The sequence below is a fragment of the Helianthus annuus genome, chromosome 2 (genome assembly GCF_002127325.2).
Source record: "Helianthus annuus cultivar XRQ/B chromosome 2, HanXRQr2.0-SUNRISE, whole genome shotgun sequence".
Lineage (NCBI taxonomy): Eukaryota > Viridiplantae > Streptophyta > Magnoliopsida > Asterales > Asteraceae > Helianthus > Helianthus annuus.
In genome coordinates this window covers 11,904,451-12,048,629 of record NC_035434.2, presented here as the reverse complement: position 1 = coordinate 12,048,629, position 144,179 = coordinate 11,904,451, and the positions used below count along the sequence as shown (strand labels likewise).

The window sequence follows — 144,179 nt, the reverse complement described above, 5'->3', positions numbered from 1 at the left end:
GGGGACTATAGAGGTAATTTTAGAAAGTTAGGGACTAAAGGTGAAAAAAGGGAAAACCACAGGGACTATCCGGGCATTTAACTCTAAGATTTAATATGAACTAGTAAAAGTAGCCCGCGCTACGCGGCGGGAATTCGGTAAGTATCAGTTGAAAAACTCAAATACAGTAGGAATTTGTTAACTTTTTTTTTCAAAGACCACTGTTTATTTATGAATCTTAAGCAGTGGAGAGTGATGAGTTCAATCGATAAAAGCAGGTCCGGTATCCAGCCAATTTTAATGGTTTTAGTGATCGGTTTCAAACTAAAAGGGTCACCAGTTGTTGCAGGTCTCAGTTCCGACCAGTTCGGTAAAGGGTTGCGGCGAGTTGAGGGTTTTCGGTTTCACCACCGCACCGCTTGATAAGTTCTGACCTCCGACATATCGTCGTCCCTAAGCAGCCACCACTAATTGGCACCACAATATCACCGCCACCACCACCAAACCATCGCCATCTTCAAACACGACGGCAAACAGGAATGCACAATAGTGTAGAAATGCATTATATTATAAAGGGCGATGGCTGGTGAGTGGAATGAAGAAGCCGTTGCAGCTTGTGATTTGCTTGAGTTTGAAGATAGGTGTTTTTAGAAGTGGGAAGTAAGCAGATGACCTGCAGATGTAGGTAATGTGTTACCTGAAAACCGGCACTGTTCTTAAGACATTTCATCATTTGTTATATTATAAATTATTTATTTATTTAATATATGGTAAGTAGAAAAGGAGACCGGAAAATAAAAAAATAAATGTCTCCAATGGATGCAACATGTCACATATTGATTTATTTTATTATATAGTATAGTTACATATACTTCAGTTATTGTCTGGTATGATGTACTTTTGATAAAAAAAAAAATATAAAGAATCTATTAAAATGTTACTAAATATTTTATAAATGTCGAAACCCTCTTAAAATCTTATAAAAATATTATTAAAATCATTTTTAGTCTTATTAAAATCATTTTTAGTCTTATTAAAATATAATATTTTCAAGATAAGCCACATTCACGAACAATATTTTAAAATAGTATTTCATGTTCACGAGTAGTATTTCAATAGTAAAATAATTCGAATCACAATCACGAGCAATATTTTTATATTAACTAGGGGTATCAAAATTCGCCGCATTGCGGCGAACTTTCTTTGTTATTTAGTCTGTGTTTACATGTGTTTTGAAATCACTACGAGGGTGTTTCACACGAAACCACTAACAAAAATAAAAAGAAAATATAGAAAAAAAACACTAAAAAATAACCGAAAAAATCAACAAAAAACGTTGTATGGTAATGATGTTGTTCGTATGAAACTCATGGTCAGAGATGAGCAAATGGTACTGGGTACCAGTACCAAATTTCCCGAACCGAAAGATCTTAAGTACCAATTCGGTACCGACTTTTGGTGTTTCTGGTACCGGTTTACTACCGGTTTTTATCTTCATATACCGGTACCGTAACCGGTATTTTCGGTACCAGTACAGATTTGGTATCGGTTGGCACCGAGTTCATCCATACCACTGGGAAAAAAAAAAAAGAAATCATTAAAAGTTGAAGAAAATAAAAAATGGGATACGTTGTTGTTCGTATGGTACCCATGATTAGGGATGAGCAAATGATAACGGGTAGAATTTATCCCAACCTGTGATAAAAAAAATCATTAAAGTTAAGAAAAATAATAAAGGAAATAATTATTATTATTATATTATAATATTAGAATAATAAAAGTGATTTTTTTTCTTCAAAAATACGTTACCACGACAAACTAACAATAATAATAATAAATATTAGGCAAATTGGATTTAAATAATCTCAGCTTTGTCAATTTGGCTGATAATAATCCCAATTCAGTTATTGGCCGATAATAATCCGAACTGGTCCACTTTTGGCCGATAATAGTCCGTCGTTAAAAATAGTTTAACGGAGTTAAGCTTTTTTCCGAGTTAGAAACTGATGTTTTATGGATTCTGATCAGAAAAAGGATACGAGTCGATTTATGTAAAACTTACCTCGAAACGATGCTTCAAACGTCTTGATTTTTGTTAATTGGAAGTTTAAACACCCGAATTGAAGCACTGTTTTCGTCGTTTGGGGCAATATTTTGAGTTAAATTTTATATCAATCAACTCGTATCCCCTTTCTAATCAAAAGCCCTAAAACAACAGTTTATAATTTGGAAAAAAAAACTTAACTCCGTTAGGCTATATTTAACGCAAACTATTATCGGCCAAAAGTGGAACAGTTCAGATTATTATCGGTCAATAACTGAGTTGGGATTATTATCGGGCAATTTAAGAAAGCTGAGATTATTTAAATCCAATTTGCCTAAATATTAAATAACAAAAGATAAAACTTAAATGTCCGGTTATAAAGCATATTAATTAAATGAAAAACAATAAACAAAAATACGTTATTTTAAAATTAATTCATTTTCTTTTATATTTAAATGAAGAACATTTTAATCGGTTGTTAAAAAACAAATTAAATAGACATTAATTTGGAGTTACACTAGTCACTCTACTATTTTTAGGGTCGACCGTCCGCATTTGGTTTCTGGTAGTATTGGTTGCTTGGTTTTTCCATGGTCGTCCCACCCAATTGGTGAACTAACCTAATCGTGCCCTAAGAGGGATATACGACGCATTATATAGAAAGGATTGAGCGTTGCTTGCGTAAATAGCCTTGATAAGTGTAGCCAGCGTAAATGACCTAAGACATGAAGGTGAACATGTGTAATGTTGTGGGCAATCCATCTCAAATCTCAAATACACGTAAATAAGTCTATTATGTCCCTTGATACCAACTTTCTAACTCATAATTAAAATTCAATTGTTATAAGGCTTTGTGTTGTCCATTAACGCCCAAGCCACATCAAGCCACATCACCATTGCCACCTCACTATTTTGATAGTTAACACACACCCCCTTGTTAATTGGTGCGTCATTCACAACCATCGCCATTCCAATGGCAGCGTTAATGAGGAAGGAGGTGATGACGATGGTGGGGCGTACCTCAGTCTAACCAATCACATTCTTTCTTCTTCTTCTTCTTTTCTTTTCTTTTGCTTTTTTTTTTATTTTTGTTTTAATTATTCTAGTACACCCGATTATTTGGTATATAGTTATTACTCAAATTTATTCGTGACATTGACATCATCGATGTGGTAGGGATTTTAGTTATTCCATAAAAAAAAAATCAACTTGATCGATCCATATAGTAAATTCTAAACCAAAATGTGTACTTCATCAAATTTCCCATTTTATAAATTACAATCACCAAAAGTCCAAAACCATCTTATTTATCATCCATCCTCATCAAAAATTTTTAAGTAAATTACTTTTTAGTCCTATTTTTTAGTGGTTTTAACCACATGAGTTTAAAATCAAAATGTTTAACGAACTGAGTCGCTAATCGCTCATTTTATAACGTTTTGAGTCCAATTTTGTTAAAAAAGTTGGACTCAAAAGGTTAAAGTTGGACTTAAAAGGACTCAAATAGTTAAAACGCCTAGGGACTTAGGACTCAAAAAGTTATAAGAAAAGCATTTTGATTTTGAACTCAAATTATTCCATATCTAAATTACCAATTACTTTGTGCATATGGAACTTGTACATCAGCTTTGGGAGCTTTTCAAAAAAAAAATAGATTTTTCTTTTTTAACCCTAAAGTTTTAATCTTTGACAATTTAATCTTAAAGTTTTAATCTTTGTTTCCTTTTTAACCCTAAAGTTTTAATCTTTGACAATTTAAGTTTAAAGTTTCACTTCTAATTCAAAGTTTCTATTTTTTGCGATTTAACCACTATGATTTTTTTTTACTTATGTGTTGTAATCTTCGCTTTGGGGGTTTCTCAAAGAAAAAATGATTATGATATAGTTGTTGTAACCTTGGCTTTGGGTTTTTTTTTAAAAAAAAAAAAATTGATTTTTGTACTTTTCACCTAAAAGTATTTTATAAATTACTTTTAATCCAAAACTATTTGTTTTTTACTTTTAACACAAAATTTTTTACCTTTTGCAATCTATCCTCACAACTTTTTTAACTTTCAACTTTGGTCCTTTATAGTTTCATTTTCCGTAAATTTTTCGCTTTATACTTCGTTCTAAATTTTATGACTTAACACATCGCAACGTGCGTCTTTGGTTTAACGTTTTTACGTTTCGTTTTAAATTCTGCGAGTTTATATGACGCAACGTGCGTGTGTGGGTGAACGTTTTTACATCGTCTATTTTTTCCCCGTTTGACAGTTTCAACATAACATGCGCGTTCTAAATTGACTTAGTTATAACTTAAGAATACCCGCCGCATTACGGCGGGTCGTAATTCTAGTTATTAAAAATCACTAACGTATAAACTCAAAAAGTAATTTACCCTAATTTTTTTCATAAAAGCCACGGTATTCAAACAAATTCTGAAATGGGCCCCAAACTTTACTATAATTGAAGAAACAACACACACAGACTGTATTCATTCTATGCTGGCACTGGCAGTCAGTGGCACCACCACTCAACAATGTCCACCTCACACCTTACCCATCTTATCCTCCTTATCGCCGCCGTAGCAACCACCGTCTCCGCCACCGATCACATTGTCGGCGCCAACCGTGGGTGGAACCCTGGTATCAACTACACTTTAGGTCATATGTACTGGGGCGCGTTGATTGAACATAGCGCCATTAAGGCGCCCTGCACACCGCCCCCCCGGCGCTATGTGTCAAAATTTTTGGGCAGCGCGAAGATTATAGCGGCGTGAAGAAATGAAGAATTCAAAATTGTGACCGTTTACAAACGGTCAAATTCAAAAAAAAAAAAAAAATTAATTTCTTTTTCAACTTTCCTTTTAAAATCCTTCTCCATCTCTTTATTTTTTTACCATACCCATTCAAACCTTCTTATTTCTCTCAAAATTTTTTACAACTCTTGTTATTTTATACAATGAATCCATTCAACCGGGGCTTTATTCCTCCCCGATCTAGTGCGGACACAAACCAAAGTGGCAATCCTACTCGTCCCAAAAGGAGCGGATTGAAAAAAAATATAATCTTTGATTGTGTAATTTTTTTTATGCTAGTTTAATGTTTTTTTTTTCTAGTTTCATGTTTTTTTTTATTTTATTGTACTTTTTTTTATTTAATGAAATGAATTTTATTTTTAAAAAAATTACAAAATGAATTAAAAAAATAAAAATTTAAAAATGAGTAATGATTACACAGGGGCTTTATGACTACGGCCTCAAAATTCATAACGCCCCATAAAGCCTCGGGGTGACGTGGCATGCCACATGTCACATAACGCCCCTAAAAGGGCTTTATGACTACACATGCCCTAAATGGGCCAACAATCATACATTCTATGTTGGCGACTTTATCTGTATGTATAATGTATCCTCTCTCTACACACTCACATCCTAATTTAGTAAAGGGGTAACCCGGTTTCAACCCGAACCCGTTTTGGCTCATTTCAAAGTATAGGATTATAACCCGGTTTTAACTTTACGAGTCGGGTCGGGTTTAAATTGGGTTCAACACTTCAACCATTTTCGACTTCTTTTGCCTTAAAATACATGAAATTACTTGCAATGTCATGTCACATTTTAAAAGAAAAATAATGAGTATCGTCAACATTTTTGTTAGCTTTTCTAAGAGTTAACTGTTATTTTCGTCCCTGTGGTTTGGTTAAAAATGTCACTTCAGTAAAAAAAAAAAAAAAAAAAATTGCGTCAATTCCGTCCTCAAAATTTTTGAAACGTGTCACTTCAGTCCAAAAAGATAACGCGCCGTTAAAAACGTTGAGGACGGAACTGGCGCAGGGCGTTATCTTTTTGAACTGAAGTGACACGTTTCAAAAATGTTGAGGACGGAACTGGTGCATTTTTTTTTTTTACTGAAGTGGTATTTTTCACCAAACCACATAAACGAAAATGGCAGTTAACTCGCTTTTCTAATGATATATTTCATTTTTGTTCTTCAATAAAAAAAGCGAGAAGTCGCAAGTGTCATTGGCAACTTCTCGCTTTTTGTGCGACCAGGGCCGGCCCTCAGAATTCATATACTTTGTCCGAGCTTGAAAAAACGTGTCCTTAGGCCTTAACGAAATTGGGTATTGACATTGGGCTCACTAAATATCTAAACCTAATGCCAATGGACTAATAATTAATTCAAACCATAAAAATAGTTTTGTAAGTGGGTCTATGTCAGTGTTTGTATGAGTGTACACTATTAATTTATTTATTTTACATATATATATCGGAGTTTTTTTAAAAAATAACGTGCCCTTCTAAATATTTAGCCCTGGCCGGCCATGTGTGCGACATTCTAACAACCACTAAGCTAGTGATGGAGAAACTTTTATAAACAAAAATGAAGTTTAATGTTGTATGTATAATGATGTAGCATTTAGGTATGTGAAGAATCAATACAATGTGATCGAGGTAAACAAAACCGGTTACGACAACTGCACACTCGACGGCTATGTAGGCAACTGGACAAGTGGAAAAGACTTCATTCTTCTCAACAAGTCGCAACGCTATTATTTCATCTGTGGTACAGGCGGTTGCTTCAACGGTATGAAAGTCACCATTCGGGTTCATCCACTTCCGTCTCCTACGTCTTCCCCAGTCGCTGCTGCCGAGCACTCGGCTTCCTCTGTTGCTGGAAAATCCGTGTTCGGAGTTTCATTTATGGTTCTGGTTTCATTGATTTGGTTTGGGTTTGGGGCCATTTGTTAGTTTGAAATGTGTGTTGAATTTATGCCATCAAGTTTGTTTAGTTGATTTGGTTTAAGATAGATTGTATTATTTTTGTAACTTTTTTTTGCATGATCATCATGAAGATTGATGTTTAGGAATTATGAGTGTGATAACTATGTTTATTGGTTAAATCTTTAATTTATGTTAATCATTATGATATTGATGATCATGTCTATTTTTTCGAGAAATCTTAGGGGTTGTTTGTTTGAGCTCTTAATGGTTCAGATATGTTACTATGTTACTGATTCAGCACTTAATGGTTCAGACTGTTTGTTTCGCCAACAGATGTCTGAATGGTTCAGACATTTGTCTCTGAATGGTTAAGCATTGTACCGAGTCTCAATGGTTAAGACCTCTATTTGAATTGGTTAGACATTTGTCTCTGAATAGTCAACCATTATAATGACTCTTAATGATTCAGACCTCTTATTGGTTCAGACATGTTACTGGTACAACACGTAATGATTCAGACCTCTTACTGGTTCAGACATCTTACTAGTACAACACTTAATGATTCAGACCTCTTACTGGTACAACGCTTAGCCATTCAGAAGTTGCTAAACAACCCTTAATGTGGGTTGGGTAAACGGTTTGGGTAAATATGTGTAGTAGAACTATATTACAAACATTTAGACATAATAATTAAACTAAATAGATTCATTTGCAGTTTACCGTTTACAATCACAGTAATAGGATGGTAAGTGAAGGATGACACAAGATGAATGAATCTTCTAAATTCTAATAAAGAACTTCAATTAATGTCACATGTCAATACCTTCTACAATCCATTTTCTATTAAGTTTTATATTTTTGTTTTGTTTTATTTTTTATATTCAAAATTTATAAAATCACGTTTATCTATAGATTAAGTTATATATTTTTGTTTTGTTTTTTATATTCAAAATTTATAAAATCACGTTTATCTATAGAATCATAATTTAAAATTTCCATTAGCTTAAGAGTGTCATCTAACTTGTCTTTTTTTTTTTCTTTTTTTAGGATATATTTTTCATTTACACCCCCTGGTATTTAATAATTTTATCATACAGTCCATCAACTTTGGTAATGATATATTTAGCATCTCAACTTAAATAATATTTCCCTTTTATCGTTTTTTTTCTTTTTGTTTTAACACAGCGTAATATTTTTCTAAATTCCATATGCACCGTCATAAGTAGGTTAGTGACGATGCTGTAACAAACGAAACCAATAATTTTTCCATAACTTTTGAATATATCGCCATGTTATGGTCTTTTTATTGTCGCATAAAATATCCCTTAGTGATTTGCTTATTTATATATACAATGTTTTTTTTTTCTTTTATGTACTTCCACTTTTAGCATCGACACTTGCGCCCCATCGACAATATAAAAACTTTGCAAAATGTCATTTTTATCCTCTTGAGTTTTACCTGCTTATTTTTATGTTCAATTTCGGTTAGTTTACGTTTTGATATAAATTTTGTAGGGATACAAGCAGGTAGTATAAATTCGAGTTACCTTACATTTTGACGTCGTTGCAACGCGTGGTACCATATTTTAATTTTTAACTTAAAAATACTACTTTTACGTGCTTATTTTTAAGTACGTTTCGGTACAAATCTAAGTTGATTTATGTTCGACGCTTGAGACAGGTCAAATATAATACATTTTCATGCTTAGTTTTATGTGCATTTTCAGTTGGTCTGTGTTGTGACGTAAATTTTGTTAGGAAACAAGTGGATAAATTGGAGTTACTTTAACTTTCGACGCCGACGCAAAGCGCGGCGGGTGAAAATACTAGTATATGAATATAGGAGTTAAAACTTGTGTCTATATACACACATGGTAAGGCTTTTTTGGGTATTTACCTGTAGTATATTTATATTTGGGGAAAATCACAAAGTAAACAAGTTGACCACAATCACATTTACTATGTATAAATTGAGTTATAAAACCAATTGGAAATTTAACCCGTGGTATTATTAACATACACGAATAGTTACGCCCTTATGAATGACAATGGGACATGTGTCCCCCACAAGGTTGAAATAGTGAATCACACAAGCATATCCAAACAGACCAATAACAAAACGTTACGTGGACTGAACTAGTGTATTTACGCCCGACACACCACACCTCACCTATGCGGCTTAATTACTTTGCACAACCCAGGCGCTAATTACAAAGGGTGGTGTATCTTTTGATAGCAAAAGTTCGTATAAGAAATGCCATAATCGACCTAATTAGAAATCACACAAAGGCCCAAAAAACTTCATGAGGATGTCATTATCATTTGTTGTTGTAGTAATTAGGTCCTTGTTCGACTTCTACTATCAGTGTTGTTTTTTCCTTCAAAATTTCACCCCTTATAGCGAGCTGCGGTAATCTTACAATTGAAAGACACGTGCCCCTTGTAATAGGTGGAATGGTGTGGGGCCGAAGTAATTGAAATGGGCAAGTGGGTTGGGTGTAAACGAGTTGTATGAGTCCATGTGGTGCATTTTTATGGTTTGTTTGGGCCATGTAGGTTTAATTGAGTCTCGTATTGGACACATGTTGTGTTGTGACCGATCTACACTTTAAGGACGCTATTATATCTAGTGTACCAAATAATATCAGGTATCAACTTCTAATTGCTTAAAGAAATCAATGTATATTTTGGTGTTATGCGTGTTCAACTTCTTTTTTTATAACTTTTGTTCATATATTCGATGGTGTTATGCGTGTTCAACTTTTTTATTTTATAACTTTTGTTCATATATTCGAGATATCAAATTAGTTTTTTTACCGCTACCCCCCCCCCCCCCCTCCCCTCTCCTTTATTTTTCCAAAAATCAACTTCTTGACTGAGACTCAAGGTCACACGACTTTGATGGAGATAAATATTTAGTGCCTTTAAGCCAAGACGCCATTAGCGAGATATAAAATTAGTTGAAGAAGGAATGCGGGAGGGGTTCATCAATATTATAACCCACCACTCCACAAGAAGCAACTGAGTCAGCCCAATACGTGTTAATTAAGCCCAAGTAAAACTCCACTGCATTATATATATTTTTAACGGCAAATTTGGATCACCGACGGACCACTGGAGTATCATCAAGTCACCAGCGGAACCATCTGATCATATCCATCCCCACTAGGCATAATGTCTATATATCAATTCAAGAGTAAACCCAATAAATATGAGAAAAACTCATTTGTGGAAATCGAACCCACAACCTATTAGTCCCAAAACCTTATCTCACCTCAAGATGCCACTAGCCTATAAATCCATGGGCTATTGCATTATATTTAACTAGGTTTGAACACCGTGTATTACACAGGTTGATTAAATATATTTTTATATAATAAAAAAGTTACATCTTTAATTACCCGTGTATAACATTAGTTGAATAAGCACGTGTACTACACGGCTTGAATAAATATAATGTAATCAGTTAACACACACAGTCGTCAAAATACGTTTTTGGTAAAAAGAACTTTGATATACTATTTACATATTAGAACATTTTACTTTGTTTTTTTTTTCTATTATTAGGTTATAAATTTGTGTATTACAAAAGTCCATTAAATCCACTTATTTCTTCTTTCCCCATTCATGACCCATGCTTTGTACCTAAATATTAGTTTTTATTTTTCCCTACTTAATACATGTAATCTCAATCAAGTAATCAAAACTAAAGAGGAAAACAATTACAAAAAATGATATGCACTTTTCAATTTGAATTCACATACAGAACTAACATGAGGCTATCAACCTGCAAATATGGCTTGTTTGGCATTTAGTCAGCGAAACGCAAGCTGGATCTCTCCTCCGAGTGGATGTTGATAGCTCGGGTGAAAAGGGGCTTGCTCCATGTGAATGGCCCCATAAATTTAAGAGATCCAATTATGTTTGGACTACAACTCCAGTGAAAACAGAGGCAATTTTGCTTGTGTTTCAGGTAGTTTTGTGTTTGCACCACATCCCCATTCCATTTTGCGAGTCAGTTGATGTCGGTCATCAAACGATAGTGGGATCCTCACATGTTAGGCATGTGAGGGAAATAAACGGAGATAATTAACTTGGTTAGTCATAAAGGATTAAACCAGCAACAAAAATAAACTTAAAGGATGTTTTTAGCAAATTTTAAACATTAAGGCTGGAACCTGCAAGTTTGAGGAAACATAAAGGACGTTTTGTGCAATTTACTCGCAAAATAATAAACTAAAGATAAGTATAAAGATTATATTAGAAGATAAATATAAATATAGAGATATACTTATAGATAAACGTCGAATTAAAATATGGGATAACTTGATAAATTATTTTAAAACTTGTAATTTTTAAGGAAAAAATAAACATAAATATATGGCAAGAAAACTAAAAAATAGATGTCTCTCGTATTGACACGTGTCCATCAATTGATTTCTTTTATTATATGCATAGATAGATTTCTGTTTCTCGATTATAAATTTAGACATCCCCCAAATATTCCACGAATTCTCCATTTAAATCCCAACAATAAATTTCTAAGGCTATAGGGTGTGGTCATGACCCTTATGATCACCATGACCCTCCATGTTAGTGCCATGTAACTCATCTTTAATCCATCATCCAAAACCACTACTCTAGGGGTGTGGTCATGACCCAAACTATTAGCCCCTTATTTATTATCTCTGTCTAAACAAAAAGGAAATGATTTGTTGAAAAATGGAAAGGAGGACCATGGTTGCCATGGTTTAATCCATGTAAACCATGGTGGATCAATCAAGGGGGTGGTGTAGTCTTCCATTCATGTTCCTAGGTGGCAAATTATGTCCCAATCATAATCCCCACACCCTATAGTCTAAGTCTACATAATTTGCAAGTTCAAGCCATTAATGCATAAACATGGTATGAAATTTGACCCGTTAACAATTAGTATCTTTTCATCCAAGTGGCTTGTCAAGCACAATACACAAGGTTAACATAACCATTTTTGTTAAGTGAATACAAAAAAATATATATATTAAAATATAATAGCCAATGATCCAAGTGGCTTCTGTTGATTAACTATGTATTTAAGTTATTGAGGTGAAGTATACATATCCTACGTGATTTTAGATTACATATATTATGTTTACATTCTATCAATTTTCATTTCAATCATTAAATTAAGGGATAACTTCCGTTTTGCTTCGTGTGGTTTGGTCACTTTAACGGTTTTGCCTCAATCATTTAAAAACGGCCATTTTCCTCCCTGATCTTTATAACTTATCACCATTTTGCTCCCCGGCTCTAACTCAGGTAAAAGGGATTGGGACGGTAAAACTGAGCATTCAAACCCAAACTCGAAAATCTAGGTTTACAAACACTAACCATTCAAACCCTAACTAGAAAAGATGAACACGATGTCGGATCTTGTTGAAGTTAAGGTTGGATTTAGATTCAAAACTTTTGGATCTAAGCTCTCATTACATAACCTTTCGGGTGAGGGTTTATTTCGAGATTGGGCTTGGTTTGTTTGAAGGAGACGAGGGTTTCAAAACTGAATGTTCAACAACAGGTGGTTGTGGCTGGTAGTAGTCGACGAAAAGTGGCGATGGTGGTTGTGAGGGCGGTAAGTGGTGGCAAGGGGTGATTGGTGATGGAGAAGAAAGAGAGAGGAGAGAAGAGAGATATTGATTGTATGGGTTGTGTGTGTGTATAGAAATATATAATATATTGTAAATTATCAAAATACCCTTACTTTTATCCTTAAAATTATGAAAATACCCATCTAGTTAACATACAATATGGATGGAGTTAAGGTATGCCATCAAACTGCCGACAAGATCGAAACATCAAGAAGGAAACTGGCCGTTTTTAAATTATTGGGGCAAAACCGTTAAAGTGACCAAACCACAGGGAGGAAAACGAAAGTTAACTCTATTTGAATATATTATGTGATAGATAAATTAAGTAGTCATGTGTTTCAATCAACTTAAACCTACCTTTTCACACATAATCAACCAAAAATGATATTTTCTAATATTTCAATCCTTTTGAGTTTCAAACTTGATACTTCCCATTTAGAGTAAACTGCTAAAATCGTCCCTGTGGTTTGACTCAAATTGCTAGATCAGTCCAAAATCAACTTTTTTTTGCTAAAACAGTCCCTGAGCCTAGTTTCTGTTGCTATTTCAGTCCAATAAATTAATACCGTTAGAACCTCCGTTAATGAAGGGGTAAAACTGCTAAATTCGTCCCTGAGGTTTGATTTAAGTTGCTAGATCAGTCCAAAATCAAGTTTTTTGAATTTGTTAATTATAAACTTATTTAGGTATATAAATAAGATAATACTTAATTTAATTTAAATAAAATTAGTTTTAAAAATATAAATGTAGCTTTTTTGAAGAGCGTAATTTAACCGGCCCAGCCTTAAATACTGATTTTATTTTGATGTTGTTGTTGTTACCATGTAAATATTTAGTATTTATTTAAGGATTTAAATAAGACAACAGTTAATTTAAACAATATTTAGTTATGAAAAATACAAACATTATATGTAAATTTAAATATTAAGAAATTAACATAATTTTTATTTGTTGTTATTTAAATCGTAATATTTAATGTTTAATATTTATCAATTATTTTAATTTAATATTTGTATTATAAAGTTCTTTTATTCATTTTTTCTACTTAATTAAGTGGTTTCTTATTTAATAATACTTATCATTCAGATGAGGTCGGACAACATGTCGTGCCAGAACAAGTCTCATAAAAAGGATTATTTTGGTTTGAGTCAAAACGGGTTCGGGTCAACCCAGTGTTTAAGACAGGTCAAATAAAATTGCGCTCTCCAAAAGAGCTACATTCTGTTTATATTTTTATAACTAAACACAAATTTAAATTATATATTTAGGGTAGACTTGTAATTTATCTTAAATTTTAAGACATTTAAGAAAATATACAATGCATCTGATACAAGTATTGATGCATTAAGAACCTGTCATTTACCATTTTTTTTCTCTTGTAATATTAATAATTTATTCAACGAACATAAATATAACTGGACCCTCCTTAAATAAGTTTATAATCTTGTGATATTAATGATTTATATACCTAAATAAGTTTATAATCTACATAAGTTTATAATTAACAAATTCAAAAAATTAATGCAAGTCTAGAAAAATTATATATCTAAATAAGTTTATAATCTACATAAGTTTATAATTAACAAATTCAAAAAATTAATGCAAGTCTAGAAAAATTATATACCTAAATAAGTTTATAATTAACAAATTCAAAAAACTTAATTTTGGACTGGTCTAGCAACTTGAATCAAAACTCAGGGACGAATTTAGCAGTTTACCCATTCATTAACGGAGGTTCTAACGGTGTTAATTTATTGGACTGAAATAGCAACAGAAACTAGGCTCAGGGACTGTTTTAGCAAAAAAAGTTGATTTTGGACTGATCTAGCAATTTGAGTCAAACCTCAGGGATGATTTTAGCAGTTTACTCTCCCATTTAATATCATCATAAACACAAATCTGTGTTTTGAATATACTTTTATATTAAAATGTGTATTATTCTATATTTTTATTCCCTCTAAATATATTAATATATTATTCAAACTCAATACATATGATTTCAACACATATATAGATCACAATTTGACAATGTCTCCTTTCAAACATGCACTAGCATTCATTTAATCATTTCGCTGGTCCATGACCATTTAAATGGGCAGATACTCATCCATTAACATTTCACAAACTCAAGTCAAATTAGATGGACCCATTATTTATTATTCATATGCACATGGATGTGTAAATTCAATTTCTTTTAAAGGTTTCACACGAACTAGTTTAAATTAGGATGGACCCACTACTTAATTATTCAACTGTGTGCATTTTCAAAACGCATTATTTCTTCATCTCGGTGGTTTCTTCTACACGTGATTAATACATTTTTTTTTTCACAATTAAAACCTTTATAATGGTCCTTTTGCCCATGATATTCATTTATTTTCAAAAGAGTAAATTACGGTTTTGGTAAATTTGACCCTTTCAGGTCAAAATGTAATTATTTAACCAATGAAGGCATCAGTGGCGGAACTATCTCATTAAATCAGGGGTATCCCAAAAAAAAAAAATTACCCGTGCAATCATACAATATTAAAAAAATGACAATAAATAAATAAAGTAAATAAATACCTAATATATTTGGCCTCTTCTTTTCATAGCTTGGAATCGTTCCATCAAATCGTCATCTTTTACCTTATGAAAAGAAAAAATCTTTTTCGACCACACAAACATGACATTGTTCAAAAATTTCGGGCTCATTCGATTGTGTAATTCCGTCTTGATAATATTCAATTTCGAAAAACATTTTTCAACGGTTGCGGTTGTAACCGATAAACCAAAGCTAGCTTCACTACCCGATAAACCAAAGGACAAGAGCTATGTGTTCCCATTTCAACCATAAGACGCGAGACGCGCAAGATCACTAATTCTATTATATGGGCTTTATTAGTTATTACAATTTGGGCTTAATTATCATAAAACTAATTATTTGGGCTTTGTTACTAAACAAGTTTTGGGCTTGATGAATAATATCAAGTTTCATAATTTTCTCTTAGGAGTATCCTCGTATATATATTTTTGGGTATGGTATGTATAAAACCGAAAAAAAAATTACATTGCGAATACGAATACGGGGTTGAGCCGTAGCCCGTGCTACGGCTCATTCTATATTGAGTCCGCCCCTAGAAGGCATGAAGTCCCGAGTTTTGCATTTTGTAACCATTTCAGTCCAAATGAAAACTTTGTTACTGAAATATGTTGAATCCCCTCACGTGCTTCTCACATGAGAGACATTTTAGTCATTTGTTAAATATAATAAATCTCCAGTTAAAAAAAAGCCTGCTAAATCAAATAGGCCTGTAAACGAATCGAACGAACACGAACATAAGCATGTTCGTGTTCGTTCATTTAACTTTAACCGAACACGAACACGAACATATAATCGAACACATTTTTTTGTTCATGTTCATTCATTAAGAAATCGGGCATGTTCGTGTTCGTTTATGTTCGTTCGTTCGTTTAAAGCCTAAACGAATAATTACTAATTACATATAATCGTTCGTTCGTTTAAATCGGGCATGTTCGTGTTCGTTTATGTTCGTTCGTTCGTCCAGTTATATTTATGTTCGTTTATGTAAATTAAATATCTTTCTAAAATAGTAAAATATAAATGAAAAAAAAACAAGTTAAAAAAGGCTTAAATTTTTTTATATGAAAGATAATTATTATTATCAATCATTTCAAGCCAAAATTGAAAACAAGTAAGGTTTACATTATTTAAAACGAGTAAGAAATTTAATTTACATAAAACTATATAGCTAGTAGATTTTATTTAAAAAATTTATTTAAAAAAAATACTGGTGTAACAAATAGATTTTATGTTAAATAAGAAATTTAATAAAAATATGAAAATAAAAAAATAAATAGAGTTTATGTTAATTAAGAGATATAATAAAAAGATGAGAATAAAAAAAATAAATAGATTTTGTAAAATTGATTTAAACTTAAATAAAATTAGGTGTTAGTACCCAAATGTGTTACATTAATAAACTTAAAAAAATGCAAGGGTATTTTAGTCATTAATTAACTAATTTTGGTGTTAGTACCCAAAGGTGTTACAAAATTGAAACCATAGAACCTAAACCTGTTAAAAAATAAAGTTAGTACCCAAAGACAAAATTAGGTATAAACCACAGGACCCATTTATGTAATTAACTCTTTATTTTGCTTACTTATTTAGTGTTCCATAATATAATATACAACAATGCTTATATAGATAAGAGTTCAATCTACATTCTACAATGCTTATATAGATAGTTCAATCTACAATCTACATTCTACGTATATAAATTCATGCTTATACATATCATACAACTGATTTGTATGAGGGACTAGATGTTACATAATTTATATTTAGTTGTATTGAATATCATATTCAGTTTATTTTGTTATATCATTGTAATATGCTTTAAATTTGGACCTTTAGGTTTTGCTATGCATGTAGCAAATGTTAGTTTGCCTTGAACTTGTCGCATGTAACGCATGTTTTCTATGCTATGATTAACATCTCACTGTTTTAGACTTATTCGTTTAATCGCTTATTGTGACGCACATATACTTACATGGTACCATAGGCACATCATTGTGATACCAATGACATAATACCAAATGGTTACACGACAACATCATCTCTTCTATTTTGTGTGCTTATAGTATCACTCATTCACTCATCCTTTTGGCTTTTAATGTGTGTCCACATCCTATCACACATATTTTTAAACATTAGGGTATTTAAACTCTATATATAAAGTTGGGTGTTATCTAGCATTCTAGTAATTTTTATGTGAGAGCTCGATTAAAATATTCATATGATACCATTTATCATTATGTTTTGTTAGATTATTAGATTTCTATCAACACGTTTAGCTAGAGTGTTTTCTTTGGACCACATTTCAAAAGGAAATGTTGGGGGTGATAAAATCATGATAAATTATATTTAATAATTTAATATTACTGAATTTTAACCTATTGTAACACTTTTAAAATCTATTAAGGTTTATAAAATAACTTTTTTGTGTATTTGTTTTTTATTCAGCAAAATATAATATATTAAAAACGATTATTACCATAGTACAAGATATATTAATTTGTTTAGCGGCAAATTTGGATTACTGACGTACCACTGTGGTATCATTATGTCACGAGCGAAATCACTCGTTCATATCCATCTCCACTAGGCAATACTGCCTATACACCAATTTAGAAGAAAACACAAAAGCGTTTTGTTTTTCGAATTTATTTGATAACATATTTTTTTTTTTTTTGAAAAATGAACTTCATTAAAACAACCTCCGACCCAAACGGGCAAAAGGCCAAAAACAACACAATCCCCCCCGACCCAAACGGACGACAAAACTACAACATATACATATGATATTTACACCAGTCCTTACAACTAATATGAAATAAAATAATTAACTAATCATTCTTTGGAAAGCGACTTTTGTGGTGTAGACCATGTCAACCAAATTTATTATAATTCTTTATGACTTGGACCACGGCCATAAAAATAATATCTTGCATATCACTTCAAAGAATTTATTAACTACAAATAAAAAAAGTTCGTACCAAATAATTCTCTTAGGTGTAGAAGTCAAAATCATAACACGATACAATTACTTTTAATAAATATGTATGTTTTGCTATATAATGCAAACAAACTCACATAAATGTTTACCTAAAGCAATAAATACTCCTACATAAAATTGAGATTTGAACATATGACCTTTTAGTAGTGACTTTGGCTACACTAAGCTGGGAAGATTGGAAGAGTATAGCTGGTAATGTTTTTTGGTGCTGTTACTGTAAATAATATATTGGTGAAAAGGACAAGCTTTTGGGTTTCCTTATATTAATTAAAAATATTTTATTGGTCATTAAAAAAATACTGACGTTATCTTTGCATTGTTTTGAAAAAGAAGCAGTATTATGAGCACTCCTTTCACTATCTTTCACTACCTTAAAGATTCAACAATTAAGATTTGGCCACTTTAAACTTATCCCCAACTACCTTAAACTACCTTTGATTCAAGATCCTTAGACTATCCGCATCAGTGAAAGGTTATCCTTTCTACAAATAGCCTAAGCAGCATGCCACATCAGCTTTTCACTTATTCTTCCCACAAACACTTTTTACCCACAACAATAACATATATATCCTTCCCACAAACAACCTTATTATAATTATTTTATTAAATTTAAACTAAATAAAAAACAGAAAGGACCCACCATTCCCCCATTCTTCACCATTCTTCCCCAAAAATCCTTAAGAATGAACACCCTCCATGTCATCCTCTACAACACCCACTAATCCATCCCTCTCACAAATGCCCTCCACATAGGCTAAGAATCACCTACAAACATCCTTGATGTGGATAGTCTTATGAGAGTCAATGAAATGCAACCACCTAACCTACCCTCAACTCTGTTTCTCCACACAACACACAACACACAAACATAACTCTCTCTCTCCTCTTTCTTGCACCGGATACTAGCTACCGAAAACGTTTACCACAAAAACAACTCGCAAGACCGACACCGATATTCCCACGTTACCCGCAATCCCTTACCACTAGAGTGCGCCACCCATCCTTAGAAATTGGACATCTTATCAGTCAGGTTCACTTGATATGATGGAATGTGATATATAAAATGCATACTAAAATCTTATCCAAGTATTTTTAATATTATAATAATATAATTTTTGAAGATTTAAAAAAATAATAAAAACAAAAGTTTAATAAAATCTTGTATTTTAAAGTTCTTTGAAAATAGAAAAGATTAAATGCAAATGAATCTTATCCTACAAAGTGTAAAAAGGATTTTGGGCCATTGATTTAGGGAATGAATGGTTGATATTGAAGAAACCCAATTTACGCATGGATTTAGCATTTTTCAAGTAAGAAAACGAGTTAGGAAGCATAAAATTGATGTGCGTTTATGCTGGCGATAGAGAAAAATACTCTCCTTGTGGTTTTGTACACTTTATAAGTTAAGACTTCTTTATACGTTATCTAACTTTCTCACGACCCTGAAGGCCATATGGGTGCCCCGCACACCCTTTAGGTTGGACGGTATGGTGACGGGATGAAGACCCGGGGGGGGGGGGGGGGGGGATGGGGTGACAGAGGGAGGACGAGGCTGAGGACGGACCATACCATCCAGCCTTATAACACATAGCCTAAATAAGCTAGAGTCTATTACAATGATTTTCCTTGCTTGTTTTTCTATACCATAACCAGTGGTTTAAATAAGTTATTAACCACTAAAGTAGTATGAACAACATTTTAGTAATTCTTTTTTTCTTTTCTGTTTTGCTCTAATTTTTAAATCAATCTTGGACTCTTTGGCGTGCGTATCCCATGAGCTAAAGTTATCCAAGTCAAGAACTTTAATGCCAAGTCAAGAACTTTAATGGAAATTTGCAGCTTAGCATTCATTCAGGAAGCATAAAGATACATCACTAACTTCTTATGTCTTTGTTTGTTTTCTAATTAATAAGAGTAAAATGCATGGATAGTCCCTGTGGTTTGGTGAAATTTCACATTTGGTCCCCAGCTTTTTAAAATTACACTCTTAGTTCCTGTGGTTTGACAAGTTGTTACTCGGATAGTCCCCAAAGCGGATGGAGGTTAGTTTTTCTGGTTAAGTGGGTGTGAAATGACAAGGACTATCCGAGTAACAACTTGTCAAACCACAGGGATTATCCGAGTAACTTTCATCCGCTTTAGGGACTATCCGAGTAACAGCTTGTCAAACCACAGGGACTAAGAGTGTAATTCTGAAAAGTTGATGACTAAAGGTGAAATTTCACCAAACCAGAGGGATTATCCATGCATTTTACTCAATTAGTAATTACTTACCGACAATCAAGGCTCTTGGCCTAACGGCACCAGGTGTTTATTCTCTCACAAAAGGTTGCGAGTTCAAGTCAAACAAAGTGGGCAACAAATTAATTTTAGAAATAGATTTTAGGGGGGGTGTTAAACGTTAGAAAAATACCAAAACCAGTTCGTCCGATTAAACTAACTAAAAGCCACATGTTCATCAAATGAATTAACTTGTATAACATTTATAAAATCCATAACATCCCTTATCCCTCAATTGAATATGATGATTAATAATCTTACAAATTAATCCAAACTCTAACCCTACAATATATACACAAATGCAATAATAACACACAAACACCTTCAATCAAATTAAGAACCATGCCATTTCCCTATACCCCATCTTCTATATCAAGCTACACCCTCTGTATCATGAGAACCCGTTACCGATAACTCATGAGGCCCGAAAATGACCTTCCAAGGTTAAAGGCAAAAAACCGGTAAAAACACTAAGATTTTTGTTAGAAAAAACACAAGTGCTTACCACTACGCCACCCTACGAAGACTTATGCATTCATCTTGCTAAACACTAACGTGGAATCCGTTAATCGGCATTCGTTCTGCTCTTCCTCCGAGATCTTGATCTTCCAACCAATTTCGAAGGCGGCGATGGAGAAAACTCAAACGGAACCACTGGAAGCTCCATTTCCCCTTTCAAAATCTTGACAATATCCCCGATATCCGGCCGCAACTCTGGCATCTTTTGTAGACAAGCAAGAGCCAAATTCACACACAAAATCGCTTGAGGTTTGTTATAATCGTCTTTCAGTCTCTCGTCCACGAGTTCCAGTAAATCGCCACCATGAGCTAGTTGGCGGCACCAGCTTATTAAATTCGCCTTTTCAAGCTTCATCGGCGAAGCAAGTACATGTAATGGCCTGCGACCCGAAACAATCACGAGAATCAATACCCCAAAACTGTAGATGTCGGTTTTTTCAATCAAGTACTCGCAGCCACCATATTCCGGTGCCACATAGCAAAGTGTTCCCCTCATACTCGTCGTGCTGCTTAATTCTCGACTAAACACATCGCCACTATACATTTCAGTGTTCTTTGAATTCTTCCTAAAACTGATCTCCGATTTGTGATCATGCCTGTTCGCTTTCCGTTTCCATCGAAAGATTTTGAGTTTGAATCTTCGTTTAATCTTCTTTTCGACCCGCTTATTAGTGAGTTCATCAAGATGTTCTTCCTTCCACCACTCTTGCATTTTCCTATGCTGTTTCCACCCTCTATGCTCTTCATGTTCTTCATGTCCGGAAGTTTTGTTCTCGTTACAAGTGTTTAACTTCGGTGACTGATCAAACTCCCGTTTTTCGGAATTTTTATCATCGTCCCATTCTGCATTCGCCGTCGGACAGATCTGACTTCCGATCCATTCCTGAACATAATCTTTTGACGAAAGCTCACCGCTACCATCCTGTTTCCACCACCAATCTTTTCCCCATTGTTTCTTACAACTTTTACGCCCATCAACAGGATTCGAATTCGAATCATTCGCATTCGAATTCGACTCTCTGACATGATTATTATCAAAATTATGACATGAATCATCATTATCATACTTAGTGAATTCATTCTGAATGTGACTAACTGAAACATCCTTCCCTTTTTCATCCGTAAACCCTAACCCTAGCCCTTTCAAACGGTTACAAACAACCTTACTGTTTATCGGTGTAGAAGACGAAGAAGCTTGTAACGCAAGAGCAAAATCAACCTCCGTACTACTCTCCACCGGAGTTCCGATCGCCGGCGACTCTCCGGCACCGGTACCGGCTCCTGCAACTGTTCCAGACAAATCCTGACTGAACAAATCAACACCGAACTCCGGCTCAATCTTCAACCGCGATAATCCGAAATCGGAAATCTTCGCACGAAACTCTGCATCAAGCAAAACATTGCTAGGTTTCACGTCGCCGTGAATCACCGGCGGATCACACTCACGGTGAAGAAACTCAAGAGCTCTAGAAACATCTAGAATAATCTCAAACCTTCTGTTCCAACACAAGCTCCGATCGGAAAACAACGACTCTTGTAAACTCCGATTCGGCATGTACTCATAAACCACAACTCGTTTCCGTTTATCAACACAATAACCTAACAACGAAACAACAAATTGCGACTCTAATCCACCGAGAATCCTTAACTCGTTCTGAAACTCACGATCAGCGTCTAACGAATCGGAATCAAGCAGTTTAACCGCAACGAGTTTTCCGTTACGGAGGATACCGCGGTACACGGTACCGGAACCGCCTTTTCCGATGAAGTTATCATCGGAGAAGCCGTTAGTGGCGGAAACGAGCTCTTTGTAGGTGAAACGACGTAGTTTTAGGAACACAGGACATGAATTGAGCGGACTAGTACGTGAACGATGAATCAACGAGTAATATACGTAGTAGATCAAGTATATAACTCCAAACAGTATCAAAACTGAAGAAAAAACGGTTATTATAATGAAGATGAACGTCGCTCTGTGTTTCGTTGATTGTTGATGCGTAAAAGCAGGTTGCCGTGAAGGCATAATGTTCGTTGTTCGTTGATTGCTGATTGTTAATACTAATACTCTCAATTGCTCTCAATTGTTGACAATTGTGAATGAAATATGCAGAATATATGAAGAAAAAAGCTTAAAAGCGTGTAAAAATGGCGGATCTAGGGTTTCGTACCTTTGGTGGCTTTACAGTTGGAGAAATGCAATGATGAGCGTTTGAAGATGATGAAATATAGCAGCAATTCGTGCTGGTGATTGATGGAGGAATCTCAAATCTGTTGGTGATGATGGAGAAATTGGATGGAGAAAATGTGGTGTGTGTGTGTGTGGGGAAGAGTGGGGCCCATAGGGGGGCAGTGTGGCTTTTGACTAAAGTGAAAGAATTTGCAGGTAAAGAGAATGACTTTTTGGGGAGAGATGAAGAAATTGGAGGGAAGAAAGTGACAGGTGGAATGCAGGACCAGTTTTTTTTTTTTTTTTTTTTTTTTTTTTTTTTTTATTTTTTATTTTAATGAGTTTTTTTTTTTTTTGAACTTTTGTTTAGTAAAACAAGATTTGCTAATCAAGTAATCAGGGCATATGTACTGGGGCGCGTTCCATCATCATAGCGCCTTCATGGCGCCATGCACACCGCCCCCGGCGGCGCTATGTGTGCAAATTTTTGAACGGCGCGAAGGTCATAGCGGCGTGAAGAAATGGAAACTTCAAAAATGTGACCGTTACAAACGGTCAAATTCATAAAAAAAAAAAAAAAAAATTAATTTATTTTTCAACATTCCTTTTAAAATCCTCTCCATCTCTTTATTTTTTTACCATACCCATTCAAACCTTCTTAATACTCCCAAAATTTTTTACAACTCTTGTTTATTTTGTACAATGAATCCATTCAACCGGGGCTTCATTCCTCCGCGATCTAGTGGCAATCCTACTCGTCCCGTGGCACCGGTTCCCACTAGACCCAATCCTTTCGGCTCCGGTTTTCTCGACTACAATCAACAAAGTCCCGGGTTCATGAATCTTTTGAACCAACCGCTATCATGGGACCCTAATCTCTACGGGTGGAACCCAAGTCAAAACATGGATGGGATGGGGTCGTCTCAAGCGTTTGGGTCGGCTCAAGCGTTCGGCTCCCCACTACGCGAACCCGATGTTGTTCCGGAGACGCAACCCGAGGTACCGGATACGCAACCGGAGACGCAAAAAGGAAAAGGAAAAGCAAAACGGGCACATAAAAAGAAAGTTGAAACCAACACCCGAACGAAAAAAAATGTGCAAACGTGGGAGCCCGAAGAGGAGTATGCGTTAACCCGCGCTTTCATCGATGTTTCGGAGGACCCGGTCATAGGTATGTTTATTTTTTTTTCTGTTTTTATATTTTTTTTTTCTGTTTTTATATTTTTTTTCTGTTTTTTTTATTTTCGGTTATTTATTTTCTGTTTTTAAATTTTTTTTCTGTTTTTTTTTTTTCTGTTTTTTTTATTTTCGGTTATGTATTTTCTGTTTTTAAATTTTTTTTCTGTTTTTTTTATTTTCAGTTTTTTTTATTTTCTGTTTTATTATTTTATGTTTATTATTTTATGTTTTTTTTCTGTTTTTTATTATTTCCAGTTTTATTTTCTGTTTTTATTTACTTTCTGTTTTTTATTTTTTTTTTCTGTTTTTTATTATTTCCAGATTTTATTTTTTATATTTTGAGCTAACATTTAATATTGTTTTGTGTGTAGCAAACAATCAAAGTAAAACCGTATTTTGGAACCGAGTACGAGAAATCTTTTTCGAGCTCATGGGTAGGGGAGAATACCGCCTACCGGACTCTATATCGGGGAAGTGGACCGATATAAACAAGAGGTGCACAAACTTTCAAACCGTGTACCAACGCTTGTATTCCGGATGGAAAAGTGGAAGTAGCGATGAAGACATTACGCAAGAGGCATTGGTCGAGTATACGGAGGCTAATGGCCATTTCCCGTACATGAAGTGTTGGCAAATCCTTCGCCATAGCCCCAAATGGGCCGTCGTAACTACTCCTAGTGGTCGTTCGGGAAATACACGGCCATCAAAGAGGTCCAAAACAAACGAGTCCGGTGAACCCGAAACGCCAACCTCCGACGCTCGAAACATCGGCTTGGACGAGGATATTCCGGATGACGAGCCGGTGGAGGAGCTACCAAGACCGCCCGGAAGAAAAAGCCGGCCGAAAAAACCCGAGTCCTCGTCGATGTCTATGGGAACGGATATGAGTCACGCATTTTCGGAGATAAACAAGCGGCTTCAAGACATACACGAACTCGGTAACAAACGTTTGGAGGAGAACGAAAAAGTTACGGAGATTATGCGGGATCGACAATGGGCTAACGACTTTGACTTCTACTCCAAACCGCATGACCACTTAACGGGAAAAGCTTTGAAAATGGCGTTGGCTCAAAAGGAGCGGATTGAAAAAAAATATAATCTTTGATTGTGTAATTTTTTTTTTATGCTAGTTTAATGTTTTTTTTCTAGTTTCATGTTTTTTTTTTATTTTATTGTACTTTTTTTTATTTAATGAAATGAATTTTATTTTTAAAAAACTTACAAAATGAATTAAAAAATTAAAAATGAAAAAAGAGTAATGATTACACAGGGGCTTTATGACTACGGCCCCAAATTGCATAAAGCCCCATAAAGCCCCTTTGCTGACGTGGCATGCCACATGGCGCATAACGCCCCTTTGAGGGCTTTATGACTACACATGGTCTCATAACTAGATGTATGATTGATATTTAGTTGTTTTTAAATGGAAAGAAGTTTATGAACAATAATGTAACATTTATGATCTCAGAGATTCTACAAATAGAAAACTATTTTTTTTATTGAACGGTAAACAAATTTTAATTGCTTGGATGTGGTGGTTAAAATAAAATTCACACCATCCTTGGTGCCCAAACGTTATCAACCTTTTTATTTAATTTTAGTGATAACTAGGATTATGACCCGTCGCAATGCGGCGGGGATTCTTTATTTATAACTAAGTCGATCTACGACCCACACGTTATGTTAAATCTGTCAAACGGGGTAAAAATAGAGGATGTAAAAACGTTCACCCACACACGCACGTTGCGTCGTGTTAACTCGCAAAATTTAGATAGAAACGTAAAAACGTTAAGCCAAAGACACAGTTGTGATGTGTTAAGTCATAAAATTTAGAACCAAACATAGAGCGAAAAATTTGTGAAAAATGGAAACTATAAATGATCAAAGTTGAAAGTAAAAAAAGTTATGATGATAGATTGCAAAAGATAAAAAGTTTTGGGTTAAAAGTAAAAAAACAAATAGTTTTGGGTTAAAAGTAATTTATGAAATACTTTTGAGTGAAAAGTAAAAAAAAAAACATTTTTTTTGAAACCCCCCAAAGCCAACGTTACGACAACAATATGCATAACAATTTTTTCTTTGAAAACCCCCAAAGCACACCCCGCGTTGCGGCGGGGCGTAAAACGGTGTCAAATAGTACTAATGTCACACAACCGTCCTCGACAACCAACACTGACTTGACCTATAATATGCGTATTGCGACGAACCTGTCAAACATGGAAAAATAGAGGTAAAAACGTTGAATCACACATGCACGTTGCGTCGTATTAACTCGAAAAATTTAGAACTATACGTAAAACGAAAATTTGCGAAAGATGAAAAGTGTAAGTGACAAAAGTTGTGAAGTTAAATTGCGAATAATGAAAAGTTTTGGGTTAAAATTAAAAAACAAATTATGTAGGGTTAAAATTGGAAAAGATACAAACCTTTGGATTAAAACTAAAAAAATCAAGTTTTTTTTTTTTTGAAAAACTCATAAAGCATAACTTACAACTAATAATGCACAAAAAGTTTGCAAACTTATATAGGTTTTAATATACTCAAACATATATTTATTCTAATGGTGGGAGGAATGTGGGGAAGGCCGGCGGTGACCATTCACCGATAACACTGTTGCCAACCCTACATTTGATTTGGTAAACACACAAGCCTGGGGAAGATTCACCGCATGCGGTGTTCTCTTTTTTACCGTTGGGGTGGGCCCCTAATGGTAATATTACGTTTAACTTAAAAAAAAATTATTTGATAAATACCTATTTATACATACTAATTCACCCCACTTCACTCCATTTTATAATTTTCACATGTATTTCTCTTCTTATCTCGTGTAGCATTTTGGACGATTAGATTTACTCCACCTTGAGGCGATCGACGACGACTAGCAGTTTTAGTTTTAGTTTTTTTTTTTTTTTACCTTAATTATGTAATTTTTAATTTTAAAATTAAATAAACGCATTTTTTTGTTGGCTTAATTTAATGTAATTTTCATTTTTAACGTAAATAAACGAAATATATAATTGTTATGCATAATTTTTAGAAAAAAAAAAAAAAGAAATGGACTACTCCAACGAGTGGAGCATCCCTTACGTTTAAGTGCAAAATAGAAAGTGAAGAGAGGAGTTAACATGACAGAGTATGATTGGCTGGGATGAACAGGGAACTACTGCCCTCGAGTGGAGTGCCGTTACACCCTAAAATCTTTTAATTCATCCCTTAATTACAACATAAGGATATTTCTTGTGGATACAAATATAATAGCCCTTCTTAAGACAAATATAATAGCCCTTCTTTAAGACATAATATACCCATGTAACATTAGCAATTTCGCTTATATAGTTAGGAATTACGCGACTACATGCCGCGTTTCAACTTTAACTTGCATATCCCACTGTATTCAATCAAACGCCAAAGAAAAATCTTGTTGTAAGCAAATTATCCCCTCACGTAATGTATATGCTACCAAGGGCTGTTTAAAAATCTCGCGGCTTGAAGCTTGCTCGGATTTAGTTTGGATAAGGCTCGCTCGATGTGGCTCGGTTAGAAAGTGAGTCTAGCTTGGCTCGGCTTAGCCCGAATTATTTTACTTTTAATATATTTTATTTTTATATACATTATAACATTTCACAAAAACTTATTATTATTTCCATGTGACTAGGAGTGTAATTTGATATCTATACCACATTTAAAAGTTGATTACCATACTAATGAACTTATATTGTATTTCATTGAAATTAAGAAAGTATTTTGTGTTGCTAAACTTGATTTTGGCTTGCAATGTATTAGGTTGAGTTTATTTTGTATATGTTCTTTTTAATTATTGAATAATATTTTAGATTACTTAATTTTGATAGCGATGTATTAATTTTTTTTTTTCAGAATCGAGTCAAACCAAGCCGAGCCGAGCCAGCTGGTTTTAAAACCAAGCCGAGTCCGAGCTTAGATTTTCAGCTCGGTTTTAAATCTGAGCTGAGCCACGTCAGCTCGGTTTATAATCAAGCCGAGCCCGAGTTTTGCCCTAGGTTAGCTCGGTTCGGCTCGGCTCGTGAACAACCGCTACCCAAATGTCATGTAGGTCCTAGTTATAAGCTGAAATCGTCATGACATGTTATATGAGTATATCATGTCTAAAGAAATTATGCTTTTCTCTTTGTTATATTTTTGTATCTTAAGTTTTTCATTATTTCAATATTGTAGTTCCTTTTAACGGCCAATGTTACTTATTGACTTAGACCACCCGTAGTGGTAAACAAGAATAATGCCCCTAACATGGGGCATTATACGCCACGTGTCAGCCTAGTCACACATGAGGCATTATAGAAAAATAGGTGTAGTGGGGCATTATCCCAATAATGCCCACTCAATCATTTGACAATTATTTTTTTTTAAAATATAAAAGATAAAGACTTCATTAATTTAAAATAAAAATTACAATACTTGAAAAAAATAGAATATAAAAAAACAGAAAAAAAAAAGAATAAAAATCTGAAAAAAAAAATAAAAAAAAAATAACTTACCGGTATCTTCGTCCTCCGAAATATCGAGCCACGCCCGAGTCAACGTGTATTCCTCGTCCTTCGTCCATTTAATGGTTGTTTTTGCACGTCGAGGTTCATCCTTTTCCTTCTTCTTATGCGACCTTCTGCCGCGTTTCGATTTGTCTTGCACCGGTTCGGGTTGCGACTCCGGCACGACCTCGACATCGGGTTCGGATTCGGGTTCGGGTTGTGACGGTTGCGACCCGCCGGCTTGACCAAAGCCGTAGGTGGGAGGAACAAACGGAGGGGCGCCACTCAAGTAAGCCGCGTAACTTAAAAAGCTCGGGTCCATGTCTTGTAGGTTGTACGGGGTTTGCGGTTGGGTTGTGTTCGGGTTCGTGGGTCTTGCGGGGCCACCAAACGGGGGTCGGTATGGATGCATGCTTGTAAAAAAATAGGAGAAAGTGGATTTTTTTTATAAAGTAATAGAAGAGAGTGGGTGAGAAAGTAGTAGAAATTTTATAAAAAATTGGAGAAAAAGGATTGATATATATATAGAGGGTAAAATTTAGAATTAAAAAAAAAAAAATAAATCACTTTTGACCGTTGCCAAACGGTCGAATTTTGCCCCCCTTTCCAATTTTCAGCGTTTTTAAAACCACGCCGGCCTCAATTTTTTTCAAAAAAAAGCCCGGAAACGCCCCATGTAGTGGGGATTCCGGCGTTTTCCGGCGTTTTTTTTTCAATTTTTTTTAAAAAAAACGCCCCGTTACGGGCAGACTTATTGTACACTAAATCCCTAAATTACTGCCGACAGTTAGCCACACATTAGCTTCAATATAGTAGCTAAGTGTAGAAATAAAAGAAATATTTAAAGAGGATAAAAGAAATCATGCAATGCATTAAAAAAATTATTAAATGTGTAATGCAAAATGCATCAGTAACTTGTACTTTAGGTTTAAATTAGAAGCGAGAATATTCATGTGAGTATGACGGATGATTGGTTTGTGGGTCCCACAAAAATATTGTTTGGTATTAATTTTTAATGATTTAAGTAGGGGTGCAAACGAGCTGAGCAGAGCTCAAGCCTTGATTTAATCGAGCTAGGCACGTTACAACTTTCTAAAGCTCAAGCTCGAGCTCGGCTCGATTCGAGCCTTGGATTTTGGGCTCGAGCTCGGCTTGTTAGTAAAACTTAAAACTCGAGCTGACGAGCTCGGCTCGAAAGCTCGATCTAAGCATCTGTGGCGTGAGTTAAAACAAGCTAAAGCTCGACTCGAGCTCGTTTTTGGTTGTTAATGAGCCTCGAGCTCGGCTCAATAGTTTTAGAACTCAATTAAAAAAGAACATCTAGATCATTCAAAAAGTAATACATAGTTTAAACCCTATAGTATACTAAGCTCAATAAGGCCTGTCGAGCCTAAACGAGCTACATATATAAGGCTCGAGCTCAGGCTCAACATATAATCGATCCTAATTTCAAGCTCATTCGAGCTTTTTATTGAGCGGATCTCGAGTAGCTCGCGAGCCGCTTGGCTCGTTTGTACCCCTAGATTTAACTATAGGTAAAAAAAACAATACAATTATGTTATTAATAGCTTAATATTACATATATCCTTGTTTTTTGTAACGTTTTAGAATTTTATAAAACTTTTTATCGTGTCGATAAATATTTTATGTTTGGATCTAAATACTCTTTTATTGTGTCGATAGATAATCTACGTTTGGATTTAAATACATCGTCAGTCTCGAGTAAATTGATGACTACTTTTAAAATGTCTTTTTATCTTTACAACGTAGTGTTGTTAGAAAAAACATTTACTATAGTGGTATCATTTTTTTTTAATTTTTACTTTTTTTATTTCTCTACTCATTGCAAGTGTTATGCTTTGTAGTTATTAATAAATTTATATTATTTATTTGTTAAGCAGGACAGTATAGACGTAAAAAAGTAATATAGGCGTTGGTTACTTTTGATTATTTGTTGGCAACTAATGTTTTTAATAAATCTATCAATAATTTTCCTATAAGAATAAAAATAGAAGATTTAGACAATGTACTATGAGGACAATGTTGTCTTTTTATATGATGTCAAAAGAGTATCACGAGATCCGCTTTTAAAGTGGTGGTAAAACATCTTTTTATATTGCATATCATGTCTCATTATTATGTTTTCTTAAAAGTGATGTCATATTATTTCTTACTTTAGACTAAATTTTTAGGAGACATGACTTATCATTTATCAATATCATTTGTTTTTAAACACTTCACTTTGAAATTAACTTGCTAACTTTTCATGTATAAACGGTTTTTCGTAATAACGATTTTCGTGTTTAAGGTTAGCCGATAGTTGTTCGAAACGACAGGTTCGAGGCGTGATTTTTTTAAAGTATTAAACCAGTAAAAGCCAAGAGAAAGTGTAACAAAGGACTAGGATGAACTACCGTTTGAGCATATGTGACACCTATGAATTGTTAAAATCTGAGATGTGTTACATCTAAAAGACCGACTAGCAAGTTTATCGATCGTTCGCAAGGGTGGTGTATATAGATTGTTAAAAACAATGGTATTGTGATGATTCAATAACAGAAACAACAAGAACAACACAAAATAGCGACAAAACAAAGTGACAAAATCTTATTTAACCCAAACCAAAAAAGTACCCCCCAAACCCTAGATCTTACAATCGTAAGATCAATACAAAGAGGAACGATACAACCAGACTTGATGATCATCCACTGATGATCATCTATACCAACAAGTACAGCAGATCTCTCCAACAGATGAGAGAAGACAAAGTACAACCGGAGATACAACCGGAGATAACAAACCCTAGATCTAAACAGAGAAACGTAACAATAATTGGGAGTGAATAATGATCAAATGAGAGAGAAAGTGACTTTTATACTCCTGCTGATCAACAGATTCACTTAGCACCATGAAGTATCAGATTGTCCAAAATACACCCCTGCAAGTTACAACGGACTACCTCCAAAATATCTGGCCCATGAATCTGTTATAACAACTTAAACAATAATAACGATCAGTAGACACAACCCACATATTAGGCCCAATAAATAAAACAGTATAACCCAAATTGAATGAACAGCCCAGTATCTTTTAACACTCCCCCTTCATTCAATTGGGTTTAAACAAATCCAATAATCCCAAACGATCACAAAAACCATTATGTTGAGTAATACTCAACCCTTTTGTAAAGATGTCTGCCAGTTGATCCTCGGATTCAACCTTTGTTGTAACAATGAAACCATTCGACACCTTCTCTCTTAAAAAATACAAATCAATCTCAAAATGTTTCGTACGCTCATGAAACACAGGATTTGCAGCTATTGACATAGCTGCACTACTATCACAAAATACTTGTATTGGAAGACTACATTTGACATTCAACTCATTTAAAACATTCACAATCCACACAAGTTCACAAGTAGCTGAGCACATGGCACGGTACTCAGCTTCACCAGTCGATCTTGAAACCGTGGATTGCTTTTTACTTTTCCACGAAACAAGATTTTGACCCAAAAATATACAGAAACCAGTGACAGACTTACGAGTATCCAAACATTTAGCCCAATCAGAATCTGCATAACAGGACAGATCAAAACTACCACTCTTTTTGAACATTAAACCTTTACCTGGACTAAGTTTTAGATACCGTAACAACCTTAAGGCAATTTTCAAATGAACAGTCAATGGCTTATGCATAAATTGGCTTAAGTACTGAACAGAATAACTAATATCAGGACGAGTTATAGACAAATAGATTAACTTACCAATCAATTTTTGATAATTGGTAATATCAATCAACTCAGTCCTATCACTTTCAGCCCTCTTATTCACAACATGACTCAACTCTATTGGAGTATTTACAGGTTTACACCCAAGATACCCAAATTCAGCTAACAACTCCAAACAATATTTACGCTGATTCAAACACAGCCCACTTTTATCATATACAACTTCCAAACCAAGAAAATACTTTAGTATTCCCAGGTCTTTAATTTGGAAATTATTACTAAGCAAAGTTTTCACTTTATTGATTTCCAAATCATTATTACCAGTTACAATTATGTCATCAACATACACAAGTAACACAACAAATACAGAGGGCTTGGATAAAACATACAACGAATGATCACAAGAACTTTGAACAAACCCTATACCAAGCAAAACATCAGTTAGCTTTTCATTCCACTTTCTAGGGGCCTGTTTCAGCCCATACAAAGACTTAACTAATTTACAAACCTTAGACTCATTTTTGCTATAATAACCTTCAGGAAGAGTCATATAAACATCTTCCGATATTGAGCCATATAAAAACGCATTATTTACATCTAATTGGTACAATGACCAATTATACTGAACAGCCAAGCTCAAGACACATCTTATAGTAACCATTTTGACTACCGGTGAAAAGGTTTCACCAAAGTCAATTCCTTCCCGTTGGTTATACCCTTTAGCAACTAACCTCGCTTTATAGCGCTCAATCTCACCATTAGACCGATACTTAATCTTGTAGACCCATTTACATCCAATGGGTTTCCTACCACTAGGTAAGTCAACAAGTTCCCAAGTGTTATTCCGCATTAAGGCTTCCATTTCAAGGTTCATTGCTTCGACCCACTTAGAATCCTTTGAAGCCTCATTATAACAACTGGGTTCAGTTGACTTACTTAGTTTACTAATAAAGCTCACATTTTCAGCAGATAAACATGCATAATTCACAACTTTATTAATATCATATTTCACATTACCACTTAACACAAAATCCTGGAATTTTTTAGGAAAAGATACATTTCTAGAAGACCGTCTAAGACCTTCTAAATTTCCCTCAGCTGGGCTGATCTCATCAGTCGACACAACAGTGTCCTCTGCCCTGCCAGACTCCCTACTACTACTACCTTCTACACTAGAACCTAAGTTATGACCTGAACTACTTAGACCAGGAGCGGCAGACGTAGAGGGACCTGGCTGCTGATCATCACTGACTGTGTCGTGAGAATCAGTAGTACCCTCTTCATCATTGGGAGTTAAAGAAAACTCAGGTGAATTTGTTTCATTTTTATCAAAAAAGTTTATCAAGTTTAAACTGTTATCAATATTAACTTCACCATTAATTTGTTTAGACTTAAAAGGATACACATGTTCATAAAACTTGACATCTCTAGAGAAAAAAACCTTTTTCTCATCTATACTCCAAAGTTTATAACCCTTTTTTACATTAGAGTACCCTATCAAAACACACTTATCAGCATGATAAGCAAATTTGTCAGGTTCATTCAAATTAGTACTGAAACAAAGACACCCAAAATTTCTAAAATAAGACAGAGAGGGTCTAAAACCAAACATTAGCTCATATGGACTCTTTCCACTTAACACAGAAGACGGCAGCCTGTTAATGATATACACAGCAGTTAGCACACAGTCACTCCAAAATCTTAAAGGAAGGCCACTCTGAAACATTAAAGTTCTGGCTGTATTTAAAAGATGTCTGTGCTTACGTTCAACTACCCCATTCTGTTGTGGGGTATATGAACATGAAGTCTGATGCACAATACCTTTCTGTTTACAAAATGTACTCATTTGATTATTTATAAATTCTGTACCATTATCACTTCTAAACATCTTTACCTTCTTTTTAAACTGTGTTAATACAAGTTCATAAAAGTATTTCAAATTTTCAAACACTTCAACTTTACTTTTAAGCATATAACACCAAACAGTTCTAGTAAAGTCATCAACAACAGTTAGAAAATATTTATAACCTTCATAGCTAGACACCTTGTAAGGTCCCCACAAATCCAAATGTATTAGATCCCCTAATTCCTTTGACTTATGATCACTCAAAGGAAAAGGAACCCTAACCTGTTTGGACCTGTGACAAACCTCACAAGGATTATGTTCAACAATTTTAACATCCAAACTATCTTTTAACACAGCCAAAACTTGATCAGACGGATGACCTAACCTACTATGCCAAAGATCAGATTTAACAGAACTATTAAAGCACAAATTAGCAAAATTACCATTTCTACCAACAAAATACAACCCATTCTCTTGCCTACCAATCACCAGAATTTTCTTTGACCTCAAATCCTGTAACATACAGTTGTTCTCATTAAACAAGACAGCTATTTTATTGTCTTTTGCTAACTTGTGAACAGACAATAAATTGACACTATACCCAGGAACATAAAAAACATCTTTTATAATAACATTGTTAATCAATTTAAGATCACCAATTTTTAACACACTAACACTTGTTCCATTTGGGTGACCAACTTTTAACCCACACTCAGACACATCTATGCAATTAAACATGTCCTTATCACTTTTAATCATGTGCTGATTAGCACCTGAATCAACAACCCAATTATATTCATGACTAAAACACACACTGCTAGAACAACTCAAAAAACCAGACATACAAGCAGACATACCTCCCATATTGGACTTCTCCTGATCCCCATCAGGTTTTTCACCAACTAAACTCATTAGCTTTGCAATCTGTTCTGGAGTAAAAGGCAAAGCAGACACAGCAGAACTAGAAGGACCAGAAGACATACCAGACCTACTAGTATTATTACCATTATTTTTACCAAAAGACATATTACCCCTTTTTTTCATACCAGGTGGATAACCAATTATTTCAAAACACCTATCAACAGTATGACCTATCATATTACAATGAGTACACTTTAGATTTGAATTAGGTCCTCTAAAATTTCTTTTTGATGTGTTTTGATTAGATTGATTAGACCTAGCCACATAAGAGACACTTTGACTCTTAGAACCACTACTTGAGAGTCTATGTGACTCCTCTCTAGAAACAATAGAGAAAGCAACTTTAACTGATGGAAATGTTTCTCTTGTTAAAATATTAGTTCTCACAGGTTGATAGATATCATCAAGCCCCATGAGAAACTGCATTAACTTTATAAGAGCAGAGAAGTCATTATAGTCCTTAGCAGCTTGACAAGAACATGAAGGCAGTTGAAGCATTGCATCAAACTGCTTCCACATTGTTGTCAACTTATTATAGTATTCAGCAACAGTACTACCATTTTGAGCAATACAGTTTATTTTCTTATACAGATCATAGACAACAGAACCATCAATCTTATCAAAAGACTCTTTTAAATCAGTCCAAACTTCAGAAGCTAGTTTAGAAAAAACTTGACCAAGAAACAACTCTTCTGAAACAGAATTCAATAACCAAGTAAGTACAACAGAATTGCATCTATCCCACTGAGCAGCTAATATCTCATCATCCTTAGACTTTTCCACCTTACCATCTATAAACCCATACTTGTTTTTAGCTTCTAAAGCCAACTTCATAGCACTAGACCACACAGCATAATTCTCAGTACCTTTGAGTTTAACACTAACAATGGTTAAACTACTGGAGTCACTAGGGTGTAAGTACAATGGATCTCCTATATCCAATTTACCAATCAAAGTCTGAGAAGTACTAGGAGCAGGTTCAGGAGGCATAATGACAAACAATAATAAGACACCAGATATACAAACAAACACCAGCAGGTAAACACCAGCAAACACACAGAACAAAAGACAAAACAGCCAAAAAAAAAACACTATGGCGAAACTGAGTCAGGGACCAGATTCCAGGTTCATCACTCAATAGGTGCCTGGACAAGCCTTTACTCAGAAGCCAATCTACCCTAGACAATCAATAACAACCAATAACAAATATATGTGCCGGTCCTCACTACCCCGACTTCAACTACTCCAATCAACAGAAATAAAAAAGAGAGATAGAACCAGCTTACAGTGGGTGCAATAAAACCTTCAAAGATCACCAGATCTGTAGTTTTCAAGAACTACTGGATCTGATGCAAGAAACCACAAGATAACCCTTCTGGTCAGTTTGCCCTAGATCTTCTAAGGATCTAGAGACCAACACAGAAGTCTTGACAAGAAGAGGGTACAAAGATCCTTCAGATAGTGAACAGATCTAACCAGATCTGTTAACAACCAGCCAACCCTTAGCTAGGGTTTAGTCCAATCACCACCAAGAACAACCAGATCTAACCAGATCTGATATCAACACAAGTTTCCGAGCACAGAAACCCTAAACAACAATAAAGAAACTAATCAGAAAACACAAGACCAAATGCAGCGGATATACAAACAGATCATCAACAGGAGCTCAAGGCTCTGATACCATGTTAAAAACAATGGTATTGTGATGATTCAATAACAGAAACAACAAGAACAACACAAAATAGCGACAAAACAAAGTGACAAAATCTTATTTAACCCAAACCAAAAAAGTACCCCCCAAACCCTAGATCTTACAATCGTAAGATCAATACAAAGAGGAACGATACAACCAGACTTGATGATCATCCACTGATGATCATCTATACCAACAAGTACAGCAGATCTCTCCAACAGATGAGAGAAGACAAAGTACAACCGGAGATACAACCGGAGATAACAAACCCTAGATCTAAACAGAGAAACGTAACAATAATTGGGAGTGAATAATGATCAAATGAGAGAGAAAGTGACTTTTATACTCCTGCTGATCAACAGATTCACTTAGCACCATGAAGTATCAGATTGTCCAAAATACACCCCTGCAAGTTACAACGGACTACCTCCAAAATATCTGGCCCATGAATCTGTTATAACAACTTAAACAATAATAACGATCAGTAGACACAACCCACATATTAGGCCCAATAAATAAAACAGTATAACCCAAATTGAATGAACAGCCCAGTATCTTTTAACATAGATACCAAACAAATTCCTTTGGTTTTCTTTTACATAAAAGTGGTGCTTATAGCTGATTTATTACTAATATAGTTAATGAAATATATATGTATATACTCTTTTAAATCAACTCATTTTCCTAATGACTTAACTTTCAACTCTTTAGAGTTCATATATGATCCTTCTTCCATGTCATCTATCTAGTACTGGCTCTTGTTCAACATAGTTTATTGGGATATTCGATTTAAATAACTTCAACTTTTACTAATTGCCGATAGCATTTCAAACTTTTAATTTGTACCGCACCACTCCAAACTTTCAAGTTATTGCCCGATAGCACTCCCAAACTAACCCATTTTGCTGACATCAGCTGTCACGTCACCAAACCAGTGCCAAGACATCAAAAAGCCAAGTCAGATGCCATGTCATCAAAAGCCAAATCAGACGCCATGTCAGCTGCTACATCATCAAAAAATCACATTAGATGTCACGTCACCACACAAGTGCCACATCAACAAAAAAGTAACTGAGTTAGGGTTGAGTTAGTTTGGGAACGCTATTGTCTACTAAGCTGTAAGTTGAGAGCGGTGCGGTGCAAATCGAAAGTTGTGAATGATATCGACCAACTGATGAAAGTTAGGGTTATCTAAATCCAGTATCCATCGTTTAATCCTTGCTTTGTTCCTTTTTTTTCCTTATCATCTTGTTCCTTTTTTTTTCCTATGCGAAAATGATTATACTCGGTTTATGTAGTTTATTTGCAATGACTAAAACTTAATAAACATCCACAAATTCAAGTAATCGATTTTGTGTTTGTGCGAAGAGGATAACTTTCTTTTTAAAATGTCAAATGGTTGTAAATGACCTAACTTGTGGTCGTATCCATTTTCACAGATGTATTAAATTGTGAACTTTCTTGGTTGGGTTGACTCACCAATGCGTTTTTGAGATAATGTGAAGTTTACTGAGTTGAAGCATTGTCAAAACAAGCGTAGATCACGCTTACAACAACCGTTGTTGGGCGTTATATATGTTGGATATTTTTGTCAGTTGATGCGACGTATTGTAGACCTCAACTACTTGTATAATGATTTGCATCAAGTTAATGAAAACATTTATCTGTTATAGTTATAGCTAATAAGCATAGTGGAATTAAGGTGTTGGATAAGACTTTGTCTTTTTAAGTGGTGACAGTTCAAACCCCTATGGTATAAAATAATGTGTAATTTAAGAGTAGATTTGAGAGTAGGTGAGTTGCCAATTTTTTAAAAGTAGTTAATAATATGCGTATAATAAATACTTATGAGATGTTTAAATAGAATGAATATTGTAATGTCGGTCAATGTGTACATTACAACTAGTATTAATATATCCAAACAATGGGACAACACTTGTAGGTTTAGCGTACATGATAGTCAATTGTGGCCAATGCAGGTCAGTAGGTCACCAGAAAATTGGTAACATGTTTGCATACAAACAATATGTGTTTCAATTTATCTTCATGCTAGTCGTTTTTCTTTTTCTTTTTCTTTTTTTTTTTTTGAAAAATTTGATCTCTCTTAATTTTATTGTTTATTTATGTATTTTGTAAATCTTGGTAAATATTTGCAAATGTAAATAAAATAATAAATAGTGCCAACCATGCACCATCAACAACACCAAAGAACAAAATTTATCACTTTTAACATGTTGTATATTATCCAACAAAATTTAGAAAACAAAACAACACCCAATTATTTTCAATAATTACAAAAAAGTACCAACAAAAGTGGCATGTTTATAATATCTATTTGTTAAAACAATCCAACAAGTAGTAATATTTGCCTCTTTTTTCTAAATACCATATTCACATGAATATAGGCATTAATTAGACAAAGAACAATGATAAAATATTTACATCTCATTTGATGTAACGTTACACCAAAAAAAAGGTGAAGTCAACAATTCCACAAATAGCCAAATACATACAAAATACCACTAACCTAAGATTTACATGTATTTTTAAAAGGAAATTGAAACCAACCTAGATAAAAGATCAGTGACGGATCCATGAATTTTTTTCAGGGGTTCCTTTTGCTAAATTTTCAATAATTTTCACTAATTATTTCCAGATCATACAGGGTTTACATTAAAATTTTCCATTTTTTCCAAACCAATGAATTCCTAGGAACCTAGAAACCCTCTCTGGACCCACCACTGCAAAAGATTGGTATCATAAATTTATGTTGTTTATATATGAAATAATACACAAATAGTAGGTCCAATGATGTTACTAAGCCTAAAATGTATGTGATACCTGAAAATTGAAATGTTTTGGGTCCTATTATGTAAACCTTAAATTGGACAACATTTATTGGAATGAATGTTTAGTTATATTTTTCTTTTCTAATTCATTTTGTTTATAATGTATAAATATTTTTATAACATTTTTATAATGTTTTATACAAATTCGAATATATTCTTTAATTTTTTTTACTTTTATCTATATTTCAATATAAGTTTTATCAGTTTGAGTCATATTGTCATAATATATTATATAATATACACATTATTTTTTAATAATTTTTTTTTATATCAACATTCATTATAATACCATATTGGTTTTATATGAAACATTATATATTGCAAGTTATATAAGAAAAATAATACTGAAAATTAAAAAATAGAAAAAAAAAACTAAATGCTCACATCAATGAGATGTAATGTACTTAATATATATATTCTTTTCAAATAGATTCAATTTTTGTTTATTAATGTGAAGTAAATTACACAAATTATATAAATTATATTGTGATTTATGCTTGGTTATAAGGTTTTCAAGATGATTTATAGAAAAACAATCTTCACAAGTTTTTTTTTTTTTTTTTTTTGAACATTGACTTTCAATAAAACTGGCGGGCGCTCAAAACACGAGCACCGCCAAAATTACAAAATCATATACAACGGATACTTAGCCCAATCCTTCCAAAGTATACATTTAAACTTCAATCTATTTCTTAACCATAGAAAAGCCTTTGATTTAATATCCGCCACAACCTCCATAACCTTCAATTCTTTGTTTTCAAAAATTTTAGCGTTACGAGCATTCCATATCGCCCAAGACCCGATCATAACAATACCTCTCACTACTTTTTTTCTCCATTTTCCTCCATGAACATTTTTGTATAAGCAAAGTAAATCATCATAGTCATAAGCAAATATCGGATCTAACCTGCACCACTTGCTTATACCACTCCAAACACCATACGCGAAACCGCATCTAACCATCAAGTGATCCAAATCCTCATTCTGCATGCTGCACATAGGGCATAAACCGTCTGATAAGTTAACTTGTCTTCTGATCAAAGCAGCCTTTGTTGGTATTCTATCCTGATCGGCACGCCAGACATGAATATTAATCCTCAGCGGAACCCAAGCTTCCCATTTAAAGTTGGTATCCCTCGTCCCATCTCTATCCTTTGATAACAGAATCTTGCAGCCAACAACCGTGAAGTTTTCATTAGCACCGTCCCCCCAAACCCAAGTGTCTGCAGCCGTCGATAACTTGCAGCTCAAGAGCATTTTTTCGAGATCTTGATACTCCGATATTTCTGCTACTGTATGCGGATATCTATACCAATTCGCCAAGAACCTTAACCCATTACTTCCAATCCCAATTCTCTCTTTAACCAAACACTTTTTATTTTTATCAATCTTGTACAACTCAGGCCACCTATTTTTTAACACCACGTCCCCGTACCATAAGTCATTCCAAAATCTCAGCTTACCTCCATTGCCCAGCTTGCCCTTAGACCAGTGAGTAATCGGCTTTCCTTGGACTAGAGTCGATTCCAAGGCAGAGACCAACGACTTCCAACAGCCTGGTAAGGATTTCTTAACCGGCAGGAAGCTCCAAAGACCTCTCCCACAGTGAATAAACTCAATAAACCTTCTCCATAAGGCATCCGATTCAATATTGAATCTCCACCCCCATTTCGACAAAAGAGAAACATTAACATCTCTAAGACGCGAAATACCCAACCCCCCAACTTTCTTTGAGGTTGTCACCTTCTCCCATGCTACCCAGTGAATTCTTTTAAACTCCTCCGTGCCGGACCATAAGAAGTTCCTCATCAACGCTTCTATCCGATCTACCACTTTCCCCGGCGCCTTAAAAATAGATAAATAATATATAGGGAGGCTAGATAACACCGATTTTATAAGCGTCAACCTTCCTCCCATAGATAAAGAATTAGCCTTCCACGAAGAAAGCCTATTCTGAACCGTCTCTATCACCGGACTCCAATTGGAACATCTAGACATATTAGCGCCAACCCGAATACCCAAGTAATCAAAAGGAAGTGCCAACTATTTAATGTTGAATACGGTTATTATTTAATGTTATTATTAGTTATAACCAACTATTTATGTAATATATAAAAAGGCTATGTACGTTGGCTAATCCGACATAGCCAAGTGTATTTTTGTGGTTGGCACAAGGTTTTTATATTTTTAACCTTTAACTTTGTTATTTACGTGTTTAGTCATTCTACTTGAACTTTCCTAATATAAATGTTTAGTCTATCTACTTTAATAAAGTGTTTACCACCAATGATCTCTAGATCAAGTGGTGGAGGGCGAGGCATTGGTGGGCAATGATAGGAGACCCAGGGAAACCTGGGTTGGATCCTTGAGCCAAACGGGTTTTACCGGTAATTTCACCGTCGTGCCTACGGGCGGGTGGGTTACCGGGTTTTCCCCGGAATTGGTGGTGGACTCGGGTTACTCTCGGAGTACTTCGTTTGTTCAGTGGGTGCCCCGAAAATACTCGAGATTGAGTTTGTTGGCAGTTCAAAAAAATAAAAATAAAGTGTTTACCCATTAGTTAACTCCTCTTACATACATGCCTAGTCTCTCTAATTTAACTGTTTTAATATACATGTTTAATCCATATACTTTTATTCCTTTGAGTATTTTGGCTTTTAATGTTTTTTCTCGCTAATGCGACGAATTAAACCGACTCCAACCGAACAATGTTGATGTCGGTACATACCCGATACTTTTTTTCTTTTACTATTTCATCTTTTAATGTTTTTTTTCAATACACGCGTTAACGTTTCGATGTTGTTTTTTGTGGTTTTAAGTTGCAACTTTATCGAGTGCCTGTATTGTTATTATAATCTGACTTCCGCCACAATCCGCGTGCTAAACTTACTAGTTTTTCTAATAAGGCAATAAAAAGTTACGATAATAAAACAATGCTAAAGCATAAGTGTTCCTAAACACACCAAAAAGTTCAAGTTTATGTTCTTTAAAGCAATAAGATGACACTAAAAACAAATATACAAGTTGAAGAGATATGGGACTGGACCCCTGCGGGTTGAGGAAAACCCAAACTCAGCCCACGACCCGAACAACTGGCTAAGACAAAGCATTCGCGGGGCCCACTCGCCACGTCGGATTCACCAGGACAAAGGAGACCAAAATGATATCGTGAAAGCGACGTGAGGCCAATGACGTCCCACAAACCACTGTATCTCTGAGCTACATTAGTGGTTATCGCAGAAGAGACAAGAAGTACAACCAATCACGATGCACGAATCCATGCTCCTCTCAACTTCCATTAGCAGTTAACACGGAAGAGACAACAAGCACATCTCAACAACGATGTATGGCCAATAGCAGGTTGTGGAAGCACATCCTCCTCTACCACCACTAACGGTCAACAGGGGGAGCAAGGGGATATTCTGATAGTTACGTCTCGCCCAATCAATTCTCACCATCCCGGCTATAAATACCATACTCCATCCAGGTGAAAAGACCCTACACACTCTTTACTCTCAATCATAACTTACTCACCTAAGAACAATAGTTATTCTCACGCCGAATGGTGGTTATGAGAAGAACCCACAACCTCTCCTTCTTATAACGAGACTCATGGTGTTGTTTAGTTTTACAGATCAATCCATCAGAAGAATTCATGAAGATTGAAGCCCAGTAACCTCCTGAGCATTGTCTAATGCATCTAATTAGACCAGTATTTCTTCACAGCTCAAACTAAATTAAAATTACACTAATCAATCCAATCTAACTCATATTTCTTATATATTTCAACCAAAAGATTAATAAAACATTACCACTATTCAATAAATTATCATAAAATTAAAATAAATCACACCTAACTAGTTGTTTATTAAAATGCTATTGATCAGAAAATGAATATACCAAGAATGGGACTTGTCTTATAAAGGGTAGTCCTATCAATTTGGCTTTAAGTCTTGTTGATTTGTTGCTTCATCATGTTGTTTTTCAATTATAAAACCAAAGTTTAGAAAGAAAAGGAACTCCATTAAAGCCAAAAGCATGGTTCCTTATACTTTATTATAAAGCTTCTTTAATTTTGCATGAAAGCTAAAAACACATAAAACATGTAAAAAAAGTTATCTTCTAGCATTATTGTATCTAACATGACATATGAAAAATAAACTTTATTATAAAAACAATATGCGAATACTCGTGCTATGCAAAGACTCCAGTACCCTGGAACAACTTTATTAAAAAGAGGTCATAAAACAAATATCTCTTTCATATTCACAATTTATTAAATCATAGTCACAATAAAACATAGATTGACGTAATAATCAAAATACAAATACACAATCTGGATTAAAACTTTTATATTACAAGAGATCATAAAATATATATAGGTAAACGATTTATATTAAACAAAGGGATTGCGTAAACACTATTAATTAGTTTGAACTAAATGTCTAAATGTATAACTATTAACTTGTAAAAAGATTTGGATTATGCTAGTTTGAAACACGACATAAACCTAACATAAAACTTAGGGTTTAATCTAAACATATTTAGACTACTTTTGGATTAAACTAGCGAACACCTTTAGCTGAGTAACGGGTTGAAACAATTGACTTTTTAAATGAGAGATTCTATTTTTATTTTTTTTTTTAAAATCTACTCAGCTTTTTTAAGCCGTTAAAAAAAAAACTCACCTTTTTTAAATTAGGCAATTTATATGATGTGTAAATGATTAAACATATTTAGATGACTTTAAAATCTTTGGTTTAATACTAACTCATTTTAACGCATCTAACACAAAAAGTAACATAACATATATTGAATTTGAAGGTAAGGGTGTAGAGGACACTTGTCAAACTATCTAAATTGAATCAACCAATAAGGGAGTGTCACCTTATTTTTACCCAAATTGAACATAAAGTACCCAAATCATTTGCAACAGTGTTTCTGAACTACCCAAAGCAATGTTTTCAGAACCGGACATCGAACTGGTGCACTCATTGGTTGGACCGGTTCAACCGGTTTGATAGGACCCACGACAGGGCAATCTTATAAATATTTTTAAAATAGATTTAATAAAATTCCAAAAAAAAAAAAGATCTAGTCCAACCATTAGAAAACCTGGTTCGACCACCTAGTTTTCCGGTCCGATTGCCGGTTCCCGGTCCAATACAGTTTCGATCAGATATGCCTAACCGGACCGATCTAGCCACCGATTCAGTTTTCAAAACCTCGACCCAAAGTACCCCCCCCCCCCCACACACACACACACTTTTACCATAACAGTAGTATATTTAAAAGTGGATCAAGTAATACATTGAAACAATTCACTTTTCATTTTTTTTTTCAAATGAAAAAATTTATAAAATGTAAGTAAATGTATAACATATATTTAGATAACTTTTAAACCTTTGGTTTGTGATCATATTTTACACTAAAAATACATGAATTGTAAGCTCTAAGGACTTTCCCGCCACAAGAAATTGTAACAAACAACTAACCATTTTTAGCTATCAAGAACAACACCTCTTCATTTTTCTGCCAAATTCCCCCTTTTTTGCGCCAAAATTCACCCCTAATCTCTCATCTGTATCTCACGCGTGCGAAACCTTAGTTTTCCGTTTTGTTTCTTCGATTCTGATCCTTTCAGAAAAAGAAACAATACGAAACATCTTTGATCATAGAACGAAAGAATCAACAAATTTTAGGTACGTTATTCATTTGGTTTGATCCGCTATGTTCTTTTGGTGTTTTTGTGTGTCAATTATTATTTATTTGTCATCATTGTATATCAATTATTTTTCGTGTTATGAATTTACATCGAGATAGTTGGTAAACGGGCAACAAGTTGCGCCGCTACCCCTATTTGAATAGCAAAACTAAGTCTTTTAAAAACTACGTCCATAGATCTCGGGGTCATAACATTACTATGCATGCATGACCCTTTGTACTCAACGAAGTAGCTCTGACGCCAGAAAACCAAAAGTATCAAAAGCAAACGGGATAAATACGCATTTTTTGCTATATGATCACATGCATAAAAAACCTAATTATATGATCTTTTCGGCTCCATAATTTGTGTTGATAGCAAAAACCGAACCATTAAAATTTAAAATAACCGAAACTAACCATAACTGACAAAACCAAACGGTTATGGGTAAGTGAAAATAATTAACCGACCATTTGGTTATGGTTATGGTTAATGTGTTTTCGTTAACAAACTTTAACCGAAATTGAACTAAATCTTATATATTTGTGATTTTCCATCTTTCATACCTCTATTTCCAGCTTTTATACCTCCATTTCGAGTTTCGAACATTTAAAATCACGTGGCAAATGTCCATAACCTAGCTTGGAACACCATAACGGAACGAAACTCAGCTGGAACAAAACTAAAACTAAAATAAAATAATAGATTGGACAATTAACTAAACTTAACCCAAACCGACTGCAGTGGCGGACCCAAGAATTATTTTCTGGGGGTGCGAACGAAGGGTTCAACCAAATTTTCAAGGGATGCAGTCGGGATTTTTACCTCGAAAATACACTAAAAATTTTTTTCAAGGGGGGCGCCCTTGACCGACGGTCAACCGGCCCATGCTTAACCTACCATCAGTTATGGTTATGGTTAAACCTCAATAACCGAACCGAACTGACCTTGCACACCCCTAGCTAATTCAGCAAGATGGTCTTATTTCTCAAACTAACAACAAATTCTGATTTGTTATCATATAGTGCATATTGAAAACGCGATTCTCGGCTGCATTGGTGATCGGTTGCTGAACAGCGTAACGTATTACTTCTTGTACTCTTGGTGTTCATGGTACCAGATGCACATTTCAACTGCAATCTGCATATAGTGAATGTCACAGAGATACCAAAAAACATTTGGAAGTTTTCACTTGTTATGAAGAGGTGCGGGTTCAATATAGAAGGAGCGACCAATCCTGGTCCTTCTCGTCCTCCACGTCCCACTGCATCAAAGTCGATAAAAATAGGAATGCGACGAGGTTCTGAAGGACTTATAAATTTCGGACAAAGTTTAAAAACCGGTGTCACACGGGCCGTATTCTCTGAAGATCTTAAAGTATCCGAGAAAAAAATAATCGATCCACAAGACAAAAATCTTCTAGTATGGAACAAGTTTTTGGTCTTGTCGTGTATTCTCGCAGTGTATGTGGATCCTTTGTTTTTTTATATCCCGGTTTATCATGATAAAGAAAGATGTTTAAAAATACATAAAAGTTTAGCACACTACATTACAACTGTGAGGACCATAGTTGATCTTTTCTACCTTATTCGGATCGGTCTCCAGTTTCGCACAGCGTATATTGCACCATCGTCTCGAGTTTTTGGGCGCGGTGAACTTGTTATAGATCCTGGACAAATAGCGAGGCGATATTTGCAGCGTTATTTCATAGTTGACCTTCTTTCTGTACTACCTTTACCACAGGTATTGCTTTCTTAATAGAGTAAACTTCCGTTTTGCTCCCTGTGTTTTGGTCATTTTAACGGTTTTGCCCCAAGCCTTTAAAAATAGCCATTTTACTCCCTGATGTTTTGGTTTTGTTGCAAGTTTACTCCCTGCGGGGAGCAAAATGGAAAAACAAACAATTTGGATGGAGTTAGAGGCGGGGAGCAAACTGGCAAAAAAACCGAAATATTAGGGAGTAAAATGGCTATTTTTAAAGGTTTGGAGCAAAACCGTTAAAGTGACCAAACCACAGGGAGTAAAACGGAAGTTTACTCTTCTTACTGTCATGGTTGTAAAAATCTCAACTTGCATCCGATTAGTCGCTGATTAATCGCTAGGTGGTGGTTCACTGAGTAATTTTCCTCTAATCCGCCATTAACTGCTAGACGGTCAACGACGGCCCTAGACAGTTCTAATTAGCTAAAAATCGACGGTTTTGGAAATTTTTATGTGTATTTGTCTTGCTAAAAAAATACACATAAAAATGTGTGTGTATATATATTAAACTGAAGATTACATATAAAAGAGTTAATTACTGTTTTCGTCCCTGTGGTTTGTCAAAAATCACTATTTCAGTCCATTAGTTTAAAAATTGCGATTTCAGTCCCTATGGTTTCACTTTCTTAACCATTTCAGTCCCTGTGGTTTCACTTTCATAATCATTTCAATCCATTTATTCTGTTAGTACAGGGACTGAAATGGTTACGAGGTGGACTGAAATGGTTACGAAAGTGAAACCACAGGGACTGAAATCGCAATTTTTAAACTAATGGACTGAAATAGTGTTTTTTGACAAACCATAGGGACGAAAACAGTAATTAACTCCATATAAAAATCTCAATCCGATTAATAGCTAGTAGTATGTACCACCCCACCGGCCAACTAGCGCCTAGCGATTCTTACAACACTGCTTAATATCAGATAGTAGAAAATCAATGTCCGTTATCAACGATGATCTTATTTGCAGATTGTTGTGTGGAGATTCCTTCACAGATCGCATGGTTCGGCTGTGTTGGGTACAAAAAACTTTTTGTTTTGGATTGTAATTGTGCAATACATTCCTCGGTCCATCCGTATCCTACCGCTATTTTCGGAGCTCAAAAAGACCGTTGGTGTCATCACCGAAACAGCTTGGGCCGGTGCAGCTTATTATTTGGTTTGGTTTGTTCTTGCTGGCCATGTAAGTTTCTTTGATCCCATAATTTATTGTATAGAATGGTTCAAGCAATTATATTTAGGTCTGTAAATGAACCGAGCGAATATGAACACAGGTATGTTCGTGTTCGTTCATTTAACTTTAACTGAACACGAACATGAACATATAACCGAATACATTTTGTTTGTTCATGTTTGTTTATTAAGAAAATAGGCGTGTTTGTGTTTGCTTATGTTAGTTCGTTTAAACGAACATGAACCTAAACAAACCGTTCGCAAAGGCAAATGAACATAAACAAACAAACTTAAACGAACATAATTTAACAAACAATAAATAACACAAATGAACATAATTAAACAAACATAAATGAACACAATTGACTAAACATAAACGGACATAAAGTAACTTTTAATTCCATTGCAAAATCCATTTTTTATTACTAGAGGGCTCAATTACCAATTAGTTGTATTTATATAAGTAGTTAGCAAGTTCCTTTAATGTTTAATATACATATAAGAGTACATTACTTTTTGAGTCCCTGTGTTTTAGTAGTTTTAACCACTTGAGCCCAAAATTTAAAAATTTAGCGCCCTGAGTCCCTAACCGTTCATTTTATAACGTTTTGAGTCCAATTTTGTTCATTTTATAACATTTTGAGTCCAATTTCGTTAAAAAAATTGGATTCAAAAGGTTAAAATTTGGACTCAAAAGGACTCAAATGGTTATAGAAAAGCGTCTAGGGACTCAGGGCATTAAACATTTTGATTTTGGACTCAAATAGTTAAAACCACTAAAACACAAGGACTCAAAAAGTAATTTAATCTACATGTAAATATAACTACTCATGTATTTAAATTGAAACGAACATAAACAAATGTAAATAAGCAAACATAAATGAACGAATAAAATGTGTGTTCATGAACAGTTCATGAACCATGCTTCCTTGGCTGAAATTGGCATCTGGGTTGTAACAAACCGCTTCCTCGATGCCAAGGAAGCGGTTTGGAGTTACAATCCAGATGCCAAAAACCGATTAGGTAAGGTAAACTAAAAGCCATCTTGATATTGACAGATCTTTGGGGCATTCTGGTATCTGTTAGCTGTGGAACGAAAGAACTCGTGTTGGGAGCAAGCTTGTATAAAAGAAAAGAAATGTGAAATAGAGTATCTTTACTGTGGATATGAGGAATCTGAGAGCTATAAAGCTTGGATGAGTGTCAGTAAAGACATTCTTGATGAACATTGTGTTGAAAGTGAAGCTTATGGAGAATTTGATTATGGGATTTACTTAGCTGCTGTACAATCTCAAGTTGATTCTTCTGAACAGTTTATATCTAAATATTTTTACTGTTTGTGGTGGGGCTTGAGAAACTTGAGGTACAAGTTAAATTTGTTATAAATAAACATGTAATAATGCTCTAATTATGATTATGGGTGCAAACGGGCCGAGCCGAGCCTGAGCTCAATTGGGCTTGAGCTCGAGCTAGATTAACTTATGAGAGCTCTAGCTTGAGGTCCGCTCGGATTAAGCTTTGTTTCAAGGGATATTGGCCTCTAATAATCCCTACTAGATGTCGCCATTGGCAGTCCCACCTTATTCCCCCTGCTAGTCCCACCTTTTAACTATTTTTCCTCCACGGACCTCAGTTAAAAAAACTTAATGGAGTTAAGTTTTTTCCCGAATTACAAACTGACGTTTTAGGGCTTTTGATCAGAACGAGGATACGAGTCTATTGATGTAAAACTTACCTCGAAACGGTGCTCCAAACGACTTGATTTTTGTTAATTGGAAGTTTAAACAACCGAATTAAAGCACCGTTTTCGTCGTTTGGAGCACAATTTCAATGTAAGTTTTACATCATTCGACTCGTATCCTCGTTCTGATCAAAAGCCTTAAAACGTCAGTTTGTTAATCAGAAAAAAACTTAACTCCGTTAAGTTTTTTAACTCGGGACCAGTGGAGGAAAAATAGTTGAAAGGTGGGACTGTCAAGAGGAATAAAAAAAGGTGGGACTGCCAATGGCCAATGACATCTAGTAGGGATTATTAGAGGCCAATATCCCTTGTTTCAAAGCTTGAGCTCGGCTTGTTGGTAGTTTCTCACGCTCGAGCTCGGCTCATTTATTATCTATTAATTATATATATAATAAAAATAATAGACTTGCTTAGGCTCGAAAGCTCGATAAATGAAGCTCGAGCTCGTTTACTAAACATACTTATCTTTAGGTTCAGGCTCGGCTCGTAAACAAGTTTAAATAGGCTCGGCTCGTTTACTAGAGAACTTTAAATAAAGGATAAATGTTATTAAATATTAACACAATAAATAAGGGATAAATGTTATTAAATATTAACAAAAACTAATATTACACTAAGGCTCGTTAAGGCTCGATGAGCCCGACGAGCTTCACATGCAAGTATCGAGCTCGGGTTCGATAAATAAACGAGCTTTATTTTACGCTCAAGCTCGGCTTGTTTGCACCCCTAATTATGATTAAAAACGATATTGTTCTGATTAAAAAAAAAAAAAAAAAAAAAAAAAAAAACTAAATCTTGAATGAAATGAGTTAGCCAATTTTTTTACCCATTTATGAGTAAATTTGCAAGCTAGAATTGTTTAATCTCACTAGTTTGTTAATTCTCTGAGCCTCACTCATTTTTTTTTTTTTAATTTTGTACAATGGTGTTTAACAGTACACTCGGACAGGGGCTTGAAACCAGTACATATGCTAAAGAAATTATTTTCTCAATCATAATTGCAATTTCTGGGCTCATACTTTTTGCACTTCTCATTGGCAACATGCAGGTTAGAAAAAGGACTTCAATTTCTGCATTCATACTCCTTCAAAAGTAAATATAGATGTGGTCAAATGGATACGCTAGGCGGGTCGAGTAACGGGTCAAACGGGTTGGGATGAAAATATTGGATTTGGTCCCTATGGTTTACCGAAATTTTGGATTTGGTCCGTAGCTTTTCAGAAGTTCACGTATGGTCCTGTGGTTTGCACTTTGTAACGCATTTAGTCCCCGGTCAACAAATATAAAGGTTTTAGCATGTCCAAGTTAGGGACTAGCGTTACAAAGTGCAAACCACGGGGACCATCCGTGTACTTTTGGAAAAAGTTGAGGACTAAATGCCTTACAAATAGAGGTGTACAAAAAACCGGTTTTAGGACCGAAACCGAAAAAAAAAACTGAAACCGGTTTCTTGTTAACCTTTTTTTAAAACCGGTTCTAACCTGAACGAACCACCGGTTAGTATACTGGTCAGGGATCGTGATCTTCGAAACCAGTTTATAAACCGAAACCGGTTTTAAAAAACCGTTTTTTTTTTTTTTTTTTTTGCACAAACCGGGTATAAACCGCACCGAGCTGGTTATACCAGTTTGGGTTCCCTCATGAAAAACCGGTTAAAAAAACCTAACCGTTTTTTTTTATAAACCGGTTTTTTCCCAAACAAAAATAACCGATTCGGTTAAAAACCGGACCGTTTAAAAAAACGATTTGTACACCTCTAGTTACAAAGTGCAAACCATAGGGACCATCTGTGTACTTCTGAAAAGCTAGGGAACAAATGCATAATTTTGCCAAACCACAGGGACCTTCCGTGTACTTTACTCTAAATATTTTAAAGATAATTGTAAAAACTATATTATTACAAAAAAAAAATCTGCAAACAAAATTAAGCGATTTCAAAGGTTTCTACGCGTTTGAATACACTTTGGACGAATTTTGTTTACTTGACCCGTTTGGCCCAACAAACATAACCAAAATCGACCCATTTACTCAACTGCTACTTGTTGAATTCAGTGGCGAAGCTTGAAATTTTCCACCGGGGGGTCGGAAGCCACCGGACCTAAAAGTATATACCTAATTTTTTTTTTATAAAACCGGGGGTCGAAAACGTATATACCTAAAAAAAATTCTATACGAAACGTACATACATAACACTACTGAGCGAAAAGTTCGGAGGGTCCCCCCTCCCCCCCCCCCCCCCCCCCCCCGCGCGCGCGCCCCTTCATAGCTTCGCCCCTGGTTGAATTGGTGAGTCAATGCTCATATCTGTGATCACATGCATTGACTAAAATGTGAAATTTGCATTTTGGAGTAATAAATCCTTTGTATTGTGATATATTCTAAAAGAGAAACATATGTTTTGGTTTTTTGATAGACATATCTTCAATCCCTTTCGGTTCGCCTAGAGGAGATGAGGATCAAAAGGCGAGACTCTGAACAATGGATGCATCATAGGTTGCTTCCTCAAGAACTCAAAGAAAGAGTACGTCGTTACGATCAGTACAAATGGGTCGAAACAAGAGGCGTAGACGAGGAGAGTTTGGTCCAAAGTCTACCAAAAGATCTCAGAAGGGACATCAAGAGACACCTTTGTTTGAATTTAGTCAAAAGGGTAGGTACATTGACCTCTTTCCAACATAAAACTAAAGTGTTAGTTATTATGATCATGGCTTTGACCATGTTGACTTTGTTTGACCATATATGTTGACCTTCTTCAGGTTCCGTTGTTTGCAAATATGGATGAACGATTACTAGATGCCATATGCGAGCGTCTTAAACCGAGTCTCTACACTGAATGCACATATGTTTTAAGGGAAGGTGACCCCGTTGACGAAATGTTGTTCATTATTCGTGGTCGGTTAGAAAGTGTCACTACTGACGGCGGTAGAAGCGGCTTTTTCAACCGCGGTTTTTTAAAAGAAGGTGACTTTTGCGGCGAAGAACTGCTTACTTGGGCCTTGGATCCAAAATCAGCAGGTAATTAGAGAAAATTGTACCAACCCATTTGAAATATTTATGTTCAGTTATTTTAGTTATGGTTAAGTTATTTTTCAGTTTTTTCAGTTATTTCATATGGAATAGAGTAAATTACAAGAATCGTCCTTTATGTATGTCACTTATTGCAAACTGTGTCCTTTATCTTCAATAATTACAGAAAACGTACTCGATGTTTGCAAACCCTTGCAAGTTATGTCCTTTAGCCCTAACTCAGTTAATTTTTTATGGTTAAATCTGACCAAATGAACCCCACATGAGGGTATTTTGGTCATTTTACTCTCATATGGGGTCCATTTGGTTAGATTTAACCACAAAAATACCCTTATGTGGGGTCCATTTGGTCAGATTTAACCATAAAAATTAACTGAGTTATGGTTAAAGGACATAACTTGCAAGGGTTTGCAAACATCGAGTACGTTTTCTGTAATTATTGAAGACAAAGGACACAGTTTGCAATAAGTGACATATGTAAAGAATGATTTTTGTAATTTACTCTATGGAATATTTATGTTTTCATCCTGATTAACATGTGCAGGTAACCTACCACCATCTACTCGAACCGTAAAAGCGTTAACAGAAGTAGAAGCTTTTGCGTTAATCGCAGATGAAGTAAAGTTTATCACAAGTCAATTCAGGCGAATTCACAGTCGACAAGTTCAACACACGTTTAGATTCTATTCACAGCAATGGAGAACATGGGCAGCGAGCTTTATTCAAGCGGCGTGGAGGCGCTATTCTAGACGAAAAATTCTAGAATTGCATCGGTTGGAGGAAGAAGAAGACGACGACGAGGAATACCAAGATTACGATGATGACGATGATGAGCATGATGACAATGATATTAACGAAGAAAGCGCGTTGATTAGAGGACGCGCATCATCATCTTCGTTTGGTGCTACAATGTATGCATCAAGATTTGCAGCTAATGCCATGAAACAAGTTCAGAGGAAGCGTGGCGTGTCGACTGGCTTTATTAGTCTCCAGAAGCCTTCGGAACCGGATTTTGCTGCGGATTAAGGCGAATCATTGTTTGTTGGTTTTGTATTAAGATGGAAGTTTACTTATAAGTTATAATCGGATGCGGTTTAGATGTGAATCGTGTATGTTGTAGTCGTTTTTTGATGTAATATAGGCCCTCGAGGGTTGATGATACTTGATTCTCCAAGCGTTGGTGAAATACGTCTTCATATGTTTTCGTTACTTTTTAGGTTGCAAGGAGATTGTTTTTATGATTTTAAGCGTAAAATACAGCGTATAAGACTCATGTCGTGAGAGAAATACCTTTGTATATGATATGAGCGGGTACTAGAAAGGCTACAAAGGATGAAACATAAATGCATAACTAGGGCTGGCATATCGTGTATACTCGTACACGATAAGACATGACACGAAAAGACACGATACACGAAATCCCATACACGAACACGACACGATATACACGAAAATTACCTATTAATACCGTTAACACGAACAAAAACACGAACACAACATGCTATCTGAGAGTTACAGAGGGAGTTTAGGGTTTTTTTTTTAATTGAATGAGGAATGAAAATAGAAAGGAATTAAGGAACTCATACGCACATGGCTGATGAGTTTTATTTAATTTAATTTCTTATCGTGTACTAACGGGTATTAACAGGTAAACAGGTATTTAACCTGTTTATACACGAAAATTAACAGGTAATCTCGTGTCTACCTGTTTGGTACACGATACCTGTTAAGGCCATATGCGATACCTGTTAACTTCGTGTAGGTTCGTGTCGTGTATTTGTGTAAAATTGCCAGCCCTATGCATAACATATAATATTCCTAATAAGGTTCAAAACATAGTCTATCAAGGTTTAAAGTTGCAACCTCTTGGTCAATAACCTGTTTTAAGACACACATTTAGCCTAGCTAGACAATCTTCTAATATTACACACCATAACATGATCTATTTAGCCAACACAACCACGTCCTTTACCCATGAGTTCATTTTGACTTTAGTTTCGAAGAAGTGGTCGATTAGATTCTCTCCAACAAGATGCAACACATCCACACACCTTTTAGCCCTTTTAGATTGTTCTTGTGCATCCGCGAGCTCTGCACGTCTCTTTCTCAAACAGATTTGGGCAGCCTTTTTAGCCGAAAGGGTGTTTGCTTTCATTTCCATAAGCAAATTGTACTCTTCACTGACCTCCTTTCTTTTACGGATGGCGTCTAGGCGAGTTTGAAGCCATGAGACATCAATGTTGACTGCCTTTATATCCGACAGCCGATTCTCTATATCTTCAAGTTTGTCAAGAACATCATTGACTTGAATCCACTTGGCAACTTCACACACAGCCTCGAGGATTGGTGATCTCAAAGACTTTGTTTTGATTACACATTTGTCTGCAATGTCACCGTGTTTCTCGAAAATGGCTTCAAGAATTTTTGCAACATCACGCTTCACTGTGTAGCCTTGGACACAAACTATGTCACTTCGACGAGATGAGAACTTTCCCACCTATGTATTAGAGAGGCGACTAAATTAGCGGGTCGGTTGGGTTATGGGTCAAACGGGCTGGGTATTTTTTTTTAATGTTTTTTAAATACTAGTGAAACCGGTATTTTTTTTAATGTTTTTTAAATACTAATCGTTGAAATGTATAAAATAATTGATAGGTAGGGAGATACATACATACCAGCTCACATTGTTCCTGCTTGGGGTCTAAGATAACTACATCATCATCATCGTCGTCATCAAGTAACTACAATGATAGATAAAGACGTGTTAGTCTACATACAAAGTATAAATAGAATAAAGAGTTGTTGATGCTGTTTACTTGTTTTACTTTTGATTTTAATCTGATTTTGTTCTCCATCTGCCATGGTTGTAAAAATCCCGATTAGTCACCGATTAATCACTAATCGGAGGTTCACCGATTATTGGCCGATTAATTGCTAGGCGGTCAACGGCGGTCCTATTCTAGCCAAATTTTGGTGAGACGTCGGCCAAATTTCGACCAAACCTTATTAATTCCTTCCAGATACTTAAAAAAATGGGTTACTGAGGGGTTAAAACATGTCTACTTTAGAAAACTACATATAAAAATGTATGTGTATATATATAACTAAAAATTACATATAAAAATCTCGATCCGATTAATTCCGATTAATCCCTATTAATCCCGATTAATCGCTAGTCGGTACCCCACTGCCCGACTAGCGCCTAGCGCCTAGTGCCAAGTTGTCGAAATAGTATTTGTGTTTAAGCATTTACAAGGTAGAAAATGTTTAAAAATAAGCAAAGTATAGCAAAAAAAACTAGTGTGCATGACTTACTATCACATCTTTAGGCGGTTCAGATCGGTTACAATGGCTAAGGTTAGCTGATAATCCAGACAGTGACTGAGCACCCGATGGGCCAATGGGCATGTTCACATTTTGGTCAATATCAGCTTGAACTTCACCGGTTTGACCTTTATCAAATTCAATTTGAGTTACCATTTCAACTTGAACTTCAACATATTGAGTTGACTGATTGTCCTCTTCAACGTCATCATTCAAACACGGTCCATTGTCACACATGGAACTCTCGAGATCAACTAAATAATCCGTGGTAACATATTTTATAGCCGGTGTTATTGCTTTTTCAGGGCTACATTTCAGTTGTTGCTCGTGTGCGTATAAAACCTGTTGTGTTAGGAAAATCATGTTAATTTATTTGCGTTAAAACGCAAGTCAACAACTTATTATGCAGTTAATGCGGTAAAATATCGGATATCAGTAAAGGACCATATTTGAAATATAGGTTATCTCGTTGAGATATCGGTGGGATATTGGTAATTTAATATAATGCAGAATTTATATATATAGCAATTTAACACCAATAATTCAGTGATATATCGGTTATATCGGTCAAATATCGGTCAATATCGCCGATAATATCGGTACCGATATTTGACCGATATTTTACTAAGGGACCGATATGACCGATATATCACCGATATCTCACCGATATTAACTGCATAGAACTTATATAAACAGTAAACAAACGTACCGCAAGAAAAGTCAAAGGGCCATTATAGGGCTCCGTACCATTCCATTCCTCTTTCGTTCTCTTCAGGCACGTTATGACGTAACTACACCAATCCATGTTAGGTATGTCGCCTTCATTCATAATCGATGCGAGAAATTTATGATTAACAGTTAAATTCTTGGTACATTCACCAACGATCGAGTTAAAGACAACAAGGAAGTTAAGCTTGAAAAGCGTTCCACCTTTTCTATACGATTTAAGCTTTTCAATCACGTGTTCGAAACTTATTTTCTCATGAATGAACTGTTTCCTCCATTCTTCTCTAATAGCATCTTTTTTTGACAACCTTCGCTTTTCAGAGACGGTAATTTTCCCCATAGGCACGCCGAAAACATCATGAACCTTTGAAGGCGTGATTTTGATTATACGGTCGCCAACGTTTAACTCGTTGCTTTTAGAGTGAATTTCAAGAATTGTCCTTTATCTTTATACACATTTTCAGGCGCTGTCCTTTATGTTCAAAATTGACGAGTTTTGTCCTTTTTGTTTTCATATCATACACGTTTTGTCCTTTAAGCCTAACCCAGTTAGTTTTTTCAGTTAAATTTGGTCATGTGCTTTGCACATGAGGGCATTTTTGTCAATTCAAAGGTTGCAGAAGCTTTGAGTTGTAAATCTGCCGTCGAACTTACCTTTAAATTGACAAAAATGCTCTCATGTGCAAAGCACATGACCAAATTTAACTGAAAAAACTAACTGGGTTAGGCCCAAAGGACAAAACGTGTATGATATGAAAACATAAAGGACAAAACTCGTCAATTTTGAATATAAAGGACAGCGCCTGAAAACGGGTATAAAGATAAAGGACAATCCTTGAAATTCACTCTTGCTTTTATGATCATAGTTGACCAACAACCAATACCCTAATCTTCTTGGTATGTTGGGTATGCTAAAGGATTTTAAAGATTCAAATCCCATATCTCGTATATCAGAAATCTGAGCATCGGTCAACCCTTGTAACGCGCAACACAAGTTTTTTGGCTCGTTTCTCGTTTTAATTTTCGTGTTTGTGTATGGTACAAATGGTTGTCTATCCGTTCCTGATCGTTGGTTTAAGCTTCTTCTTACCTGGCGTCCGGAAGCCTATCGATAAGAAAGAAAGCATTGCAAATGTTACAAGTTTTGAACTCACACGATGATTTCGATAACATGTTAAAAGTGTTGAACTCACACAATGATTTCGTTAACATGTTATTCCTTCATCCACACTTTTAACAACAAGATTCAAGTACGGAATTTAAGCGAGCAGATCGTGAGTTACTTTAGATCGATTCGCTAAAAGCTTAAATCTAGTCAGGCTCGCAAGCCTACACATGGCCTTTTATTTATATAAATTTTAGAGTTAAATGCCATTTTAGTCCCTGTGGTTTGGGCCATTTTGTCAGTTTAGTCCAAAGGTTTCATTTTTAACCTGTGGGTCCAAAAAGGTTTCACAGTTGCCATTTTAGTCCACTGAGTTAACTTCATCCATTTTTTCTGTTAGCGAGAAGGCCAATTCGGTCATTTTATATGGCTAAATTGTTGGAAATATTATAGATAATATTCAAGAGGAACATACAAGTTGGTATGTTTCCTCCATCCCACATTGGTGGAGTGATTGAAGTTTGGGTGGTTTATAAGGGATTACCCCTTATGGGCCTCCATAGTGATAAATGGGTTGAGAAGTGGGTGAAGCCCACACGCGCGCCGAGCCGAGCCGAGCCGCGAGCTCGCGAATGGTCGCGTTTGAGGCGCGAATGGGCGCGTTTGAGGCGCACTTTGCACTTCGCGCGAGGAGCTGAGGAGCTTTTATTTTTAGCTAAGGTCTGGTCAGGTGGGTCAGATTTGTGGATTGAATGAGATAGAGAGATAGAGATTAATTCGAAACAGTGGGGGTTATCCCATACTGATTCGAATTCGTATGGGATAACTATACAGTAATCGAATTCGTGTGGATATGCATCCAGAAAAACGAATTCGTATGGGATTGGTATATCTCTCCCCGTTTTTCTCATTCTCTGGTATAACCCACAACTATAAATAAAGGCTTCCTGTTACCCATTCACATACACACAATTTCGCAGCCTACTCTCCTCCATCTGGGTGTTCGTGTTTTCGTTCCAGCTTCTGCGTTTTCTGGTTTCCATTGCTGTTGGAATACCAGATCAGTTCTGCATTAAATCCTGGGAGTTTACGCTGCAGCTCACAACAATATGAGCGTGTAAAATCCTTTAAGGACAGGAGTTTTTCCGTGCAGTTCAAGGCTTTCGTTCAAGGATCTTCGTTCTCACTCGCCAGGTTGGTTTTAATTTACTTGTTCTTTAAATTCGTCCGACAACGGGACAGTCTCCTTCTACCTTTCTTTAATCAGTTTGCTCAAGTTGGAACAAACTGGTTTGGCTGATAACTCGGTAATTAATAAATTAATTGTTTGATTAAATTATTTTCAACAATCTTAAAGGATTTTATTTTGTGTTTTAATCAACAGAATTAATGGACTCTGAACTACCAACAGCCAATCTGAGATTCATGAATCAAGAGTTTGTCAAGTTGGACAGATTCGATGGTCAGAACTATACCCGCTGGGCGGACAAGGTTAAGTTCATGCTAGTTGTGCTGAAACTTTACTATATCCTTGATCCTGACTTGCCTGCAATCCCTGATGACCCTCCTGGTGAAGCAGGAGAGCTCCCAAATGAAGATTTGGCAAGGCAAAGACTTATCCGTAAGGAAGCTGAAGATCTTTGCCTGGGTCACATCAAAAATTCCCTTTCGGATCGTCTCTATGACTTGTACGCGCCAATAAAAAGTGCTAGAGAATTGTGGAAAGCTTTGGAAGATAAGTACAAGGCTCATGAAGAAGGTACTAACAAATACCTTATTTCCAAGTACCTAGACTTCCAAATGGTCGATGACAAGTCAATCTTGGAGCAGGTGCATGAACTCCAAGTTCTTGTTAACAAATTGACTGCACTTTCTATTCCGCTGCCAGAAATATTTCAAGTAGGGGTTATTATTGCAAAATTGCCTCCTGGTTGGAAGGATTTCTCAAAGAGAATGATGCACAAGTCTGAGGACTACTCTTTGGATGAACTGTTGAAGCACCTTCGAATTGAGGAGGAAACGCGCAACAGGGACAAAAGAGGTAAAGTCGGATCGAGTGTGAATCATGTTGCTGGTGGATCTGGTCAAAAGGGAAAAGGGGCATCATCAAGGAATAAGAAGTTTACAGCACCAAAGAAGAAAGAATTCAAGAAGTCACAACACACTAACAACCATCAACCAAAGAGGTCTGGTAAATGTCATGTTTGTGGAGAAACAGGGCATTATGCACGAGAGTGCTCTCAGAGGAAATCTGGATCCACGGTTGGTTCTACGAGTGCTATTGATGTTGAGAAAGTCACCAATCTAGTGGCCAATGTGGGTCTTGGTGAAGTCAACATGCTTTCTCAATATACACGCATTGTGGCATGTAGAGGATGGTTTTTGGATTCTGGAGCCACTGTTCATGTTTGTGGGAATCGTGGCTCGTTTCTTACTTATGCTCCTGTTCCTCAAGGAACAGTGGTGGTATGTGCTGATGGACATCGTGTAGAGGTTCGAGGTAAAGGCACGGTGCGTCTAAACTTCAGAGATGGTCAAGTGGTTACTCTTCAGGACGTGTTGCATGTTCCTGGTATCACCAAGGGTCTTGTTTCTGCTGATAAGTTTGATCGGAATGGTTACAAGCTGGTTATCAAGAATCTCCGTGTGAAGTTTTCTCTAAATGACATCTATGTGGGTCAAGCAAAGAACACGGGTGGAATGTATCGTCTTGACTTAGCTGAAGATGGGATTGGTGAAGAAGAAGATTCGGATCAAGGGGGCGTTTCTGTGATTGACGGGTTTGGGAATGAAAGTGATAGTGATAGTGGTGGTAGTGTTAGTTCTAGTATTGGTGAATGTAATGCAATTGGTTTTGATTTGAATGAAATTATGTCTTCTGATTATATCGCTTGTTCAATTTCTTTATGGCACAAACGTTTAGCTCATACAAACATTAAAAACATTGAAAAAATGCAAACTAAAGGTTTATTAAAATTAAATGATAAAGACTTTGAAAAATGCGAAACTTGTGTTAAATCAAAATTCACAAAGAAACCTTTTCCAAGTGTTCCTAAACGCAATACATCACTACTAGAACTAATTCATTCAGATATTTGTGAACTGAATGGAGTTCTTACTCGTGGGGGTAAGAGATACTTTATCACTTTCTGTGACGACTCGAGCCGATACTTATATGTTTATTTGTTGCATTCAAAAGACGAAGCTTTTGAGGCATTCAAAATATATAAGGCTGAGGTTGAAAAACAAAAGGAGAAACGCATTAAAATTCTTCGCTCGGACAGAGGCGGAGAATACTTTAACCGAAGGTTTGATGCATTCTGCGAAGAAGAAGGCATCATACATGAGAGAACTGCACCATATACTCCCCAACAAAATGGTTTGGCTGAGAGAAAGAACCGAACCTTGGTAGAGATGGCTAACTGTATGTTAAACCAATCGGGTCTACCTCGTAATATGTGGGGGGAAGCTGTGTTAACCGCATGTTATGTTCATAATAGGATCACTAGTCGTGTGATACCTACGAGTCCATATGAGTTATGGAAAGGAAGAAAACCAAACCTAGAGCATTTGAGGGTTTGGGGTTGTCTTGCTTACTATCGCGTACCTGATCCAAAGACACTTAAACTGGGAGAACGAGCTTTCAAGAGTGTATTCATTGGATATGCTTCGCATAGTAAATCTTACCGATTGTTGGATGACGAATCAGGTATAGTTGTAGAATCCAGAGATGTGGAATTCTTTGAGAACAAGTTTTCTAGAGATGATGAAAACTCAAATGGCACCACAACTTCTAGTACTTCTGAGAAAAGGGTTCAACCCTCACCAATAGTTGAAGAACCAAGGAAAAGTACTAGAGTTAGAAAAGAGAAAAGTTATGGAGATGATTTCTTTTCTTACCTGGTTGAAGGAACTCAAAAGAAAGTGACGAGAGAGGTCATTTTTGCTGTAAATTTGGATGATGATCCTAAAACTTTCAACGAGGCAATGTCATCAAGAGATGCTCCTTTGTGGAAGGAGGCAGTCAATGATGAAATGGATTCCATTATGGGAAATGGAACTTGGGAGTTAGCTGATCTACCCAAGGGCCGTATTCTCTGAAGATCTCAAAGTATCCGAGAAAAAAATAATCGACCCACAAGACAAAAATCTTCTAGTATGGAACAAGTTTTTGGTGTTGTCGTGTATTCTCGCAGTGTATGTGGATCCTTTGTTTTTTTATATCCCGGTTTATCATGATAAAGAAAGATGTTTAAAAATACATAAAAGTTTAGCACACTACATTACAACTGTGAGGACCATAGTTGATCTTTTCTACCTTATTCGGATCGGTCTCCAGTTTCGCACAGCGTATATTGCACCATCGTCTCGAGTTTTTGGGCGTGGTGAACTTGTTATAGATCCTGGACAAATAGCGAGGCGATATTTGCAGCGTTATTTCATAGTTGACCTTCTTTCTGTACTACCTTTACCACAGGTATTGCTTTCTTAATAGAGTAAACTTCCGTTTTGCTCCCTGTGTTTTGGTCACTTTAACGGTTTTGCCCCAAACCTTTAAAAATAGCCATTTTACTCCCTGATGTTTTGGTTTTGTTGCAAGTTTACTCCCTGCGGGGAGCAAAATGGAAAAACAAACAATTTGGATGGAGTTAGAGGCGGGGAGCAAACTGGCAAAAAAACCGAAATATTAGGGAGTAAAATGGCTATTTTTAAAGGTTTGGAGCAAAACCGTTAAAGTGACCAAACCACAGGGAGTAAAACGGAAGTTTACTCTTCTTACTATCATGGTTGTAAAAATCTCAACTTGCATCCGATTAGTCGTCGCTGATTAATCGCTAGGCGGTGGTTCACCGAGTAATTTTCCTCTAATCCGCCATTAACTGCTAGACGGTCAACGACGGCCCTAGGCAGTTCTAATTAGCCAAAAATCGGCGGTTTTGGACATTTTTATGTGTATTTATCTTGCTAAAAAAATACACATAAAAATGTGTGTGTATATATTAAACTGAAGATTACATATAAAAGAGTTAATTACTGTTTTCTTCCCTGTGGTTTGTCAAAAATCACTATTTCAGTCCATTAGTTTAAAAATTGCGATTTCAGTCCCTGTGGTTTCACTTTCTTAACCATTTCAGTCCCTGTGGTTTCACTTTCATAATCATTTCAATCCATTTATTCTGTTAGTACAGGGACTGAAATGGTTACGAGGTGGACTGAAATGGTTACGAAAGTGAAACCACAGGGACTGAAATCACAATTTTTAAACTAATGGACTGAAATAGTGTTTTTGACAAACCATAGGGACGAAAACAGTAATTAACTCCATATAAAAATCTCAATCCGATTAATAGCTAGTATGTACCACCCACTGGCCAACTAGCGCCTAGCGATTCTTACAACACTGCTTAATATCAGATAGTAGAAAATTAATGTCCGTTATCGACGATGATCTTTTTGCAGATTGTTGTGTGGAGATTCCTTCACAGATCGCATGGTTCGGCTGTGCTGGGTACAAAAAACTTTTTGTTTTGGATTGTAATTGTGCAATACATTCCTCGGTCCATCCGTATCCTACCGCTATTTTCGGAGCTCAAAAAGACCGTTGGTGTCATCACCGAAACAGCTTGGGCCGGTGCAGCTTATTATTTGGTTTGGTTTGTTCTTGCTGGCCATGTAAGTTTCTTTGATCCCATATAATTTATTTATTTTTAGAATTTTGTATAGAATGTTTCAAGCATTCAACCAAAGCATCAATTATATTTAGGTCTGTAAATGAACCGAGCGAACATGAATACATGTATGTTCGTGTTCGTTCATTTAAATTTAACTGAACACGAACATATAATCGAACACATTTTTTTTTTGTTCATGTTGGTTTATTAAGAAAATAGGCATGTTTCTGTTTGTTTATGTCCGTTCGTTTAAAACCTAAACAAACAGTTCACGAATGTAAATGAACATAAACAAACAAACAAACAAACAAACAAACTTAAATGAACATAATTTAACAAACAATAAACAACACAAATGAACATAATTAAACAAACCTAAATGGACACAAATGAACACAATTGACTAAACATAAACGGACATAAAGTAATTTTTAATATGAATTAGTGACTGATTGTGATAAATTCCATTGCAAAACCCATTTTTTATTACTAGAAAGCTCAATTACCAATTAGTTGTATTTATTTAAGTAGTTAGAAAGTTCCTTTAATGTTTAATATACATATAAATATAACTACTTATGTATTTAAATTGAAACGAACATAAACAAATGTAAATAAGCGAACATAAATGAACAAATAAAATGTGTGTTCATGTTCGTTCGTTTGCTTTGCTATTGGTGGGATTTACTGGAAGCAGCTTCTCTATTCCTGCGGGTAGAGGTAAGGCTATCTACATCTTACCCTCCTCAGATCCTACCTTTGCTTTGCTATTGGTGGGATTTAGAGTATGATGATGATGATCATGTTCGTTCGTTTGATTAAATTCCCGCCGAACAAGTTCATGAACCATGTTTCCTTGGCTGAAATTGGCATCTGGGTTGTAACAAACCGCTTCCTTGATGCCAAGGAAGCGGTTTGGAGTTACAATCCAGATGCCAAAAACCGATTAGGTAAGCTAAACTAAAAGTCATCTTGATATTGACAGATCTTTGGGGCATTCTGGTATCTGTTAGCTGTGGAACGAAAGAACTCGTGTTGGGAGCAAGCTTGTATAAAAGAAAAGAAATGTGAAATAGAGTATCTTTACTGTGGATATGAGGAATCTGAGAGCTATAAAGCTTGGATGAGTGTCAGTAAAGACATTCTTGATGAACATTGTGTTGAAAGTGAAGCTTATGGAGAATTTGATTATGGGATTTACTTAGCTGCTGTACAATCTCAAGTTGATTCCTCTGAACAGTTTATATCTAAATATTTTTACTGTTTGTGGTGGGGCTTGAGAAACTTGAGGTACAAGTTAAATTTGTTATTAACATATAATAATGCTCTAGTTATGATTATGGGTGCAAACGGGTCGAGCCGAGCCTGAGCTCAACTGGGCTTGAGCTCGAGCTAGATTAACTTATGAGAGCTCTAGCTCGGGGTCCGCTCGGATTAAGCTTTGTTTCAAAGCTTGAGCTCGGTTCGTTGGTAGTTTCTCACGCTCGAGCTCCGCTCATTTATTATCTAGTAATTAATATATTTAATAAAAATAATAGACTTCCTTAGGCTCGTAAGCTCGATAAGTGAAGCTCGGGCTCGTTTACTAAACAAGTTTATCTTTAGGTTCGGGCTCAGCTCGTAAACAAGTTTAAATACGCTTGGCTCGAATCGTTTACTAGAGAACTTTAAATAAAGGATCAATTTTGTTAAATATTAACAATAAATAAGGGATAAACGTTATTAAATATTAACAAAAACTAATATTACACTAAGGGTCGTTAAGGCTCGACGAGCCTGACGAGCTTCACATGCCAGGCTCGAGCTCGGGCTCGATAAAGAAAGGAGCTTTATTTTACGCTCAAGCTCGGCTCGGGCTTGATAAGGCTTGGCTCGTGTTGAGTTTTTTCTCGAGTAGCTCGCGAGCCGCTTGGCTCGTATGCACCCCTAACTATGATTAAAAACAATATTGTTCTGATTAAAAAAAAAAAAAAAAACTAAATCTTGAATGAAATGATTTAGCCAATTTTCAGGTTTTTTTTTACCTTGCAAGCTAGAATTGTTTAATCTCACTAGTCTGTTAATTCTCTGAGCCTCACTCATTTTTTTTTTTAATTTTGTACAATGGTGTTTAACAGTACACTCGGACAGGGGCTTGAAACCAGTACATATGCTAAAGAAATTATTTTCTCAATCATAATTGCAATTTCTGGGCTCATACTTTTTGCACTTCTCATTGGCAACATGCAGGTTAGAAAAAGGACTTCAATTTCTGCATTCATACTCCTTCAAAAGTAAATATAGATGTGGTCAAATGGATACGCTAGGCGGGTCGAGTAACGGGTCAAACGGGTTGGGATGAAAATATTGGATTTGGTCCCTATGGTTTACCAAAATTTTGGATTTGGTCCGTAGTTTTTCAGAAGTTCACGGATGGTCCCTGTGGTTTGCACTTTGTAACGCATTTAGTCATCAGTCAACAAATATAAAGGTTTTAGCATGTCCAAGTTAGGGACTAGCGTTACAAAGTGCAAACCACGGGGACCATCCACGTACTTTTGAAAAAAGTTGAGGACTAAATGCGTTACAAATAGAGATGTACAAAAAAACCGGTTTTAGGACCGAATCCGGTTTTTTGTTAACTTTTTTTTTAAAACCGGTTCTAACCTGAACGAACCGACGGTTAGTATACTGGTTAGGGATCTTGATCTTCGAAACCAGTTTATAAACCGAAACCGGTTTTAAAAAACCGTTTTTTTTGGCACAAACCGGTTATAAACCGACCCGAACCGGTTATACCAGTTTGGGTTCCCTCATGAAAAACCGGTTAAAAAACCAAACCATTTTTTTTATAAACCGTTTTTTTTTTCCCAAACAAAAATAACCAATTCGGTTAAAAACCGGACCGTTTAAAAAAAACTGATTTGTACACCTCTAGTTACAAAGTGCAAACCATAGGGACCATCTGTGTACTTTTGAAAGCTAGGGAACAAATGCAAAATTTTGGCAAACCACAGGGACCTTCCGTGTACTTTACTCTAAATATTTTAAAGATAATTGTAAAAACTATATTATTACAAAAAAAAATCTGTAAAAGTGATCACATGCATTGACTAAAATGTGAAATTTGCATATTGGAGTAATAAATCCTTTGTATGGTGATATATTCTAAAAGAGAAACATATGTTTTGGTTTTTTGATAGACATATCTTCAATCCCTTTCGGTTCGCCTAGAGGAGATGAGGATCAAAAGGCGAGACTCTGAACAATGGATGCATCATAGGTTGCTTCCTCAAGAACTCAAAGAAAGAGTACGTCGTTATGATCAGTACAAATGGGTCGAAACAAGAGGCGTAGACGAGGAGAGTTTGGTCCAAAGTCTACCAAAAGATCTTAGAAGGGACATCAAGAGACACCTTTGTTTAAATTTAGTCAAAAGGGTAGGTACATTGACCTCTTTCCAACATAAAACTCAAGTGTTAGTTATTATGATCATGACTTTGACCATGTTGACTTTTTTCCAACATGACATCAATAATCAATTGCAAGATCACCCTAACTAAACATTTCCAAAGTTTTACATTCTTATGTAGTTTGACCATATATGTTGACCTTTTTCAGGTTCCGTTGTTTGCAAATATGGATGAACGGTTACTAGACGCCATATGTGAGCGTCTTAAACCGAGTCTCTACACTGAATGCACATATGTTTTAAGGGAAGGTGACCCCGTTGACGAAATGTTGTTCATTATTCGTGGTCGGTTAGAAAGTGTCACTACTGACGGCGGTAGAAGCGGCTTTTTCAACCGCGGTTTTTTGAAAGAAGGTGACTTTTGCGGCGAAGAACTGCTTACTTGGGCCTTGGATCCAAAATCAGCAGGTAATTAGAGAAAATTGTACCAACCCATTTGAAATATTTATGTTAAGTTATTTTTCAGTTTTTTCAGTTATTTCATATGGAATAGAGTAAATTACAAGAATCGTCCTTTATGTATGTCACTTATTGCAAACTGTGTCCTTTATCTTCAATAATTACAGAAAACGTACTCGATGTTTGCAAACCCTTGCAAGTTATGTCCTTTAGCCCTAACTCAGTTAATTTTTTATGGTTAAATCTGACCAAATGAACCCCACATGAGGGTATTTTGGTCATTTTACTCTCATATGGGGTCCCTTTGGTTAGATTTAACCACAAAAATACCCTTATGTGGGGTCCATTTGGTCAGATTTAACCATAAAAATTAACTGAGTTATGGTTAAAGGACATAACTTGCAAGGGTTTGCAAACATCGAGTACGTTCTCTGTAATTATTGAAGACAAAGGACATAGTTTGCAATAAGTGACATATGTAAAGAATGATTTTTGTAATTTACTCTATGGAATATTTATGTTTTCATCCTGATTAACATGTGCAGGTAACCTACCACCATCTACTCGAACCGTAAAAGCATTAACAGAAGTAGAAGCTTTTGCGTTAATCGCAGATGAAGTAAAGTTTATCACAAGTCAATTCAGGCGAATTCACAGTCGACAAGTTCAACACACGTTTAGATTCTATTCACAGCAATGGAGAACATGGGCTGCGAGCTTTATTCAAGCGGCGTGGAGGCGCTATTCTAGACGAAAGATTCTAGAATTGCATCGGTTGGAGGAAGAAGAAGAAGATGACGAGGAATACCAAGATTACGATGATGACGATGATGAGCATGATGACAATGATATTAACGAAGAAAGCGCGTTAATTAGAGGACGCGCATCATCATCTTCATTTGGTGCTACAATGTATGCGTCAAGATTTGCGGCTAATGCCATGAAACAAGTTCAGAGGAAGCGTGGCGTGTCGACTGGCTTTATTAGTCTTCAGAAGCCTTCTGAACCGGATTTTGCTGCGGATTAAGGCGAATCATTGTTTGTTGGTTTTGTATTAAGATGGAAGTTTACTTATAAGTTATAATCGGATGCGGTTTAGATGTGAATCGTGTATGTTGTAGTCGTTTTTTGATGTAATATAGGCCCTCGAGGGTTAATGATACTTGGTTCTCCAAGCGTTGGTGAAATACGTCTTTATATGTTTTCATTACTTTTTAGGTTGTAAGGAGATTGTTTTTTATGATTTTAAGCGTAAAACACAGCGTAAAACACACATTTAGCCTAGACAATCTTCTAATAACATAATATAATCTATTTAGCCTACACAACCGCGTCCTTTACCCATGAGTTCATTTTGGCCTCTGATTTGAACAAGTGATCGATTAGATTCGCTCCAACAAGATGCAACACATCCACACACCTTTTTGCCTTTTTAGATTGTTCTTGTGCATCCGCGAGCTCTGCACGTCTCTTTCTCAAACAGATTTGGGCAGCCTTTTTAGCCGAAAGGGTGTTTGCTTTCATTTCCATAAGCAAATTGTACTCTTCACTGACCTCCTTTCTTTTACAAATGGCGTCTAGGCGAGTTTGAAGCCATGAGACATCAATGTTGACTGCCTTTATATCCGACAGCCGATTCTCTATATCTTCAAGTTTGTCAATAACATCATTGACTTGAATCCACTTGGCAACTTCACACACAGCCTCGAGGATTGGTGATCTCAAAGAATTTGTTTTGATTACACATTTGTGTGCAATGTCACCGTGTTTCTCGAAAATAGCTTCAAGAATTTTTGCAACATCCCGCTTCACTGTGTAGCCTTGGACACAAACTATGTCACTTCGACGAGATGAGAACTTTCTCACCTATGTATTAGAGAGGCGACTAAATTAGCGGGTCGGTTGGGTAATGGGTCAAACGGGCTGGGTTGACACTTTTGTTCTCCATCTGCCATGGTTGTAAAAATCCCGATTAGTCACCGATTAATCACTAATCGGAGGTTCACCGATTATTGGCCGATTAATCACTAATCGGAGGTTCACCGATTATTGGCCGATTAATTGCTGGGGCGGTCAATGGCAGTCCTATTCTGGCCAAATTTTGGTGAGACGTCGGCCAAATTTCGACCAAACCTTATTAATTCCTTCCAGATACTTAAAAAAATTGGGTTACTGAGGGGTTAAAACATGTCTACTTTAGAAAACTACATATAAAAATGTATGTGTATATATATAACTAAAAATTACATATAAAAATCTCGATCCGATTAATTTCGATTAATCCCTATTAATCCCGATTAATCGCTAGTCGGTACCCCACTGCCCGACTAGCGCCTAGCGACTCTGACAACATTTCTGCTTTCTTATTAACTTTTTCTATTTGCATTCTTCATGTTTTACTTTCAAGTTGTCGAAATAGTATTTGTGTTTAAGCACTTACAAGGTAGAAAATGTTTAAAAATAAGCAAAGTACAGCAAAAAAACTAGTGTGCATGACTTACTATCACATCTTTAGGCGGTTCAGATCGGTTACAATGGCTAAGGTTAGCTGATAATCCAGACAGTGACCGAGCACCCGATGGGCCAATGGGCATGTTCACATTTTGGTCAATATCAGCTTGAACTTCACCGGTTTGACCTTTATCAAATTCAATTTGAGTTACCATTTCAACTTGAACTTCAACATATTGAGTTGACTGATTGTCCTCTTCAACGTCATCATTCAAACACGGTCCATTGTCACACATGGAACTCTCGAGATCAACTAAATAATCCGTGGTAACATATTTTATAGCCGGTGTTATTGCTTTTTCAGGGCTACATTTCAGTTGTTGCCCGTGTGCGTATAAAACCTGTTGTGTTAGGAAAATCATGTTAATTTATTTGCGTTAAAACGCAAGTCAACAACTTATTATGCAGTTAATGCGGTAAAATATCGGATATCAGTAAAGGACCATAAATATAGGTTATCTCGGAGAGAGTAAAGGACCATATTTGAAATATAGGTTATCTCGGTGAGATATCAGTGGGATATCGGTAATTTAATATAATGCAGAATTTATATATATAGCAATTTAACACCAATAATTCAGTGATATATCGGTTATATCTAAATATCGGTGATATATCGGTTATATCGGTCAATATCGCCGATAATATCGGTACCGATATTTGACACCAATATTTTACTAAGGGACCGATATATCACCGATATCTCACCGATATTAACTGCATAGAACTTATATAAACAGTAAACAAACGTACCGCAAGAAAAGTCAAAGGGCCATTATAAGGCTCTGTACCATTCCATTCCTCTTTCGTTCTCTTCAGGCAAGTTATGACGTAACTACACCAATCCATGTTAGATATGTCGCCTTCATTCATAATCGATGCGAGAAATTTATGATTGACGGCTAAATTCTTGGTACATTCACCAATGATCGAGTTGAAGACAACAAGGAAGTTAAGCTTGAAAAGCGTTCCGCCTTTTCTATACGATTTAAGCTTTTCAATCACGTGTTCGAAACTTATTTTCTCCTGAATGAACTGTTTCCTCCATTCTTTAGGGTGCAAACAAGCCGAGCCGAGCCCGAGCTCGGCCAGGCTCGAGCTCGATTAACTTATGAGAGCTCGGGCTCGAGCTCGGCTCAGGCTCGGCTCGTTTATTATCTATTAATTAATATATTAAATAAAAATAATATAAATAATAGACTTTTTAGGCTCGCGAGCTCGATAAGCGAAGCTCGGGCTCGGGCTCGTTTACTAAATAAGCTTATTTTTAGATTCGAGATAGGCTTGTAAACAAGTTTAAATAAGCTCGGCTCGACTTGGCTCGTTTACACTAAGGCTCGACGAGCCTATTGAGCTTCACATGCGAGGCTCGAACTCGGGCTCGATAAACAAACGAGCTTTATTTTATGCTCAAGCTCGATAAGGCTCGAGCTCGATAAGGCTCGGCTCGTTTCGAGCTTTTTCTCGAGCCGATCTCGAGTAGCTCGCGAGCCGCTCGGCTCGTTTGCACCCCTTCATGAAGAATTTCTTCTCTAATAGCATCTTTTTTTGACAACCTTCGCTTTTCAGAGACCGTAATTTTCCCCATAGGCACTCCGAAAACATCATGAACCTTTGAAGGCGTGACTTTGATTATACGGTTGCCAACGTTTAACTCGTTTCTTTTATAATCATAGTTGACCAACAACCAGTACGCTAATCTTCTTGGTATGTCGGGTATGCTAAAGGATTTTAAAGATTCAAATCCCATATCTCTTATATCAGAAATCTGAGCATCGGTCAACCCTTGTAACGCCCAACACAAGTTTTTTGGCTCGTTTCTCGTTTTAATTTCCGTGTTTGTGTATGGTACAAATGGTTGTCTATCCATTCCTGATCGTTGGTTTAAGCTTCTTCTTAACTGGCGTCCGGAAGCCTATCGATCAGAAAGAAAGCATTGCAAATGTTACAAGTTTTGAACTCACACGATGATTTCGATAACATGTTAAAAGTGTTGAACTCACACAATGATTTCGTTAACATGTTATTCCTTCCTCCACACTTTTAACAACAAGATTCAAGTACGGAATTTAAACGAGCAGATCGTGAGTTACTTTAGATCGATTCGCTAAAAGCTTAAATCTAGTCAGGCTCGCAAGCCTACACAAGCCTATTATTTATATAAATTTTATTTAATATATATTTAGCTATGTAGTTAATATCCCGATATATCAACCGATATATCAGTGATATATCGGTTATCGGTCACCTGCCGAGATAGCGGTACAAAATATTGGTCAGAATATCAGTACCGATAATATCAGCGATATTGTCCGATATTTGACCGATAGAGGACCGATATTTGATCAATAAATCACCGATTTTCCCGATATCAGTACCATTCTTCTTATTTCTACTGTTCATTTTTCTTCTTATTGCTGTTATTAGTGTTTTAAGTCTTAATCGTTAGTTGTTACTGTTAAATATTAGTGTTTTAAGTCTTAGTCAGTTCTTACTTGTTACAATTGTTAGTGTTAAATTGCTATATATATAAATTTAGCATGATATTAAAATTACCGATATCCCACCGTGATAATCAATATCTCAAATATCGGTCCTTGACTAATATCCGATATTTTACCGCATTAACTACTTAGATATTTAGATAACAAATAGTAAATGAGCTGAGCCGAGCTCGAACTCTAGAAATAGAGCTCAAAACGAGTTCTCGCAAACTAAACGAGTTGAGCTCTGTTTCTAGAGTTCGAGCTCGCCTTGCGAGGCTCATATATATTAAATAAAATTTATATAAATAATAAGCTTGTTGTGCAGGCTTGGGAGCCAACCCTGGATCAAGTGACAGAGACAAAAATTGTGATGATTTGATTAAAAAAATCTAAACAATTATTAGCACACACAAACACAAACATTTTCTGAATTCATTCATGATCAGATCACAAAAAAAAAATAATAATAAAATAAAATAACAGATTTAGGGTTAGGATCCATACCATATTTGAGTAGGTGTTTGAAGATGAATTGCTGAGTCAAGATACACAAGAACGGTAGCTGAAGGTCGTCTTTGATGTTGTTGGTGCGGTGGTTGTGGGTGGCGCGTGGGCGCGTGGGGTTTTAAGAGTTTCAACTTGCAAGGACTAGAGTTTCTCTCAACTGTAAAATGTAAACTAGTAATGGTAAATGAAAAGTAAAAGTAATCTAAAATTTCTAGAGTAAAATTTCAAAATGGTTTCTGTGTGTAGTCTACTTTTCTACTTCAGTTTAAAAATAATTTTTTTTTATTTAGGTTCCTAAGATTTTATTTTTTATTTTTTTGTAATTCTTAGTTAATCGATAAACTGGGTTAAAATTTTCTGTTAACTTCTCATCTTTTTGTCGTTTTCCTCATTTAAACGAAGAGTATAGTCGTCATTTTATACCATAATATATTTTAATTAAATAAGAAAAACGACAAAAGGGAGGAGTAGTTAACTGAAAATGCTAACCCAATTTGTCAATTGGATGAAAATGACAACAAAAATAAACCTCAGAGGCCTAAAAACGAAAAATTTCATTTTAGACTGAAATAGCAAAAATGACTTAAAGTCAGAGACCATTTTAACATTTTACTTAAATTTCTATGTTAGTAATTGTTTTAGTTTACAAACTAAACCCTACACTACAAAACATTACCAAAATTCTGTGAGTAGATACGAGAAATGTCACACCCCCAAATTCCACAAACGGAGTATCACCGCAGAAGGCATGACTGACCAGGATCCAGCCACCAATCATATTGAACAATGTAATTAAGTAAATAAACGTCTAAACCAAACAATGTAATTGGTATCAAAACAATTCAACAAAGATTAAGTTATCAGCGGAAGCATTAAGTTCAAAACCATAATAAAGTCTAAAAGTTCACAAGTTTAACATGGAACTCAACAGTCCATGTCCCACAACGACCTATTCCTCATGTGCAAGCTCCATCTAAGCACCTAACGACCTGCAAGACATATAGTAACGAATCAACAACAAAGTTGAGCGAGTTCACAGTTGGGTGTTCGTTTTAGTGTTGTTCCAAAAACCATAGTTATGTTTCAAAAACCACAAGTTTAACCAGTTCCTTGTTTCCCAAACCTTAATCAGTGGGGGTTTCCCCATGTAATCCACTAGACCCCTTACCATATCGACTATTGACTGTAGTTATGTTTATGTGCCCTGCGTCAATGTCTATCATCATTGACTAGTGCCAAAGTCCATTAGTCCACGCCCGTCCTCTGCGGCACGGTGTGAGGCTTGTCAAACCTAATAGCGCTATTTAACTAATGACCCGTTCTCCATTGGCCCGGCGATTAAGTCGATATAAAAATGAGGGACTTAATGATAGAGTTTTGTCTAGTGTAAATGTTGTCACCCTTCAGTTAAGAGGGTGGGAGTACGTGTCAATAAGAACACGCAGGTTTCAATGTTGTCACCCTTCAACAAAGAGGGTGGGAGTACGTATTCTACCCAAGGAGAATACGCAGGTTTCCTCAGTATATCTTAATTTTCGTTGTTTGTGTATGGTACAAATGGTTGTCTATCCATTCCTGATCGTTGGTTTAAGCTTCTTAACTGGCGTCCGGAAGCCTATCGATCAGAAAGAAAGCATTGCAAATGTTACAAGTTTTGAACTCACACGATGATTTCGATAACATGTTTACAACAATTTTTAACTAGAGAATGACAAAACTTGTGAGATATCAAATCTGATTCTATTCATTGTTACATTCATAATTTCATTTGATGCAATTTAGTCAGTGTTGGGAGTTCTAAGCCCACACTAACATCATCCTCATCATCATAAGTCATAAGTCCTAGCAAATAAAAATAATATCATTATAACTTAACATGTCTAAATTCCAACTATAGCTTAAACACGCGCGGGAAGGTCTGCGCTGGTAGCCTACTATTTATATAATTTTAATTTAAATTTACTTACACAATAGTAAAGTAATTATCATATATTCAAAATTATTAAGGATATATATAAATTAGTCGATAAATAATAAAATGAGCTCGAGCCTGAGCTTTCGGAAAGTAAACAAGTTGAGCTCAAGTTTAGGCAAGCTGCTCAACTAGTTTAAAACCCTAGATCCAAGTGACACAAAATGTGATGATTTAATAAGGCAAGTAGCAATAATATGTGAAATTCATCATTCTAAACTATTATTAGTACATACAAATACATACATTTTGTGATTAGATCGCAAATTAAGAAGAAACAGTAGATTTAGGGTTAGGAATACCATAAGTGTTTGAAGATGACTTGTTGATTCAAGACACACAACAACGGTGGCTGAAGGTGGCGTTTGATGTGAGCAGAGTTGGTGGTGCGGTGGTTGTGGGTGGCGCGTGGGCGCGTGGTTGAGAGTTGCAATAACAGGGGGTTTCTGAAACTGTAAAATGTAAACTACTATAGTAACTGGTAAGGGTAAATATTGAATTAATAACAAGGTAAGATAAAATTTCGAGTAAAATGCCAAAATTATTCATGAGGTTTGGTTATTTTTTTCTTTTTCATCTAAAATAATAATTATTTTGTGACTGTATCATAAGGTTTGATTTTTTTTGTGATTTTCATCTGAATCACTAACTCGGTTTTAAATGTATTGTTAACTCATGGATGATTTTGCCAATTCCAAACCTCAGGGGTGATTTTGATAAGGGTTATTGGATTTTAATAATCCTAAGTTTCACCAGTTGGCCGATAATAATCCCAGCTTTAAAAATTCCCTCCAATAATCCCAACTTATAAAAGTTTGGCCGCCATTGATCCTTTTCTAACATAGGTGCACTTAAATCAATTAAGGAGTCTCGAGGTGTAATTGAATCTATTGAGGACACCAAATTCTTATACTTGTAAAAGTTTGGCCGCCATTATTAGCGCAATTATATATATATATATATATATATATATATATATATATATATATATATATATATATATAGAGAGAGAGAGAGAGAGAGAGAGAGAGTAGGGTTCCTACGGAAAGTGTGTTTTTCCTAGAAAGTCTAGGAAGCGATCTTGTCAATCCGATTGGTGTGTTTAAGGGTTGAGATTAAATCAATGGCAATCTTGTAATAATTAACTATATTTAATAGATTGTTTTAAATGAGTAGGGGCAATTTCGTCCTTATGTGTGTTTTAAACCAATCAAAAATAACCGTCAGAGATATCACATCTCCTTAATACACGCCAATTTCCCTCTCTCTCTCTCTTTCTCTCTCTAAACCCAAATTCGGAAACCCCCAAAATCATACCAAAAATACCTAAAATCATGGATGAATATAAGAGATTTTCCTTGTTCCATATACGTAAGATCAAGCTTTCATTGTACTGCGTGTTTTACAAAGCGATTACGGGTGATTCTTGTTTGTAATTGACGGTATTTTGCTGGTTGCAGGGAAGAGATTCAAAAAGCAGGAAACTTTGGAAAGGATAGATAGCAGCGGAACAGTTACCGGAAGCCGATCGAAAGCTGGGGCGAAATCTGCTGATGTTAAACACATTTGTATGAATCTGCTTGCTGTTAAAACACAGCTGTATGAATCTGAATTGCTGTTAAAACACAGATGTATGAATCTGAATGATAAAACACATTTGTATGAATATGCTTGCTATTAAAACACAGCTGTATGAATCTGAATGATAAAACACATTTGTATGAATCTGCTTGCTGTTAAAACACAGTTGTATGAATCTGAATGCTAAAACACAACTGTATGAATCTGCTTGCTGTTAAAACACATTTGTATGAATCTGCTTGCTGTTAAAACACACCTATATGAATCTGAATGCTAAAACACAACTGTATGAATCTGCTTGCTGTTAAAACCATTGTTGTAAAACAAGGTCTCCAAGGCCGAGTAGTCCCCGAGTAGTCGCTACAAGGTAGGTTGCCGAGGCGACTAACTTCAACTCCGACTAATTACTCGGAATCGATCAAATGCGGTCAACATCGGCCAAAATCGAATCTAGTAGGTCAACTCGGGCCGAGTTTGACTTAAAATAAAATAAAACATAATTTCTATGCCTATCATATTAAAGAATGAATATCAATTTCACGTATTTTGTTATAAATATTAGTAAATTTATGTTATTTGACATGTATTTAATTTCCGAAAACTAATTTCTTTATAATTTGGCATGTCCGAGTACTCCCCATGTACTCTCCGCCTAGGCTGAGTACTCTCAACTCCCCGGTCGACCGACTCGGGAGCGCCTAGCGACTTTTGCAACCATGGTTAAAACACAACTGTATGAATCTGAATGCTAAAACACAACTGTATGCATCTGCTTGCTGTTAAAACACAACTGTTTGAATCTGAATGCTAAAACACAACTGTATGAATTTGGTTGCTGTTAAAACACAGCTGTATGAATATGAATGCTAAAACACAACTGTATGAATCTGCTTGCTGTTAAAACACGACTGTATGAATCTGAATAATAAAACACAGCTGTATGAATCTGCTTGCTGTTAAAACACATCACCAAGAACAAACTGTTAAAACACAGTACCAAGAACATGCTGATAGATTCCAACAAGAAAAAGAAGGAATGATTGATATTATGTGAGATCAGAAATCGAAAACAAAAAATTCCGAAATTTATGTATAGTTAGTTGTTGAAGATAATTTCCTAAAATAAAAATAGATTGTGAAATTACATAAATGCCCTTTTAGATAAAATCCTTCAATGCCACATGTCGCGTTCTTATTGCTTCCTAGACTTTCTAGGAAAAACACACTTTCCACCCAACTCCTACTATATATATATATATATATATATATATATATATATGGTTGGGCTATATAGAAAACCCTATCTATATAAAAAACCCTAGAAAACCCAACCTCCCGACATTTTTTTTTTGGAAAAAAATAACACATGTAATATACATGTTTTTAAGACTTTTGGGCCAAAAAAATCAAAAAAGCGCCGAAGGGATAATTTAAAAAAAAAAATTTCAGCAATTTCTGACTTTTTTGCCTAACACATGTTAGGCACTGAAATTTGTTTATTTTAAAAAAAAATTCCTTCGGCGCTTTTTTGTTTTTTTTTGGCCCAAAACACTCTAAAACATGTACATTACATGTGTTATTTTTTTCAAAAAAAAAAATGTCGGGAGGTTGGGTAAAAATGGGTGGAGATTTGGGTTTCCAGAGTTTTCTACCTAAATGAGGGTTTTCTGTCTAGCATTGTCATATATATATATATATATATATATATATAAACCCTTAATTGATACAAAACCATATTTCATCAAAAAATACAAAGTCTTGGGTTTATTTAACTAAAAATTTCAAGAGTTGATTACACAAATGGGTCCTGTGGGTTATACCTAATTTCGCCTTTGGGTACTAACTTTATTTTTTAACAGGTTTAGGTTCTATGGTTTCAATTTTGTAACACCTTTGAGTACTAACACCAAAATTAGTTAATTAATGACTAAAATACCCTTGCATTTTTTTAGTTTATCAATGTAACACATTTGGGTATTAACACCTAATTTTATTTAACTTTAAATCAATTTTACAAAATTTATTTATTTTTTTTATTTTCATCTTTTTATTATATCTCTTAATTAACATAAACTCTATTTATTTTTTTATTTACATATTTTTATTAAATTTCTTATTTAACATAAAATCTATTTGTTACACCAGTATTTTTTTAAATAGATATTTTAAATAAAATCTTCTAGCTATATAGTTTTATGTAAATTAAATTCCTTACTCGTTTTAAATAATGTAAACCTTACTCGTTTTCAATTTTGGATTGAAATGATTGATAATAATAAATATCTTTCATGTAAAAAAATTTAAGCCTTTTTTTAACTCGTTTTTTTTTTCATTTACATTTTACTATTTTAGAAAGATATTTAATTTACATAAAACTATATAGCTAGGTATTTTAGATAAAATTATATAGCTAGGTATTTTAGATAAAACTAAAAAAATTTAAGCCTTTTTTAACTCGTTTTTTTGTAAAAAAGATATTTAATTTACAAAAAACTATATAGCTAGTAGATTTTACTAGTGCAACTAGTAGATTTTACGTAAATTAAATATCTTTCTAAAATAGTAAAATGTAAATGAACAAAAAAAGTTAAAAATGGCTTATTTTTTTTACATGAAAGATATTTATTATTATTCTTATTCTTATTATTATTATTATTATTATTATTATTATTATTGTTATTATTATTATTATTATTATTTTTATCAATCATATATATCCAAAATTGAAAACGAGTAAGGTTTGCCTTATTTAAAACTAGTAAGAAATTTAATTTACATAAAGCTATATAGCTAGTAGATTTTATTTAAAAAATCTGTTTAAAAAAATACTGGTGTAACAAGTAGATTTTATGTTAAATAAGAAATTTAATAAAAATATGAAAATAAAAAAAATAAATAGACTTTATGTTAATTAAGAGATATAATAAAAAGATGAAAATAAAAAAAAATAAATAGATTTTGTAAAATTGATTTAAACTTAAATAAAATTAGGTGTTAGTACCCAAATGTGTTATTGATAAACTTAAAAAAATGCAAGGGTATTTTGGTCATTAATTAAGTAATTTTGGTGTTAGTACCCAAAGGTGTTACAAAATTGAAACCATAGAACCTAAATCTGTTAAAAAATAAAGTTAGTACCCAAAGGCGAAATTAGTTATAAACCACAGGACCCATTTGTGTAATTAATTCAAATTTCAAACATACACTTAAGCTCCATATCACAAATCAACACCAAAATAATTATCAACATATCATCCAAAATTTCGGCTAAGCATACATATATACATATAACATATGCATTTTTTAATCTAAGACTTCATATGATCATCATCACAACTTCCACAAAAATCATCACTTAACACACCACCTAAACATAATATTACACCTTTTAGACACTTCAAGATTCATCCAAACATCCTCATTATTTTTGGCCATAAATATTGTAGTATTATACACTTCACTTTTTAGACACTTTATCATATACATTTATTTTAGTCCAAAAACACTAAATTACTATGTTCATCTAACACCAAGAATCATCATATCACGATCATCATCTACACCTTTTTAACACACTTTAATCTAACCATAAAATCATCAATCACCAACACTATATTTATGACACAAAATCCATCATCTAGTCATATTATGATTCCTATTTTAAACCATAGATTCGTTCCTTTTTATATAAAAAAAATCTAATAGTCATTTTGTTTCATGAAACACCACTTGCACATACTAGACTTTTATTGAAGATAAAAAGAAAATATGAACAAGATTTCTTACTACTAGTTCAAGACCTGGCATAAAAAATGTGCAAGAAAAGATGGTATATTTGAAGCTCCAATCCAAGATAAGCTCAAAGAATCTTCTTAAACTTCCATTCTTAGCACTAATAAGCCTTGAATTTTTGTTTGATAAATGAAAAAAAGTGATAAGGGTTTTGTGTTTAAGATGGGCCTTTAGTTTAGATGAGAAGGGTGTAGTGAGAGTTTAGTTGAAAGAAAATAGAAAATGGTTTGTGTTCCTTTAGGGTTGGCCGTGGCTTTTAGGAGCAAGAAGAAAAGTGCTATTAGTTTTGTTTAGTTTAAGGTTGAAGGTAATTGTGAGTAGATAATAGTTGGCAAGATAATCACACCACATCACCACAAATGAGTGGTGTGAGTTTGGGCTCTGGGATGCGCAGACACAACCCGGGGGGGGGGGGGGGGGGGGGGGGGGGTCACACACATTAGTGACATGTAGTTGGGTGAATTTTGATAGTATAAGATTCTCAAAAAGAATAGCAACCCGACAACTACGTGATAAACACAACAAATATTATAAATGTAGTTTTTATTATATGTTTTTATTTATTTTCACACCGAACAATTAGGGCATGTTTGGCTAGGCTTTTCCAACCTAACTTATAACTTATTGACTTAATTAAAAAGCTAAGAAGGAGTTTTAGTATTTAGCAAACCTAAAAGTCATTTTCAAAATGACTTTTTGATAAGGAGAAAAAGTCATCAAAAAGTCATTTTTGAGAAGTTAGAATGTTGTGACTTTTTGAACCAACTTATTGACTTGTTAGCTTTTAATCATTTTACATCAATAAGCTAAGCCAAACACTTTTTAAAAAACAAATTATTAACTTATTAGCTTTTTCCACCTTATAAGCAAATCCAAACACTTTTTTAAAAACTTTTTTTTTTCAAAAAGTAATAAGTCAATAAGTCATTTTCACAAAAGTCCTTTTTAGGTAAAATAAGCTTAGCCAAACATGCCGTTAATAATGCTAAGACCATGCGTAGTCGTTGGGGTGAATAATGCCTCACCCTTGGGCGTTTTGCGCCATGTGGCAGCCCAGTCAGCAACGAGTCATTTTTCTAAAATGGGTGTAGTGGGGGTATGAGTATTATGTTAAAAGGGATGTAAAGAATTAAAAAAATAAAAAAAAAACTATGAAAAAGTTGATTGGCTAAACAAGAAAAGGGTTAGATGTGATTGGCCCGTCAAATGGGGCTTGGGTGTGCTTTTAAAAACGCCTGGGAACCAAAAACCACAAAACACGCCCATGGGGGCGGCCTTGCCGGCGTTTTGGGGCGGGATTGGGCGGGATTGAGGGCAAAAAACGCCCATTACGCTTGGTCTAATACTTTAGTGTTCCAGGCATATTGGAATTTGGAACAATGTTAGTACGTTATAGTGTACCGTATAATCACCAACGTCCGTTTTTTTACACCTTTACCGCTTCGCGATAAATTAATTTTTTTGGATACCAAATGCAGTACCATGCATTTACCCGGACTTTGCTAGACTTACGGACTCGATTATTATATAGTTGAGTCAATTTTTGCATAAAAATAATGTATAAATAGTGATTAGATTGTACGGGTTAATCTGAAAAATTGGCGGTTGTCACATAATAAACATTCTAGGACAATGACTAAGTATGTTGAGCATTAATCACTTGTACACTAAGACATCATTTACTTATACCTGTTAATCTACACGTTAATACTGACCATGACAACTATCGAAACGTCGACAAAAATGAGTAGGTCGTCACAGTACTTTTGATTTTTTTTAAACATTATACTTTATAATATATGATAAGAATACGTAAAAGAATTATAAGTTTGTTGTGGATGGGGAAAAATGTAACTAATTACCCATAATTGTGTTAAAACTTAAAGATTTAAGTGTAATAAGATGAGGAACTAAAAGAGTTAAATGCCATTTTAGTCCCTGTGGTTTGGGCCATTTTGCCAGTTTAGTCTTAAGGTTTCATTTTTAACCTGTGGGTCCAAAAAGGTTTCACAATTGCCATTTTAGTCCACCGGGTTAACTTCATCCGTTTTTTTTGTTAACGAGAAGGCCAATTCGGTCATTTTATATGACTGAATTGCCCTTTTAGTTACTGTCATTTTCATCCCTGTGGTTTGTTCATTTCTGTCATTTCAGTCCAATTTTTAAAAATGCGTCATTTTCCTCCCCGACGTTCTAGAAACATGCCATTTCAGTCCAAAAAGGTAGCGCCTTACACGTATTTTTAAGCAAATTAATTTGTAAAGATTAGCCAATTCAATATGAATAAAAGAAATTATATTTTCTAGCACGTAGAATATAATTTTAAATTGCTTATCCAAATTTTAATTGATAGTTATCTTTAAGCAAATTAATTAGTAAAGATACTATCCAATTCCTTTAATTATCTTTTAGCATGTAGAATATAATTTTAAATTACATATGTAAATTTTAATTGATAGTTATCTGAATTTAAAAAAAATAAGTAGAGATAAATAGAAAAATACATTTTTTAGGCGGGAAAACTCTATGGAAATCACCCCAGAGAATGACACGTGTCTTTAATAGGTTTACTTTATTATATGTATAGATATGTTAAAAAAACGGAGAATTGCATGTATCCATTTTCCTAAGAAATTGTATATATTTATTAAAACAACAAGTTTTCAATACATAACTAGTTTAATACCCGTCCGTTAGACGGCTTACGCTAACAACGTAACAAACAAAGATAATGTATATTGAGGGTGTTCGGGAACGCTTCTCATTTTCTTCTTTTCCATATCATTTTTTGAAAAGGTTGCAACCATCTAACTTTTCCTTTTCTTCTTTTCAAACCACTAAAACTCATTCTCAAAACACATTATCCAAACACTACAAAAATAACCTATTAACTTTTAAGATAAAACTGATAGAGTGGTAAAACATGAAATGGTGTCATTTTAATGAAAAAGTAAACGATAGGCAACATTGATGAAAAAGTAAACGATAGGCAATATTGGGGGAAAGTGTAATAACATTCAAACATGATTGGTTTACTGCCTATATTTTTTCAGCTTTTGGGTCGTCCTCTTTAACCTCAAAGGTGACCTCTTTTCGACCTGTTGATGTTTTTACATGACAACAATCCAACCAATTAAAAAACTGAACATAACCACAAACAAATAAGTTTAGAAAGTCAAGAGGATGCATGTTAAGTAATACATAAAATATTTATAAGTTGGATATGGCGGTTTCGCATCACCCATATTTTCAGTTTTCAAAAAATACGCTAAATCCATCTAAAGATCTGGGAGTTTCTCGAGAAGATTAGCAGGCTAGTATTTAGAAAATAAACGTCATATATAATGAAAAAAATTATAAAGCATTATTAGGTTAAACATTATATTCTTTTTTGCTCTGATGCAAAAATGGCTAGAACATGGGTAGTATACCCGTCTGGTGGACGGATTTTTTAGCGTCATAATGATATAAGTTTATTTATTTACATTTACATATATAATATTAACTCACCAAGGTGCCCGTCCTACTACGTGAGTAGCGTCACGTACATATTTTCTTCCTTAATGAATGCAAATTGTCCATGTGCACTATACACGGAATTAATGTTAGTAAAAGTGATATTAGTACAAAACATATAGGACTTTTGGTGGGGTGGAAAAGGTTAGGGAAAATATAAAAGTGTATGTATAAGATAACTTTTCATTTTATTAACTTATTATATATTAATATAAGTAGGTCTTTTTTGGGTAAAGGAAATATAAGTAGGTCTTTAATTGTTAGTGTGAGTTTTATATTTTTATAATTATAGTACATTTAAAATAATATAATTTTAAAAATATTGGCTCCTATCATGCTAATGTAATTTTGAAATAACTTTAAAAGGATTACATAGTGGTTTTGGGATGTGGGTATATGAAATGATTTTACCTAATTAAGAAATAAAATATTATTACTAATGGACTGGTCTAATGACTAACACCAGTGGGCTTTGACAAACGTAGGCCTGATGGGCCTTGGATTATGTTGAAGGGGAATAATAAGGAATAAGAATCATGTCTCAAAACCCATCTCTCTCTCTCATCGGATACTCCATACTCCAACTTGACATTAGATCTCTATTTGATCTTACGGTATCTCCAACTTTAAACCCTAACGTGTCCCTCTCCCTCATCAGACCCTCCATTCCTGCCTCCGACTTCCGATCTCCGGTCCCCACTTCCATCGTCGGCGAAGGTACTCCACATTTATTTATTGGTGGTGTTTGTTCCACGCGTGGTGCTCATAGATCTAAAGCCACGGACGATGCACGGTCTTAGATCTGGAGTACGGACAAATCTTCACAGTCGGGTGCGGGTAATAATTGGGCGAAAGGACATTACTGAAGGCGGTAAGTATACAAATTTATACATAAAGTTATTTATTAGAATAAAATGTTATTCAGTTTTAATTGGGAGAAAGGACATTACATAAACTTATATAATTGATTTTACTACAGGTTTGTAATATTGTTTGGAAAATTTGGACTGGTATTAGGCTACTGAAACAGGAAGTGGACCGATATATAGGATTATGGGTTACAAACGGGTGTAAAATCTTACAGGAATATTAGTAAGTATTTTTTTTCAATCCTTTTACATGTATTGCACATCCTTGACATCATTCGTTACTCGTTAGGCATAATAATGTTGTGGGGTTAGGAGGACCGGCTTTGCAAAGTTTTAATGTGTGCATTGTAAAATGTTTTACTGCTTGTTAAATGCTAAGTGTTTACTTGTATGCATAGCCTAGCATTAAGAACAATTAAAGTAAAAATAACATACCAATTAATGAGTTATGGTTCTGGATAAGTCAATTTATACAAAAACACTAAACGAAAATGCAATAAAAGGATAACAAACACTTTTTACTACATAAACATGTGTAATGCAGGATAAAACTTTTTATGTGCATAGTGAATTGAAACATATAAATAAGTAAATCGTAGGTAGCACTTAAGAACATATAAACTACATAGTAACTTACCTTTAAAGAAAGTACTTGATTTGCAGGATAGGGTGAACGTACAAAATAAGCGTAGAATTATTTTGAAGTAAACTGTAAATACAAATGCAACAGAGTAAATTATATATGAATAAGTGACCAAAATTTATTGGAACTAAATAAGTTATTAGGAAGCATCCTTTTTTAATGGGACGTGGGAAATAAATAATTTGGCGGACAAGTTTGAGTTTTTTAGTTATTTGATTAATTATAACATTTAAATTTGGTTTTTTGAATAATTTAAGTCAAATCAGAAGGCAAATTAATTGCCGGTTATAGTAGCTAAATATATAAAAAAAAATTGGGACTTTTGATGCCCAATACAATTTAAATTAATTAACGTTTCTAATATTAACTAAAGTAGCGTAAGTTGCGCACGCGTGTGTGTGTATATATATATTTAGAGAGAGAGATAAATCCAGTGGGTCTACATATTGATAACTACTTTTTTTATTCACTCTACAAAATAACATACATTGGTTTAATTAGTATCATGTATGTGAGTGGATGAGTGTGTCCAAAATTAAAGGCCATTTAGTGACTTTAATGTAAAGGTTGTTATTGTTTAATTTTTCTCTTTCGTTTGCTTGAATCGATATAATCTCAACACCGTCTCTATTTTTCTAAAATGATATATTATGTGCATTTAAGAAGTTAATTAAAACTAACAAAACCTCAATAGCATTTATAAAAAATATATGGATAATGATGAAACTTACTTGGGCACAATTAGAGTTGATTTTCATCCGCTGGTCGTCACTTTATGGGCAAATGCTCTTAACCATCCTACATATTAAAACGTATAAAAATTATAAATTGTCTGTTTAAAATAAATTAATATCATCATTGTCACCCCAATTAACATTCATCCAATCATCAATTTCCAATTCATCATCTTCCCAATCATTGTCAGAAGAACTGGAGGTGTTGATAAATTCGTCCCATTTCCAGTTTTGAATGGTAATTGCTCTTTTGCTGAATCGGTTAAGCTTAAAAAAGTAAAACAAAAAAGAAGTCAATAACTCTCGTATTCTTGCATAAATGTTTTGTATTTATAAACTGTAGATAGATAATTTATTTAAAACAATGTGAAGTATCAAGTATACCATTTCGGAGTTGTGTGGGCCGGGAACAACTATGTGAACAATATTTTCAGGAAACTGCACATTGAAAAAATTATTATATGCTAACAATAAACTACAAATAACTATTGTAAAATAATGAATTTAACTTTACTTGCAGGTCAGGCGTTTCGCCATATTGTGCCTCTTCGACTACAGCTGATGACTACACAAAGAAGTACATGGATTAGAAAGTATGGTACGTGTTAATCGCAGATTAAAATGGATTACAAAGTACCCTGTCTGATCTGAACTGGTCGCTGTTGAGTATTTCAGTACTGTTTCGAAGCTTCTGCACTTTACTTAAATTTAGTAATTACAAAAAAGATAATGGCCAATTGAAATCAGTACCATTTTGAAGCTTCTGCAGTTTACTTAAAGTTAGTATTTACAAAAATCAATGGCCATATGAAATTAATGTGCTAACCTGCTTCATTTGCATGTTACCGTTTCCAACAGGCTGGTCTTCGTGCATAACTGGTGGCTTTTGTGGTGACTGGTCCATACTTGATTATTTCAGACAAAACATGAGAAATGAGGAACACTGCTTCTCATTATATAGAAGACAGGTAAAATGCAGCAACCGCTACCCGTTATTTTAGGAATTAGGTGGTTACATCCACAACTCCTCATTAATCGTGGCTGTATGTTATTTTTAAAAAACTATAAACTTTTTTGCAACTAATTTCATCGTGGGTGTTTGTTATTTTAAAAAAAACAGTAACCTTTTTTGTAGGTAAAACTGCTCAAGTGGGTGCGAAAGTTTTGCTAAAAAGCTGGAATATTGGCAGGAATTGTAAGACCCTAATACGTATTTGACTAAAAGTCGCAGCGGAAGTTCAAGCCATAAACTTTCTTTCATTATAAACACCTTAACTTATTTAAAAATTAACTTTAACATAACTCTTTCACATAAATCCATCAATCGACTTATTTACTAAGTAAAAACATAGCTTATGTTTACTACATTATATACATCAACGTTCCCGTACAATCTCACTAGTGACTCGATCCTCGATCTCTGTTCCTTGATGATCCTCATGACTCGTACTACCTGCGCTCACCACATTAAATTCATAACATTAGTACGCATTATAAACATACAAGATTTATTCACGTTTACTTCTTGTTCCGTTAATTCTTTACATCCCAGCTTTCCATCTGATCGTACATTCCGTGGTGAGACTTTCTCATTGTACCTGCGTTACACTTCGTTCACAAGGCACACTATTATTATCGTCAATACTCAATTTCATTGAATACATGCGTATATACTTTCATACATACTTACATATGTGCATCCGTTCACACATAACTACTTACAAACCTACGTACCTACATTCATACGTACGTTCCTACATACGTGCATACCTACATACATACATACATACATTCATTCATACATACCACTTATATTCACACATACATACATACATACATACCTTCATACGTATCTACTTAAGGAAATTCTTAACTTAGAATCCCACATTTAGGTACCATATTACTACATATTCTTTAGGATCCCACCTTTGGGTACCATATTACTACATATTCTTTAGGATCCCACCTTTGGGTACCATATTACTACATATTCTTTAGGATCCCACCTTTGGGTACCATATTACTACATATTCTTTAGGATCGCACCTTTGGGTACCATATTACTACATATTCTTTAGGATCCCACCTTTGGGTACCATATTACTACATATTCTTTAGGATCCCACCTTTGGGTACCATATTACTACATATTCTTTAGGATCCCACCTTTGGGTACCATATTACTACATATTCTTTAGGATCCCACCTTTGGGTACCATATTACTACATATTCTTTAGGATCCCACCTTTGGGTACCATATTACTACATATTCTTTAGGATCCCACCTTTGGGTACCATATTACTACATATTCTTTAGGATCCCACCTTTGGGTACCATATTACTACATATTCTTTAGGATCCCACCTTTGGGTACCATATTACTACATATTCTTTAGGATCCCACCTTTGGGTACCATATTACTACATATTCTTTAGGATCCCACCTTTGGGTACCCCTACCCGTCGGCGACGCCCTCTAGTTTTTGCAGTTTTCTGCAGGTTCGTTTCGTCGTCCGTACGCACTAAAACGCACGTAACTTTTGAACCGTTTACCCGTTTGACCTCCCGTTTCTTCCTACATGCTTGTAAATTCACATTCTATCATATGAACTTAAAATCTTACCTCCGGATTACGGAAATCCTTAACTTACATACATTCGACTTAACTATTTTCTAACTATTTGACCCGTTAAGGGTATTCGCGCATTAATTGGTCTATGACTGACCAAACCATCATCCCCACTTCCATACTTGTCCAAAACATTACTCTAATCGAATAACTTGCTTCTAAACCACTTTTAAGTTCGTTTACCCCAAAATACCCATCATGGGCATTTTGGTCAACCTTAAACCCATCATTTACGACGAAAGACTTTAACACATATTTGACCTCAAACATCATATTTAATTCATTACAACACTTTATTACTTACTTGTACTACGAAGTGATTACGGAAATCACTTACCTTGTGCATCTGGGTTCGTATCCGATTCCTTGCCTCCTCTTGACCCGTTAGCCTTTCATGCTTGAGTCCGTCTTGACATGACTCCTATACTTTCATGTCACCAAATTACATTTTCATTAGCATACATCATTGTACATGCTAATGATCATATCAACCGCATATTTCACATTTGACTTCCTTTAGTCACAACTAACAAGCATGAGACATATAATCAATTTCATATCCTTTCAAATTAACGTAATTCATCATGTCATCTCAAATAATGCGTATTAACATAACACGTACCATACGACTTCCTATGAACCTACCTGTACGACAACAATTCAAGTCATGCTTCTTATGTGTAGACGCATAATTGACTTCCAGAAGTCAACGGTTTAACATATAACTTACGACATAACCTCATATTGTATGACATCTACAACTACATGATCACTTACTTGTATACATATACACATATACATACATAATCCATTCCACCCACGCTAGCATTCTCATATTTTCACAACTAACGCTTTAGCCCATACTAAGCTAACCCAACATCATTTCAACATAATATCCACACGAACAATATCCAAACACACTTCTCATGTTAGTTTACTATCAAATACATCATTTTCACATCCCACATATATTCATCTTTTACTTACATACAATTTCCTCTATTAAGCTCACCTAGGCATTTCATCAAACACTTGGTGTGCGTACCACTAGCTATGCACAATGTACAACTAATTTATGCATGATCCTCCAAGTTCATACATAATTCATCAATTTCTTCCTTCTAATCAACATGAATCATACATGCATAAACATCAAACATACTAGTATCACATTTCTTTCAATTCCCCTCATAAGAATCCATCTTACAAATCAAAATACATCAATTTTAAGCAAGAATTTAGACATAGATGATTTATCCATGTCATCATCTTCACCATAACAAACGGGTTTCACATCTAAACTTCAAATTAACACAAACCTTACATAACCCATGTTCTATATGATGTTTCTAACCCTTATACATGATCAATTTCATATTATCTCACGGATTAGAGCATAACCCACTTCACCCATGATCACAAATCTTAGATTTAAGACATACCTTATGATCCCCTAGTGTTGGTGATCATTAATCCATGCTCGGTTATGAGTTTAAGCATCATTTAGCCTTCCAATTTGATGAAAATGATGAAGTTAGGGTTCTTGACTCCATGGGAGTCTCCTGCTCGATCAAGAACACACGCAAAGTGTGTGTTTGTATGTGTGTTTTGTTATTTAGTAACCCAACTTTCATTATATACCATTTAACCCCTCCATGTTTGCCATTAAAACATAATTGGCACAACTTTCATCTTTTAAATAGTTTTTATCATACAATTTACTAGGTTAAATAACCTAGTCATTTATTTCATGATATGTCATATAGGAACATACGACAATTATAAGCATTCGGGTTTTGGGGTGTTACAGGAATTTAGGACTTTAGGAGAGAGGTGCCGAACTGCCAAAAACTGCCCAAATTACGGTTAATTTTGGGAGTTTAAATGGTCAGGATTTAATCTCAGCATAATCGAACGGATGATATTGATTTCAAAGGTAACTTTCACTTAATGGGTTCCATATATATATATAATATATAATGCTCTTAAAGTATGATTTTAGAAAATATGAAATTTTATAACGGATTAAAAGAATATGTTTCAGTCATATTCTTTTATCATTTATAATAATAATTGCAAGCTTATGTTACGTTTTTTATTAACGAAAAAAATTTCGTGTCTTGCAAGCTTATGTTACGATTTATATTAAAGGAAAAAAATGGTCGTCTTTCATAACATTCATAGTGCCTTAGATCATAAGGCGTGGCGTGGAAATCCGGCGTAGAAGTCAGTCTACGTCAAGCTAACCACCTCGTGTCCGGCGTGGAGCACACTGTTGGGGCTTAAGGATCTCCGTCGGGGTGTGGATAAATGTGTGGGTGAGGCGGCGTCGTTTCATTGATGGGTGGATTTTGATCGGTTAATGTTTATTTTTTTTAATATAAAAATGCCACTTTCCACGCCCCGTTCTACACCTCCCGTTTTTGCACCACGCCCCATTTCTGATGCGTGCTTATGTGTCGTCCACGTGTCGCATAACGCCCAATTTTTAAACCCATTCACAACATATAGTTTTATAAATAAATAATTTAAATTTTCAAGCCCTTAAGTGTTCTAAGGCCACATGGTGTGGGCGTGGAAACACGGCGTTGTTGTCAGTCCATGCCCACAAAACCACCCCGTGCCCCGCGTTGTGAATGGCGTTGTGTTTGGGGCTTGAGGATTTCCACCGGCGTGGGAGCATATATCCGGGTGAGGTGGATGCTCTTTATTGGTGGGTATAGTTTACGTTTGTTTTGATTGGTTGATGTTTATTTTGTTTTTAATTTTTTTTCTTCCACACCACTTTCTCACCCAGTGCTTTTTTTTTTCCATGCCACCATGCTGATGTGGTTATCGGATTTGGGTTAAGTATATTCGTTTTTTAACCATATGCGAAAGGGCTAAATAAATATTACAAGGTTGTATGTATATTTACGATCGATCATGAACTTTAGGGCTGCATTTTTTCTGGTATTAAAATTAAACACACAGTTACATACAACTTTATTAATTTTCATTAAAAACCCATTTGTTTACTTTGAAATTCAAATTAGAAACCATGTGAATTATAAAGCAGTCAACAATCTTAGAATTAAACTTATAAACCCATTTTCCAAATCTTATTCTTATATGAAAATTCTAAAACTATTTAACAATGTGATCCACAAACCCTTTAATAACCCCATGTTTACTATTACAACTAAGTTAGCTTAAAATTATGACCTTAATTCAATCTTTATTATGATCAATATGGAAACACATACTTCTTGGTGGGTAGTGATAAACTTTTAGGAAAAAAAAACGGGGTTTTATTTTAGAAATATAGATTGGGTTATTGTCATCCGGGTTAATCCGTGCCTTTCGGTACATAGCCTATACGAATCAAGGAAGAGTTTATAGTGAAGCTGATTATCCGAGTAGGGATGATAACTATATCCGTAAGGGAAGACGGTCTCAAAGGATAATCGGTGTGTAGGAGCAGCGGAAGGAGAGAGAAGGAGAGAGAATCGGAAGAGAAATGGGAAGCGATGTGGTGCCAACTGCCTTCAAGTCTCTCTCTAACTCACTTTTTGGGATGTTTGTGAAAATTCAAAAATCCCGCTCAAGATGTCAGGAATATTTTAATTTAAAGAAATCCCGCTCAAGATTTCATGAATGTTTTGATTCAAAAGCATTTTCAACATCTTAAGCTTCAAATACTTGTACCATGTAGTTTCAAGACTTATACATGTTGAAAAAGTGCCAAATGACTATTTGCTTAGATTATACAGTATAGATAATAATTAACAAAATTTTTACAGCCATCCGTACTTACACGCTACTTTATGTCTTCTGGAAGTTGGAACAAAATTTCCCATTAAACCCTCACTATCTCGGTGCCTTCAATCCTCCTCCAACTACCTATCTGCCACCTCCATCAATCCTCATCATCCCCAGCTTCAATTACTCCCCCATCTACCATACCAGCTTCAATTAATCACCCCAATCTCTGCCGATCTGCCACACTGAAGAAGACGACGTACAACTGGGTTGACGCTCCATTCTCCCGTAAAACCCTAAAGATCAGCATCATCATCTGCAAAAGGTAATAATGCTCGTTGCTGCTGTTGCTGTTTCTAGTTGGTTACTTCAACTTCTTTTGCTGCCAGATTGTTAGTTTCATATGCTTTTTTTGGTGTTTATGATCTGATCATATACCTAATTGTATATCTACTGTTATACGAGCAGATAATCTAGTATTACTTTAATATGCTGTAGATTTGTGGTATATAGTTTGAATTTCATATTTTCATAGGTGAAATGCTTTTTTTTTATTTATATATATATATATATATATATTTGCATATGCACTTTATAAGATGTAACCTAGGGGAACTGGGAAGTTGTTTGGAGTTCTTGGGTCAAGCTTGAAATATATCTGTTTTTGTATGTTGTTAATCGGATAGAAAAGTCACCTTAGGTTAGCACCGTTTTTTCAAAAAAAAAAAAAAAAAAAAAAAAAAAAAACCATTTTTGCGCCTAGCTACCACCAGGCGTTATAGATGCCCCTCGCTGCGCCCGAGCGCCTAGGCGCGTGCTTTTTGCACTTTTGACAACATAGGTGATTCCTATAGTTGCTGTAAAGTAGAAACAAATAGCTGCTGCATACTGCTTATATTGTGCCGGTTGGTGAATTTGGAAATGTAAATTATGAGACTCTATAGGCTTTCTACCAACTTATATGCCTTGTTGGTGAGTATATGGTGGATTGGTGTCTAGAGAGAAAAAAATTATATGAGCTAAACCAAACACTTTTTAAAGGGATGTCCTTTTTGGTCATTTTACATGAATAAGCTAAACCAAACACTTTTTTAGAAATTACTTTTCGAAAAGTCATAAGTTAATAAGTCCTTTTGAACTAAAATAAGCTAACCCAGACACACCCTTTGTTCTCTGCCCAGACAGAAAAACTTGGATCTCCATGTGGTTCCTCCACCGTTAAGAGACAGCTGCAACACCGAAGGTAAACCACTGACTTTGTTTTTACTTTTTACTTAATCGTAAGTGAATAAATGAGTATCAAAGTTTTGAGTTCAAATTGCAGAATTTGTTTAAAAAAAAAAACAAAATTTAAAGTAAACAAATTTAACCTGTCTATTTTGAAAAACATTCAAACAAGTTCTCTATCATATTAAATTAAAGTTTCAAAACAATACAACTCATGAAATTTACTGTTCCTTTTTTGGATTCTCACCTTGAACACTTGACCTTAATATTTATTTAGACATTAGCCACAAAATTTAGGAAGTTTCTATATTAATATCTATTTTGACTTTTATATACAAGTCTCAAATTATTTTAAACATTTTTTCACTTTAAATCAGAATTTACCAACTATCAGAGGATATAAATATAAAGTATACTTAAATAATGTAAACAGGTTTCAAAGTTTACACGTTGTCTAAATCGTTTGTCGTTAAACAAACGAATGTGAAAAAGGTTCACTAATCTCTAATTTTGCAAATACATTGACCAGTAAGGTGGTGCTAGAGTTCATTGAAGATATAACTCTAGTGAGCATATTTTTTATTTAATATAAAATGTATTAGTTTAAAACTAAAAGACCAATTATGGTATCATGACACAAATTAAAATTTAAATAATTATAATTTATTACATATTCGTATTATTCATTTATGTATTATTATTCAACGATAACCGAATACATACATATATATATATATATATAGGGTAAGGTTCATGCGAGAACCACCTTTATTGCGAGAACCGCGAGAACCAATGTGAACCCCCAAGCTAAATGAAAATGGTTTTTTAACCCTTGATTTTGAAATTTCTCAATAATTTCAGCATGCAGATAACTATAACTGAGATTACATTCTCCATAATACAAGGGATACATACGACTGGAGATGAGGAATATGGAAAGTTTTACAAACCATATGCTACTTCAATTGTACAATTTCTAAAGATAGCAATATGTGCTACGAGTGGCCTAGACTACTTTCATAATAAGAGGTAAACACATGTTGGTCATTGCATTTCAATTGGTTATCAAGACGAGTGTTTAATTCGTTATGGTAATGATCTTTAATATTATGCACACAAACAAATAGTTCTTGGAATCGGGGTTAAAGCTTGTTCTTATACAATGACCAAATTCAACAACCCCCTTTTTCCCTTTAAGAGATGACAATGGTATTTTTTTTTTTTTTTTTTTTTTTGAGGTAGTATGTGAAACCTATGCGTATGGTAATCATAAACTAAAGTCATGTGTTTTTTTGCAGAATGGATTGATACAACCGTCAACCACAACCACGAGTACTTGCTAATGTACGGAGGCAATATACGGGTAAGTTAAAAACCATATCTAATCTAGTTTTACACTCAACGGTTACACGGTCATGGGCTGTTGGTTTTGGATATGGGTCAGTTATAGCTCCAAAATTGCAGCAGAAGAAATTCGATACTATTCTTATTTACTTGGTTTATTAGAATTTAATTAATACGTGAATTGGTAAAGGGTTTGACCGAGTTTACCGAAGGCGCACGTGGTTAGGGGTGTTCTTCAGGGTTTTTTTTTATCAGGTTTTGGGTTTATCGGGTTTTCAAAGGTGGAAAAATAACCCGATAAACGAATCATTCTAGATTCGAGTTTTATGGTTCTCGGGATTATTGGGTCGGGTTTTATTGGGCCGGGTTCTTCGGATTTTGGGTTAAGTATATTCTTTTCTTAACTATATTCGAAAGGGCTAAATAAATATTAAAAGGCTGTATGTATATTTACGATCGATCATGAACTTTAGGGCTGCATTTTTGCTGGTATTAAAATCAAACACAACCATTTGTTTACTTTGAAATTCAAATTAGAAACCATGTGAATTACAAAGCCAGTCAACAATTTTTCCAATCTTATTCTTATATGAAAATTCTAAAACTATTTAACAATGTGATCCACAAACCCTTTGATAACCCCATCGTTTACTGTTACAACTAAGTTAGCTTATAAATATTACCTTAATTCAATCTTTATTATGATCAATATGGAAACACATACTTCTTGGTAGGTAGTGATAAACTTTTAGGAAAAAACGGGGTTTTATTTTAGCAATATGGATCGGGTTATTGTCATCTGGGTTAACCCGAATTCCTGAAAACTAACCCAATTACCGAATTAATTAACTGTCTTGGGGTTCGGGTATATATGTTAACCGGGTTTTACGGGTTCGTAGTTAATCAAGTCAGGTCTTTTTGGGCCGGGTTCGGTGATCGGGTCTCGGTTAAAAAGTATGTGGTAGAAGAGTTGGTCACTACCATGTCTTCAGGAGAAATTATTTAATTTATTGTTTTTCATGTAACCATGTTGCTTTGTACATGCTATTTATAGCGTTTTGCATATTAACCATTTTTCCATTTGAAACAGTAGCTTTCTTTGTTTCTTCCGTATTTAAGAATTGAAGCAGTAACATATTCATGAGTTTGAATGCTTTGTATTGCATTATGGAATACTTTATTATATCTCGTACTTATCCATATTTCATTGTGTAGGGTGCTGTTGGGCCTATGCAACGTATAGAGGCATTAATGCACATAATGAATCCTACACAAGCATTTACTCCTTTAAGCATTCAACAAATAGTTGATTGCTATGATCGTAAACTTGATCATGTCGTTTTGATAGTTGGGTACGGGACGAGAGATGGTGTAGATTACTGGAAAATCCTCAATTCTTGGGGTCCAAATGTGGGTACAAATGGATGTTTCTACTTAGAATCCTACACAAGCTTTTACTCCTTTAAGCATTCAACAAATAGTTGATTGCTATGACATGTATAAAAATGAGTTAGCAGAAGGGGGCAGACCAAAGCGTGTCTTTCGGTACATAGCCTATACTAATCAAGGAAGAGTTTACAGTGAAGCTGATTATCCGATTAGGGATGGTAACTATATCCGTAAGGGGGAATGTGCAACTGAAACGGTTTGTAGAAACTGATTTACGTTTTAGTATAATAAAACTAATAACACTCCTAACTTAATTTTGTTTGCTGGCAGCTATAACCAACGTTTACAATTGACGGATTCGATATGATTGAGGATGACGAGGACTACCTTAAAAAAACCGTACGGAAACTACCTGTGACCGCACATGTCTCCTCTAGTATCTTAGTGAAGACACGTGATCAGGCGGTAAAAAAAGTTTATCAATAATTTGTTTTTAATTGTTGTTTTTTTCTAATTTTCTTTTTCTTTCTTTCAGAATCATATTATCCGTTATGCTGATGTGGACGAGAATCGTAAAATTGATCATGTCGTTTTGATAGTTTTGATAGTTGGGTACGGGGCGAGAGATGGTGTAGATTATTGGAAAATCCTCAATTCTTTGGGTCCAAATGTGGGTACAAATGGATGTTTATCTTAGAAAGGAACACGGACGATCCTAGCGGAACGGTTGGTATTGCCAAGCAATGTTGTTACCCATTAAAGCAAGGTTTCAATTGATTACTTAGTTTGAACCCATGAACGGATGATTTTTGAACTTTTAAACTGATGGTTTTAGACGATGATATAGTGAGGCACTATCTAATTGTTTTTTGGAAGTACATTTAAACGATTAGATGCAACCTTTGTTTGGCCTATCATACGGTTCGTGTCTTTTATATGGTCGGTACACCGGTATGCCTAGTGCACCAAAACCGGGTTGGGAACCAAACCCGGTTACCCGGTTTTAAACCCGAGCGAGACCCGACACAATCTTGCATCTAGTTTAGATAACCCCATTTAAACGTGGCTCGACCCATAAGGTTTTTTTATCGGGTCGGGTTCTTCGGGTTTTCGAAGATGGAAATATAACCCGATAACCGAACCATTCTAAATTTGGGTTTTATGGTTCTCGGGTTTATTGGGTCGGGTTTTATCAGGCTGGGTTCTTCGGATTTCGGGTTAAGTATATTCCTTTTTTAACTATATGCGGAAGGGCTAAATAAATATTACAAGGCTGCATATTTAATAGGTGAAATAATATCCATGCACGGAATGAATCGGCTTAATAGGTATCTCCATAAGCTAAAGCACACAGATACCCCACTCAAAAGATATCCAAAATAAGTTGTTTATTGTGTTTAATACAATACGTTGATCAAGTCGATTATAAATCTTCTCGAAGGATTTGAGATATCATTACCCGACATCACCAGCATAGGCTGAACCTCTAAATGGTGGTGCGGAGCAAATGAAATAAGGGAATTTGTGGTCCCGTTTAACGTTGGATGAATGCCCATTTTAATAAGGATGAATACTCATTTTAATAAGCTCGTCATGGTGGTCATTAGCAACTGTCTCCTTGGAAATTTGGCATCTTGGGTGGATAATGAGCAAGAATACCTTGGAAATAAGCTCCCACTATAGCCCTGCAATAAGGCTTCTTGGTTGAGAGCAAATAATAATGATAAAATACTTGGGTGGATAATCCTTTCTGATGAGGAAGAATACCTGTCTTTTGACATCAATCGACCCACGCAAACAGCAATGAGGAGCGCAAAACCAACAGAACCGGCGACCAAAAAGAAATAACATGCGTTTGCCGACAACCTGATTCAACTCCAATCTACAAAATTAAACAAACTCAGGGAGCATTTTTTATGAACAACATCACTCGAAACACCACCGCAAATTGTATTCCCTAAATGCTTATACCGGCAACAAAAAAGCAACCACAATTATAAACAGAATTTGGTACCTTAAGAATGATTTGTGATGGAAGCCATGGATGGAACTTGGTGGGTTTTGTGTGTGTTTTTTGATTTGAATGAGATCTATACAGGTGAGAGAGAGACCCGTTAAGGAAGCTACATCGATAAAAATCAGTTTGTACATATCAATCCCAAAGTCGCATAAGCCGGACAATTACACCGCGTTGTGCATTTCATCCTACATTGATTCAAACTCATATTATCAAAACAATGAGCAAAAGTCAACAGTTTCACGATGAGATATTGAGTAAATCAAATCCAAATATTAATTGCCATTCGAAATCACCATGACATAAAACATATATTAGCTTTTTATTATTATTATTATTATTATTATTATTATTATTATTATTATTATTATTATTATTATTATAATACAATAAAGCCTTAATAACACGGATTGCAAAAAATGCTTTACCCAGTTAATAATATTAAATGAAAACTTTACATAAATAATGTTAATCCTTCCCATGTCTAGCCCAAAAGCTTAACTTGATACGACCCGGGATCTTTAACTCCAACTTCACTAAACGGGGAAGCCTTGCTTAAGACTGTCCGGTATGGTTTCGGCAAGTCCATCGGGAAGCCGACGTGGAGGAGGACCCCGACGGGGAACATCCACCCCCCGTCCCAGCTTCGATGCACACGGGAGAATTTCCCCGACCTCCCCGTCCAATTTTTTGACGTGACCGTTGTAAACGGTCGTATTTTCAAATATATTTTTTTTAATATCCTACTTATACTTCATTTTCATCTTTAAAAAACACACACCATTCTTTAAGTAATTTTTTTTTAATTATGTCTTTTTTTCTAGGCAATGTAATTTTATTTGTATTTAATGAAAACTTTTTATATTTTTAAGGATTTTGGTATTAAAAAATAAAAAAAAGGAAGGGGGAACCACACCCCATGTTTGGGAGAGGATGATGAGGTGGAAGGGGATGGTGATGTGGCGCAGATGTGGACTTGGGGGAAGGGCAACCACACCCCATAATCTAATAACAATAATACAACGTAAGTGTTAGTAATAGCATAATCGTATAAGCATAAGAGATTAAACTAAAGTTGAAACATGCGTAAGTGTTAAAACATCCCGGCGTATATTGTCGGCATGGCACAAAAAATAAAAATACCAGACTAAACTAAAACAAAACAAAGTGAGAAATCTACAAAACAAAAATGCTCATACCTTTGAAGCTTGACTCTTGAGCCTTGAGAACGAGACTCAAATGGTTTAGTTAGGATCCAAATAAATGAAAATTAGCTGAATACACAACATAAATTCTCAAATTTCTATACAACATGTACTAAATTCAGCATAATTATATAAAAAATTTCCAAATTTCTTAACTCATGTAAGTCCTAAATTAAAAATCACTAAAAAAATGAAAGGGCATATATGTATTAATGGATATAGCTATTTACAATAACTGCAACAACTACAACAAATACAGTTACAAAGAAATCACATAATGTATTTCCAATTTTTTAGAGAGAAGTCTCTTTGTTTACTCCATTTTTATCTTTAGTCTATAACTTTCTAAAATTACGGCTATAGTCCTCAGTTTTTGTAATTTCGTTCTCGAATAGTCTCTAACGTGGTTGAGGGTTAGTTTTTGGTATTAAATGGGTGTGAAATGACATAAATACCCTTACTATTAAAAAACTAATAAAGAAAACATTAAAATAATATGCTGGCCCCACCATGTAACATTTTCCTTTACAAATAAAGAACAACCCTTTCCCTCTTTGTGGGGTGTTTGGGATTCCTTATTTTGCAAAAACTTTTAACTTATTGTCTTCAATCCTCCTCCAACAACCTATCTGCCGCCTTCATGAATCCTCATCATCCCCAGCTTCAATTACTCCCCCATCTACCATTCATACTAGCTTCAATTAATCACCCCCAATCTCTGCCGATCTGCCTGCCACACTGAAGACGACGACGTACAACTGGTTTGACGCTCCATTCTTCCGTAAAACACTAAAACCCTAAAGATCATCATCATCATCATCTGCAAAAGGTAATAATGCTCGTTGCTGCTGTTGATGATTTTTTATAAAAATTTCAATCCTTGTTGCTGCTGTTTCTAGTTGGTTACTTCAACCTTTTGCTGCCTGATTGTTAGTTTCATATGCGTTTTTAATTTTTGGTGTTTATGATCTGATCATATATCTTATCGCTAATTGTATTTCTACTGTTGTACGAGTAGATAATCTAGTATTACTTTAATATGCTGTAGACTTGTGGTAGTATATTGATACGTACCTGCATGCCACGACCATACCACAACTCCTCCATGCAACCCACCTTTTAGTGCTTGTCTTTTGATTATTAGTTTTCTAGTTCATTTAAGGTTTTTTTTTTTTTTTTTTTTTTTTTTTTTTTTTTTTTTTTTTTTTTGAATTAAGCAAAAACTGAAGCAAAAATAGTTTCTTCTTTATCTTGTGTTCTTGGAGCTTGACCCCCTCTAAGGGTTACCTATCTTGGGAGATTGACCATCTCGAATCGGTCTCTATCACATATCTTCTGTTGAAAGTTTGAATTTCATATTTTCATACGTGAAATGTTTTTTTTTATTAATATATTTGCATATGCACTTTATAAGATGTAACCTAGGGGAACTGGGAAGTTGTTTGGGTCAAGTTCGAAATATATCTGTTTTTGTATGTTGTTAATCGGATTGTTTTTGTATGTTGTTAATCGGATAGAAAAGTCACCTTAGGTTAGTATTGTGATGAGAGATTGTCTATGCAAACAAAGTGTAGGTTGTTGTACTACAAGGACACTAAGGCTGGTGGGTGTGGGGGGCGCCACCCCGCCACCTCAGCCTCCATAGCGCCCCCGGGGCTCTATTGTCCACACCACCGTAATTAAGGGGGGGGGGGGGCATCATACTTCCGCCAACATGTTAACGAGCAAGGGGGGGGGGGGGGGGCTCCATGGAAGTTGATTGGCTTTAAAGGGGCCGCTATAAAGCCCCTAGCCACACCCTCCACACCCTACAAGTTAAAGGAGGGGGCTTTAAAGCCCTTGTGTGAGGTGGCGGTGTGAGGTGGCGTGATAAAGCCCCTAGCCACACCCTCCGGCCTAATAAGTTTTGATTTAAGTAGGATGTTTGATTCCTATAGTTGCTACCTAGAAACAAATAGCTGTTGCATGCTGATTATATTGTGCCGGTTGATGAATTTGGAAATGTAAATTATGAGACTGTATAGGCTTTCTACCAACTTATATGCCTTGTTGGTGAGTATATGGTGGATTGGTGTCTAGAGAGAAAAAAAATTATATGAGCTAAACCAAACACTTTTTAAAGGGATATTTTGGTCATTTTACATGATTAAGCTAAACCAAACACTTTTTTTAGAAATTTCTTTTCAAAAAATCATAAGTTAATAAGTACTTTTAGCAAAAGTCCTTTTGAACTAAAATAAGCTAACACAAACACACCCTTTGTTCTCTGCCCAGACAGAAAAACTTGGATCTCCATGTGGTTCCTCCACCGTTAAGAGACAGCTGCAACACCAAAGGTAAACCCCTGACTTTGTTTTTACTTTTTACTTAATCGTAAGTGAATAAATGAGTATCAAAGTTTTGAGTTCAAATTGCAGAATTTGTTTAAAAAAAACAAACTTTAAAGTAAGAGTAAATTACAAGTTTTGTCCTTTATGTTTGTCCTAAATTTCAGGCGCTATCCTTTACCTTTAAAATTGATGAGTTTTGTCCTTAACGTTTCAAAATCTTGCACGTTATATCCTTTAGGGCAAATCCAGTTAATTTTTTTTGTTAAATCTGGTCACATACACCCCACATAAGGGCAAATTTGTCTTTTTACCCTTTCAATAAAAATATTAAATATTGTTGATACACTTGTGTCTGTACTTTGTCTGTATTCGGTCTATATGTAAACGATGTCCTTGTCAGTCTTGTAAGTTGACCAAGTCAACCGTCCTCCTGGTTTGACTCAGTCAACAGTTAGTAAATATGTTTGTGAAGTGTCTGAGTCGAAGGATGAGCAATCGAAGGATTATGTCTATCCTTCGATTGGCTCGAAAGATAAACCACGAAGGATACTGATGGACTTCGAAGGATATGCTATCCTTCGAAGTATATATGGATCCTTCGATGGCCATTGTGGTGGACAGATGGTCCCTCGGACAATCTGTCTAATCCTTCGACCAGACCTGCTGTGTATGGGTATAAATACCCATGTAGTGTGTTGTGGAAAGAGACTTGAGAGGCTTGTTAGATAGATGCACACATAGAGAGAGTTTGAGAGCATTCTATCAAAACACACACACACACACTAGAGAGTTTGCAAGTTAGATTTGTAAACATTGTGCTTGTAACCGGAACCTTCATTCGTATTAATACAGTGGTGTTAATCGGTGAACCCTTGTGTGTTTGTGTTTATACTTGTCTCATCCCGGTTTGCTTGCTAGCTTGGATTCCGCACTCGCTAGTGGGTTTGTATAACAAGGTTTAGGTTCGTCATCCTCCGAAGAGGGACCTACAAGTGGTATCAGAGCCGTGGCTCTTTTCCTTGTTTAAAACCGGGTTTTTGTTCAAGTCTTGGGTTAGTTTTCGTCAGATCTGGAAAACTACCAGTCGCTGTGTTCTTGATGATCTTATCATCTTCATATTTCGAAAGATAAAGTTGGAACCTCGACAGATCAAAACAGTACTTCGAAGGATCATCAAAACTTTCGAAAGGTCAAGCTAAAATTCGAAGGGTCAACTTTTGTTTTTCGAAAGATCATTTTTCTTGTTCGAAGGATCAGATTCAACTTTGAAAGATCATCAGATTCAACGTTGCTTGTCTCGAAGGGTCAACCAACTGTTCAAAGGTCACATCAATCACCTTTACCCCTCAACAACATTGAAAGATGTGTTGTTGGTTGTTGTGCACCGCCCAAAGCACTACTATTTTGTTTGTTGATTGGTGTTCAAGAAAAAGGCCAACAGCCCATGTGCCTCAATTAAATTAGTGTGTCTCGGCCCAAGTCACCGCCCCAAATTGTCCACTAATTTTTGTTGCTTGTTGTTAGTGATTGCCGCCCAAATAGACCACTAATAATTGTGTGTTTGCTGTTAGTGGTGCACCACCCATGTAACAAACAAACCTTGTTGTTTGTTGTCTTTGTTCTCGGCCCAAGGCACCCCACAAGAAAATCATTGTATTCACTTCCCAATGCACCGCCCAAGTGACTAGTTGATTATTGTTTGTGGTGCACCGCCCCAAATAACCAATAATTGGTTGTTTGTTGTTCGTAATCACGGCCCAAGTTTCACGGCCCATGTGCTTAAATTAAAAAAAATCATTTGCACCGCCCACTTTAACTAATCAGATATATTCGAAAGATGTTATTGTTGATTGTAGTGCACCTCCTAAGTGACCAATAATCATCAACCTTTGTTGTGCACGGCCCACGTTTAGAAAATCACCAAAGCCCAAGATCTGCTAATCATTTTTATTTTCATTTGTATCAAATTACGAAAGATCATCTTTCGAGACCGGTTTGGTGTTTGTCTTTCGTGTGATCCTTCGACAGTGGAAAATACACGTGTACAAATTTTATCTCCATCAAGGGCCGAATCTCCCACACCATCTCGAATTACTGCAGAAATGGGAACAAACGGTCAATGGGATCCATCCGCGTGGACTACAACATCCTTAGCCTCGCAATCATCTGATTCATCTGCTTCTCAATCTGAAATAGATTTCAAGACTGCTTGGATGCAGGCTATTGCCCCACATGCCATGATATCTGCAAATCAGTGGGCATCAGTTACCAATCAAAGGCAAAGTGAACCGGAAATAACAACAGATTGGTTTGGCAATCCAATACGAGTTCCTGTAAAGCCGGCTCCAACCACAGACTTGTATGGATATCCATTACCCCCAGTTGATTTACAACACCATCGTTCTACTGTAGAACCATCATCTCTTGATCCAAAGAACAGTAGTCAGACAAAATCGGCGTTGTATGCTGAAATTGTCAAAGATGCAAGCAATGGTGAATCCTCGGGAAATGATGACAGTTCTGAACATGACAGAAGTTCAGATGAAGATGTCTCAACTTCAGTTGAGGGTGATACAACTTCAAGTTCAAGTTCGAGCAAGGATGGATCTAAATGTGAATCGTCAAGGGAGGTTATTAATTCTGATGCAGAAAGGCCAACACCTGAGAGTGATTCCAGTCAGGTATGTGATTCTAAACCTGATTCTATTTCTGCCGTCGTTGAATGTGCTAAATGTCTAGAATATGCAGAAAAGGAAAGTCTTTTTGACATCACACACAAACACAATCAAGAATTGATTGTTGATCTTTCTAAAGCAACCGAAGCTAACTTATTTTTAACCAGAAATGAAAAGGAATTTAAAGAAACAATTGCGTCATTAAAATATGATGTTTCTGAATTACAAAAGGCTGTTTTGCGGAAACAACATGCTAATAATAATCTTATTGACACAATTGAAAAACAAATGGTAGAGTTAGCAACAGCTCGATGTGAATGTGAGACAATCAAGTAGAAATTGGAAAGCTATTCCAATTCCCGCTTTGTATTGGATCACATCATTGATGTTCAAAGGAAAAAGGGGGATACCAAATGTATTGGTTACAAATCATGTCCTCCCCCAATGAATCACAATTATTCCAAATTGCCTAATGACGAGGATATGCCCCGTTTTGAACCTACTGTGCCACTCGGTCCAGATGACTTTGCAGCAGGCCTCGGGTTCACAACTGGTACATCATCCTCGGGGCAATCAGAATCTGAGAACGCGACAGATACATCGTGTGTTAAGGAACAGAGTCCTCCCATTATTGAGGATGCTGATTCTTCGGACGATGAATCTGAAGAAATTGTGAAGCAACAGTCTGACTCGGTTACAACAGATATTCCTATCGAGAATCACATTCTGTGTGATCCACCAGTGAAACCGAGTAAGACTGAAAAGTCAAAGGCAATGGAATCCCTTGTAGTTAGCCCTGAAGGGAATAACTTGTTGTATACGCTCAAAGGAGATAGCAAGATCTACTCTGACAAAGATTTTTCAATTAAGAATGTAAATCAAGATTTAATTGAACAAATTTTTGAAGGACGTACTGATAAGTTTTTGGGAAACAAAGGTAGCAAAGTAATCGTAACCCAATGTGAACCAATTCCGTGTGAACAAGTTAGAAAACAATACGGAAACCAAAAACTACCGGTTGAGCGAAAACAACAAGTCAATTCTGGGAAGGGTAAGGGCCAAGTACAGGGAAAGAAGGCTCAGAACAAGAATGTTCAAGCACCAGAAATCCAGCAGCCTAAGACTGAACAACCAAAGGTTCAACAACCTAAAGTTGAGCAGTCTAAGGCTACTCAACCTAAGGCTACACAACCTAAAATTCAACAATCTAAGGTTGGGCAACCTAAGGTTCAAAGGGTGCAAAACAAAAGAGCTCCAACTAAGAAAAGAGAACAGAAAGTGAACTTTGTTGGATCAAAGGGTACGGACAAACTTGAAACATTTCAAAATAAATCTAACATTGATTTTGTAAAACAAGTTAGAATTTTAAAACGAAATGATCAGAACAATTATACCCAACACACAAATGGATGTGACTTAGGTCCAAGCACATCTAGATCACAAAGTTCAGTGTCTGGTTCTCCGTCTGGTCATCAACATGTTTCTCCGAGGCTTGTAGAGCGGAGAATGTGTTTTGAATGTGGTACAATTGGACATATAATTCGAAATTGTCCATATCTTCATAAGTTGAAAGCAAAGGTTGATGATCCCCATGAACAACATCATGCCGCCCAAGAGAATAGAAAAGGCAAACAGGGCGAAAACAGGAAAAAGGATCGGAAGATAAACTTCGTGAAATCAAGAGGGACTGATAAAATTGATACTTTCAAAAACAAATCCAACAAGGATTCTGTTAAGCAAAGTAAAATTTTGAAAAGAAACAGTCAAAACAACTATACACAACAAACAAACGGTTGTGATGTAGGACCAAGTACCTCAAGATCACGAAGTTCATCATCCAGCTGTTACAGTTATGATACTCCGAGGTTTGTTGAGCGGAGATCATGCTTTGAATGTTGTGAGTATGGACACATCATTAAGAATTGTCCATATCTCACCAAGAGAAAGTCAAAAGTTGATGCCCCCCATGGTAACAATGTAACACCCCGTGTTTTCCAAAAGTCAAAGTCAAAGTCAAGTGTTGACTGTTATTAGAATTAAAGACTAATAAAGATTAATTTCATTTTAGTTTCATTTTGATTTTCGTATTATTTGGAGTAAGTGTTGTATAATTAAACTAATCGACCGATAATCGAACTGAGAATCAGCGACCGACTGTGAATGATAGGAAGTAACAACGCAATAAAGCAAGTCAATCAATAATCGAGCTAATCAAGTCAATCATCAAACGCAAGTGTGGGGATTTTAGTACTTTTTATACGTGTGTGTGTGCCTTATGTGTTATTTGTGCATGTTTACTTTTATGTTAAAGTGTGTGGTGAATCAATCAAATCAATCAAGACTCGAAGGTGAATCAAACTCAATCGAAACCGACTTTGGAAACAAGTTGTAAGGATGCTTGTATGTTAGATATAGTAGTTGGGACTAAAAGTAATTTGATTAGGAAATTCTATCATCCTCAAATCATCGTTCATCGAACTCGAAATATCGAAAATCGTCGCGAAACACTCAAAATCAGGCAAGCCGTTCGAACAGGGCAACCTGATCGAACAGGCTAGCCGATCGAACAGGGCAACCTGATCGAACAGGCTAGCCGATCGAACAGGACTGTTCGATCGGACAGCTACTCGATCAGGAATGCTGTTCGATCAGCTGACCTTTCCTCTTTTGGAAGCCTATAAATAGGGCTGTCCTTGTCAAACTTTCCACTTTTGGAAAAGCTCTGACCGACCAGCCTCTTCTTCTTACTAAATCCAAGATTTCTCTCAAACCAGTAAGTATTTCGCTCCAATCTTGGTACGTTTTGTTCATTGATCGATTCTCCATCTTTTTATCTTTCAAAATCTGAATTTCATCCATGAAATCACCAAGATCTAGGTGTTCTTGAGTGATGTCATCATGGTGTTCTTGGTGTTCATCAAGAACTTCATGTTCTTGACTTCATTCAACCATGAATAAGCTAGATCTAACCGATTTCCACATCAATAACCTAAAATCTTCCATAGATCTTAACATTTCACGGTGGAAAAGGATTGGGAGATGGGTTTTCATCTATCTTTCAACTCTTTTACACTCAAGAAGGTGAAAACGAGACTTGAACCGATTTACAAATCAACCTAAACAAACACATGGTTCAAGATTCGGGTTCTACCAAGAGATATACCGATTCCGGGTTAAACTTAAACTTGGGTTTCAAACCGTCTCTGACCGAGTTTGGGTGATTCCTGCTCAAGTCAGTAGGCTAAATAGGGACTTCAGTTTTGTGGTTCAACTCGTAGTCAAAATATCTCTAAAACACCAACAAACAACGGGAATAACCAAGTGTTAGGTGATAAGTTAACCAAATCGAGAAGCTGGCCGAACGGCTAGGCTGTTCGATCGAACAGCCCAACCGAACGACTATGCCAGCCGATCGACTAGGCTAACCGATCGACCAGCACTTAGACTCACCAACTCACAAAGTGTAGTATTGACGAGGTACTGTTCGATCGACTACGCCACTCGATTGTAATCATTACTGCTCGGATCATGAGATACTATACTTTAAAAACACTTAGACTTTTCAAAGCATTGGAATGTCACCCGATCGAACATACCAACCGATCGAGTGACATACTTGAAAACAGCAAAGTGCTAACCGATCGGTTGGGCTAACCGGTCGAACAGCAGTTCGATCGACCAACTTGAAAGGTAGTACAAACCATCATACACAAACACATCCTTCACATCAAAGGAAGAAACAATCCACTTGAAGGAACCAGCCGATCGAGCCAGCCAGCCGATCGAATGGATGTTCGAACGGACTTTCAAATCAATCGAACAGCCCACTCGATCGAACTGCTGTCCGATCGATTGGTCTATCCGATCCAGTTTCCTTTGTTTACTTTTTCCGCGTTACTCATCGTTGTGTTATCAAACTATTCAGGCTAACCTATTCTCAGTGCTCCCTTCAATCCACAATCAATCACTGTGAGTATACTCGATCCCTTTTTGCTTTCAGCACTTTTGGGTGTTACATACGTAATCTATCAAATTCACAAACAACACAAACTATTGAACGCTAACCTGCTTGCATGTATTACTTGTCTAAATGATTGCTGTTTATTATGTTTACACGTGGAGTGCTATCTACCTGCTTTAGCAACGTAGTACTATAGTTTGGACTCAGCACCCGTTCACACGGGGGTTGCTAAGGACAATTACTTGCATGGATTACGGTGGTAATCATGTATTGCGAACTGTCTCGGACAGTCAACCCGAAGTCGTTGGTATCGATGGTCCCATGTCGATAATTTACATGCATCGTTTCCCCTTGTGTACGTGCTTGGTTATGCGTAAACTATTCGAACTCTATATGCTATATCAAACTTGTGTACTCACCTTTACATTATATGTATTGACTTTTATTTTAACGTATGTGACAGGTGTTTAAGCTACTAGCGTGCTAGGGAAGTGAGGCAATAATAAACTTCTAGGAGCCTGTGACCTTAGGACAGTGTCCACGTACCTGTTCCAGGGCCATAATTATCTGTAGATCTTGCACTGGCACCTGTAGTCAGTAAGATCCACAGTAGTCGTCTAGAGGTCTTAAAACAATATTTACATTTGGTCTGTAATAATTAAGAATTTGAGTTGTCGGAACAGTTCCCATATTGTTTGGTTGATTTCTATGATAACTTGTTATTATTTGGGACACGGTATGGGACGTGTTATATAACTGAATTGTATGATAGTTGTTGTGGAAACTTCTGAACAATCTGTTTCGCTCAGTGCCGCGCCCCGATGATTCCGCCATCGGTTGGGGTGTGACAGATTGGTATCAAAGCCATAACTATAGGGAATTAGGTCAGACACGATCTAGTCCGGATCGCTGTCTTAGAAACCTAGACTATAGTTAGGAACCAAGAGACCAAGTTTATGTGCTTATTTTATGTTGTTTCCTTCTATTCTATCATTACATCCGAACTCCGAGCCAAATTTTGTAATTTGGACGGGATTAGGAGTGAAACCCGCAAATTCCTGCCTAAATTACAAAATTTTGTCGATTATTTTGTGCGATTTTCTAACAAAACGGGGGAAAGTTATACCAAATTCGGGGCTGAAACCCATAAATTGATGAAAACTTCCTCTAAATTTTCTTAAAACAAGGAAGAAATTGCTAAGCTAGGGGTGAAACCCTAACCTTGGCAGTTATTCCAACTTTATTTTATCTCGCCAAAGCAATTGACGGACTCCAACGACCTGAACTCATGAGTATGGCCTAGAATGCGCATGCATAATGCCCAAGAATCGAGGCAGAAACATGTCCCCTAGAGTCGAAAGTGACGACAAGTCAACTGCGAATAGTTAAATTGCCATGGTTAGTCAAAGTCTAGTAGCCGCAGACAATCCATTTTCCGATTTGAGTATTGCTTTGTTGATTTTATATGAACCTACCTGTTTACGTGCTTTAAGATTGTTGATTGCTCCATTTGCTATCAATCAGCGTGACTTTTTTTGCTATCCTATCTTGATTCAAATCTCTGGAGATGTGATCTCAACGAAACCAGTGTGCTAGGCTACGCTATACGACTAAGTTAGACGATACAGTGTGATACTATCCGGTATGCAAACAAACGACACTCGACATGTGGACATAGGTTTCTGTTTTCTGACTGCTTCTGTGATAAAATTTCGTACGTATTTAGGAAATTAAGTGCTCTATTTGCTTAATTGCTTCTGTGATTATGTGTCTCTGTGATTATGTGTTTATGTGTTTATATGTGTTACGTGACGTGAGATGCGACGTGATTCTAAGCTTTAGTAAACTAAGACGTGCGAGATTCGAATTCGTTGTGTTGAGCCCTATGGCGATGTCTATTGCAGACCATGTCGTCATCATCAAGGCCTCGTCAACGTCTTACTCGTCGGGAGAAGAGAGATCGTCGTCTTGCTGCTATCCTCTCTAAAACAGTAGCAAAGGCTGTGAGTGAAGTATTCGAGAACGCAAGCAAGTCATCTGAGGAATCCCGAACCCTCACGCCCAAAGACTCCAACAAAGCTACTTTTAGCTTCAAACAATTCAAGGCATGTGGGCCAAAAGAGTTTACCGGTGAAGATGGCCCTACGGCTCTGTTTCATTGGTTTGACTCTGTGGAAGTTACCCTTCGTCAAAGCGGATGCCCAGATCATCTCCGTACTCTCAATGCTACCGGTGTCTTCCAGTCGCGAGCTTTGGACTGGTGGACCGCAGAAAGGAACAAGCGCGGGAACGACGCTGCATACGAGCTGACGTGGAAGGAGTTGAAATCGATCATGATGGACGAGTTCTGTCCTCCCCACGAACGCCAAAAGTTGGAGGATGAGTTCTGGAGCATCAAGCAAAAGGAGGGAGACAATGCTGGTCTTACCGCCCGTTTCAAGCAATTAAGTATCATATGTCCCGACCAGGTCAAGACTTCTGACATGACCATCAAGAAATACATCCGTGCTCTTCCGGATTGTGTCGCAGATTTTGTTCACGCCGCCAAACCCGCAACGATCGAGGAAACCTACCTGCTCGCTGCCGAGATTAATGACAAGCGAGTTAAGGCTGGTGTCTGGGATAAGCCAACCAAGTCCTTGCATCAAGTTACTGCCGCATCAACCGATAACACCACAGCCCAAGCCTCCAAGTCCTCGAGAAGAAGAAAGAAGAACAAGAGTTGTGCTGCTGCAACCAATGCTACCCCTCTTCAGTCAGTACCGCCACAACAGCAACAACCACAGCGCACTGCGCCAGTGATCAATGCGCCGCCAGCAAAGCGTGCGTACACCGGCCCCCACCCACTATGTGCTACATGTTCCTATCATCACCCGGTGGGTGTGGCCTGCCGATTCTGTGCCCACTGTAATGTCTACGGCCATTTCACTGCAAGTTGTCGCTATGGTCCCCGTCAAGCTCAAGCTCAAGTCGCTGTCAACCAAGCTCTACTCCCTGCTCCTCAAGCTCCTCAAGCTGCACAGGCCCCAGCAAACAATGTTCGGACCTGCTTTGCATGTGGTGACCCTAACCACTTCGCAAACCGGTGCCCGAACAGGGTGGTGAAACAAGAAGCTCAACAACCACAGCAACAACAACAACAGCCTCAACAGCAAGCCGCTCACGCCAGAACCTTCAACATCAACGCACGTCAGGCTCAAGCTGACAACAACGTGGTCAATGGTACGTTCCTTGTGAATGGTATATATGCATCATGTTTGTTTGATACTGGAGCCGATAACTGCTTTGTGTCATTTGAATTTGAGAAGCTTCTTAGACGTAAGCGCTCTTATCTTTCGACACCCTTCGAAGTAGAAGTCGCTACCGGAAGAACCATTGCTGTCAATTCCGTGCTCCGTGATTGTACTCTCAAGCTCAACAATCATATATTCCCGATTAATCTCATTCCAATGCAGCTCGGAAGTTTCGATGTCATAGTAGGCATGGACTTTCTTCGTGAAAACCATGCTGAAGTTGTGTGTGCTGATAAGATGATTCGTTTTGTGCTAGCTAGTGGTGATGTTCTATGTGTTTATGGTGAAACTACTGCGAAAGATCTCAAGCTCATGTCCTGTCTTCAAGCTCGCAAATATCTCCGCAAGGAATATCGAGCCTTCTTGGCCAACATTGTTGTAGCAGAGACGGACAAGAAAAAGAAAGTTGAAGTCAATGATGTTCCTGTTGTCCGAGAATTTCCTCAGGTGTTCCCTGATGACCTTCCTGGATTACCTCCAAGTCGTGATATCGACTTTCGAATCGACCTTATTCCAGGAGCCAACCCAGTAGCCAAAGCTCCGTATCGACTCGCTCCATCTGAGATGCGAGAACTCTCGAACCAACTCCAAGAGTTACTTGAAAAAGGCTTCATTCGCCCGAGCACTTCTCCATGGGGCGCGCCAGTCCTTTTTGTTAAAAAGAAGGACGGGTCGTTCCGGATGTGCATCGATTACCGGGAATTGAACAAGCTGACCATCAAGAACCGATACCCCTTACCAAGAATCGATGACCTGTTTGACCAATTACAAGGTGCTCAGTGTTTCTCCAAGATTGATCTACGTTCAGGCTACCATCAGTTGCGGATTCAAGAGGAAGACATACCCAAAACCGCTTTTCGAACCCGATACGGCCACTACGAATTTGTTGTCATGCCTTTTGGTTTGACCAACGCACCCGCGGTCTTTATGGATCTAATGAATCGCGTGTGTAAACCGTTCTTAGACCGTTTTGTCATTGTATTTATCGACGACGTCCTGATCTATTCCAGATCGAGGGCCGAACATGCGCAGCATCTGCGACTGGTTCTCGAGTTGCTTCAGGGAAACCAACTCTACGCCAAATTCTCCAAGTGTGAGTTCTGGTTGGAGGAGGTTCAATTTCTGGGTCACATTGTGAATAGTCGGGGTATACACGTTGATCCTGCAAAGATTGAGGCAGTCAAGGGATGGGTTACGCCAAAGAATCCGTCGGAAGTTCGCTCTTTTCTCGGATTAGCTGGTTACTATCGGAGATTCATCGAAGGATTCTCAAAGATTGCTGTACCGCTTACCTCCCTTACTCATAAAGACAAGCCTTTTGTGTGGGGAACCGCGCAGGAGACTGCTTTCCAAACCCTCAAACACATGCTGTGCCATGCACCAATTCTTACACTGCCGGACGGAAGCGATGACTTCGTTGTCTATTGTGATGCTTCAAACCTTGGACTTGGCTGTGTTCTCATGCAACGAGACAAGGTTATAGCTTACGCATCTCGACAGCTCAAAATCCACGAGAAGAACTATACAACCCATGACCTCGAGCTAGGCGCAGTTGTCTTTGCCTTAAAGATTTGGCGACACTACCTGTATGGTACAAAGTGTACGATCTTCACCGATCACAAGAGCCTACAACATATCTTTAACCAGAGAGAACTCAATATGCGTCAACGCCGATGGGTAGAACTCCTCAACGATTACGACTGTGAGATCCGTTATCACCCAGGCAAGGCGAATGTAGTTGCAGACGCCCTCAGCAGAAAGAATTACGTGATAGGTGTTCGAAACATCCAGGCTCAGTATAACCTCGAAGCTCTCATCCGCGAAGCACAACACGCATGCTTTAACGAGCGCACGTTGAAGAAAGAACGAATCCATCATGATGGAACTCAACTCGTGAGCAAAGCCAACGGAATATTCTATTATCTGGACCGAATCTGGGTTCCGAGGAGGACAGATTTGCGAAGGATCATCATGAACGAAGCCCACAAATCCCGATATTCCATTCATCCCGGTGCGGACAAGATGTACCAGGATCTTCGCTACAAGTACTGGTGGCCTGGGATGAAAAGGGATATTGCTCTGTATGTTGGTAGCTGTTTAACTTGTGCAAGAGTCAAGGCTGAACACCAAAGACCTTCAGGCTTACTCGAACAACCGCCGATACCCGTATGGAAGTGGGAAAGCATAGCTATGGATTTCATAACTAAGCTTCCGACCACGCCATCAGGTCACGACAGTATTTGGGTTATAGTCGACCGTCTAACCAAATCAGCCCACTTTCTGCCAATACGAGAAGACTATAAGGTGGCCAAACTAGCCCAAATCTACACCGACGAGATCATTAAGAATCATGGTACGCCTCGAGACATCATTTCGGATCGCGATGCTCGGTTTACATCGAGATTGTGGGAAACTTTTCAAGCAGCTCTTGGTACAACGCTGAATTTGAGTACCGCATTCCACCCGCAAACCGACGGGCAGACGGAAAGAACGATTCGTACTATTGAAGACATGCTTCGTGCGTGTGTTATCGATTTTGGTGGAAGTTGGAGCAAACACCTACCATTGGTCGAATTTTCGTACAATAATAGCTATCACTCCAGCATCGAAATGGCACCTTTCGAAGCCTTATATGGTAGGAGATGTCGCTCGCCGATTGTATGGCACGAGGTAGGTCATTCACAACTGACTGGGCCCGAGATTCTGCAAGAAACGACTGACAAGATCCATCAGATAAGGGAAAATTTGGTAAAGGCACGGGATAGACAAAAGATGTACGCCGATAAACGACGCAGGCCCCGCGAATTTGCAGTTGGCGACTACGTGCTCCTAAAGGTATCACCTTGGAAGGGAGTAGTCCGATTCGGCAAAAGAGGGAAACTTGCGCCTCGATTTGTTGGACCTTTTAAGATTCTGGAAAGGATCGGTAAAGTTGCCTACAAACTCGAATTACCGGAGGAACTCAGCAATGTCCACCCGACTTTCCATATTTCAAACCTTCGGAAATGCGTAGCCGACCACGACGCAATAATACCACTCGACGATCTTCAAGTCAATGAGACGCTACACTTCGTGGAAAAGCCTGTCGAAATCATGGACCGACAGACCAAGCAACTCAGACGCTCACGCATTCCTATTGTAAAGGTACGATGGGAAGGCAAACGAGGCGCGGAGTTCACTTGGGAACTCGAAAGTGACATGAAGGCCAAGTACCCGCAGTTGTTCAGATAGATCTGAAGCATCAAATAGGTAAAATCACACGGCGATGTACGGTTCTCGGCCTAATTTCGGGACGAAATTCCCTAAAGGAGGGGAGACTGTAACACCCCGTGTTTTCCAAAAGTCAAAGTCAAAGTCAAGTGTTGACTGTTATTAGAATTAAAGACTAATAAAGATTAATTTCATTTTAGTTTCATTTTGATTTTCGTATTATTTGGAGTAAGTGTTGTATAATTAAACTAATCGACCGATAATCGAACTGAGAATCAGCGACCGACTGTGAATGATAGGAAGTAACAACGCAATAAAGCAAGTCAATCAATAATCGAGCTAATCAAGTCAATCATCAAACGCAAGTGTGGGGATTTTAGTACTTTTTATACGTGTGTGTGTGCCTTATGTGTTATTTGTGCATGTTTACTTTTATGTTAAAGTGTGTGGTGAATCAATCAAATCAATCAAGACTCGAAGGTGAATCAAACTCAATCGAAACCGACTTTGGAAACAAGTTGTAAGGATGCTTGTATGTTAGATATAGTAGTTGGGACTAAAAGTAATTTGATTAGGAAATTCTATCATCCTCAAATCATCGTTCATCGAACTCGAAATATCGAAAATCGTCGCGAAACACTCAAAATCAGGCAAGCCGTTCGAACAGGGCAACCTGATCGAACAGGCTAGCCGATCGAACAGGGCAACCTGATCGAACAGGCTAGCCGATCGAACAGGACTGTTCGATCGGACAGCTACTCGATCAGGAATGCTGTTCGATCAGCTGACCTTTCCTCTTTTGGAAGCCTATAAATAGGGCTGTCCTTGTCAAACTTTCCACTTTTGGAAAAGCTCTGACCGACCAGCCTCTTCTTCTTACTAAATCCAAGATTTCTCTCAAACCAGTAAGTATTTCGCTCCAATCTTGGTACGTTTTGTTCATTGATCATCTTTTTATCTTTCAAAATCTGAATTTCATCCATGAAATCACCAAGATCTAGGTGTTCTTGAGTGATGTCATCATGGTGTTCTTGGTGTTCATCAAGAACTTCATGTTCTTGACTTCATTCAACCATGAATAAGCTAGATCTAACCGATTTCCACATCAATAACCTAAAATCTTCCATAGATCTTAACATTTCACGGTGGAAAAGGATTGGGAGATGGGTTTTCATCTATCTTTCAACTCTTTTACACTCAAGAAGGTGAAAACGAGACTTGAACCGATTTACAAATCAACCTAAACAAACACATGGTTCAAGATTCGGGTTCTACCAAGAGATATACCGATTCCGGGTTAAACTTAAACTTGGGTTTCAAACCGTCTCTGACCGAGTTTGGGTGATTCCTGCTCAAGTCAGTAGGCTAAATAGGGACTTCAGTTTTGTGGTTCAACTCGTAGTCAAAATATCTCTAAAACACCAACAAACAACGGGAATAACCAAGTGTTAGGTGATAAGTTAACCAAATCGAGAAGCTGGCCGAACGGCTAGGCTGTTCGATCGAACAGCCCAACCGAACGACTATGCCAGCCGATCGACTAGGCTAACCGATCAACCAGCACTTAGACTCACCAACTCACAAAGTGTAGTATTGACGAGGTACTGTTCGATCGACTACGCCACTCGATTGTAATCATTACTGCTCGGATCATGAGATACTATACTTTAAAAACACTTAGACTTTTCAAAGCATTGGAATGTCACCCGATCGAACATACCAACCGATCGAGTGACATACTTGAAAACAGCAAAGTGCTAACCGATCGGTTGGGCTAACCGGTCGAACAGCAGTTCGATCGACCAACTTGAAAGGTAGTACAAACCATCATACACAAACACATCCTTCACATCAAAGGAAGAAACAATCCACTTGAAGGAACCAGCCGATCGAGCCAGCCAGCCGATCGAATGGATGTTCGAACGGACTTTCAAATCAATCGAACAGCCCACTCGATCGAACTGCTGTCCGATCGATTGGTCTATCCGATCCAGTTTCCTTTGTTTACTTTTTCCGCGTTACTCATCGTTGTGTTATCAAACTATTCAGGCTAACCTATTCTCAGTGCTCCCTTCAATCCACAATCAATCACTGTGAGTATACTCGATCCCTTTTTGCTTTCAGCACTTTTGGGTGTTACATACGTAATCTATCAAATTCACAAACAACACAAACTATTGAACGCTAACCTGCTTGCATGTATTACTTGTCTAAATGATTGCTGTTTATTATGTTTACACGTGGAGTGCTATCTACCTGCTTTAGCAACGTAGTACTATAGTTTGGACTCAGCACCCGTTCACACGGGGGTTGCTAAGGACAATTACTTGCATGGATTACGGTGGTAATCATGTATTGCGAACTGTCTCGGACAGTCAACCCGAAGTCGTTGGTATCGATGGTCCCATGTCGATAATTTACATGCATCGTTTCCCCTTGTGTACGTGCTTGGTTATGCGTAAACTATTCGAACTCTATATGCTATATCAAACTTGTGTACTCACCTTTACATTATATGTATTGACTTTTATTTTAACGTATGTGACAGGTGTTTAAGCTACTAGCGTGCTAGGGAAGTGAGGCAATAATAAACTTCTAGGAGCCTGTGACCTTAGGACAGTGTCCACGTACCTGTTCCAGGGCCATAATTATCTGTAGATCTTGCACTGGCACCTGTAGTCAGTAAGATCCACAGTAGTCGTCTAGAGGTCTTAAAACAATATTTACATTTGGTCTGTAATAATTAAGAATTTGAGTTGTCGGAACAGTTCCCATATTGTTTGGTTGATTTCTATGATAACTTGTTATTATTTGGGACACGGTATGGGACGTGTTATATAACTGAATTGTATGATAGTTGTTGTGGAAACTTCTGAACAATCTGTTTCGCTCAGTGCCGCGCCCCGATGATTCCGCCATCGGTTGGGGTGTGACAAACAATTACCATAAAAGACCTGTTTCACCAAAACAGGACCCTCGTTTTGTTAAACAACGAGAAAAGAAACAGAAAAAGAAACAAAGAAAAGAAGTTGAAAAAGTTTTAAAACCGGAGGTCATCCAAACAAAATCTGTTAAATCGGATGTTAAACATGAAAAACAGAAACAGATTTGGATACCAAAACCGGTAACTGTTTCAGGGGGAGCTACATCAATTCCGAATCATCGGGAAATGGATGTTACAATTCTCGATGATGACGGATGACCCAAGTCTGTGAAGGCTTGGGTCCCCCTCTCCAACTAATCTCTGAGTGAGTGTGCAGGATGTTCCAGGAGGAACTATTGATAGTCTTAGGATTGTTGATAGTGGAGCGTCCATGCACAAGATTGGCGACATAAGGCTCCGAAATATTGTTATATCTAGGAGAATGATGTTGTCATTAATGGAGAGGAAGGAAAAGGAAAAGTAGACAAAAATGTCTGATGAAAGAATGTGGCTGAATGAAGTTGCAAAATTCGACCAAATGAAGGACGTGACAAAATTTGGTTGTTATGGTTTTTGTTCGGGTCCTCAGGAAAGAATACAATGAAATGTGTGCAGAAGTCTTGGCATGGATTGAACATCCGCACACCGCTTCTGAAAGAGAAAGACAAAGACCTTTTGCTGGTGCAATGTGGAAGACCAGCCGGAACCAAAGGTTTTTGATCGTGTTGCTGTGAAGAGATTTTTCAGTAGCTACAAAATCGACTTTGAAGTCCACATCCAGTGGATGTCCAGTTTGGGAGAGTCCTCAGATTTCTTGCAATGCACGAAGCAGTTGCAGGATACGGTTTTGAATTTCTAAATCTCTCCTATGCTTGTCGATATTTAAGCTGCTTTATGAATTATCATCTCATACAGCACTCTTTGACCTGACACATTGATCTAGAATATCACCTCACACGTGATTGTTTCTTTATGAAACCCGTCAATGTTGTTATGGTCCGCACCGCTTACCGACATGCCAACTGATTTTTCCAAAAATTCAATAAAATCATTTCTGATTAAAATTAATTTTGGTAAACGACATTGAGGTAAAATACGAGTTAACCAACATCGGAAAATCATTTTTGTAAATCCTTTGTGTTTTTAAATTTGTCTTAGTTTATTGATTTTAGGGGGAGTAAATCCAAAAATCTGAAAATCCAAAAACATCGAAAAATTTCAAAAACACAAAAACAATAGAAAATCAAAAATGAGTTTCCTGGCGAGCAAAAGAGAAAATGATAGTACATCAGTGGTCTATCCAAGCCTCTTTAAACCCTAAATGAAAAACGATAAGCAGCTCTATATAAGATGTATCGGTAGGCTCACAATCATTTTAAAGTGTGCAGGGTGATATAAATCTTAAACCGACTGAAGACCAGGTGGGAACCATTCATTGGCATATGGTCTTAGTACCGAAATTTCGTTTGATAGATTGCCGAGGTTCTGAGATATTCGGTCTTTATGCTGCTTATCATCTGGGTATCATGGTTGCTTCTATAAATAGACTAAGTCTAAGATCTTCCATGATACTATACATACGTGTACATATTTCATACTGCATTCGACCTCAATAAGTGATAAACAATCACATGTCCATATCAAATAAGTGATAAAATATCACATTTATCCGGGAGTCAAGTTCGTCTCTCTGCTGTACGGAAGTACTGACCTGTTCACGGACTTGCTCCTGTGCCCTCATGCATATGAAAATCAAGTTCCTCATCAATAAGTGATTATATCACATAGGGCTTGTTTTCAAATCAAAATAAGTGAGAATCTCACATCATATACGGTCAAACAGATGATAATCGGTATACTCACCGGTAAGATGAACCCTCGTGCATACCTTGATACGGGAATGTGTCGTGATGTGGATGAACACCGGTCGGTAAGTATAAATCATACCTTAACGTATCCCCTCGCCATGATTACATCTGATAAGTTGAGCTTAAGTGGACAACAATACCGATAATTGTTATAGGATGCTTATCTTAATGTTAACTAACTGAACAACAAGAGTGTTTTGGCATGACCGTACACTGATATGATTCTCTTACCCTCGAAACTCGCAAAAAGAATGTCTGTATATATTTATTTATTGCTTTCTGTCTTTACATTTAGAAAAGTCAAAAATACCAAAAAGATTTTAGGTGTGTTTTAATTTAAACTTTATAAAAGCCAAAAAGATTTTATTTCTATTTTATTTTCGATCGTACGATGTTGGAACTCGAGTCTTCGTTGCCTGAAACCTGAACGAAAACCGAAATGACTAAATCTTCATAAACGGTCGAAATTTGCATGTTTTGAAAGTTGAAATCTGAAATTGATAAATTTGAAAAACTTTCAAACTGTCGGACGGTGTTTGATTGTGACATGGTCATCCGTGTGTCACTTGTTTATGATTAACTATATTCCAAGCAGTTGTTCTCATTACGCGTTTAGATTTCTTGCATGTGCAGATTCTAAAGGCTAGGAGAACATGGTCGATGACAAAGCTTTGGAATGAAGACACGACATGAAGGCACTCAAATGATGAAGATGATCGAGTTGCCGCTGACCATCGTCAACACCACAAGGATCTCACTTCATAAAGATAAAGTTTTTCACGAGCATAACTCAAGGGGGAGCTTATGTTAAGGGGGAGTTTGTTAACACACTTCCTACATGATACGGGTAGTTTGTTGATACACTCTCTGCTTTCAATACGTGAAGACTTTGAAGATCCTCCGACATTGAAGACTTGAAAGGACATCAGAGTTTTGAGAACTCGAAGACCAAAGACCATCGAAGTTCGAGACGAGTCTACAACTATAGAAGATAAAGACAAAGCTACAGCCAAGGGGGAGTTTGTTGATGCACTTGTGTCTGTACTTTGTCTGTATTCGGTCTATATGTAAACGATGTCCTTGTCAGTCTTGTAAGTTGACCAAGTCAACCGTCCTCCTGGTTTGACTCAGTCAACAGTTAGTAAATATGTTTGTGAAGTGTCTGAGTCGAAGGATGAGCAATCGAAGGATTATGTCTATCCTTCGATTGGCTCGAAAGATAAACCACGAAGGATACTGATGGACTTCGAAGGATATGCTATCCTTCGAAGTATATATGGATCCTTCGATGGCCATTGTGGTGGACAGATGGTCCATCGGACAATCTGTCTAATCCTTCGACCAGACCTGCTGTGTATGGGTATAAATACCCATGTAGTGTGTTGTGGAAAGAGACTTGAGAGGCTTGTTAGATAGATGCACACATAGAGAGAGTTTGAGAGCATTCTATCAAAACACACACACACACACTAGAGAGTTTGCAAGTTAGATTTGTAAACATTGTGCTTGTAACCGGAACCTTCATTCGTATTAATACAGTGGTGTTAATCGGTGAACCCTTGTGTGTTTGTGTTTATACTTGTCTCATCCCGGTTTGCTTGCTAGCTTGGATTCCGCACTCGCTAGTGGGTTTGTATAACAAGGTTTAGGTTCGTCATCCTCCGAAGAGGGACCTACAAATATATATTTATAAAAAGCTTATCTTCTACAAACCTACACAATCATCGATGTTAAGCTTATCTCCCTCACCTCTCTCTCTCTATATCATTTTCTCTCTAGAAACACCACCTGCCACCACCATCTACCACCATGACCTCCTACTTCCTACCACCACAACCACCTCAGTCACCATAAAAAACACCCAAAATCATCAACACCCACAACCCAAAATCAAGCTTGGCCCTTCTGTGTTTAGGGCCAACTCTCACCCTCACGACCACCTGTCGCCGCTGGTACTACCACCACCTGCCGCTGCCACACACCGCCTCTGCACCACCCCACACCCACACGAGCACCACCATCACACAACAACCACACCGGCACCACCACACAGCAACACCACCGCATCACAACCACACCACACCTGCAACGTGCCGACGATGCTCATAAATGTTGGTTTTGATTTCGATGAAGATGGTTAGTGGAATTGGTGGATTTTATTGTTGGTGTGTTGGTTTTGATTTTGGTAAAGTCACCCACGAGTGACCTGAATGATATATAGTGAAGTCGTTGTTCCTATCATTCTAACATTCTCTCCGGAGGTCAAGACTTAAAACTCAGCCTCTTTCCCTTTTTTCTTAGCAATTTTTGTGTCGGTGTCATTAAGATGCAAGTGGGTTTCTTATGCCAGTGATTCTCCGGAGGTAAGAAAGCCACCATCCTACTCATTTTCATTTTCCATTCAAAAGCCCTAAGGTTTTATTCGTTAATTGTGATCATATAACTCGAATTTGATGTGAACAAGATGCGCAAATTAGGGTTCATATTTGGGGGAGATGATGACTGAAACTAGGCTGTTATGTTAATTGAGGAGAGAGAGAGTGTGTGCTTATGTATATAACATATAATAATTATATTTTGTTTCCATTTATTAAAAAAATGAAATTACAAAAATGCCCTCATGTGCCTTGCACATGATCAGATTTAACCAAAAAAAAAAAAAATTAACTGGGTTTGCCCTAAAGGACATAACGTGCAAGATTTTGAAACGTTAAGGACAAAACTCATCAATTTTAAAGGTAAAAGATATCGCTTGAAATTTGGGACAAACATAAAGGACAAAACTTGTAATTTACTCTTAAAGTAAACAAATTTAACCAGTCTATTTTGAAAAACATTCAAACAAGTTCTGTATCATATTAAATTAAAGTTTCAAAACAATACAACTCATGAAATTTACTGTTCCTTTTTTGGATTCTCACCTTGAACAGTTGACCTTAATTTTTATTTAGACATTAGCCACAAAATTTAGGAAGTTTCTATATTAATATCTATTTTGACTTTCATATACAGGTCTCAAATTATTTTAAACATTTTTTCACTCTAAATGAGAATTTACCAACTATCAGGGAATATAAATATAAAGTATACTTAAATAATGTAAACAGGTTTCAAAGTTTACGCGTTGTCTAAATCGTTTGTCATTAAACAAACGAATGTGAAAAAGGTTCCTAATCTCTAATTTTGCAAATACATTGACCAGTAGGGTGGTGCTAGAGTTCATTGAAGATATAACTCTAGTGAGCATATTTTTTGTTTAATATAAAATGCATTAGTTTAAAACTAAAAGACCAATTATGGTATCATGACACAAATTAAAAATTAAATAATTATTATTAATACATATTCGTATTATTCATTTATATGGCGTCTATTTTTTTGTTTTCCCGCCTAATATTAAATAGAAAAATATTTTAATAATTGTAAATAATATATTAAATAGAAAAATGTTTATCTGATAACTATAACCCTTTTATTGAAGTTTTAAAGGGTTTCACGCTTTTTTGCACCTGGTCTTTTATGTTTTAAATTCTAGGATTTGGCTAAAACACGCTTTGCCATTAATCACATAATTTTTTTGGATTTAATAAAAATTCATGACTATATTATATACTTATAAGCTTGAATATATATGTCAAACTTAAAAATTATTCTTCAAAAATTCAGTAACATATATACTCTATATATAGTGACACGTGTCATTTATTGAAGACACATATTTTTTAAGTTTTCCCGCTTTTCTTTCATATATATCTTCTAATAATTGTAAATAATACTAAATAGAAAAATGTTAATTGAATACAAAAAATATAGGATAACATCAAACGTATATCGATTACTTAAATGAGTATACACATGTATGAGATTTTTTTACTATTATTATTAGTTTCATTATTTATCAAATATATATAAATGTGTCCGTCTTTGATTTGCATTTACAAGAAATATTTATTATACAGAGTCCGCTCAACTATTTTAGAGGCCTAAAGCAAGTTTCAAAATCGGGGCCCTTCTTGCCTATTTTTTTTCTTATCCAAAAAGAATAAACGACAGTCGATCGGCCTAAAGGAGATTCAAACCCGCCCCCTTAAGGTACACAGATGACATGCGCGCCAACTGGGCTACAACCTTTTAATAACAAGGCTCATACCCATATAGTATATAATTTTTTTTTTTAAATCTTGAGGTCCTATACATTTGGTGGCCTGAGGCCCAAGCCTCAAAATACTTGGGCTTGGGCCGACCCTGTTATTATACAGTTTAAATTGTTCAACCCGTGTAATACACGGGGAACTAACCTAGTTTAACGTATATATAAAATAATTTAGGTTCAGACTCAATAAAATACAATTCGAGTTTTGATGATTCTTTTTATGTTTTCCTATACAACTATTAAACAATTAGTAAACAATAATACGAAACCATACAAGTCAAAGTAACACACTTAATACTACACAAAATATGTAAAACTTATTTGAATTTGGTCTTGCTTAAATAATTCTATCTTCGCGGTGGAAATTCGGTTTGTATCGTTTTTTTTCTTTAAGTTAGCCGCACTCCTTATAGTAATCAAATAGAGAAAACCCAAGGCTTAACCAATAGTAATCAAATATAAAATTATGTATTTAAATTTAAGTTAAATAATAAAAATTAATAGCATAAGTAAACTTATTTAATTATTTTTATATAACTTGTGGCACGACGAGTGGTTTGTGATCCAAATTTGATGTTAAAGAAATACATTATATATAATGGAAAAACTTATTCACCTATGTTTGAAATTCTAGTCAACAACAAATTTCGGTTACTCATCTTTATCAACACTGATATAAGATTTATGAAATAATTTGTACTACCCTTTGTACTACATCCAACTGATTCTAGCTTTTCATCTCATCTCTCCCACTCTACTCTTAGTTTCTCCCACACACCACCACCATAAATCCAAGAAAAACCATGTTTCAAATCTGTTGTCGGAAGTGGGCCTGATGATCTAGTCACCGGTCACAAGTCACAACACAATACCTGCTAGTCGTTTGGGGATGCTGGTGTATGAGGATGTCACCGGTGAAGTGGGGTGGGCAACCGGGATGCGAATGCCACCGGAGGCCATGGTTGGGTCTTCTTCCATCACCCTACTATCTCTCCCTCTCTATTGCGTCTCTCTCTCTCTAGATATTTCTCTCTGTCGCTGTGTCACCTAGCAATCGATAAGTTAGGGTCTATAGTTATAAACCAAGTGATGTGAAATAATTTGACCCGTTAGTGTTAAAACACTGTTGTTCAGTTATGTTTGAAATTAATACGGGTATACAATTTTGTTATATTATTTGATTTTAGTTTTGAGTTTGGAAAATTGGACATCCCTAAATCAAAAAACAATTGTTTGGCTATGTTAAGGTTCCTTGAATAAGGAAACATACCAAGACAACTAGTTTAGTTTGGCATGAACAATTAAAAAAATTATAAACCCTAACTAAAAATGGTTTTTAAACCTTGATTTTGAAATTTCTCAATAATTGCAGCATGCAGATAACTGAGATTACATTCTCCATAATACAAGGGATACTTACGATTGGAGATGAGGAATATGGAAAGTTTTACAACCCATATGCTACTTCAATTGTACAATTTCTAAAGATGGCAACATGTGCTACGAGTGGCCTAGACTACTTTCATAATAAGAGGTAAACACATGTTGGTCATTACATTTCAATTGGTTATTAAGACGAGTGTTTAATTCGTTATGGTAATGATCTTTAATATTATGCACACAAACAAATAGTTCTTGGAATTGGGTTTAAAGCTTGTTCTTATACAATGACCAAATTCAACAACCCCTTTTTCTCTTTAAGAGATGAAGAATAAGTAAATCACTTAATATTGCATTTTTATTTGAATCAGTTATGATTTTATCATGATTTAGGAAAAAAAATCAAGTTTAGACTTTAGAGGGTGTTTGGATGCCTACCTATAAATTACTTACTGTGATGTTCAACAAACATAATAAGATGAGAGAGTCTGCAAAACTGTTTTGAGGGTGTTTCATATTGTACGCTTCAATATGTGCTTCTGAGTGTTTAAATACTTACGGTTTTATAACTTCTTTTACACTAGATAACCAAATTACTGTTATGGAGTGTGTATTTGTCACACTTAGCAACAAAGTCTGCGCATCTAGCACATCTTTTATCAGCAAGTTTAGATTGTACCTATGAAGTTATTATTTAAGTAGTTATAGGGTTTTGTTTATTTTCATCATCGCACCAGTGCACCACAGTTAAGAAATTTTATTCTAAAATGCATCTTGATTTTTTATTCGTATGAAGTTATTGTTTAAGTAGTTAGGGTTTCATTTCTTGTATTTAAGGTTCTGTTTACTGTTAAGAAATTTTAATCTAAAATGTATCTTGATTTTGGTTCCTATGAAGTTATTTTTCAAGTAGTAATAGGTTTCATTTCTTGTATTTAGGGTTTTGTTTCTTCGCATTAAATGTATGTAGTCACGTTTGATTTTTTGTATATAGGGTTTTGTTTCTTCTCTTCATTCTTATGAAACTGATTCACCAAAACTTAAAATAGAAAACCAACCGCAAACATCCCTAATTAATATGGTAGATTATTTAGGAAACTGAGATAACAATGGTTTTTTTCTTTTTCTTGAGATAGTATGTGAAACCTATGCGTATGGTAATCGTAAACTAAAGTCATGTGATCGCAGAATGGAAGGCATAGTTGTCGATTGGTACCATCGGCAACCGCAAGTACTTGCGGATGTACGAAGACAATATACCGGTAAGTTTTACACTGAACGGTCACACGGTCATGGGCTGGTTAGGGGTGTTCTTCAGTTTTTTTTATCGGGTTTTCAAAGGTGGAAATATAACCCGATAACAGAACCATTCTAGATTTGAGTTTTATGGTTCTCAGGATTATTGGGCCGGGTTCTTCGGATTTTGGGTTAAATATTACAAGGCTGTATATTTACGATCGATCATGAACTTTAGGGCTTCATTTTTGCTGGGATTAAAATTAAACACACAGTTATATACTTAATTTTCATAAAAGAAACCATTTGTTTACTTTGAAATTCAAATTAGAAACCATGTGAATTACAAAGTCAGTCAACAATCTTAGAATTAAACTTTTAAACTCATTTTCCAATCTTATTCTTATATGAAAATTCTAAAACTATTCAACAATGTGATCCACAAACCCTTTGATAACCCCATCGTTTACTGTTACAACTAAGTTAGCTTAAAAAATGACCTTAATTCAATCTTTATTATGATCAAAATATGGAAACACATACTTCTTGGTGGGCATTGATAAACTTTTAGGAAAAAAACGGGGTTTTATTTTAGCAATATAGATCGGGTTATTGTCATCCGGGTTAACCCGAATTCCCGAAAACTAACCCAATTACCGAATTAATTAACTATCTTGGGGTTCAGGTAATATATGTTAATCGGGTTTTAAGGGTTCGTAATCAAGTCAGGTCTTTTCGGGTCGGATTCCCGGTTAAAAAGTTAATCACTATGTCTTTAGGAGAAATTATTTATTTTATTGTTTTTCATGTAACCATGTTTTTTTGTTTATGCTATACTAGGTTATATACCCGTGATTTCACGGGTTATGGGTTGTTTTATAAAAATTTATATTTACATAATAATTTTATATATTTGATTTCTTATAATTGGATAACCTCTTCATACTAACACCACTTTAACGTCCTTTCTACCACAAGTTTTTCTTAACATGCCGCTTTGCTAACGTGACTGCTACGTCACTCTTAATGTCTCCTATTTATACCCCCCCACACTTAATGTTTTATACCCGTGACTTTCACAAGTTATGGGTTGTGTTAAAAAAATCTATATTTATAAAAGTACTTTTTTTGGTATGATTTTATATAGACGTGTCGAGGCAGATATGTAACCTGTGCTTGAGTAACAAAAATCAACTTTGATCATAGCTTGAAGACATATGGGTAGTGAAATATATTCATATATGTCATATACTTTTAAAATATATTTAAGATAAAATAGTATGAAAACGATTTGGTCGTCAGATAGACCGAACCAACAACATTATATATGTAACCTAAAAAAAGACAATTGAAAATAAAATTCTATTTAAAAGGTATAAACTAAATTACACAATGAATTTTCATTTTTTTATATACCAATGAACTTTATGGGATATGAATTGATTTTTAAAAATTTAAATTTGCAAAATAAAATTTTTTATATGATTTATTATAAATTGAACATTATTTTTTTTGTTGGGGGAAGATAAAAAAAAGGATCCGTGGGTGGGTTTTTATTTGCTTGGATGATCCAAGTCCCACCCAACACTCCCAAAACACCACACAGGAGACTTACTCGCTTCCCCCGTACGCTTCTTCAACTCTCCCAAAACACACTAACCACTACCAAACTCAAACCCTAGAATCTCTGGATTCGGTACCTTCTTCAACATACTGAGACGCGACAAAGATTACACTCAAGAAACGGTTATCAACTAACAATTATCAGAAATCTCTGCATTCGGTAACCTTTTTTATTTGTTTAATAATTTTAAATAGTCAGAATCTAAGTGTCGGAAAACAAAATAATGATGACCGGAACTTCAATTGTTTGTGTTGATATTCATTTGAAACCCTAAAACGGAGATTTTGAATGCTTGTGCTTGATTAATGCCCTGGTTTTTTAGAATTTTGCCACTGTTTGGTATTTGATGTAACATTTCTGGTTAGAATGATATTTTTTAGGGTTATGCTTGATAATGGTGATGTTTTTATGCTGAATTTTCATGGTAATGTTTCTATGAACAACCTTATAATGCATACTTGAATGGTTATTAATAGAGAATGAGATTGTACAACTTGAATATGTTTGCTGAATTGAATGTTTAGTGTGTTCGGCTTGGTTTGGGCATGTGTATAAGATGTTCGATGAAATGCCAATAGTTTATTTTCATTCTATTTTGGTACCGAAATACAAATACTTCTTTTTATTGATAATATCATTGATTTTTTTTTTGTCTAATTATGTATAGAATTATTACTGCGTTTAATTATTAAATGTGAGAATTGGTAAATTCTTTACAAGTTAGAGAAATATAGATACATAATCTTTTTTAAGTTTTCATTTTGTAAAGGTTGATTACAAACAGGGGAAATGTTCATATCATATGTTCCTGGCTTGGTTCTCATGTTTATATGTATATATAACTTTACAAAATTTGAAGTTATTGTGTTACACTTGTCTGGCTAGCCGCTAATTATATATGCAAGTCATGACCATCAATTGTCTAATTAAACAATTTTTTACTGATTCTCACTCTGCTTGATTATGAAAATATAACTAATTAAATTGGGTGCAGAAATGGATTCAACGAAGATACCTCCTTCGTTCTTAAAATTTATTGGAGAAGATATTGTGTTTTTGGTATGTTTTTCTTCTTTCGGTGGTAATGTGATATTGTTATTTGACATTATCATCTCACATCTTTGCTATTGCTTTATGTTTTGTATTGCTTTATTAGACCATACCATCTGACTTTGCAACTAATCTGTGGGGAGATAAAGTGCCCTATGGTAAAACAGTACAAATAAGAGATGGTGGCAGTTTGAGCTTTGTAAGGATCAGAAACAGAAATGGACAACCTATATTTACTGACGGATGGATTAATTTGGTTAGAAAAAATGCTTTGAAATTAAAAGATGGAGTATTAATAACAGCCACCGGGCCATACACATTCAATGTTTCATGGTTCAAAGAATATGTCTGTCAAAACTCTTATTTTACAGCACAACAAAAAACTGTACCAGAAATGTCTGTAAGTGACTTTATATTAGTTCAGTACTCGTTTTTAACAGCTGTCTAATATTTTCTAATTTTCTACTAATGATTTTTTGAATTTATTTTATAGCTTATGCCTCATACATTTTGGAAGAACTTTTATGGTAAAAACTACAAGGGTGAAATGGCAAGGGTATATATTGGAGAAAGATTTTGGAATGTCAAGTTGGAAGCATGTTCGCATTGTTGTTGTTTCAAAGATGGATGGCGTAAACTGGTTGAGGAGGTGCCTTTGGAGAACGAATGTGCCTTTGGATGCATGTTCACATTAGTGTTTTTCATGTAGCCATGTTGCTTTGTTTATGCTATATATAGCCATTTGCATAGTAACCATTTTTCTATTCGAAACAATAGCTTTCTTCCATGTTTGAGAATTGAAGCAGTAACATATTCCTGAGTTTGAGTGCTTTGTATCTGGCTATTTACAGCCTTTGCATACTGGAATACTTTATTATACCTCATACTTATCTATATTTCATTGTGTAGGATGTTGTTGTTAGACATACTCAACCATTGGTTGTATAATGCACATAAAGAATCGTTCACAAACTTTTACTCCTTTAGGCGTTCAACAAATAGTTGATTGCTATGACCAATACGAAAATGAGTTAGCAGAAGGGGGCAGACCACACCGTGTCTTTCGGTACATAGCCTATACGAATCAAGGAAGAGTTTATAGTGAAGCTGATTATCCGAGTAGGGATGGTAACTATATTCGTAAGAGAGAATGTAAAGGGTTTGTAGAAATTGATTTACATTTTAGTATAATTAAACTAATAACACTCCTAACTTAATTTTGTTTGTTGACAGCTACAACCAACTTTTACAATTGATGGATTCGATGTGATTGAGGATGACGAACCGACTTTTGAAGCCACCGTACGGTTACAACCCGAGCAAGACCCGACATAATTCTGCATCCAGTTTAGATAACCCCATTTAAACGTGGCCCGATCCATAAGGTTGAATATGAGTTGTAACTAGGTGTGTTTTTCATGTTTTTATCGGGTCGGGTTCTTCGAAGATGGAAATATAACCCAATAATCGAACCATTCTAGATTTGGGTTTTATAGTTCTTGGGTTTTATCGGGCTGGGTTCTTCAGATTTCGGGTTAAGTATATTCTTTTTTAACTATATGCGAAAGGGCTAAATAAATATTACAAGGTTGCATATTAAAAGGTGAAATAATATCCATGCACAGAACCAAGTTGATGAATCGGCTTAATAGGTATCTCCATAACCTAAAGCACACAGATACCCCCACTCAAAAGATATCCAAAATCAGTTGTTTCTTGTGTTTAATACAATACCTTGATCAACTCGATTATAAATCTTCTCGAAGGATTTGACATATCATTACCCGACATCACCAGCATAGGCTCAACCTCTTGATGGTGGTGCGGAGTAAATGAAATAAGGGAATTTGTGGTCCCGTTGGATGAATACCCATTTTAATAAGCTTGTCATGGTGGTCAGTAGCAATTGTCTCCTTGGAAATTTGGCATCTTGGGTGGATAATCCTTTCTGATGAGCAATAATACTTTGGAAATAAGCTCCCATTATAACCTTGCGATAAGGCTTCTTGGTTGAGAGCAAATAATAATCATAATGTATTTGAGTGGATAATCCTATCTGATGAGCAAGAATACCTGTCTTTTGACATCAATCGACCCACGCAAATAGCGATGAGGAGCGCAAAACCAACACAACCGGCGACCAAAAAGAGTTAACATGCGTTTGCCGACAACCATTCAACTCCAATTTACAAAATTAAACAAACTCAGGGAGCATTTTTTATGAACAACATCAAAATAAACAAAATCACTCGAAATGCTTATACAGGCAACAAAAAAACAACCACAATTATATAAACAGAAATTGGTACCTTAAGAATGATTTGAAATGGAAGCCATGGATGGAACTTGATGGGTTTTGTGTGTGTTTTTTGATTTGAATGAGAGAGAGAGACCCGTTAAGGAAACTACATTGATAAAAACTAGTTTGTACATAACAATCCCATAACATTTTCTCAAAACATGTTTATGTAAGATTAAATATATTATGTATTAATATTTAATCTATAGCCATTATAATCATTTACATAATATAGATCAAAATATATTATAACCTATTAAATAATTAGTTGGTAATTGTTGATGGACCATATTACCCTTATTAACTAATTAGTTTTCCTCCTGGGTGCTTATATAAGGAGAATTATGTGGAGGTTAAAGGGTTGCTCAATTACACAATTAGACACACCCCATTAAGTCATAACATCATAATTCGACCTCCTCTCCTAACCGATACCCTTTTCGGTTTTTTCTAAGTCCCCATCATCAGTCAGCACCCTAAGGAGGAACCAGATCACGATGACAAGCATGTCGAACTCCATTACTGGATTCTCCAACACACTGTCCGCTGTAACAGGTATGTTTTAATGTTTTCCTTTATGAACAAACAGAACTGATTCAACATGTGGTATCAGAGCATATGTTGATTAGTCGGTTCTGTTTTGTATCCGTAAATCTGGATTAAAAAACTGGAAAACAGGATTTGAAAAAACCATAATAAAAATTCGGTTTTTTGTTCATCCGAGATGCCATCTCGGATCTGTTCTATACATCTCGGATCGTTTGTTTCATCCGTGATTACTATTCCGAAATCATAAATGTTCAAGAATTGATTAAATGAATGGAAAAAATTTCCAGATTTCGGATATATGATTAAGTTAATTTTATTTAGGGTTCATCATGTTCTTAGTTAAAATTCGAATTTTCCTTTATGATTTGGAATATGATTTGAATTGTTAAATGTTTCCCTAATTTTGATCTAATTTTGTCTATTAAGTTTTTTAGAAATCTGTTAAAAGGATAAACAGATTATGATTTCGAAATTTTATGATAAAAAAATAGATCAATGTTATAATTCTAAACTCTATCACAATTCTCAATTTTCGAATTTTCGGTTGTTATAACAATAAACAGCAACTGGATCGCACAAGATCAGATCACATAAGAGATGATCTGATCGCATAAGATAATCGCACAAGATCAGATCACAAAAGAGATGATCTGATCGCACAAGATTGCATAATCGCACAAGACTTGTGGATCGCACAATACTTGTGGATCGCACAAGGCATTACTGATCGCACAAGTTTTGGGCCTTACTGATCGCACAAGTTTTGGGCCTTACTGATCGCACAAGTTTTGGGCCTTACGGGTAGTTTGCTATTAAATAATTGGTTTTGTAATCACTTAGTTAATTAATCAGAATCAGATAATGTTTTACAAAACCAAAATAGCTTAACTTGAATGATTTTTTGGTATATCATTTCTGGCCAAAGCTGACTTGATACATCTACTTATCGTTCAAGTATTACGAAAGCTATGTTAAGTGTGCATCATAAGCATGAATGTTTTTAATATCTGGCCAAAGCTGATTTAATTCTTTCATAGATGGCATACTTAACAAGTGCATAACTAAAGTGATTGTTTCAATTTCTGGCCAAAGCTGATTTGTTACAACCACTTTGCACATATGCTTAAATGATTACACTTCTGGCCAAAGCTGATTTGTCTTCGTTTAAGTAGAATTTTTTAACTAAGTCTATTATTTTGATGTTAGTAATAGACAATATCACAGCTTCATAATGTAAAATGGTCATTATTTATGCCTGCCTTAGTTTAACGTGCCCTTAGATCACATTAGGACTTCTTCCTTAGTATCATAACTTGCTCATCTTATTTCCACTATCAGCACCCAACTGCGGGATTCCACCTTTGACTGGTGATAACTTTGCTGCATGGAAGGATGCTCCCATGCTTACACTTGGATTGCTGGATTTTGATTATGCTCTAAGAGAGAAAAAGCCAGCGGACCTTACCACGCAAAGTACTGTTGCTGAGCAGTTAACTCATGACAAGTGGACTAGGTGTAACCGCATGTCTCTCATGTTTATGAAGCAGTCCATAAGCAATGCAATCAGGGGAGCTATTCCTGATTCTGAAGATGCTAAAACCTACTTGGAACATGTGGAGGCGCAGTTCAAAGGGACGTCTAAAGCACACGCTAGTACCTTTATTCTCAAGCTGGTGACAACTAAGTATGATGGGAGGAGCGGCATTCGCGAGCACATCATGATGATGAATGACATGGCCAATAAGCTGAAGGGGCTGGAAATGGAAATCAGTGATGGTTTCCTTGTTCATTTCATCATTACTTCGCTTCCTTCGTCCTTTGAAGCATTCAAGATCAATTACAACACTCAGAAGGACAAATGGATAATGAGTGAACTGGTCGCTATGTGCGTACAGGAGGAAGAGCGTATGAGGATGGATCGCCATACTGATGTTGCAAACTTCACTACCTCCAATTCTAAGAAAAGGAAGAACAATTATCAGAGGAAGGATGCTTCAAAAGTCCAAAGGCCTAATCCTAATCCTAATACAAGTGCACCTTCCAGCTCTAAGAACTCCATAGGCAGTATCCGCTGCAAATTCTGTAAAAAGACAGGACACATGCAGAAGGAATGCCCTGACTTTAAGGAGTGGCTGGCTAAGAAAGGTAACGATTATTTTATGATACTTGAGTCCTATAATTTAAGTGTTCCTGCTAATTCTTGGTGGTTCGATTCTGGTTCTATGGTTCATTGTAACACCTCGAAAATTTGTGTTCAATAAATAAACGACACGTGTCACATACGACAAAAGTATTATAAACCCGGATCAAATTAAAAGATGTGTGGTAGGATTTTTTTTGACATGTCGACATGTTAATTTATACCTCTGAACGACTTCTTCATTATAAATCCCAAGACCCTAGCATGATTAACAAACAACCATACCTTAATCCGGTGCTTACTAATGATAAAGGATGTCCAAGTTTACTAATTTGGATCCTATGAAAATAATGTTCAATAAACCATTGTTCATGAATTTCATCTTTGTGCAAACCAATGATACATTGTGATAGAGTAGATAACTGTCCAAGCATGGGTTAAAGGCATTGTGCTGAAAATGCCAACCAGGAATCATGCATTGCAAGTTGTCCGTTCAAATCATGAAAGGTTATTTTTTTTGCTTCTGACAAGTGCTTACGGACCGCAAGGGTCCTGTCTTACGGACCGTAAGGTGCGAAAGGTTAAAACATTTTCTCTGTCAAAGGCTTACGGACCGCAAGAGCCCTGCCTTACGGTCCATAAGGGGTGCCCAGCGACAGTAAGTTGGCTGTTGGCTGTTATAACGGTTAAACCGACCTTGTAAGATATTTTCAAGGACATGGGCGACTCCTAACACTTCCTAGGCACTAGGATACACTTGTAAATGATCTGGATCACCCCATAGACTTAGTTGTCACCATCTTGGAGGATGTTGAACACTATAAAAGGCCAATGAGTTGCAACATTGTGTTCACTCATCTTTCTGCAATCTTGGAGCTTCTCTGGAGCACAAGTGCCTTCTCTAAGCATCTCTAGTCATTCATTGGACTTCAGTAAGTATACTTAACCTTCCTTAGTTTAGTTTTTGCTTAGTTTTAGCTTAAAAGTCAATCCGTCGTAATTAACGATTGACTTAACGATAAATCACAAATGGTCCAGTGGTTTGTCGAATCAAAGGTAGTTATATGTTGGTAATTATGTGGGCATTAAACCCTTAAAAGGGCACCCTCTGATTCCCACTCTAACTAGTCCGAATGTCGAGTCAAACTTGCTTAGAAAAAGTCAACAGAATGCTAAATTGCGATTTTATGCATAATCTGTAATGTAGATGGCGTATAACCTATTTTAACACTCATACAACATGATAATAAGTATATTAACTAGTCTAAGCTTGTTTGATCCGACCATTTACTATTTTGACCCGGTTCGGAACCGAAAGTCGCAAAGCTTTGACTTTTGCTTTTGCTTTGACTTCAGTTCTGACCCGTTACGGTATGTTGTAGATATGCCTTATGTAACAACTGTCACTAAAATCCATAATTAGGATGGTAATTAGCTATTAAGGAAACCCTAATTAAGAAACCCAAGTAATTCTGCACTAACCCTAAAATTTCCAGAATAAACAGAATCAGGATCAGGGCCCCTAAAACTCAGGGGGGGAGAAACTCTAGCCAACAATTATCCTCATAACTAATTGTAAAATTCGAAAATTTAAAAACTGTCGACACAGCAAGCCTACATGCACGAAGGGCTACTCTATGAAAGTAGGGTGACCACTCGCGTAGCGCGACGCCTATAGGGGTACCCCCTCGCGCTACGCGACGGTGTCAAATTTTCAGTATAAATAGCAGGGGTTGGGACTTGAAATTTGGCACTTGAACGACGTTAAAATTCATAATATACGTCGAGTTATAAGCAAAACAGTCCAACACACACAATTATCGAAACGCTGCCGCAATCAGGGTAATAACTCGATCGCTATTACGATTCAACGTCCGATCGATTATAATTATCCAACGATAGTCCGGGTGCTGCTCAATTGAGCTTGTACTTTGATTATTCGTCGTGATTTCGACTTGAATATTAGAGTGCTGTTCGAATTCGGACTATGCTCTGTTATTCGTTGTGAATCCGATTGAATTATCGAGTATCGCACTGATTAATCGTTGTGAAGGTTTAATCTCGTGAATTGACGTAATTGCTGTATTAGTTACTAACCTGTGTGTGTGCATTGTGTTAAATTAGGTTTAAGCAAGGCTAATCAGTAGGCTTATATCTATTGCTCGTTAATCTGCAATGTGAGTCATTCTTCTTTTTAAATTGTTTTCTCACAGTTTGTGAGTAAGTATTACAATACCTCAAATTATTTTCAAGGTTATAATTACAGGGATTAAGTCTTTGTAATCACCAAATTACAGCTGGTATGTGGGGTATTGTGCACATTACTGTTATTATCACTCTATGTGAGTGAATATTACTCTATGTGAGTTATTATTACTCTGTGTGAGTACACCGTCACTATTAGGGCAACGGGACCCAATAGTGGTATGACCACAGTCACAGAAATGAATCGAGTGACAAATACCCATTCTTGATAATTGGTTGATAGAAACATTGTAATCGCTCTTAATACTGTAAATTATAACTAACGGGTCGTTTTAGAAAACAAAATGATTCACTCAGTATTTCCCCGCTGACAAAACCTTTTTCAAACATGTTTCAGGTGATCTGTGTGATCCAGGAAAAGTGCAGTAAAGCACTATCAAGCTCAGAGAAGTGGCTCAGTGTAAACAAACCAATAAAACGTGTTTTGAAAAAAATAAAGATTTCTGTGTGAAATCAACTTATTGTAAATTATGGGATTTATCCCTTAAACTTTGTGTAATATAGTAAACGAGCATATTTTACAGATAAAAGATCCTGTTATAAAAAGACTTCCGCTGCCGCATAAATTAAATACCACGGGAACTGCCTCGCGGGCCCCGACTCCGTCCAGGGTGGGTCGGGGGCCGTGACAGCGAAGGTGGTATCAGAGCCAATAATTAAATTGAGCCACCGATCGAGCCACTGATTAAGCCTAAATTAAGTATTATGTCCAAAATGCTTAATTTACTAATTATTATTCGGTGATTATATGTTTTATTAACTGGCTATTTTTAGTTACAGTATGGGTAAGCAAAAGCTGTCTGCTATCTACCACAAACTAGATGTGGCATCTTCTTCTAGAAACCCAGTAAACCTAGAAGAAGGAATCTTTGTCCGTAAGGCAAACTATGAAAATCCACTTTCCCCAGAGAAAAGGGATTCGATACTTAAAAAAAGTCAGGAGACAAAGAAACCCCGAACCAAGAGAGTTAGGTTTAACCCAGAAGTCCAAGAGTTGGGTAATAGTACACCTTGGGAAGATAAAATAGACGGGAAATGGGCAAATCTCTATATGCTAGCTACTGTAGCAGAAAATGCTAATCTCTAAATATCCGATAAGTTGGGTCTAGTAAGAGAAATCACAATCCCGTAAATAAATAAAGTCCTAAGTGTGTTTATTTCTGATGTTCTTTGTATAAATTAGTATGCAATAAAACCTCAGTGTTTTGTTTGTTAAACTTTGTTCCAAAGTTTTAACATTGCATTTTGCATATATGCTATGCAGCATGAATGAGATGTCGGAAACATTCCAGAATCTCAACTTATATCCAGTGCCTATCGAAGTCTCTCACGACTTTACTGGTTACATTGCTGACATAGAAGAACCTGTGGAATTCAAAGCTCCACCGCTGGAAAAAGCCAAACCTAAAAAGAAGAGAAGATATGTAGGGTGGAGGAAAGTGCGCCGTAGGAAACCTGCCACTAGGAAACTCCCTAAAATAGAAAATCCTGTGAGTATGAGCAAGGGAAAGGAAATAGAAACTGGAGAAAGTTCAACACCACCTGAAAAAGAAATAGGAATAGATCTGAAACAAAAGGGAATAGAGATTGGCGAAAGCTCTAAACAATCTGAGGAATTCACGTTCCAAGACGAAATAGATCGCCTACTGGAGAATTGTGATGTTTTAGAGCCTATCAACAATAATCTCTTTTCTTACCCGGCTACAGTTCAATTCCCACTAAACCTAGGACCAGCTATTCCAGACCCACTAGTTCATACCAGACCATTAGGCCAAATGGAGGAATGGTGGACCAATGACTGGCAATTCCAAAATATAGTTAACAGTCCTTATAGCTTCCTTCCACAATTTGACCCAGAACCACTCCCAAATCCTCCCATGAGTAATGAAAACCTATCTGAACTCCGTCAGTTCGGTGAAGAACTGATAGGTACAGGTAATAGGATCAGGGAAATGGGGGAGCATCTAACTTGGAAGTACGATGAGAGAGAGCATCGTTACTAGAACCGTCAGTTAAACCACAGAAAGCCGTATTGTATAATAGTAACTTAAAATTCTGTAAAATGGGCAATAAAACTCTGTAAAATATGGTGTGTATGGATGCATATACAATTTACCATAACAAAGTAAAAGTCGAGAAATCGACAATTTTGGTTATATTCGTATGTTGTGATAATCTAGGTGTATCTATGTGAATTTTGTCATTGATAAGCTAGACACTAATAATTTTACCAATTAGCAGATGGAAAACGCTAACAATGAACCAATTAATGAATTAAATCAATCTGAGCAAGAACAGGAAGATCAATATATAACTCGACAAGATATCGAGCATTTTATCGCCCAAGGGATAGCTCATGCTATTCCAGAAATTGTAGCTGCTGTTCAGAAACCTGCCGAACCACAATTAATTCCTAGTAAACGTATTCCAGAAGATAACGGCAGTAACAGCATAAATGGAGGCGGTAATCATGACGATCATGATCCGCAACAGGCCCCACTCCCTAAAAGAATGAAAGCTGCAACGCCTGGTTGCACTTATAAAGAATTTCTTGCTTGCAAACCCGCTGAATTTGCAGGTAACGAAGGGGCAACTGCAACACTGCGTTGGTTAGAGAAAACCGAAGCAGTAATCGCAATAAGCAAATGTGCCAAAGAGGATCAAGTGATGTATGCATCAAATCTGTTCAAAGAAGGAGCACTCGAATGGTGGAACACGGTCCTCCAGGCAAAAGGAAGAAGGATAGCCTATGCCATAGGTTGGGAAGAATTTAAGAGTTTGGTAGAAAGAAAATTATGTCCCGAATACGAGAAGGAACAAATGGCAAACAAGTTCCTAAGTCATCGTATGCTAGGAGTAGATTGTCGGGGATATACTTCGACATTCTTTGAATACGCAAGGGTAGTACCATCACTGGCTTCGCCAGAACCGGTACTTATTTCTCGTTACATCTGGGGTTTAATTAGTGAAATCCGAAACATCGTTAAAGCGGCGAGACCTCGTACTATTGACGATGCTGTAGAATTAGCTAATACCCTAACCGATGAATTGGTACGCACAAGAGAGGAAGATCGCAAGAAGGAATTAGCTCACAAGATTACCCAAGGATTTCGTGTGGGTAATGCCAAGAAGAGAGGAACTGGACAATCCTCATCATCTCCTTTCTGCAAAATTTGCAAAAAGAAGCATTATGGACAATGCAACATGGTTTGCAATTTTTGCAAAATGAAAGAACATCGGGAAGAAGACTGCAGGAAGAAAACAAAAGTTTGTTATAATTGCAGAGAGAGGGGACACTTTCAATCTGAATGTCCTAAGTTAGCTAAACCTATAGTTAACCAAGCCAAACCCACGGAAGGAACAACCAAGAAAAATGCTCGTGCATTCCAGCTGACCACTCAAGAGGCCGAACTCATTCCAGATGTGATAGCTGGTACGTTCTTAGTTCACAACGTATTTGCAAAAGTATTATTTGACTCTGGTGCGAACCAAAGTTTTATAAATACTTTATTTTGCCAAGATCTTAAGTTACCATTAACCACTCTTAGGCAAAACTTCACAGTAGAAACCGCAGAAGGAAATTCTGTAAAAATAGATAAAATCTGGCAAAAAGGAAAAATAGAATTATTAGGCCATAAGTTTTCTGCAAATTTGTTACCAATGAATTTAGCAGGATTCGATGTAGTATTAGGAATGGATTGGTTAATAGCCAACCATGCTCGGATCCTATGTGACAAAAATGCAGTAGAAATTCAAACACCTACAGGAGAAGTAATTTTAATTACTGGAGATAGACCTCGAAAACCACTAAAATTCATCTCAGTAATGAAGTTGGCTAGTTATTCGAGAAAACAGGAAATGGTGTATATGATTTCAATAATCATTAACACTAAGGATAAGGAACTTCAGGACATCCCGGTAGTGTCAGAATACCCAGACGTTTTTCCAGAAGAATTACCTGGATTACCACCTGATAGAGAAGTAGAGTTTAGAATTCATTTAATTCCAGGTACTGCACCAATAGCTAAAGCACCATATAGATTAGCACCTACCAAAATGCTAGAATTGAAAAAGCAATTAGATGAATTATTAAGCAAAGGATTCATACAACCTAGTTCATCCCCTTGGGGTGCACCAGTATTGTTTGTGAAAAAGAAAGATGGATCGATGAGAATGTGTATCGATTATAGAGAATTGAATAAGGTTACGATTAAGAATCGATACCCACTACCTAGGATTGATGATCTTTTTGATCAATTGCAAGGAGCTAGGTATTTCTCTAAGATAGATTTAAGATCCGGATACCATCAGTTGAAAGTACAAGAAGAGGACATACCTAAAACTGCTTTCAGAACTAGGTATGGTCATTATGAGTTTACAGTCATGCCCTTTGGATTAACGAATGCCCCAACAGCATTCATGGACATGATGAATCGAATCTGTAAACCATACTTGGATAAATTTGTGATCGTTTTCATCGACGATATACTTATTTACTCCAAAAGCCAAAAAGAACATTGTGAGCATTTACATGTTCTCTTAACTTTGTTAAGAAACGAAAGGCTTTATGCCAAATTCTCGAAATGTGAATTTTGGCTGCAAGAAGTACAATTCTTAGGTCATGTGGTAAATCACGAAGGTATCCATGTAGATCCTGCTAAGACAGAAGCAATTACGAAGTGGAAAGTTCCACAAACAGCTATGGAGATAAGAAGTTTTCTAGGCTTAGCTGGATACTATAGACGATTTATCAAAGATTTTTCCAAGATAGCCATACCATTAACTAAGTTAACCTGTAAAACTGCTAAGTTTGAATGGGGACCTAGACAAGAAGAAGCCTTTAAGATTTTAAAGCATAGGTTGACGAATACACCAATCTTAGCTTTACCCGAAGGAACAGAAGATTTTGAAGTATATTGTGATGCTTCAAAATTAGGATACGGATGTGTGTTAATGCAACGCAAGAAGGTAATTGCGTATGCTTCTAGACAATTGAAAAAGCACGAAGAAAATTATACGACTCATGATCTAGAATTAGGAGCCATAATCTTTGCCCTTAAGATATGGAGACATTATCTGTATGGAAGTAAGTTTACTGTCTATACCGATCATAAAAGTTTAAGATATATATTTGGGCAAAAAGAATTAAACATGAGGCAAAGAAGATGGATGGAGATGCTAAGCGATTACGACTGTGATATCCAATATCACGAAGGAAAGGCAAATGTAGTTGCAGATGCCTTAAGTCGTAAGTACCATGAGAAACAGAAACGAGTCCGTGCTCTGAGGTTAAATCTACAAGTAGATTTAATGGCACAAATTAAAGAAGTCCAGAAAACAGCAATCCAAGACGACGCTGAAGGAATGAAAGGTTACCTAAAAGAATTAGAACAAGGAAATGATGGAATTTGGAAATTCCATAAGAAACGAATTTGGGTACCTAAGCAAGGAGAGTTAAGGAATAAGATTTTAGAAGAAGCTCATAAATCTAGGTATACCATGCACCCAGGAAACAATAAGATGTACCAAGATTTAAGGAATAATTTCTGGTGGATAGGAATGAAAAAGGATATAGCCGAATACGTATCCAAGTGCTTAACTTGTTCACAAGTTAAAGCTGAACACCAGAAACCTTCAGGACTATTACAACAATTAGAAATGCCTGTATGGAAATGGGAACTCATAACAATGGACTTTGTTACAAAGTTACCCAAAACCAAAAGAGGTAATGATGCGATTTGGGTAATCTAGACCGATTAACCAAATCAGCTCATTTCCTACCAATGAAAGAAACCTTTAGTATGGAAAGGTTAGCACAACTCTACGTGGACGAGGTAGTATCCCTACATGGAGTCCCGCTCTCCATTGTATCGGATAGAGATAGTCGATTTACTTCGCATTTCTGGAAAAGTTTTCAGAAAGCAATGGGAACTCGACTAAATCTAAGTACTGCTTATCATCCACAAACAGACGGACAGAGTGAAAGGATAATACAAACGCTAGAAGACATGCTCCGAGCATGTGTAATTGACTTTGGTGGTAATTGGGATAGCCATTTGCCATTAATTGAATTCTCCTATAACAATAGTTATCATTCAAGCATCGAAGCTGCACCATTTGAAGCACTGTATGGACGTAAGTGCAGAACTCCAGTATGTTGGGCAGAAATCGGAGAAAGTCAATTATCAGGTCTTGAAATTGTACAAGAAACTACTGACAAGATAACTCAGATTAAGGAAAGATTAAAAACGGCTCGAGATCGTCAAAAGAGCTATGCAGACAATCGTCGTAAGCCTTTAGAATTTCAAGTAGGAGATAAAGTACTTTTAAAAGTCTCTCCTTGGAAAGGAGTAGTACGATTCGGTAAGAAAGGAAAGCTAAGTCCAAGATACGTTGGACCATTCCCCGTGATTCAACGAATAGGACCAGTTGCTTATCGTTTACAACTACCAGAAGAATTGGCTGGAGTACATGATGTATTTCATGTATCCAATCTTAAGAAATGTTTAGCAGATGAATCCCTGGTAGTACCTCTTCAAGATGTAGAGGTGAACGAAAAGTTGAAGTTTATAGAGAAACCACTACAGATCGAAGATAGAAAAGTCAAGTTTCTCAAACACAAACGACTGGTGTTGGTCAAAGTCAAATGGAATTCAAGAAGAGGACCAGAATACACTTGGGAACTGGAATCGGAAATGAAGCGAAAGTACCCTCATCTATTCCAGTAAATCTCGAGGACGAGATTTTTCTTAAGGTGGGGAGGATGTAACAACTGTCACTAAAATCCATAATTAGGATGGTAATTAGCTATTAAGGAAACCCTAATTAAGAAACCCAAGTAATTCTGCACTAACCCTAAAATTTCCAGAATAAACAGAATCAGGATCAGGCCCCTAAAACTCAGGGGGGGAGAAACCCTAGCCAACAATTATCCTCATAACTAATTGTAAAATTCGAAAATTTAAAAACTGTCGACACAGCAAGCCTACATGCACGAAGGGCTACTCTATGAAAGTAGGGTGACCACTCGCGTAGCGCGATGCCTATAGGGGTACCCCCTCGCGCTACGCGACGGTGTCAAATTTTCAGTATAAATAGCAGGGGTTGGGACTTGAAATTTGGCACTTGAACGACGTTAAAATTCATAATATACGTCGAGTTATAAGCAAAACAGTCCAACACACACAATTATCGAAACGCTGCCGCAATCAGGGTAATAACTCGATCGCTATTACGATTCAACGTCCGATCGATTATAATTATCCAACGATAGTCCGGGTGCTGCTCAATTGAGCTTGTACTTTTATTATTCATCGTGATTTCGACTTGAATATTAGAGTGCTGTTCG

The 144,179-nt window shown here is 36.1% G+C and overlaps 8 protein-coding genes and 2 long non-coding RNA genes across 24 annotated transcripts; 7 read left to right on the top strand and 3 right to left on the bottom strand.

The window, feature by feature from the left end:
• Window positions 1-4,468: 4,468 nt before the first annotated feature.
• Window positions 4,469-6,948, top strand: LOC110902127 (lamin-like protein). The gene is made up of 3 exons (XM_022148862.2): window positions 4,469-4,666; window positions 5,361-5,401; window positions 6,424-6,948. Exons 1-3 carry the CDS (start codon window positions 4,545-4,547, stop codon window positions 6,756-6,758), a joined length of 498 nt encoding a protein of 165 aa, XP_022004554.1. The 5' UTR covers window positions 4,469-4,544; the 3' UTR covers window positions 6,759-6,948.
• A 13,446-nt stretch (window positions 6,949-20,394) lies between these two features.
• LOC110910844 (putative receptor-like protein kinase At1g80870) lies at window positions 20,395-23,121 on the bottom strand. Its single transcript, XM_022155429.2, has one exon. The coding sequence runs from the start codon at window positions 22,760-22,762 to the stop codon at window positions 20,786-20,788; it is 1,977 nt and encodes a 658-aa protein (XP_022011121.1). The 5' UTR covers window positions 22,763-23,121; the 3' UTR covers window positions 20,395-20,785.
• Window positions 23,122-23,593: 472 nt separating this feature from the next.
• Window positions 23,594-25,190, top strand: LOC110910835 (glutathione S-transferase T3-like). The gene is made up of 2 exons (XM_022155421.2): window positions 23,594-24,077; window positions 24,457-25,190. Exons 1-2 carry the CDS (start codon window positions 23,609-23,611, stop codon window positions 25,188-25,190), a joined length of 1,203 nt encoding a protein of 400 aa, XP_022011113.1. The 5' UTR covers window positions 23,594-23,608.
• Window positions 25,191-46,524: 21,334 nt separating this feature from the next.
• On the top strand, window positions 46,525-54,138 carry LOC110910825 (putative cyclic nucleotide-gated ion channel 9). 4 transcript variants are annotated; one of them, XM_035979232.1, is made up of 8 exons: window positions 46,525-47,074; window positions 48,063-48,275; window positions 49,324-49,628; window positions 50,943-51,054; window positions 52,420-52,656; window positions 52,763-53,021; window positions 53,578-53,821; window positions 53,909-54,138. In XM_035979232.1, exons 1-8 carry the CDS (start codon window positions 46,529-46,531, stop codon window positions 54,057-54,059), a joined length of 2,067 nt encoding a protein of 688 aa, XP_035835125.1. In that variant the 5' UTR covers window positions 46,525-46,528; the 3' UTR covers window positions 54,060-54,138. The 4 variants fall into 4 exon arrangements, with proteins under 4 accessions (XP_035835125.1, XP_035835123.1, XP_035835114.1 ...); XM_035979230.1 differs by having other exon boundaries at window positions 53,578-53,850; window positions 53,914-54,138; XM_035979221.1 differs by having other exon boundaries at window positions 53,578-53,862; window positions 53,914-54,138.
• Window positions 54,139-54,833: 695 nt separating this feature from the next.
• Window positions 54,834-57,460, bottom strand: LOC110910815. Its single transcript, XM_022155406.2, has 4 exons — window positions 57,067-57,460; window positions 56,349-56,699; window positions 55,709-55,774; window positions 54,834-55,530 (listed from the first exon to the last, which is right to left on the bottom strand). The coding sequence occupies exons 1-4, from the start codon at window positions 57,421-57,423 to the stop codon at window positions 54,976-54,978; spliced, it is 1,329 nt and encodes a 442-aa protein (XP_022011098.1). The 5' UTR covers window positions 57,424-57,460; the 3' UTR covers window positions 54,834-54,975.
• Window positions 57,461-64,834: 7,374 nt separating this feature from the next.
• Window positions 64,835-68,816, top strand: LOC118483708 (putative cyclic nucleotide-gated ion channel 8). The gene is made up of 5 exons (XM_035979204.1): window positions 64,835-65,150; window positions 65,978-66,089; window positions 67,043-67,279; window positions 67,461-67,719; window positions 68,256-68,816. The coding sequence occupies exons 1-5, from the start codon at window positions 64,984-64,986 to the stop codon at window positions 68,735-68,737; spliced, it is 1,257 nt and encodes a 418-aa protein (XP_035835097.1). The 5' UTR covers window positions 64,835-64,983; the 3' UTR covers window positions 68,738-68,816.
• An 82-nt stretch (window positions 68,817-68,898) lies between these two features.
• Window positions 68,899-73,391, bottom strand: LOC110910805. Of its 2 annotated transcripts, none has more exons than XM_035979208.1 (3): window positions 73,212-73,391; window positions 70,212-70,562; window positions 68,899-69,576 (listed from the first exon to the last, which is right to left on the bottom strand). In XM_035979208.1, exons 1-3 carry the CDS (start codon window positions 73,212-73,214, stop codon window positions 69,031-69,033), a joined length of 900 nt encoding a protein of 299 aa, XP_035835101.1. In that variant the 5' UTR covers window positions 73,215-73,391; the 3' UTR covers window positions 68,899-69,030. The 2 variants fall into 2 exon arrangements, with proteins under 2 accessions (XP_035835101.1, XP_022011090.1); XM_022155398.2 differs by lacking the exon at window positions 73,212-73,391 and adding an exon at window positions 70,975-71,357.
• An 11,241-nt stretch (window positions 73,392-84,632) lies between these two features.
• On the top strand, window positions 84,633-97,572 carry LOC110910781. Of its 11 annotated transcripts, none has more exons than XR_002576476.2 (13): window positions 84,639-84,946; window positions 85,055-85,167; window positions 86,842-86,919; window positions 87,180-87,289; window positions 87,457-87,516; window positions 92,735-93,018; window positions 93,875-93,936; window positions 94,782-94,949; window positions 95,048-95,129; window positions 95,219-95,283; window positions 96,480-96,909; window positions 96,984-97,118; window positions 97,189-97,572. It is a non-coding gene; the product is annotated as an uncharacterized LOC110910781 (long non-coding RNA). The 11 variants fall into 11 exon arrangements; XR_002576471.2 differs by lacking the exon at window positions 95,048-95,129 and adding an exon at window positions 90,763-90,888 and having other exon boundaries at window positions 84,640-84,946; window positions 92,773-93,018; XR_004871118.1 differs by lacking the exon at window positions 95,048-95,129 and adding an exon at window positions 90,763-90,888 and having other exon boundaries at window positions 84,640-84,946.
• A 2,862-nt stretch (window positions 97,573-100,434) lies between these two features.
• Window positions 100,435-109,346, top strand: LOC118483707. The gene is made up of 3 exons (XR_004871129.1): window positions 100,435-100,704; window positions 102,150-102,211; window positions 109,305-109,346. It is a non-coding gene; the product is annotated as an uncharacterized LOC118483707 (long non-coding RNA).
• A 15,600-nt stretch (window positions 109,347-124,946) lies between these two features.
• LOC110910772 lies at window positions 124,947-130,472 on the top strand. Its single transcript, XM_022155372.2, has 6 exons — window positions 124,947-125,249; window positions 125,661-125,822; window positions 126,857-126,930; window positions 129,523-129,587; window positions 129,685-129,978; window positions 130,072-130,472. Exons 1-6 carry the CDS (start codon window positions 125,188-125,190, stop codon window positions 130,285-130,287), a joined length of 873 nt encoding a protein of 290 aa, XP_022011064.1. The 5' UTR covers window positions 124,947-125,187; the 3' UTR covers window positions 130,288-130,472.
• Window positions 130,473-144,179: the final 13,707 nt, after the last annotated feature.

Coding starts and splice junctions, on each gene's coding strand:
- LOC110902127 (XM_022148862.2), top strand. CDS start 4,545: ATGTCCACCTCACACCTTACCCATCTTATCCTCCTTATCGCCGCCGTA. Junction 4,667..5,360: donor CCTGGTATCAACTACACTTT/AGGTCATATGTA, acceptor CACATGCCCTAA/ATGGGCCAACAATCATACAT. Junction 5,402..6,423: donor CTATGTTGGCGACTTTATCT/GTATGTATAATG, acceptor ATAATGATGTAG/CATTTAGGTATGTGAAGAAT.
- LOC110910844 (XM_022155429.2), bottom strand. CDS start 22,762: ATGCCTTCACGGCAACCTGCTTTTACGCATCAACAATCAACGAAACAC.
- LOC110910835 (XM_022155421.2), top strand. CDS start 23,609: ATGAATCCATTCAACCGGGGCTTCATTCCTCCGCGATCTAGTGGCAAT. Junction 24,078..24,456: donor TTCGGAGGACCCGGTCATAG/GTATGTTTATTT, acceptor TTTTGTGTGTAG/CAAACAATCAAAGTAAAACC.
- LOC110910825 (XM_022155412.2), top strand. CDS start 46,529: ATGAAGAGGTGCGGGTTCAATATAGAAGGAGCGACCAATCCTGGTCCT. Junction 48,276..49,323: donor GGTTTGTTCTTGCTGGCCAT/GTAAGTTTCTTT, acceptor TGATATTGACAG/ATCTTTGGGGCATTCTGGTA. Junction 52,657..52,762: donor GTTTGAATTTAGTCAAAAGG/GTAGGTACATTG, acceptor GACCTTCTTCAG/GTTCCGTTGTTTGCAAATAT.
- LOC110910815 (XM_022155406.2), bottom strand. CDS start 57,423: ATGGGGAAAATTACCGTCTCTGAAAAGCGAAGGTTGTCAAAAAAAGAT. Junction 55,775..56,348: donor AACCGCCTAAAGATGTGATA/GTAAGTCATGCA, acceptor CTATCATTGTAG/TTACTTGATGACGACGATGA. Junction 55,531..55,708: donor AGCAGGAACAATGTGAGCTG/GTATGTATGTAT, acceptor TCTAATACATAG/GTGGGAAAGTTCTCATCTCG.
- LOC118483708 (XM_035979204.1), top strand. CDS start 64,984: ATGAGTGTCAGTAAAGACATTCTTGATGAACATTGTGTTGAAAGTGAA. Junction 65,151..65,977: donor TGGGGCTTGAGAAACTTGAG/GTACAAGTTAAA, acceptor GGTGTTTAACAG/TACACTCGGACAGGGGCTTG. Junction 67,280..67,460: donor GTTTAAATTTAGTCAAAAGG/GTAGGTACATTG, acceptor GACCTTTTTCAG/GTTCCGTTGTTTGCAAATAT.
- LOC110910805 (XM_022155398.2), bottom strand. CDS start 71,094: ATGAATGAAGGCGACATATCTAACATGGATTGGTGTAGTTACGTCATA. Junction 70,563..70,974: donor GCCCTTTGACTTTTCTTGCG/GTACGTTTGTTT, acceptor CTAACACAACAG/GTTTTATACGCACACGGGCA. Junction 69,577..70,211: donor AACCGCCTAAAGATGTGATA/GTAAGTCATGCA, acceptor TCTAATACATAG/GTGAGAAAGTTCTCATCTCG.
- LOC110910772 (XM_022155372.2), top strand. CDS start 125,188: ATGAGGATGTCACCGGTGAAGTGGGGTGGGCAACCGGGATGCGAATGC. Junction 126,931..129,522: donor TGTACGAAGACAATATACCG/GTAAGTTTTACA, acceptor AATTGGGTGCAG/AAATGGATTCAACGAAGATA. Junction 129,588..129,684: donor GAGAAGATATTGTGTTTTTG/GTATGTTTTTCT, acceptor TTGCTTTATTAG/ACCATACCATCTGACTTTGC.